The sequence below is a fragment of the Fundulus heteroclitus genome, unplaced genomic scaffold, assembly GCF_011125445.2.
Source record: "Fundulus heteroclitus isolate FHET01 unplaced genomic scaffold, MU-UCD_Fhet_4.1 scaffold_37, whole genome shotgun sequence".
NCBI classification, from domain to species: domain Eukaryota; kingdom Metazoa; phylum Chordata; class Actinopteri; order Cyprinodontiformes; family Fundulidae; genus Fundulus; species Fundulus heteroclitus.
Genome location: NW_023396781.1, coordinates 3567185 through 3682683, shown reverse-complemented (window position 1 = coordinate 3682683; position 115499 = coordinate 3567185). Strand labels below are relative to the sequence as shown.

Sequence of the window (115499 nt, the reverse complement as noted above, 5' to 3'; positions counted from 1 at the left end):
ATTATTTTTTTTTATGTCTGTCCACCTTTACAATGATTAATCTATAAATTATGTGCAGTTAGTTCAGCCCATTTTTTTTCAGTGAAATGGTAAAAATACCAGATAAGGGAAGCCATTTGTTACATTTACTATACATTTGATCTTTTCTTCTTGAGAACTATAATAATCTGCTGTTAAGCAGGTATAGTTTTATGCATAGAAAAAGTGACAAAAAACAATTATGGTAACATTTGGCATTTTTTATTTACAGGAAGAAACAGAAACAAAATATGTGAGGATAAACACCTTTGTGCCAATCTTACAAATATTTTTAATGAAGGGGACCTGAAACCAGCCTTCTAGCTAAACAGGTCCACCATCGTCCTCCTTCAGCTGCTGCCCATCCAGAAGGTCCATGGATGACCACAGGAGATAGAGGTGCTGGTGACCTTCTACTGGCTGGCCTGCTGTGCATCCTATAGGGAAACAGCTTGCCAGTAAGATCTCTTACCTTCTTGTCCTTAAATAGAGCCAACAATGACACACAATTGATAGATTATATTAATTGGATAGAAGATTAAGACATATCAGCATATTACCTAAATTACAAGTTAATTTTATATTTGGTACAGGTCAAGCGGAGAGCAATGCTACAACAGGTACCACGCCAAGGCTGATAAAACATCGTTGAGCGTTGCCTTTGGTGATCTGAAGACATGGTGGCGTTTCATCTTCTTAAGTGCTGGAGGTCCGCCCGACGTTTGCCCCAAAAGTAATCACCGCCTGCTGCATCCTCCACAATATTTGTATAGAGGCAGGGGACCAGCTTGACGTGGAGGACGAGACGGTTGACCAGAGGAGGACAGCCATCCGGGCAGCTGAAGACAGGGAGCTGCTCCAGCTGGCTGCATGTTTAAGTGAACATGACTACATCTGACCTAACGTAGATCAGTTGGAGTCATGTACACATGCTGCTTCATTTCATTTTTTCACTACCTGTAAAAATACATAAAATAATCAGTAAATTAATTTCCATTCCAACTATTTTTAATTGTAAGTTTATAGGCAATGTCTATTTGAGAGATCTTCTATGAGATCTTAATAGGAGTTATTTCTTTGTTTAAAACCATGTTAGTGACTGTTAATAATTTGTTGAATATTTACACCTTCATTCTGTTCCAAAGATTAAACATTTGTATAAAATAAATGTCTGTTTTTTCATATACTATTATTACTATTATTTTCTTTCCCTCTTTCTCCTCTCAATTATTCATGTCCTGAATCAGAAGAAACTCACTTAGATAAGAAAAACATTTGTAGATTTTATTTATTTATTAATTTTAGATGCTGCTGTCGTCCTAGGGAGACATTACAATTTATTCCAGCAAGTATTGAGTTAATAAAGCAACAACGCGTCAGTCAGATAAACACAAAACAAATAAATCAGAACCAGCGGTACTACGCACACTACTTGGCCGACAGAAGTGTACTAAAGACGGACTAACATCAGCCCTGGGCTGCTGCTATATTTCTTTCTTTCTTTCTTTCTTTCTTTCTTCTCTTTTCTTTCTTTCTTTCTTTCTTTCTTTCTTTCTTTCTTTCTTCTTTCTTTCTTGTCTTTCTATGATCATAAAAAAACCCTCTACTTTACATCAACGGCCATATTTTCAGGTTAGTTGGTTTTAAAGTTTTACAAGAACAAAAAAAAAAGGAGGTTAAATTGGAATTCAGAGTGAGCCTCAGACTGACCTAACTAACAACAGTAAATAAAACGGCAAATCACTCACTACCCTACCTACTTACGAGAACGAGGACGAAACTGACTACCCTCAACAAACTCCTTAATATACAGTCACAACTTTTAGGTATTGACAAGGTTGCCCGATGTGCTGCACAACAAGGTGTGGCTGGTTGGATAGTAGAACGCTAGACGTCGGCCTCTTCCCCTAGTAACAAATCCGCAGTCAGCAGTCTTGGGGATCCAGGAATCATGGCAGGGCACCTTCACACTGAAATTTACATATTAGAAAAATAAAAACAGCATCTTACCAAAGAAGAAGAAAAAACGGATAGCAGAGTATTGTTTTGGCTGCTGACTCTTCTGAATATAACCACAGATGGGCATGAATATAATTCAAAGTGGACCTTAAGCAACAGTTAATCCTCAATGTTTGTCCATAGGAAAACTTTGTTCTCTGCCATCTCAAAGGTTTATTGATAGCGGCTGCTTTTAGGTAGTATGCACTGTTTTAAGTTATTTAATACTTAATAAATAACTCTGTCTGTTCGGTATTGTCTGGTGAATATCAGCCCAAACAGCTGATATTAGGATGATAGTTGAAAAGGTGATTTGAGCACTGGCATTCTTTTAACAGCAAACTCTGCACACATATAGAATAAAGGAGTGACAACTTCTTTTCAAGTTCAAAAATTTATGAACAGAAATAAATGAACATACAGAGAACACCACTATAGAATGCTATTTATCTGTATTAACTCTATATACGTGCTTTTAGTGGTCAGCATGACTGGAAAGGCACTGTATAAGTTCAGTCCATTTACCATCACTATATATATTTCAATCAACAAAACCTCTCTACTAGGCTAGGGAAGCTTAACTAAAACTACTAAGCAAAATTAAGATAAAAAGAAGCTAAGGAACAATGTACACACAAAAGAAACAAAAGAACAAACAAAATAGTTGAAAAACGTCATCAGAGTTGAATCCTGTTTCACCGCAGATCCAAGTTAGAGAACTAAAGTTCATCTTAAAGAACGTGGAATGAGATCGAATTAGCTTAACTAATTTAGGACAACATTTGATATGTGTTTCACCCATTCACAATGCAAACCCTGAGTTAAACAAAACATTTTTTGATGAAATAACATTTCAAAGAATGATTTGCTCAGTAAAATCAATATCTGTAGGACCCATGATTTCATTAATTATTCCTTCAGGAGGCTAGGGGGTGCTGTAGCAATCAGTCACTTGATGGGTTAACCCTAAAGTTATACAAAACACCATTAAGTCGACATTCATCTTCCCTGATGTAATAACGCTCGTAGCACTATCAAATGATGTCGGAGTGAAACGAAAACAAGTTTTATATTTATAACGAACTGTAGTAACCTTTACTTAGTGGTAGCCGTGAGTTATTAAGAGAGGCTAACTAGTGCTATTCTAGTGGACATACGGTGCTAATTTAAAAAGACTTTAAAGTGCTATCTGGTCGTAATGAGCGGACCAGACAAAACAAACATATATCCCATCAGTGTATAAAACTCTTATGGAAATAAAGTGTGTTATAACCCCAAATAACACTCAAACACATCAGCAAAGCTTGGTTTCCAGAATTCTAGGGGAGGGTAGCCTATAAGCTCCGGAAAATGTACTCGGTCAAAGCTTCAAACAAAACAGCTTAAATCATCTTAAATAAACCATTTGACTTTCCCCGCCTAACGCCACCAAACCTGTCTGTCCCTCTGTGTCAGTTCGGTTCACTTTGGGCATCCAGTTGGGAGTAGATGAAGCAGGTTGAAGCTGATCCTTCAGCACAGCGAGCATGCGGCTAGCTCGAAAGGGGTCTGTGAGGAGGCAGCTGGGGTCCTTTGCGTCAGTCTCAGGTCGTAGCAAGCTCAGCTCGGGCTTCTTTCTAAAACACACTTTTGAATATAAAAATCTAAATTTAAGTATTTCAAAGGACTTGCAAATATACTGTTTACCATGCAAAGGACAATTTATAGTTGGATATTTATGTTACCGCCCGTTATACATTTATGCTTTCAATTTTAAAAATATGAAATTGATCCTGTTGTTATGCAAGTAACATAATCATATTTTTGGACAATCTAATTGCAAATAAATCTCAATAAATAACTTTTATTTTATTTATTTATTTTTATTTAATTCATTTAAAAAACGCACAACAAAACAACCCTCATTGAAAAAAAGGTTAAAAAAAATCTGAATGAAAAGGAGCAAAAAGAAGTATTTACTTATAATGTTTGCCCCTATTCACAAAAAAACAAAACAAAAATAGAAATAACAAACTTAGAGGTCTATTGGTAACACACGGACAAGATCCACTCAAAACACCAAGACGCATAACAAAACATCATCTTAATCACTAATATAACGCTTCATCAAAAATAAATTTCAAATTTCTTTTAAAAATAAAAAAAGAATTTGAGTGCTTCACCTCACTGTCAAGATCATTCCACAAACTAACACCCTAAACTGAATTACATCTTTCCATCAGCACACTTCTACATCTACTTTTTTCAGTTCCTTTAAAATTCCATTTACTTTCCCTTTCAATAAACTTAAGACTTGTTTTAGCTGTACAGGTATCACACTTTGCATATCTCTTTTGGCAGCGCCTCGTGCGTCATGACGTCACTGCGCGGCCGCAGAATGTCTTCCTGTTTTCTTGTGCTGTGTGGAACATGGCCGCCTGTGTGCTCGGTGTAACACCGGTACATACTCAGCTGACCACGGAGCCCTGCTGCAGGCAGAGCGCGTCCTGCCGCCATGCTGCTCACCCAGCTCCCGGAGGATGTGCTCTACCACATCTTGTCTCATTTGGATCACAGATCTCTCAGTCGACTTTGTCAAGTTTGTAAAAGTATGCATGGTTTTGTAAACAGGGACGCTGTCTGGAGGAAGATTGCACATGGCTGTTTAAACAGCGGGATCACCCGGAACGGGACGGACATGTAAGGAAACACATGAGAAAACAGCTGCTTTTATTTCCCCTCTGTTGTCAGGATTACTTTCGCAGCTGAGCATTCATCCTGATTCTGCGTGGACACGCAGCTTTGATTTGATCGGTTGCAGAACCGCAGTGTACAGAAATAAATTCAAAGCAAGTTGTGTTGAAGCGGAATTACCTCCCCTGAGTTTTGGCAGCAGGCACAGGACGCCCTTTATCGTTCAGATATCAAAACCTGGAACAAATTGACCATTTAACATGTGGGCTACCGTGTCTGTAGACATAAATGCAGGCAACAGAGGTAGAACCACAGCACAGATCACCTGTTTATCTGGTTTTGCACCACAAAATGTGGGTCACAACTATAGTGAAATGATGTCTTCTGATCCCCCTGAGGAGACCTACACATGTACAATGTGTCTTTAACTAATTCACCTTCCTGTGTGGAAATCTATCAACCTGTGAAGCTAGAACCTCTGATCATAACTGTGGGTTCCCTGTGGGAGGGTTCTTGTTCTGTTTATTTTTTTTCTTTTCAAAAGTGACATGCCTCTCTTATTTCACAGCTAAAAAGTTTTGTTTTGATTTTAATAGCTAAAACTGAAATACATTTTTTTTCTGAACAGGTTAAAAAGAAAACAGGTCACAGCCTCAAGCTTTCAACTCAACACCTTTGCCACATCTCACCAAAACAAAGACCTCTTTGGGTCAATTCAACGATCCATATCCCAGTTTCATACCTTGCCACTGCCTTTCATGCCCTCTCATTCTGATTCTCCTCAGTAAACAAACCATATCAAACCCATCAACTTAAACATTGTCATTGGTTATGGAGATACATTATTTTAAAATGACTTTCTATCAGTTTTCAAATCAGATACATGTTGCTAGTGGACATAAATAGATTTATGTCCACTATTTGTCATTTATCACCATTTCCTACCTTCACCTAACAATTGGGTGTAAAAAATAAATAAATTCAAAACTACAAAGGCTAAAAAATGACCAAGGGCCACTTTCAGCCACGTGTGTGTCTGCTGCAAAGATGCTAAAAGTGCATGTGTATGAAGTGGCAGTGGAACAGACATATTACATTGTTACTTTATACTTTTTGCTACTTTTAATAATATTTGTAGCCAAGTAACATTTAATAAGAGTCTGTTGTTGGCAAATGACCACATAACAGATGATATCTGAGGAGAGCTTTCTCTCCCTGGGTCCCAAAGCAGCTCACTGTTATCAGAATGAAAACATACTTTCATGTGGGCTGTCCTTTCCCACCTGCTCCATTTGGCCTGGTTCTACTCGGCTCCACCCACTTTGCGAGCATTTCGCGTGCAGTTTTTTTTTTTTTTTTTTCAGTACTGGTGTTGGTTTTTTCGTCCCTGCCCCACAGGAGAGGTTCACCATCCTGGCCATCATGGGTCTTTGGGAAAGCAACAGGAGTATAACAGAGCTGAGTAGCGTTGTTAGGCTAAATGTGTGCTGCACCTTTCTGCCAACTTAGTTCTGACCCCTCTGCGCTTACATGGAATATTTAGCACTGAGTGGATGGAGGACTTCAGATTATTATAACCCTGGGCGGCCGCAATTGCTTCTCCGTTGCTGTCTCCCTTCTTATTATTTAAAGACAGAGATTTTGTTTCAAACTTTGATCTCTAACGCTGCTCACTGTTAATTTTATTATATCGTAATGCCTCACTGCTACTTAACCTCTTAATCACCAAGGGGGTAATTCATGTTTTTTCACAAATTTTCTTCATGTTGGCTTCATTCTTTTTTTAATAAATACCAATGTGGAATCTGTTTTGTAGACATCACATTTAAATATTTTTAAAATCAGTAAAGAGCAGATCATATTTATTACATCCTGCTAGGAAAAATAGAAAGAAAATGTATCTTCAATAATGTGCTCTAATACCAGTTGGTTTTTAGATTTTCTTTTTTGTGAGCTGTGCAGTGTCTTGCAAAAGAATTCATACATTTGACACATTTCAACCACAAACCTTTTTTACGGGGATTTAATTTGACAGACCTTCACACAGTTCTGCATAACTGCAGAGCGAAAGGAAAAGGAGGCATGATTTTACAAATGTTTACCAGTAAAACTAAAACGTATGACCCTATATTCCCGAAAAACTCCCATACTACCTGTGATCACTGGACTCTAGTGATACTTCCAAAAAGAAACTTAAGTCATTCTTTTTTAAACAAGTATTTTAGCCTCAGTGGTCCCTGGGCTGCTATGACAGATGTTATGTTGTTTTAACACGTTTTTAAAGGCTACTTTACCTGTAGTTATACTGTGAAGCACCTTGTGACTACTGTCTTAGAAAGGTGCTATATGAATAGAATTTACTTCAGCATCATCTAGTCAATATTTCTGTAGAAACACCTTTGGTTGAAGGTCTTTGGAGTCTGTCTCAACCTGTTTTGCTCCGGCTGCTTCGAGAACCTTTGTGAATATCAGGTTTTACATCTCTTCACAGATCCTGAGTCGGTTTAAGGTCTGGACTTTGACTAGGCCATTCTAACACATGCACTGATCTAAGCCAAACTTTGGTAGTGACTTCATGTGGCTTTTTTCATAAGACTTTCCTAAAGGCCAGATTTATGTACAAAAATAACAGTTGACAGGTTTCCCCACCTGAGCTGTGCATCTCTGCAGCTCCTCCAGAGTTGTCATGAGCTTCCTGGCATCTTCTCTGGTTAATGCTCTCATTGTCTTGTCTGTCAGTTTAGGTGGATCTCAATGTCTTGATAGGTCAGCAGCAAGTGCATCCTCTCTCCGGGCTCTGGTGATGGAATAATCAGAGCTCTGGGAGACGTTCAAAGCTTGGGATGTTGTAGTAAAACCTGGCCCAGCTTTAGCCTAGACCAGAACTTTCTCCCTGACCCGTCTGCTGGGGTTTCTCGGTTTTCATTATAGAGGTTGCTCTCTAATGTCCTCTGAAGAACCTCTGAGGCCAGAAACAGAATAGCTGGTGTCAGACTCTGATGCTGGTCGCAATGAATTTTATTTAGGGGAGCTAAAAGGAGCTATATACAGAATGCACACCACACTTTTTTGATGTTTATTTTTAAAATATTGTACATTATGAAAAAAAACACTATGTAGTCTGTGGTTTTAGTGTGACAAAATGTGGAAAAGTTATATGGATGTGAATACTTCTGCAATGAATTGTATATTTTACAAAATCCAATTCTGCCCTAGGCCTGGAATAAGCCTTAGAGATCCTCGGCAACAACAGTAAGGCTTTTTGCAAGAATGTGATAAATGCAATACATTTTAATTATTTTTCAAGTTTGGACACAGATGTGATTTAGAGTTTCTATCTGTAGAATATAGGTCAACTGATATTTAAAAATTTTTTTTTACTTAAATGTTATCACACCTCGTTAAAGGTCTGTTTGTAAGAAGGTTTCCAGGTTTTTTTTTCTAAAATGGGTTCAAATATTTGAAAGCATCATACTTGGATCATTGTCCTAGTTAGCCATACAACATTCAGCCTTTTTAACCGATGTGTCAATCACTTAATCTGGATGGCATTAACTTGGCCTCTGGTAATAAAGTAAAAATTCATGATGTTATTTTTGACCAAGACATGTCATTTAAATCCCATATTAAACAGGTTTCCAGAGTTTCCTTTTTTCACCTCAATAATATCGCCAAAATTAGAAACATTCTGTCCAGGGGTGATGCTGAAAAACTAGTCCATGCATTTGTTACTTCAAGGCTGGACTATTGTAATTCTTTACTATCAGGAAGTCCACAAAATGCAGTTCAAAGTCTTCAGCTGATCTAAAATGCTGCAGCATAAGTTCTGATGAAAATCAAGAGGGATCATATTTTTCCAATTTTAGCATCCCTTCATTGGCTTCCTGTTAAATCAAGAATAGAATTTAAAATTCTTCTTCTAATGTATAAAGCCCTTAATAATCAAGCTCCATCATATATCAGAGCTCTGATTACCCCGTATGTTCCTAACAGAGCACTTCGCTCTCAGACTGCAGGTCTGCTGGTGGTTCCTAGAGTCTCTAAAAGTAGAATGGGAGGCAGATCCTTTAGCTATCAGGCTCCTCTCCTGTGGAACCAACTCCCAGTTTTGGTCTGTGAGGCAGACACCCTGTCTACTTTTAAGACTAGGCTTAAAACTTTTCTTTTTGACAAAGCTTATAGTTAGAGTGGCTCATGTTACCCTGAGCTACCTTTATAGTTTTACTGCTATAGGCTTAGGCTACTGGAGGACATCAGGATCTATTTCTCTCACTCTACTGAGTTCTACTGTTCTTCAATTATGCATTACTTGTCGTCATTTCAGCTTTTAACTTTTTGTTCTCTCTTTTTTCTTCATAGTAGGTACACCTGGTCTGGCATTCTGTTAACTGTGACATCATCCAGGGAAGACAGATCACCAGCTATTATCATCTAATGTAGAACAGATTACTGGATCAATGTGTGCTTCTGTGCTTTTTGTCTCTCTTGTTGTGTCTCTGCTCTGTCTTCTCTAACCCCCAGTCGGTTGAGGCAGATGACCGTTCATACTGAGCCCGGTTCTGCTGGAGGTTTTCCTTCCCGTTAATGGGGAGTTTTTCTTTCCGCTGTCGCTTCATGCATGCTCAGTATGAGCTCCAGGAGTGAATGCTGCTTGTTGGGACTTTGAAGCAATCAACTGGTTCCCTTATATAGGAAATTTTTGACCAATCTGTAATATGATTGAATTTGACTTTGTAAAGTGCCTTGAGATGACATGTTTCATGAATTGGCACTATATAAATAAAATGGAATTGAATTGTTTGATAGTCAGCTATTTTTATCTGTGCAGATATCCTAATATCCCGCTGAAGGAGAGAGTGAGGACAGCTCAGAACTGGTACAAGGGAGTTTGCAAAAGGTGGATTCTTCTCAGATGGAAAACAAAGTATGTGAACACTTTCTTTCAGTCTGCAACGCTGACCATCTTTTTCTACACACCACCTAAAGCCTGAATAACTGTATTCTGTAATGTACCGAATGTGAGAGTAATTGTTGTTGCTTATAGAAAGTCTTTAGAGTCATCCCTTTTGCAAGTGCTTGATGTGAATGTTTATGTCAAAGAAGTAAGCTACAAGTATTTTTCATAAATCTGTGTATTTTTATCTTTCTCCACCTTGTCTTTAGGCTGTTGCCATGGTTACAGTTAGATGAAGATGTGCTGTACTTGTCTCAGGCTGCTAAAATTGGAGCATACCCTCTGCACCATGACTCCAGGAGACTCCAGCGAAACCCAGTGGAAATCTTTTCGGGCCACAAGGGCGATGTCTGTCGCTTTGTCCTCACAGACTCTCACTTGATCAGTGGCGGAAGGTAGCTCTTACACCATATGGCCTCTTTAAGGCTTTATTTGACAAAGACCACTTGGATTAGCCATTGTGTAATTATTTGGTGAAAATGTAACCAGTTTTAACTTGAACTACTTCTTAAGCCCAGACATTTTCTTCTGTAATGTAATCTGTATTGGTGCTTATGGCAAACATTTTTTAGACTGTAAAACGCCAAGACGATGGCTTTGGCTATGCATAAAACATGGACAAAACACACAAAAAAAATCATCCATTCATCCACTCTCTCCAGTTTACCCAAGTTGCAGCAGCAATAGAATCAGGAGGTTAACCCACACATTCCTGTCCCAAGCTAAACTCTTCTGCTCACTCTCCCGATTGGTAATAGAGAGCTTTGCCTTTTGGCTCAGCTTTCTTTATATAGATGATCCAGAGAAACGACCGCTTCACTCCAGATGAAGCCCCAGTCTGTCTGTCTGTCCATCTCCCGTTTCCATCTGGCCATCATTCGGGAACAAGACACCAATATACTTAAACTCCTGAGTAACTTGTTTCACAGCATTTTTTGGCGTTCTGGCAGTTTTAATTGGGGGAGTGGCAGTTATTTTTTATTTTTGTTATTGCAAGGACAGCTTCATCCTGTGAGTTACCACCATGTCTTCTAAAGAGGATACTGAAAAGCTGGCGATAGTTGAACTGAGGGATCTGAGAACCATGGAAAGTCCCTCAACACCAGGAGGAACCTATGGACCAACCAAGAGAGACAACCCCGTAGTGTACAGTATGTTCAGCTTGGCAGGAAGCTGCCAACCTTTTCTGGGAGGTTGGACAATTGAGATTCATTTGAGCAATCCAATCTTCCAATGTCATAGACAGGCTCATCTTGGCTTTCCTTCCTCTAGTTGATGAACTGTTGCAAGAGAAAAGGCAGAGAGCTCAGAAAAAAATGAGTGCATCCTATCAATCCACAGCATCAACAACAAGGTGACTTCTACCTTCTTGTGGACGAACTGAGACTCGGCTATTATTTTGGGATACTTTCGGAAGTGAACTTTGAGACAGGATGTTGTTTTCCCGTTTAGGGCGTATACGTGTCTGAAATTAGAATATAAGGCGTTGCATAGTGTAAATACGTGCGTTGTACGTGCATATTACGTTTCTAGTGTATATTTATTGACTGATTAAAATGAAAAGCTGGCAATACTTTTAAGTAATTGCCCATCCATCCATCGCCTTCCGCTTATCCGGGGTCGGGTCGCGGGGGTAGCAGCTTCAGTAGGGAGGCCCAGACGTCCCTCTCCCCAGCCACTTGGGCCAGCTCCTCAGGAGGAATCCCAAGGCGTTCCCAGGCCAGCCGGGAGACATAGTCCCTCCAGCGTGTCCTGGGTCTTCCCCTGGGCCTCCTCCCGTTGGGACGTGCCCGGAACACCTCACCAGGGAGGCGTCCAGGAGGCATCCTGACCAGATGCCCGAGCCACCTCAACTGGCTCCTCTCAACGTGGAGGAGCAGCGGCTCTACTCTGAGTCCTCCACGGATGACTGAGCTCCTCACCTTATCTCTAAGGGAGAGCCCAGACACACTACGGAGAAAACTCATTTCAGCCGCTTGTATCCGGGATCTCGTTCTTTTGGTCACGACCCAAAGCTCGTGACCATAGATGAGGGTAGGAACGTAGATCGACCGGTAAATCGAGAGCTTCGCCTTTTGGCTCAGCTCCCTCTTCACTACAACGGATCGGTACAGCGCCCGCTTCACAGCAGACGCCGCACCGATCCACCTGTCGATCTCCCGCTCCATCTTCCCCTCATTCGTGAACAAGACCCAAGATAGATCTTGAGGTCTTTAGTAGTTGCATCAAATGTAAACACTACTGAATGGTTGCGGCTAAAGCCATATATTCAGCTTCACAGGTGGATAATGTGACTGTGGGCTGCTTTTTAGTTTTCCATGAAACCAATGGTCCCCTTTTAGACAAACTAATACAATAGCCAGTTGTACTACGGTGATCATTGACATCAGCTCCCCTGTCAGCATCACTGTATGCATGTGAGCCGAGATTCTCATCTTCGCATTTTTTGTAACAGTTCTTTTTCAGAAGAGCCTTTGCGATATCGCAACACGTTTCACAGTAGTCCATTGCTGCTCTGTAGATTCTGCAAAGTACTGTGACAGCTTACTCACTACGAAGCTTAAGTCAGACCTTGTACAAGTAGTCAAATAAATAAGGCTGCTGACAGCTTCTCTATATTTTGTGACATTGTCCATTCTTTCTGCATCATCATTATGGTCCAGTTTTTGTTCACAAGGCATAGCTCTAGGTTTACTGACCTGCATATCAAACCTCTGGAGTATTTTCTTTACAATCTTTTTTGAGACATTTTTACACAGTTTTCACTCTGTTCAAAATCAATCCCAAGAAAATATTTCAGCTTTCCAAAATCTACATTTTAAACCTTACAGTAAGAACCTCTTTGACACTTTTCAGTACTTTTTCATCAGTAGCAGCGATGATCAAATCATCCACCCATACATCAAGTATGACTTTATCTTTTCCTGTCTGCTTGGTGTAGACACAATAATCTGCTAGATTTGGCATAAATCTTAGCATAAAGTCGTTTTTTTCATTATTTTGAGTATTAAGCTTCTTCAAATGTTAAAGGCACATCACATTGAAGCCTGTAGCAATAATCAAGATTTATCAGCATTTGGTCATGGATTTCTTTTTCCCGTTACATATTCATTCAGGTAACTTAGCCTTTTCCTCAGCCTAGAGGGGTAACGTTTTGTATTTGCTTCTGCGTCACAAATAGTGTAATTTGTGTTGCCCGCCTCTAAGAGGGTGACTGGATCCTGACTCTGCTCAGGTATTTTTTTCCTTCCACTTCCTTTACTCTATGTTTCGTCTCTTTTATTCTCTATTAAGAATTGTCTGTTTCTTTCCTGGTACTATCGGGTATGTCAAACTCATCCTTTAGTATTCGTTGGTTTGTGTCTTTTGTTCTATAATCTTTTTCTTTTCTTTTTTTTCTTTTTTAAATGTTTTATTTAAGATGCTTAATAAAAGTGTAGCAACACATAGAAACGTAGCTGGTCATTCGTATATCAAAATAAGAAGGGAAATTAACCCTCATAAATATTAGCAGCATTGGACACGTATGCGAACAAGGTAAGTAAGAGTCCGTTTCTCTTAGCATAGATCCACTTATCTCTACAATCATGCACAGAAGATCCACGGGTAAATGTCAGTCCCAAAACCTCCAATGGTTTCTTCCATTTTTGCAGAAATATAATCATCCTTCCATTGATGTAGTATCCTACTTTGATCCAAACATGAATGTCCAGGATCATTGACTTCCATATGGTGATGAATGGAGGCTTGTGTCCAATCCACTTCAACGTGATAGTTTTCCTTGCCAGCATTAGAAGAGTTTATATAATTTCTTCCTGCTGTATCAACAAGTCTGGAACACCTCCAAGCAAGCATATTAGTGGATCTACTGGCACCTTCTTACTTATTGCCTTACTGATGGTAACACATATCGCTGTCCAGAAAGTTTGAATGATGTTACTTACATTCCCACATACAATGAAATCTTGTTCCGATCCAGGTCTTACATTTAGGACAGTTTGGGGAGATTCCCTTTTTATATTTACTGTAAGTGTATGGTAAAATATAGACATTGTGTAGTATGTTAAACTGCAATTCCTTGTATCTGTTGCATATTGAAATTCTGAATGGCAGCAGTAACAATTTATCCCAAACATCATTTTGTATTACGCACTTTTAAAGTTATAGTTGTTAATCCTGTTCAGAAACACTTTTTGTTGTACTGGGTAAAATGGTCCTTCCATTCTGAAAGTAGTCAACACATTATGTATTCACAAAAAGGAGGTTTAAATAATCATTCTCTGTGGGAGCTGCAGGCCTGTAAAAACTCTAACCAAGCTTTGCTGTTCGGTCCAAAAGGCATGGATATTGTTGGAGTTTTGTTCCTGCTCTCACCCATAGACGTTATATACTCACACCCTTTGGTCCCTCGTGTTTTGGGGGCATAGCCTTATCTATTAGTTGTCCCACATGCCAATCATTCTGACGCGCTCACGTAACGCCAGTGTGTGTGCTCGTTCCTTTTGAGTTTTCTCTTGCTGGCTATGCATGCACACTTTTAGTGTTTATGTATCCAGTTAGCTTAGCGGCTAGGTTAGCAGTTAGCCACTCATTGTAGCTCTGCTGCTCTCACCGTAGACTTTGAACATGGCTGAGAGCCACAAGAAGCCAACTGCGTTCATGTTTATGAGAAGAAGAGAAAGAATTCAGTAGAATTGAATAAGACCAGAGTGGATTTGGGAGATTTTTTTTTTCACGCGATCCCCCTGAAGAGCGGAAGAGCAGGTAAGATGGTCTTGCACATGCACAGTTATTCAAAAAGGGAATTAGGGAAACTTCCAGAAAAATCACCGACCCTAGCTTTAAGAAAAGTACTCCAGGATTTTCTCAGCCATGTAATTTTGTCTATGTTCAAGCTGTATATAGACTATAAAATGTTGATATAAAATGCTTGTGCGCTTTGTGATCTAACAAAAACTTTTCTAACAGGTGAGAGCCTGTTAGAAAAGTTTAAAAATTAGCTTCAATTAAGTGGCTTTTTTAAGCACACGTCTGATCTGCAGATATATGTAGAATTTATGCTTGGCAGTTGATATTGAGATTTTAGAGATTCAAATGTTTTAAAGCCTCTATTGTCAGTTAAAATCATATATTGTTTTCATGCCTGACCTCTGCCAGCTTTTGAAGTTTAATCCCACATTTTGTGATAAGAGTTCTGGGTCATCCAATGTTAATAAGATATGAAGTGAGCGACGTTTAAACATTGTCTTAAATTTCCCCCTTGCCCAAATCACATTTCTAAACAGTAAATTGTCTTCAACAATACCTGGTAATTTCCCTATCAGATTTAGTGGGGAAATGGGTTTACATATCGTTGATTACAACTCAAACCAAGGCCATTGTCGGTAGTCCACTGATCCATGAGGAGAGGATTCTGGCCTGGATTGCCAGTATGTAAGGCAAGCCAAATTTGTTTGTATAGCACATTTCAGTCCAAAGAATGCAATGTAGTTTTCTATATTTGGTAAGCTCCACCTACCTGTTCATTTGCCATTTGCAGAGACGCTTCTTTTATTTTAGGCTTCCTGCCAGACCAAATAAAATCTAACATAGCTTTATTTATTACTTTGATATCTTCTGGTTTTAAATTCACAGATAGCATAGATATAGGGTAAACACTGCAAAAACGGAACTAAAAATAAGTAAAATTTTCTTAAAATTAAGATGATCTGCCAATAGAATAAGATTTGTGCACTTAAAATAGGAAGAATTCATCTCCATCATCTTATTTCAAGTGCAGGATGTCTAATTATCTTAATTTAGGGGTCAAAATACTAATTCCATTGGCAAATAATCATATTTACCTGCTCAGATCAAGGACAAAAGCACTATGTTTAAGAAAATTTTTTTAGATCCGTTTTTGCAGTGTATTATTTTTGGCAGTACAGACATCTTAATAAGATTAAAACTTCTTAAAAATGACAATGGTGTAACAATTACTGCAGGGGAACCCGATATTCAGCCAAACACAGAGTTACGATTGAAAGGTTTATTGAAAGTGTTGAGCAGTAGAAGGTGAGGCAGCCAGGCAAGCAGTAGCAGACTTGGCAGAAGAATCCTGGTTGAAAGTGCTGATTTGCAGGAATGAGCAGACGACTAGGAGATGTACGCGGTGACAGATCCAAACAGGCCATGTGAACTGGAAAACCATCAGAACAGGCAGAACAAACGGCAGGGACTCACCGAGAAACTGGCAGGGCTGCAGCACGCAGATACAAGAGATCCTCTAGCAGAAGAGTCCAGCTGTATGCTCATAAACAATCTGGTAGCGAAGAGCACAACACACTGGGCGAGAAACGATGAAGAGAGTGAGACGTTCTTGCACATATGAGTAGGCAGAGGCAGGTATAAGTAGGCTGGTGAACAGATGAGCTGAGTAACTAAGTGGCAACAGGTGGAGATAATCTAGAGTGGGGTGGTGGCTGGAGGTGGACTGAGCTGATAGGATAGTGACTGGTGGCTGAAAGTGACAGGCAAAATGAGAAAAGTCCATAAGAGTCCAAAAGCAAAAATAAACAAAAACTCAAATCATGACAAATGGGAGCTTCATCCATCTGGTCAGATTTTCTTGGAGTGCTTTTATTAAAGAGTTAATATTATTTCCATATAATTGGTCAAATGTATCCAAAAGTCTTGGATACATTTGATCACAGCTGGTAGAGATTTAGTTGGTTCTGTTAAGATTAACAGGACGTCGTTTGTGTAAAGCAGAATTTTGTGTTGCATTTTACCAATGGTTAGTCCTAGAATATTCCGGTTTTGTCTAAGGCTACGTTCACACTGCAGGTCTTAATGCTCGATTCCGATTTTTTTGTGAAATCTGATTTTTTTGCATGTCCGTTCACATTTCCAAATATGTGACTTGTATGTGATCTCCTGTGTGAACTTAATGCGTTCAACTGAAGTGTCCAGCATGCACACTCGAGGACACAATGACGTCACATGTAGCAAGCGTCCTCAGTGTTTTCAGAAGTAAACATGGATTATAATGCTGGAACGCATTTTGCAGTCATTAATTTATTTTCTAACCGGAGCTTTCCCTCCATTGACTGCTCTTCTCTTTGTAGTCCGTTATGGGTGTCGTCTTTCTTCCCGCTTCTGCATAGCAGGACGCAGAATAGTGACGTTTGTCGAGTATCGGTGATGTACAGGTCCGATAAATGCGACCCGGCCGTACAGACACAGGTCACATTTGAAAAGATCAGATACATATCGGATTCATGACCACATATCAAAGCGGCCTGGGTCGCATTTGAAAAAATCCGATCTGTGTTGTTCAGACTGTCATAAAAAGATCAGATACAGGTCGCAAGTGTTGAAATAGCCTTGTACACTTCCTTCTAGGATATAGGGGATTCCAGAACGGTAACCAGTTTCTCTGGTATTTGTGGAAAGACTAATTTATTATTTAAATTATTTATTTAAAGAACAACCTGCCCTGAGTGCCTTTGTATCAATCTCAGATTAACATAAATTTGTATAGAATTATGGGTGAGGGAACATTGTTTCCAAATCTGTTTTTCTTCATAAGGGGTCTGTGGGCTGCACTTTGTCTGGTCCCTCAGAAGCTGACTTTCGGGATCTCTGGTGGGGAAGGAGCCTGAGCTGGTGTGTGAGGTTGAGAGGTTCCAGCTAGAAATAGTTGCACTTACCTTGACGCATGGCTCTGGCTCTGGAACCCGTCTCTTGAGAGGTGTTGGACGTTCTTCCACTCTGGAGTTGCCCATGGTAAGAGGCGCTGAGCAGGAATAGGCATACTTGTTGCCCCTCATCTTGGTGCCTGTGTGTTGGGGTTTACCCCAGTGAATGAGAGGGTGGCCTCCCTCCGCATATACACATATGTGGAGGGACTGGTTTTAACTGTTGTTTGTGCTTATGCGCCAAACGGCAGTCCAGATTACCTGCCCTTTTTGGAATCATTGGAGGGGGTACTGGAGAGTGCCCCTCCTGGGAACTTCCTTGTTCTGCTGGGGGACTTCAACGCTAACATGGGCAATGATAGTGAGACCTGGAGGGCGTGGTTGTGAGGAACAGCCCACCTGATCTGAACGCGAACGGTGTTCTATTGTTGGACCTTTGTGCTCATCATGGATTGTCCATAACAAACACCATGTTAGAGTACAAGAGTTTCCATATGTGCTCTTGGCACCAGGACACCCTAGGCCATAGTTTAATGATTGACTTTGTTGTTGTTTTATCTGACCTGCAGCTGCTTGTCTTGGACACTCGGTTGAAGAGAAAGGCGGAGCTATCCCCCGGCCACTACCTGGTGGTGAGTTGGCTCCGATGATGTTGGTCAGGCAAAACGTATTTTGAGGGATTGCTGGAAACATCTGACAGAGTCTCCCGTGAGTCGCAGCTTTAACTTTGAACATGCTCCGAGAAAGGTGGGGGAGATTGAGTCCGAGTGGGCTATGTTCCATGCCTCCATCGTCGAGGCAACTAGTCGGCGCTGTGGCCGCAAGGTTGTCGGTGCATGCCGTGGTGGCAACCCTTGAACCCGCTGGTGGACACCAGTGGTGAGGGATGCTGTCAGGCTGAAGGAGGAGTCCTATCCGGCTTTCTTGGCATGTAGGACCCTGCAAGCAGCTGATTAGTACCGGCAGTCCAAGCAACAAGCGGCTCGGATGGTTGCTGAGGCAAAAACTAAGACGTGAGAGGAATTTGGAGAGGCCATGGATAAGACGTCCATACGGCTTCGATGCGATTGTGGTCCACCATCCGGCATCTGAGGAAGGGAAAGCGGTGCAGCACCAACACTGTTGTGGGAATGGTGTGCTTCTAACCTCAACTCGGGGTCATGGGTCAGTGGGCAGAATACTTCCAAGACCTCCTCAATCCCACCAGCATGTCATCCATTGTGGAAGTAGAGAAGTTAACACCATGTCAACCAGCCTGCGGGTAGGCCTTAGACGTATGCTGTTTGGACAGGAACCTCATTTGCAAGTGGACTTTTTGATGGGAACTCAAGGACAAATTGACAAATCTGTCTATGTAGGATTGAGTCATGGAATATCAAACATCCCTGCATGTTGCATTTGACAGACACTGTTCAAAACTGGTTGGAGATCAGAAGAGCACAGCAGGATTTAAATGATAAAAATCATGGGGCATCGAGATTGTCCAAAGAGAGTCTCGCAGATCCCCTGGGAGGACTGCTGGGCAGCACTCTTATGCAACGTCTCTCCCTCTCCATTCATTTCCTATGGAACTTGTGCGATGAGGTGACAATCACTTGCTCTCCAGCCAAGCGACCAGCAAAATTTGTGCGTGTGAAATTTCCACCTCATACACATGAGCATGCACACAGGGGTTTTTGACACAACACAACAAAGTTGAACAATGTTCAACTTTTGTCGCTGTTGCTAAGCACTACAGCCATTTATCTGAATCAGCTGTGAGGTTCGCTCTTAAAATTATGATATTCTCCAGGCTGTTTCCTTGACTGTAACATAGGATGAACCCGGTTGTATTTTTCTTTTGTAGAGTTGACATAAAAGCAAGATTTCAGTCAGTTCCTGCTAAATCTTCTGACTCTTCATCATTGTGGGTCACGGACTGCTTTAAAAATATCAAAAGCCCTCAAATTTGATAACCAATAAAATTTGTAAGAAACAAGCGATCCAACAGTGCGATTTGAAACGTTACCGTCACTGTTGCACCCCGTGTGTTGCGTCTTTACCGCGGTGGCGACGAAAGCCATTAGTCGTTGTCATTTGTCGCCCCCTGTGTGTCGAGCCCATAACGCATTCAATTAAACCCAGCCTGTGCTTTCTGAATTTAATGTATGAATTGCAGTGTTTTGTTTTTATAGTTCAATGTCAGGTTGGCAATGCACTTTGAAGTGGATGGATGCAACCAGTAGCACAATTTAAAGCTCTACCCCTCTGATTGAAAGAGGAGCAGATAAAAGAGTGGGCATGGCATAATCAGAAATGTTTGTCAGAGCCCTGTGACAATTGAGTGAGTGGTAAGAAATCACATTTCATCATGATTGTGTGGTTTCTCAAACTGAATGCAGGTCCCACTTTAATGTTTTGTGTTTATGGATATCTCAGTTTGGCAACACAGGATTTTAAGAAGGTGCTTGTATTTCATTTAGCTGCACGCAGGTAAGTTATAGAGTTACGTTTTTGTGAATTGTATTTTAATGGTTATTAATTTTAATTGTACTTTGTAGTGTCTACTTATTAATTTAAAGTTCTATTTTTATAGTTTGTGTCCTGCTGTCCTTTTTGAGTTGAGTTGAAATAATTGTTTTTTTGTTAGTCCGCCCAACTTTGCAAGACTTAGGACTGAGTCTTGTAAGAGCGGACAAAGCTTTTGTCTTCGGTATCTTTTATGGTCACTTTTTATTTTAACCTCAAGCCTATATGTTTAGGAGACCTGACTGTTGATTTAATTATGTGTGAATTTATTAGCTGAGGTCTGTTGAATGGTAACCTGGCTGCCATTATTTTATTTCTGTAGCTAATCACTCAGATTTATGTCAAGGTATGACGTTCAAGGTATTACGTTTATTAATAGTGCTGGCTTGTAAAACTGAATTTTTAAGTGCCACAATAAATGTTTTCTATATTAGCGTGACTTGATTTTTATTGCAACATATTCATGTATGTGATCCCAACATTTTAAATCCTCGCACATTGTCTGTACTACCTCAGCAGCAGCTATAACCTTTCACGGCACACATCCCATGTATACATCGCAACCAGTCGATGGGTCTCTGTCTTGCCTGCTGCTCATACTTGGCAGCCTCTTCTGATAGCACCCCAAATGAGCAGCTCTTGTAACTCCTTGGCATGGTCCAGATTGCTTGGCCAAATGATGATGGACATTCCTTGCCTCAAAGGAAACCTGATCTGGCCCAAACAAAAGGACCAAGACCCACTTTTTGATGTGGTCTCGGTCTGCTTCCAAATGAACTCTGGTGCGGTTCGCTTCTGGTCTGAACACAAACCGGCCTCGACCCGACCCAACCCATGAGCCACCATTGCAGGACATCAGGCAAAAATTAGCCCTTAGCAATGCTGACGCCACAACTGTGGGAATGCAGAGTGCATAGTCTCCTTCATCTTGTTGTAAGCATTCGTCGACTCTGCTCCAAAATCATAAATATTACATCACAAGACCTTCATTGAGTGAGTTGCTCTTTACATTCAGGATGATATTCCCACTGTAGTAACAGCACGGATGTGCACAAAAGTACAGCCTGAGCTAACACACCAAAAATAGTCATTTTTGTATCCAGTGGAAGCAACGATCGTCAAATCCATGGCTCTGTTACATGTTATAGTTCACTTGAAAAATGTATGACGTGAAAGTAAACAGCACCAAACAAAACAAAAACAAGTGCAGTTCTAGTGAATACACCCTAAAACTAAGATTATCTTGTTTAGATGTTAGAACTATAATAATCACCAAAATTCTTAAACACAGTTGTCTTGTTTTTTCAGTGATGGAAGGATTATGGTCCACAGCAGAAGAAGTCGCATGTCACTGGGGTTAACGGGTCATAGTCAGGAGGTGAACTGCCTGGATTCTAAAAACGGACTCATCATCAGTGGATCAAGAGATCAAACAGCTCGAGTAAGAACATTTGTACCCCTGTTGTGCTCTTATTTTTTTAATGTGGTGAATCAGATGATGATGGTAACTTTAAGTTAATCACTGACATGCACACTAAATTTTGATCAACTGAAATGTTTTATCTCATTTTAAGTTCTGGTAAGATATATAGTTTAGATAATATTTTTTATGTTGCCTCATACTGTAAACCAAGAATTTGTGGTGTCCTTCCTTTTACCATAACTAATAAAAATATTGTCACTGCTGACATTTGTCTCTCTAGATGTGTACCATGACCTCCAACTCCCCCTTAGCAACAATTCCTATGTTCGACAGAGTTTGGTCTGTTGCTATAAGTCCCACACAAAGGTAAGAGCTTCCTTAGGATAATTGGCTAGGCTTAGATTTGGAACAAACTCAGGCCTTAGAGATCACCTACTAAAGATTAATTTATGCCCCAGGTCAGCTGAAATTCAAGCCAGTGTCAGTGATCATCACCTGACTATTATTATTCCTACCATCATATTGCTGATTTTTCTACATGGGGGAGGGGGATGAGTATGAAAAGACTGACTCCCTTTTACGAGAAAGAGACCTCCATTAGACAGATGGTGAGTCAACATGTCATGATCTTGAAGGACAGATTCTTACTGATACTGGAAACAAAAAACATTTTCATTTTTAAACATTTCCTTTATTTCCCTTAACATAATTTTGCTTAACAAAGCAATATGCTGGTGAAGATTCTCAGTCATCCAGGTCATGGTCATTCCAAAAAAAAAGTAAAAAACAAAGCAACTGGACTTGTTTCCCGTAGTTTCAACTACGGGAAACAAGTCCAGTTGCTTTGTTTTTTACTTTTTTCTTTGGAATAACAAAGCAATATATTCATCAATAGATAAATACAACTCCTCATCTTCTATCAGCATACCAGCTGGAAGTAAAGACCGATTAAATGTTTGTCTCTCCTTTCATACATGTATATGTTTTCTTTTAAATAATACACATGATTTAATTGTTTTTTATGGGTTGATAACAATATAGCATTTGAAACCATAACAATGTATTAAAGACTTGGTAGTGTCTAATGTTTGCAATAAAGTTAGTTATTATCGTTGTACTCCCATTAACACTAGAATTGTTCTCTGTAAAAGATCACATGTTAGGATGCACTGTTTTGTAAAAACTACATTTCTGGTTTGATCATCTGCAAATGGTAAGCTTTATGTTCAGAATTGTTCCTGGCACACTGTCATCATTTTAGTAACAACTGAAAGGTGTCTACAAAGGTAATGAGTCAAATGGAAATGAGCCAGATTCTTTGTAGTCGCAGTGTAGAGCTCCTTTTGATTTCTCAGCCATGTTGACTCCCAGACGGATGCACGGCACTGTAATCATATCCTCCTTTTAAACACCTGCTACTACAGCAAAGGAGCAGGTGGCATCTGGCTGTAGTCCAGAGGTTCCCCACACTCCATCAAGTTTACCTGATTTCCCTGATGCCAGAAATTCTGGAAATGGTTGATGGGTTGAGTAGTTGTCTTGCAATCTGAGAGTTGTGGGTTTGATTCCAGTGTATGAATGTGTGCACGTTAGTGAGGTGAATGTGGCTCTAGTGTACAGCCCTTTAAGGGGTCAGTATAACTGGAAAAGCACTATAAATTCAGTCCATTTACCAGTGAGGAACCGCTCAATCCAATCATTATGTCTATTGTGGTGGAGCTAGTGTTGCAAGAACTTTGCAGGGTAGAAGGAGTGGTTGAGACTCGTCCTGCGATGGTGAATGCTCTGGACGTTGCTGAGACGTTGTGGTTGATGAGCCTTTTAAATGGCAAGAACTAGACATGTGGATTTGAAAACCATGGTGGTAAATCCAGTTATTAAAAAAAGAGTTGTCACCTTACCAGGGAAAGTTTACTCTCTGTAGGCCAGTAGCTTTTGGCTGGTTCTTTGAACAGTGGACCAGATTTTTGCCCATATAGTTATATTATAGTTTGAGGGACCCTTTCCATGTTTTTCACAGTGCATCAATCCATCCTCCATTAACTTATGCTGTTGCTGAAGCTGTAGGGCTGGTTGTTTTATGGAGGTCAGTCGGCCCTCCGTGTCTCCTGCATGGCTGCTACTAGTTTTGACAGGATTGTTAAGCTGAAACATTAAGGTCAAAAGGAAATATAAGTAGAAGTTAACTTTTAGAAATTTCATCTGTTGAGGTGTTGAAAAAAAAATATAACTGTATATGCTTCACATACAACTCATTATCTACATATTGTACTGCACAATGTTGTCATAAATTTGACCTATCAAGTTATGTTATATTTTCATGTTTATATCTAAAACCTCCCCTACTTCCTAAGGGAGAGCCTAACACCTTTTAACCCTAAACGCAAGACAGTATTTAGTGTCTCAGACCAAAAGCATGATGGCCTGTCTGCCTAGGTTAAACCTCAAAGAGCTTCTCAGATCTGAGAAAAGGGTCAGATTATCCACACCATTAATTTACTTATTGGGTTGCTGAAAGAGTGGACTGTGCCTCAGCCCAGTGCATTTTTCTAATGGACACCTGCATTGTATCTGTCATTGCCCAGCGGTCTGGTTAATTAAAACTCTTAAGGAAACCAAGTGTTAGCTCAATGATGAACTTATTAAATCCTCTCATCTAACTTATCCATGTAAGTGGTTCATTAAATAATACTAGTTATTATTCACCTCAGCTTTTTATTCAAATGTCTAGTTATATTACCAGGTTGAATAAGCTTAGACACCATAAGACTGATTAACCCTCTGAAATGTAAAATGTTTATAAGTACTGGAGCTTCAGTATGACCTGTGTAGTGACGGCTAATGTCCCTTATATGGTGGATCATTAAACGTAGCAGTTGATAAGCTACTAAATTATACTTGTTTATTAAAATATAATTAAATATATATATTCTTATATCAGTCAAAAATCTATCAACATATATGTTTCTAAAGGCTGAGTTACCCTTGTTCCACCGAGCTCCACACGGCTCCACACATCCATCTGGAATCACTGCCATTGGGATTTCAATACCACATAAAATGGATAAGCCAATCAGGATCGCCGGGTGGGATTTTCATAGGTTTGACGTATCAGAGAAGCGACTGTTTTGATTCAGGCAACAATGGCGGCTCGCAGCAAGGAAGCAAGCGGTAACATTGGTGCTGCTCTTTCATCAGTGTTGTCAAGTCTACCGAATATTCTTCAAAAGAACACTAGAGAATGGCTTTGAAGGCTTTTGTTAGTGGAAACGATGGTTCACCCTTCTCTCGAATGGGTTTGACAAGAGCTTGATCTTCTCTAACGGCAGCATTACAGGCTGGTTTCGATGTGAGTGGTTGAAGTACCACATCAGTAAAGATGACAGACAATATCCAATCATGTTTAAGGATTTTGATAAGGCCCCTCCTAAAATACATTTCCAATGGAGCAATCACAGATGGATGTGTGGAGCTCTGCTGAACGAAATTGATCTGGCGAGAGTCAGGTTAAAGTAACACAGGCCTAGGATGACACAATGCCACTTTGTTGCTATTCATAAAGCCTGCTCTCTTTTCTTCTATTTGTGCTCTGTCTTGTATGTGAACCCTCACAGATCAGAAATCTACAGAGCCCCTAAAGGGACATTGAAGGGAAATAAGAAAATGTTATTTTTTTCTGCTGGCACTAGAAAGTACCTTTTTAAAAATTTCCCTTCAATGTCCCTTTAGGGGTGCCGTAGAAAGCAAATTAAGATTAAAAATAAGTCATTTTTCAGGTTGAAAATAGATGCATTATAGGACCGTGGCATTTAAGTCTGTTTACAGTTTTGTTCAAATCAGCACCTCCTGTTCTTTTTTAGGTTAGCCCTCACTTTGGGGAATAAAGAAAATGAATTCCTTTATATACAACACTTTTCCATATTCTATGCGTCATATCAAACATAAGACATTTTTCTTTTCTTTGAGGATCCATCCTAGTGTCAGTTGATATTATTAATCTTAAGTGGATAATCTGCTCAATGATGTAAAGGCGTAGCGGCCCATCTGCTGAACATGTGTTTCATCCCACGTCTAATTCCATCCCATCATCTGATTGTTCCTCTAGATATCATCTCTAGGTCTGATAAGGATCATTGTTGGTGCATTAAAATGGCAAGGCTGGTGCAGGTGAGGCACCGCAGGTGAAGTTCCCTGATGTATTGGAAAGTAAACCATTCGGTAGCCTTGGACCATGGCTTTTTTTGTCCACATTTAGATTACTTAGTGTGCTAAACTCAACGCCCACCTTATGAGCCTAAAGGCTCAGTGAAGTGTGCAAGTGTACTTCAGGTTGTTCCAGTGTATAATTTTTTTTTCTCATACTCAATTTAAATTCAGGTTATTTATATATCGCCAATTCACGACATAGGTCTCTTGCCTTGTCCGTTGTCTCTCTCTTGATAAATAAGTGATTCTAATGTCAGAACAGGAATTCTTTTCTTTTAAGATATTTACCAACCAGGTGCAAAGAACCTTTGTGTTAACTGAAAAGAAATACAAAGACAGAATAAGTTATTATCCTCGATGTCAGGGGCTGGAAGAAGCACATATACCAGTCTCTACAGAGGAAACACTAGTATTTTTTTTCATTACCCAATTACGCAAGTACATTTTTCTTAAAACTACACTCTGTAACAAAGTAATCCATCCATTTTCCAACACGCTTTTCCCTCATGGGGTCGCTAGGGGTGCTGGTGCCTATCTCCAGCTGTCAATGGGCGAGAGGCGAGGTACACCCAGGACAGGTTGCCAGTCTATCGCAGTGACAAAGTAATATTTATATAAAAGCACTGAATTTAGACACCTTCTCCATTTACCCCTGCAGGTGGTGCAATACATTATGGGATACCTTACCCAAGACTGCAAAAAGATGCATTGAGGCATCTTCGATAAAATAGGCGTAGGAAGAACACATTCGTGAACTTAAGCGTACTTGCCTTGATGCGTACTTAGAATTGGAACAAGTTAACTGCATGTCTCCAATGTCTTTTTCCTGCGAGACAAGGTTGGCACATTGGTATACAGCTGGCATGACCTGTAGGAATAACACTGCTCTGATGTGTGCATAGAGAGGGTGGCTGGAGTGCAGAAGGCAGTGAAGAGAGAATCTACCCTGAAGAGAGGAGAAATCAGCCAAAGGGGTTATCCTTGTTTTGTCAAGAATTCCTCAAGCACAACTACAAAGATGTCGCATGGGCCAAAAGTGCCTTTGAAACTTTCCAAAAGCAGGACATGATTGTTGGATAAACCGTCCCCAATTCAGTACTTTCTCACCACCACCAGGGGGGAAAGACCTTTGACCTCTAGTAAGTATAGGGTGACGCCACTGTAGCCACCCAGCCAGCTTGAGCCAGCCCTCTCCGACTACACTCCCACTGATGCCGTTGCCACCACCCAACCTCACACACTCCAGTTTCACCCCCACCCCTCTGTCCCACTCAAGCGCAAGAAAAAGCCCGAAATTCATGTCTTTCTCTTTGGTCTCTCCTGAGCAGTCCCTGTGGCTCAGGAGTCAAGAATTCAATTAGTTAAGAAAAGAGAAGAAAAGAGCGAGGCAGCAACAATACAGCGATAAGGGGGCAGAATGTGTGTTCCCACACGCTAAATACAGGGCGCTTTCCCTGGGGCCCACAGAGCCAGAGGACCTGCACCACAGGAGGCGAGAATAATCACAGCTCCCTCTGAACCCACTCATTACACACACATTCTCACACACACACAGCTTACATTCCTTACACACACAGATAGCTTCATGCAGACATGCATTACATGCAGAAATTCTCCCAGAGAGAGGGAGAGAGAAACGCACCTTGCGGATGCCCCACACTTAGTACACACATAAACACAGTGGGAGAAACATCTAGCACACAAAACCTTCATGCACAGTCACACCACAGTCGCAAACAGAGCACTAAACACCGTTCATTACATTTCGGTCTTATACAGGTGTTCTCTGGACTTTGGTTTACCAGGAAGACTGTTTTGGTCTATTTAGTTTGCAAGAAATTAACGGGTTGACAAGCAGCTGCTGTGGAGTTTCAACTTGTTCTAAACAACTGGTTTAGACAGATCTCTGGCCAGAAACAGCACTCTACAGGTTTACCAGTGATATTCTCCTCAACGTAGATCGCTCTTCAGTTGCTCATCTGTTATTTAGTAAACCCTGTGACTTTATATATATATATATATATATATATATATATATATATATATATATATATATAGAGATATAGATAGATATATATATATATATATATATATATATATATATATATATATATATATATAAATGTAAAAGTTGTATGAATATATTTATTTATATAAACTACACATATTGTCTCTTGAGTATGGAATTGAAAAAGAATTCTAAAAGACACACGTAACAATATAACAGCAAATATTAGGTGGAGGCAGTTTTCTTTCAGTGAAAAAGGATCATTTGATTACTTAGAAGAAAATTAAATTATGTTTGACAAGATGTTTTTATTTAACAACTTCCAGTCTCCCATTGAATTAACTAGACAAGTACAATCGTTGAAAAACAATGTAATGATTCTTTGAACAAATGTCAATGCATAGAAATGACTGATACACCACTTTCCACAGTTATGTGCAACCCTGGTAAAGGTGTGTTAAAAGATTTAAAATAAAGGATCAATTTTCAAAAGTCCAAAATCACATTTTTACATGCCTAGAATTTATTCATTTTTGAAATTATCGTCTGAACGGGAAATTTAACAACGTTTTGATTCCTTAATGTTGACTTGGTCCAAAATGGCTCTTTCTCCTATGGTACCTACATAAAGATCATATTTATCTGATTAGCACATAATGTACCTGTATGTCGGGAAGCAGGACAGTGTTAGTCATACAACACATTATCCTAATAAGTGTCCCTGCCTTCATATTCTAATAAGAAAAAGGCCTGTAATCAGTGAAGCAGTGCTGCTGGTGGATCCCACTTTAAAATAATTCTATCTTTCCCCTCGCTAATTGACACAGTGCATACCCATAACACCTATTAAACAGGGAATTGCTTTGAACTCATCAGTTGAAGATCTTGGCATGCTAGAAATAGATGTGAGTTAATCTCAATATTGTCTCTTGTATTATTATTTTATTCTGATGTAGTAAGCTAATATGATTTAAACAGTTTCCATACCAATAGCTAATGCACAGAGCTGGACTCATAATGATGAGGTTAGCTCAAAGAACAATAATTGTCAAAAAGCTTTGATGCTGCTACCTGGAAGAAACAGACATCTATAATTCCCTGAGACTTGCTTGTAATCTTGTACTATGGTTTAAGGAATGGCTGAAGTGCCTCCTTTAGATATACAGAAACATGGAATTCAGATTAAAGCATTGCAGTTTTGCTTTATATAGAGCACAACTGAATGATTTCAATGTGAAAACTTCCTCTTTAAAGGGAAATTCTGAGGAAGGACTGAGAAGGAATATTCAGAATATCACTAACTCATTAAAGATGCAACTGTGTCATAAGTATTTCAGTTTCTCTTTCTCTTAAAAAGTATACTGACAGTTTTTGTGAATACTTTGGATTCTAAATACCTCTTTTAACTTTATGGAAAGTTTGGAAGGAAGGAGAACTTCAACACAGGAAGGCCTTGAACTCCAGAAAGTGATGAACCCAAAAATCATTGATGAGACACCTTACCCTCAGCCTTGGGTACCACTGCGTCAACCCTTAGGGAATGTTACGTTTGTGGGTGAGAAATGGGAATTATTTAGATTGATTTAACAGTAAATATCTTACTCATAGCTCCTTTAAATAAGTGGACACTTTTCCCTATTCCTTTTAGGATATATAAACTAGATCGGCGAAAAAGGCTTTTAATGTTGCCAAGCAGGGAAAGAAATTAGTAGGTCTTCTCTGTGAGCTTCTGCCATTAATTAGTGGAAAAAATGTATTTAGTGCTGTCGGTATTAACTGTTAAGCTAATTTAAAAATAACGAAACACATATCATAGTAATAGAAGCAGTGGCCCAATAGTTATATGTGTAATCAAAAGTTTTCTTTTTTTTATATTTTTGTGGTTGGTTACCGTGGAACTGCCACTTAACAAACATGCCATGGGCTATTTGAAGGGCCACAGTTAAAAAGGATTGCCAGATACTCCCAGTGGAATTGTTGAAATAATTAGTTAAAGGAGAAATAAGTATTAATGACACCTAGTGTTTCAAATCGGAATAACACACAAACCATTATTGCAAAGGTAGCATCCGATTATGGAACCAAGGTGGAATTCACGAAGCTCCGTAGGGCGACCCATTCTTTTATTAATGTTTAAGGAAGCCGTCTGTGTGTCTAAATGTTAGATTTTATGAACCGTGACTATGGGGGTAACATAATAATTTTGAGAGGTGAGGAAACACTAGTGTGTGTGAATATGATGACAACCATGCTAAGGGCATTAAGCAGGCCTGTTTGAGAGAAAACAGTGGTGTAGGTTTACCATCACCTGATGGAAGCTCAAAGTAGATCTACTTCTCTGCTTTGAAAGGAGTCGATTGAGATGGGAGAGCATGCCTTCTGGGCACCTCCATTTGGAGCTTTTCTGGGTATGTCCATCTAGGAGGAGACCTCATGGAAGACCCAGTGCATTTTCAAGGGGCTATATATCCATTCTGTTCTGGTAATGTGGTGGAATGCTCCAGAATGAACTGGAAACTGTTACTTGACTGAGGGATGTCTGAGTTTTCAACTGGACCTGTTACCCCCACAAACCTGTCTTGGATAAGCAGAGATGGACGGACGGATAGAAGGACGAATGGTGCACCATTACTTATTTTAGTAAGTTTCTGTGTGTGATGCAGCAATATTTATATGGTCACAAATATCTATTTGCATAACGTTTTGTCTGCCGTTGCTTACATGACCCCAGAGCTTCCTGCATGTCACTGCTTAATCTTGCTGGATTATAGTCTCTACCACAGGGGAATGGGGGGAAAGCAGAAACAAAGACTACGCAGAATAAAAATGTTTAGCTCAGTTGAGCAAGGCTTGTTTATTTTGTTGGACATCTGCTTTGATGGTACAGGTTCTTTGCGTTTTTCTTTTTCAGGCCATCATTGTCTCCCTGACTATCCTTGCACTTCCTTTTTTCTGCACTGACTTGGCACATATGAGCACACCAAAGACACCTATTGTGATGTCATCAGGCATAGACCACTGAAGAATGTTTGTCAGGTTATCATCACCAAGGATGAACAGAATCTATTGCTTCTTTCAAACTTTTTTTCGTTGAGGTTTTAGGCAGAGACTACAAAAAACACTGACTGGAAGCAGTCTATTAAAGGTCATATAACTGCAGAAACCTAAGTGAATACTTAGAGCTTAATCATTTATTAAGCTCTAAACTAATGGAACATACCATTAGCTTAAAGAGCATTAGAATAAAATAGAATGATCCTTTACAGTCCCACAGTGGGGAAATTCAGGTGAACCAGCAGCAAAGACCAAATGTACAATATATATCAAAACTTGTGCTGCCCACAGTTATTAAATGTAGCACACTCAAAAAGTTAAAGAAGTGTGCAACTCCATAGGGGGATTTTAAGAAATGTGCTAAATTAGGCCGTGGGCCAGAATCTGTAGGATGATTTTTCGTATGAACTGTCAGGGGGCAACTTTCTTCCACCGGGATAAGTTGCTACACATAGCAGTGATCTCAAAACACCAATGTTCCCACGTTTTCACTTGCACATTAATAAGTTAAAGCCGATAAAAAATCTAAACTGTTGCGCTCCAGTCCAAGAGGTCACGTGATTTGATTTTTGCTGCTCAGCCAATCAGATCGCTGTATTGTCAGCTGAGCGCGTTCAACCACTTCATCATGACTGCACCCATAAAGTGTTGTAAACATTTGTTTCCAGACGAAGAAAGCCCAATAATAGCATTTTCTGGCGCCAGTTGGCAGAGATCATGATGCAATGGATGCAATGTTCATTTTATAACACGCTGATCCCTGCTGGGATCGTGAGGGGTGCCATGTATCTCCAGCTGTCAATGGGCGAGAGGCGAGGTACAACCTGGACAGGTCGCCAGTCCATCGCAGGGCAGAAATAGCCCAGACTTTTGCCCAATTTACTGTGATATCACCGAGACCTGCTGCGCTAGGATAGCACAGGTGACAGGTGACGTTGTGCCAAATGATTTATCCCCGCCAGAATTTGGATCCCCTGCGTCGGGAGAGTGTTTGAAATCAATAAAACTTTTAACCTCCAGCTTTGTGAAGTCTAAATATTTTTAAACATCACATTCTAACAAAAAGGAAATGATTTTTTTAAACTCCTAATACATTGTTCTATTTTTTAAAGCAACATTTCTCGTTTTCTTAATATGGTTAATATCTCTATATGGTTCTTGGTTGAATTAAAATCTTATTAAATCTGATAATTTTGGCTGTACCTTTATTCAGTGTTCATTTGATCACACGTGAAATCCGCTTTATATGATATATTCATGTGGGTTTAGCTACCAAAAAAGAAAACGAAAAAAGACGAACAAGCAGACAGCTGTGATGAACTCATGAAGGTGGATTTTGGTTTCAGCAGACAGACAATGCGACAATCTAATAACATAAAGCTAATATTTTCGTGACACATGTGGAAATGACCACAGAGCCGTTTACTTTCCCAGAACGTGTTATATTGAGTGATCGATCGAGTTTTAACCCACATAGCAATCCCTTATGATAGCACTAACAAGTGTTACATTTTCAGTTTTTTCACACTAACTGAACGATAATGTAACGACACCATTGCTATATTTCGTTAAGAAAAGTAAAACATCTTCATTTCCACGCCGGTTGGAGATGAGGCGGAGTTGACTGGATTTATTCTTCCAGCTGAATGCACTCCCGACGCAGGGGATCCAAATTCTGGCGGGGATAAGTCGTTTGGCTGTGCTATCCTAGCGCAGCAGGTCTTGGTGATATCACAGTAAATTGGGCAAAAGTCTGGGCTATTTCTGCCCTGCGATGGACTGGGCAACAGTTTAGATTTTTTACCGGTTTTAACTTATTAATGTGCAAGTGAAAACGTGGGAACATTGGTGTTTTGAGATCACTGCTATGTGTAGCAACTTATCCTGGTGCAAGAAAGTTGCCCCCTGACAGTTTATTAAGTTCTTAAGGAGACGTCCTACAGATTCTGGCCCACGGACTAAATGTGAAAGCAACACTGAATCTTTCACCCTTTACACAATGAAAGATTCTATAGCATGAGGTTTTCTGAATTAAGAAGTTCCATCTAGAAAGTCTCCAGGAGGGGCTACTGATTACCCACCCTTACAGTTTTGATAATGTTGTACCAGACATTTTTGGGGTATAAAATCATGCCATTTAACGCGGGACATTTCATACTCACTATTATGCATTAGTTGAAATCTTTCAGAGGACATCTGCTCTAGTCTTCTGTTGTGGTTTTATGTATTCCAGCAAATATTATCTATGTTAGAGGATCACTCAGCGTTAACTGGGTTTACTCAGGGGTCATAATTTGTCATGCTTTACAAGTCGGCATGTCCAAACGTGGATCAGAACCAAAAGAAATGGAAAAGGAATAAATATAATTGAGTACAATTATTTATTTATTTTTATTACCATTTACATCCATAACTCACAACAATACTGCAACAAAATATAAACTGAGATGTTGTAGTTTGAGATCATCGGTACAAAAGGGTTAGTTCATAGAAATAAAATGGACGTACAAAACAGATGACATGGTAGATTTGTTTCTTGACAAATAGGTATGGATTGGCAAAGAGACAATCGGACCAAGGTCTGCTTTAGGGTGTTTAGTTGAATCTCTTTGACAAACCTTGAAATCAGTGTCTTGACCTGCAGAAACAGACTTCTTATGCTTATGTGCCTGACATTGCCCTCTAAAAAGTTTGAGTGTGTTTGTGAGGTTCTCCAGAAAAAAAGTGGTTGCATCAGACATATTTTTGACCAGAACCTATAACAGCGCATTGGTATGTGTACTAACACTACCCCTAACTGCCATTCAAAACGGCAGTGTGTAAATACATGCAGACTTCCCAGCACAGGCTCTTTAAAAAAAACAAAAAAAAAAACATCAAGCTTGATGCTTGTGTATAAAGTTTGTAACAACCAGTGTCACCAGTAAAATGATGTTTGTGAACAACTGGCATGTGTTCAACCCTTTCATGATGCAACTCAAAGTTAGATAAAACACAAACTTTTTAAAAATGGCTAAATTTGCATAATTTGCTCAATTAAAAGTCCATAGCTTTTGGACATTTTGAATTAATGTAATTATTTCTCCAGAAATAATTGGGAATAATTGGTGATCCCCCCTGGATTACAAAGTGGGAAATAAATATGATAATATATTATTGAATCTATCCTGTCCTCCACTACCTCAGCAACACGGCTTCAGGCATTGCTGAATCAGCGCCTTGAGTCAGCAGCTCAAACTGATAAGGCTCTGGCCCGCTGGGCTCCACAAAGACTGAACTGTGGCGTAGCTACCAGCGCAACTCTGCTCACTCTCCATGATGATTTAATATGGCAAATCACCCCACTTTCTCACTTATCCATGCCCACGTTGGTGGAATTTTTCCAGTTTCTCTCGTGGCGGGATTATGCTTTTACATGGGGGTGAGTTGCACATTAAAGGAGAAGAGGGAAGGAGAGGTCAGAAATCTGGCAGTAAACACTATATTACTGGATTGTTGAGGACTTGTTTTCAGGCTTTGTCCAAAAGAAGACACAACTATTTGAACTTGATTGGTTGAGTGTCAGTTTCTGGAACCAGGCGTAGGTTTTACTGTTGACGAGAAAGTAGAAGAATCTGCTCCCTGTTCTGCTTCTGGGAACTATTGTGACAAAACTGAACATGCCATTTTTGAACTGTCAAACTCTTGATAGGAAATTATCTAGTTGATCCAGAGTCAATATTGCCGATCACTGCTTTTTCTTCCTGCAGCAGTCCCACCAGACAGAACTGTTCTCCTCCCAAAATCCACCCGATGGGTCATATGACCTGTAATTGCATTTGCAGAGATGCAGCGATTGACCATGGGGGGGGGGCATAAATCCCATAACAAATGTTAGATTTAATCAGACCCTTTTTTTTAACCAAAATAGGTCAGTTGTGATTCTCCCCCTGAGATGTAATTGGACTTAATGTATTTCTGGGCCCTTTCTGTGTTCTAGTGTAAAAGTCATTACAGTAGGATAATGTGGGGGTGGAGTTGGGGGGGGGGGGGGGTTGAGCTTTGCACCTGCATCTTGGAGGTTCTGGGTTTGACTCCCACAAACTCTTGGTCCCTGAGCAAGACCCTCAGCCCAAGAATGCTCCCTGGGCGATGCACAGTGGCAGCCCACTGCTCCCCAAGGGAGGGGTTAGATGCAGAGGACAAATTTCATTTGATGTATGTTGCAATGACAAATAAGGATGATCATTATATTCTTAAAGGTTTGGTGTTCACACATAAAAGCAGTGTCTTGTGAAAACGATCCCATTAATAATGACTAATTCAGTGACTAAGAAACCATTATGGTTGCAGATGATTTGTGTTGTGTGGCTGGTGTGGATGCGTGTGTTGGATCCCAGTTGGTTCCAGCTGGATGAACAGAGCCAAGGGGCTGGCTGAGGAATGTCCTGGTGACCCTACACACAGAAGACATGAAGAGAAGCCAAAAGGACCACAGGGGGTGAAGATGGAACAACAGGGTCCTAGCATATGTGTGTGTGAAACTGTGTGAGAGAAAGTGCATGTTTGTGTGCATGCTAATGTTTGATCATGCATATCGGAGTGTAAAGGGCTGATGGAGCAAGGGAGAGGAGGCTCTAAGTGAAAGAGAGAGAGGGAGTGTGGGGGGACGAGGGGGTGTTGGGGTCAGCACTTGTACCCTTTGGCCATTGTCTCCCTCCCTGACCAATATAAAAGCATCATAACCCTGTGAGCCCAGACATATTTAGAAACCAGATAAAAGCACTTTTTACAAACTAGATACACATCAGGCACAAAGCCCGGGGTCAAGCGCAACAAATTAACAACCCTCTTTCTGACGGAGAGGTGGGGGTTTGGGGTGACGGGGCAAAGCCAAACCGCCCCTGGAGTCCAGAGCCAAATGCCTTCATATTCCCAGAGCAGAGACATGGACTGTTCTCTTTCATTCATCTGTAATTGGTCCAAGGGCAAGAGGCTAAGATAAATACTGACGTTTTGTTTGGATTGTGTACTTCTTACTCAAAACTTCTCTAAGCTAACTCCAACTAAAGTCAAGACCATCATTATTGGAGGCAAGAGTTTTATTTATTCATCAGTCTTATCACAGCGAGGTTTAGCACACTGAGGTTCATTGTTTTAGGGAGTAAAGCTGTGTTCACGGCTGTGAAAAGGTGGAAAGTGATGACATTTTCAACACAACTGAGTGAGAAAACATTTGCTGTTCTCTGAAATTGCCTGCAAAAAAGATAGCTTATAGTACCGTACTAAAATACAGGGAAAAATCCATCTTAAACAGCTCTTTTGGAGCACGGTTTATTTTGATCATCCATTCATTTTCTAACATGTCTATCCCTTGTGGGGTCGCGAGGGTGCTGGTGCCTGAACAGGTCACCAGTCTATCAACACAGAGACAAACAACCATTTACGCACACACTCTGCAGATGGACTTTACCGTCACAACATTTACTCATGACAGTCAATTCTGCTGTCATATCTGAAAGCCTCGGCAGGTTTAGCATCCGCTTCAGTGAACACCAATAGTCATACTGTATTCCAAGCCACATTCCAGTATTTTCTCCTGGAATCATATATTTTTTGTCCTTTTTTTCACTGGATCTCGAACCTTTCTTCATTGTTTCGCTGGGAGATGCTAATAGCTGTTAGCCGCTTCCTTGTTTTAACCCTGCTGCGCATGCCCAGTATGTCCGTTAAAGTTGTAAATAAACACGAAAGGCTTTATTTGCTAACAAAAACAAAGCAGAAAACACCAAAATAACTAATACGCCAGCAGGACGTGGTAATCTTTAATAAAAACTTTGTATGCAACCAAAGTGAGCTAATGATGTATAAATTAAAAAAAAGGTCAAATAACGTGGCTGTGCATCTTTAAACGTTGGATGACAGCCATACTCCATGTTGAAAGTCCCCTGGGGCTGTGCGTTCAGATCAACATTTAGAGGAGGGAGACCAGGAGGAATGAGAGGTTTCCCCAGTGATGATGAATACCTGATATAGAGTGAAATTGAACATCTGAGAGGAATCATTATGCAGTTCGGCTGCAATTCACCACTTTACCATCTGTATCAGCAATTTCCCCTGTCTCCAAAATGAGGGCACGCATGGGTCAGAGTTGCCGTGAAGACCGCACGCCTTTTTTTTTTAATAGATCCCAACTGTGTGGAAAGTGACGTAAGCATGTTTCAGGCCCAATTTTTTGAGTATGCAAACTTTATGAATGACTCCCCTGGACAACTTGTTGTAATTCACAGAACCCTGAATTCAGCTGGAACTCCTGAATGGAAATGTTCGACCATAAGTTTTGTGACCTTAAAGTGTAACTGAACTTAATATAAACTCAAAATCACTTTTTTTGCAGTAAAACTTTATAAACTGGGCCTAAATGTGCTATTTTAATGTTACTGTGCAAATTTGTACATTTCCATGTGCACTATAGTTCTGCAATATTTGTCTTAAAACTGTCTTAGTGCTGCCCTCTTAGGATTGAGCGATGGCTATGGCAAAAAAAAGAAGAATTAAATAGGTCCTCTGAACAGGTTCTTTTTTTTTTAATGTTTTCTTCTTCAAGAGACTTCAAGAGATCAACAAGTTTAAGTGTGGTAATCAAAACTGGTTGTTCACATGCAAAAGAGGACCATCAGGCTAGGGGTGGGCGATATGAAGAAAATCTAATATCACAATGTTTTTAGCCACATAGTGCCTAAAGTTGCATTGGCATATCTCATATTAACGTGTCAAATTTTTTGTGTTTGAAAAATTTATTGCAAATTAAAAATTAACTTAAAATGTTATATTTTAGCCATTTTTTTTAACCACAGCTGCACATAGAAGCTTTTCACAAATTACAATATTGTCACATTAGAGCTCTTTCGTGGTCAACACTGGACCTTAAAAAACAGAACATCCCAGCGGCCAAAATGAACACCAAGGAAAAATCAGACACAAAATAAACCTGAAATAAAAGTTGCTCTTTTGTGCTTAAGATATAAATCTGTATAATAAAAATGTGACAATCGCAAAAACAAAGGCTTGTATTGTGACTATAAAATCAACTGATCAGTTGCAGCTACATATTCAGAGCATCTCAAAAATATTTTCGTTGCTCTTTAGGTGCTGGAAAATTTTAAACAAACGTTTTTTTCCTGTCATATGGGAATTAGCAAAAGAAGACGCCAGTTTCAACAGTTTTACGGCTGGTTTAATTCCTTCGGTGTTTTGGGGGGGGGGGGGTCGACACGCGGAGTTTACAAGAGTTGCACTGAAAGACTTTTTAGGTGGAACAAATTTGTGCTACTGCTACCTTTTGTGGCAATGGTGTTACGCCATGTTGTGCAAATTACCGCATTTTGTTCGACCTCCTTCTTGTGAAATTCAAACCACTGCCTGAAACGCCCGCTGTCGCCATAGTTCTCGCCGTCTAGTCAACGTAAGTAAGTGCACGGATACGTTGTTGTGTGTGCGTGTTTGCGCCAGAGCACTTTCTGGATTGGAGGCGGAACGAATGGTGCGTTCACAGAATGTGGGAGAAACTAATACAACGACTCAATCTTGCCGTGAAAATTTGCACGCAATGGCCGCGATAAAGCCATTTTCAATATCGCGCTGAGGAAAACCTAAGATACATCGAGTATATTCGATATATCGCCCACCCCTACATCAGGCTACCAACCAATCGTTAGTGCTTGGATGGTTGCTTATTGTTCCCAGAGGACTAAGTCATGCTTGCAATGAAATTTTATGTATTTCATTGAAATTTGATGTCACAGACCAACACAAATGTGTGCGTGATTATGAAATGGAAAGAAAAAAAGCAAAGGTTCTCTTTTTTTTTTACAAATTATAATGAAAACTTGTGTGTTTACCCCCTTTATTCAGATACCCCTAAATAAAATCCAGTCCAACCAACTGCCTTCACAAGCCACCCAATTCAAAACAGAGCTCAGTTCTGTGTAACTGAATCAGAGTCCAACTGCAGATGTTCCGTGTCTGGTGTCAGAGGTTCTTCTGGGAACATTAGAGAATATCCAGGATCATGAAGATTGAGGAACCTAGCTGACGGGGCAGCGAGAAAGTTCTGGTTCAGTTTAAAGCAGGGTCAGGTTCTACAACATCCCATGCTTCAAAAATCTCCCAGAGCTCTGATCAATCCCTCAATAAGACCATGAAATACATTAAAGTTTGTGGTTGGAATTTGAATAAGTGGGAAAGTTAAAGGGGTATTAATATTTTTTCAAGGCTCTATAGCTGATGAGCTGCTGCAGAGAAATTATACTGGCCCTCTAAAGGCCTGTATGCTAATTATGAGTCCCATTATAATCCCCCATAGAAATATGAAAATAAATATGATAAAGAGAGTGAATCATATGCCTGTTTAAAGACATTTTCTATCAGATGGTTACAGTCAAAGTTTTGGCTAAAGATGGAGTTGTATTTGGCCCTCTGCTATTCTTACGGCTGTCTTAAAGTGAAACAAGTAGCTGTTTTATATTTTACTGTTTCCTTTACTATCATGGTCTTCTTCCTAGCTGCAGAAATATTATTTACTTGCTCAGCCTTGAAATTACATACCCTGATATAAATCAAGTACAGCTCAACAGTTAGAAAGTTTAAATGCAAACTTTTAATTCCTGGATGACTTGCGGTAGTGAGAGGACGCGTTTTGGCTGCCGCTTCTCATCCGTGCACAAGGTCAGAAAAACTCAATTTACTCACTATTTCTGGACAGTGCTCTGCTTTGGTTGCCTTCTTATTGCTTGTCATGGTGGTTCATCATCATGCTGTGACCACCATCGGCCACCATAGCTCGCGGTGTTGCTTTCAGTGCAAGTTGCGGACAACAGTCTGGTCACTGGCTGGCGTGCTCCCTGGGACAGCCTGGCAGTAACGTGGCTGTTATTCGTGGCTTCTTTGATCGTCTCTCTGCATCCACTGTCATGTCCAGCCCCAACCGTGCCTCTTCGATACACCTGTGCACAGCTCTTCGGTCTCAGTCACCCCGTAAATCCCTCGCTGGACATCACAATTACTCTGAAACAACTCTCTCTACTCCGTCGACCCCCCTAAATCCACTGTGTCTCTGGAACAACTTCTCCACTTAAAACTCCATTCCGTCATTCTGGACTGAACGCAGCTCTTTCTCCCTTGGACACCGGCACAACAACATCTGCATGCGTCATCTGCGTACTCGTCACATGACTCAACCTAACCTCCTCTCTATCATCAACATTTTTACAACCACACTCTCTCCTCCTGCCTTAATCAGTTAGCCCCTCTTAATAAAGCTACAGTCTCTTTTTCCACCTCAGCCCCATGGTACACCCCAAACTCAAAAAGAATCGCAGAATATTTGAGTGTCTCCATAAAAAAGCTGGTCTCACTGTCCATGCCCAAGCTTATAAACATTCCGTCAACACTTACAACTCAGCACTCACACATTTACAAAACACGCCAAACCACAGGATAATATTACCTTCACATTCACAGTAAAAAAGTGCAATAGCTTCCTGACTTCTTTTAATACAAAAATCAAAACTATTCACAACTCACTGACATCTACCTCCCCCGCTTCTCCACCGGTACCTACAGTTTCCCCTCTTACATCTCTCAGCTTCACTTCTTTCTCTCCCCTGTTCTTCTCAGACACCACCCCACTTCTCATAAACATGAATTGTCATCTTTTCTTCTTGACCCCATTCCGTCTCCCATCCGTAAATCCTGTATTCTCACCCTAGTCCCTCTCATAAATCATATCATAAACACTTCACTTATCACAGGTTCTGTCCCATCCCCACTGAGACTTGCCACCATTACACCCCTCCTGAAAAAATCCTGGCCTCTATCCTGATCACCTTGACAACTTCAAACCCATCTCAAATCTTCCGTTATTCTCAAAAATCCTGGAACATCTTCCAACTCAACCAACATCTTCACACCTTTCAGTTGTTTGAAACTTTTCTATCTGGATTCTGCACCCACCACAGCACAGAAACTGCCCTGCTCAAAGTCACCAATGACCTCCTCCTCGCAGCTGACTCTGGTTCCATGTCCATCCTTCTTCTCCTTGACATCTCTGCCGCTTTTGATATGATAAACCAAACCAAACCATCTTTCTCCACCGTCTTCAGTGCATCTACATCACTGGTACAGCACTCATTTGGTTCACCTCTTAGCTCTCCATCCCATACCACCCTCGTCACTCATGGTGTTCCCCAAGGTTCGGTGTTGGGCCCCCTCCTCTTCATTATTTACATGTTACCCCTTGGACAGATAATTCGCCATCATGGACTCCATTTTAACTGTTATGCTGATGACACTCAACTTTACATATCAACAAAATCAATCACCCCAGTCATTCTCTCCACTATCACTCACTGCATCTCAGACATTAAAACCTGGATAGACAATAATTTTCTAAAACTCAACAGCAACAAAAGAAAACTCCTCATCACAGGTCCATAATCCTTTCCACCTTCTGTTCAAAACTTCAACTTCACTATTGATGGTCGCAATGTTACCCCATCCTTCTCTATTTGTAACCTCTGTGTCATCTTGGACTTTTCCCTGTCATTTCAAACACATATCAGCTAATCACCAAAATGTCTTTTTCCACCTCGGCAACATCGCCCGCCTCCGTTTATCCCTCTCCCAGTGTGCAGCTAAAAACCTCATACATGCCTTCATCACCTCCAGACTCGACTACTGCAATAGCCTCCTCTATGGTCGTCCCTTCAGTCATCTCTAAAAATTACAATACATACAGAATTCTGCTGCCCGCCTACTCACCCATACCCGGTCCAGAGATCACATCACCCCTATCCTCAAACAGCTTTACTGGCTCCCTGTCCAATACCATATCCACAAGCTTCTTCTCCTCAAGTACAAGTCTCTTCATAATATGGCCCCTCCATATCTGACTGACCTCCTGAAACCCCACTGCTCCTTCTGCTCCCACTCTACAGACACCAACCTCCTCACACCTATCACCCGCATCAAAGAGAGAGCTATCCGTCTCTGTTGGAAGGGCAGAGTAGTTGGACTATACTGCCCTGTATCTAACATATAAGGCCAATATAAACATAACTTTTATGTTGAATTAACTTACTCGGTTTATTGTTGCTAGGGTGTACTCTGAGCGTAGGCTGCCTAAAGGCTCCCACATATTCGGGCGTACTGTGAACTTGGCGGACTCTGCACTGACTCTCTGCAGATGTTTTACCCTTCATAGTTGAGTGTGCTATTGCCTACATTTCTTGTGGCAAATTCCTACAATTCCCACACTTTCTGCCTGTGGGACGAAGCAGCGGAGCGGATGGTAAAATGTGTAATTAGCTAGCTGAGCACCTACAGCTGTTTCTTTTCCACCGCACACCTGTCAGTGAGAACAGAGAGGGACTGTGATGCTGTGCGTCCTTGTGACCGCCTGCTTGGAGCAGCTCAGTGTATCAAGCTCAGTGTCACATATAAAACAAATTGATGTAAAGAATTCTTGCCTCCGAGAAGTTAAGTGTGACACCGTGTAAGCAGTCGTAAAAATTTAACTCTGCGCATACCTGTGCATACCTATGAGCATAGTCCACCTTGAGTCCACCTTGAGTACGTGCGGACCTCCGCGGAGTAAAGTACACCGAGTATGTGTGGGCCTTTACATGAATGCACTTTTAGTTTTGACATTACAGTCAGGCAGTCTTGTAGACAGCACAGGGGTCCGATCAGGTAGTGACACAGTGGACCGTAATGCTCAAAATATCCATTGAGCAGAGCAGCTTCGTTGCTTATCAAAGTTGTACTTACATGGGAGATAGGGAATTTTGTGCTGCTGCCCCACATCTGTGGAATGCCCTCCCTGACACCTTGAGGGCACTTCAATCCACTGAGTGTTTTAAAAAAAGGCCTTAAAACATTTCTTTTTAGCAAAGCTTTTGGTCCCCTTTAGATGTTTTTTTTCTCTCTTCTAAAATAGCTTTTTTAATTTTTTATGCTTTTTTCTTTTTTACCTGTAGCACTTGGAGATCTTTTGATGGAAAGTGCAGTATAAATTAAATGTATTATTATTATTATTATTTTTTTTTTTTTATTTTTTTTTTTTTTTTCTCAGAAATGCAGGAATGGTCACAAAGCCACTGTTCAGCCCGAAGCAAATTAAATGTTTTTTTTTTTGTTTGTTGAAAAAATTGAATGTCCCCCCTTCAATTTGTTTCTGTAGCCGGGTCTGCAGACATCAATGTTATGTCGATTGGCTTCCATTGCTCAGGGACGGAGACAGCGGTATCCGTAGGTTTCTTTCTCTTTTGTAAACAGTGAGCAGCTGTATGACCCAATTATTAGTGTAACTGAGCTTTCTGGGTTCGTTACCAGCACCACATGAGGTGGAAGGAGACTGGACTCTGAGCTGGGCTTTTGGGTTGATGCATGGCTTAACAGGACTTTTTCATTTTTTTAGCACTTCACAACGAAACACCAGCTTACTGCCTAACCTATAGCAATCCTTGAGTGACATTTAACCTGGATGTCAGGATTGGAAAACATGTTTCTACACAGCAATAATGAAACCAATTTTTATTCATGCTTTTCAGTAAAGACATAGTGCACATTAATTATAAGAAAATTTATATTATTGATGTTACAACTATAAATAACCCAAAACGTCCTGAATTATTGCACGTTTGTTAAAGAGTCTGATGACAGAGGAGAAAAGAGACCTCTGGAAGGCTTCCAGCAGTGTTGCCACTTCTGTTCCTTAAAAGAAACTTCGGTCTTGTTCATTTATATTGTTTACAAGATAGAGGTAATACAGCTGGTTGCTTGTTTCTGTCGCAAGAACTGGTAACACTGGCTTCCAACACATGCACACTGTTTTTTTTAGTTTTTTTTTTTATCCTGAATTCAGCTGCTTAGGCACGGTGGGATAGCCTATTTTTCTCAAATGCTCCCACTGCCGTATAAAAGTAAAAATTTGAAAGTTCATTATCTTGAACTAAAACAGCTATCCAATCAAACATGTTTATCAGGTACTGTTTATGTGTGCAGCATCTTTTATCTGAAGATGTGTAACACAGACTGTGTCATAAACAAATCATAAAATCTGACATTTTGTGTCATTCTCAAGCCCTGTATGAGTTTAGAACTTGTGCTGGTGCTCTAGCCTCATTGTAAGACGTTCCAGGGTTCAGGTCCCATCAAGTCTGTTGAATATTCTCAATTGCCCCTCAGTCTGAGTGTTTGAATGTCTCCATTGGCCCTGTGTTGGACTGATGACTTGCCCAGGGTGTATCCTGGGTCCATTCACTGCTCAAAAATAGAGCTGGGTGATAAAATGATAGCAGTATATATTTCAAAATAAATGTGACGCACCACGCGTCATGTTTTTTGGACCGTGGGAGGAAGCCAGAGTACCCGGAGAGAACCCACACATGCACAGGGAGAACATACAAACTCCGTGCAGAAAGACCCAGGGTTGGATTTGAACCCAGAACCTTCTTGCTGCAAGGCAACAGTGCTACCCACTGCGTCACTGTGCAGCCAATAAACATGTTATGGCATGTTATCACAAATTCAGTGGTCATTTGTACAGTAAATCTTTAAATCATAAAAAGCTTACTGATATCTTCAAATCTCAATTAATAGTACCAGGGAAATTAAAGATTGACAGAAAATAGTGATTTATCATACATGTGCAGGTCATAATTAGAATATCGTGAAAAAGTTGTTTTATTTTGAGCAATTCCATTCAAAAAGTGAAACTTGTATATTATATTCATTCATTACACAGAGACTGATATATTTGTGTATATCAAGTGTTTATTTATTTTATTTTTGATGATTATAACTGACAACTAAAAACCCCAGATTCAGTATCTCAGAAAATTACCAAAGACCAATACAAAAAAAGGATTTTCAGAAATATTGGCCAACTAAAAAATATGAACATGTATAGTGGCCTTCAGCTCGTCTGCATTGTTAGGTCTGGCGTATCCCATCTTCCTCTTTACAATGCGCCATAGATTTACAATGGGGGTTACGGTGACGCGGGTTTGTTGACCAATTAAGAACAGGAACACCATGGTCCTTAAACCAGGTACTGGTAGCTTTGGTACTGTGTGCAGGTGTCAAGTCCTTTTGGAAAATGAAATCATGAAAGTTGGTCAACAGCAGGAAGCATGAAGTGCTGTAAAACATCCTGGTAGACAGCTGCGTTGACCTTGGACCTCAGAAAACCCAGTGGACCAACACCAGCAGGTGACATGGCACCCCAAACCATCACTGACTGTGGAAACTTTACACTGGACCTCAATTAATGTTGATTCTGTGCCTCTCCTGTCTTCCCCCAGACTCTGGGACCATCATTTCCAAAGGAAATGCTAAATTTACTTTCATCAGGGAACATAACTCTGGACCACTCAGCAGCAGTCCAGTCCTTTTTGTTTTTAGCCCAGGCCAGACGCTTCTGACCCTGTCTCTTGTTCAAGAGCGGCTCGACACAAAGAATGCGACAGCTGAAAGCCACGTCTGGCATACGTCTGTGGGTGATGGTTCCTGAAGCTCTGACTCCAGCCGTAGTCCTCTTTGGGAATCTCCCCCACATTTATGAAGGGTTTTGTTTCACAATCTTCTCCAAGGTGCTGTCATCCCTGTTGCTTGTACACTTTTTTTACCACATCTTTTCCTTCCCTTCCCCTCTGTGCTTGGACACAGAGCTCTGTGAACAGCCAGCCTCTCTAGCAATTACCTTTTGTGTCTTGCCCTCCTTGTGCAAGGTGTCAGTGGTCACTTTTGAGCGGAATTACTGAAAAATATACTTTTTATTATATTCTTATTATATGACCAACACCTGTATATCTTGGTATATATCAGTATCGACTGATATCGCCCAGCCCTACTGGAGACAGTCAGCAGCGATCGTGGACTGATGGTTTGAGCACCAGAGATAATGAATGTAGTTTCAGCTTTGCAACTCACACTAAAATCGCACTGAAACTGTAACAACAGAGACTGAAGACTTAAGAAGGCTCATGCTCTAAAGACTCGTGATCTGAGAGCTGAGTCGTGTATTCAGTCTTTGTCTTATATAATGGGCAGTGAAAGCAGGGCAGTGGATATACCACGCAAAGTAGTCAATGGGATTAATGGGTGATAGCTAAATCATTACAAAGCTGTTTCCTTGGCTTCTATCAGAATTATCAATAATCCCTGTTTTTTAAACAGAATATATTAATATTTCAAATTGGTTATATTTTTAACTTTATCAGTTTAAAATGATTCAAAGAAGTTCAAGAGTTTCTGTATGTTGAATAAAATTAATGAAGTTAAAAGATAACTTGTGAGCACCTCTTTAAAATGTCCTTTGAGCAGTGCTTTAAAGTGTATTTTGAACTTGCTTTTCTTTGCTGGTTTTGTTAGGCTGCAATAAAGGCTAATCTCTGCACTGAAACAGGACAGGTTTGCTGCTGCTGATGTTTTATCACCAATTGTTAGAAGTAGCTTACTCTCCTGTGGTGTCTGTTTGGATAAATGATAATCTGGGGTTCTGTCCTGTCGGGGAACGTTCTGTGGGGCATAAAGCTGGGATCAAACCATGTCTTGGAAAGCTCTGGCATCCAGCGTGCAGTCTGCTTATTGATTTTGAGTGAACAATGTTGTTACTGTTAGATTTAAGTAACAGTAGTGTGTATACCTGTGTATTGACCAATTTAGTAACTTGAACTTGTTTGAATGAGATGTTCTGTGTGCGTGTGCGTCAACATATTTTTGATTTTTGTGTGTGTGTGTGTGTGTCTGTGTGTATGCGTCGTGTGTGTGTGTGAGAGAATTCATCTAGTTTCCCACTATTGACTCACTTAGTTTGTCTTTCCCCACCACACAGGCCCTTAGATAATGCAACCAGCTGATGAGGTTACCCAAACGCTAACAGAGGCCCAGCATGCTGCTAATGATGAGAGGTGGATTTAGGGGGAGGAGGCCACTGGTGGGGTTAGAGATGGGTGATTCTGTTTTGTGTGTGTGTGTGTGTGTGTGTGTGTGTGTGTGTGTGTGTGTGTGTGTGTGTGTGTGTGTGTGTGTGTGTGTGTGTGTGTATACCCCTGCCCCACATTAGGCGAGAGAGGCTCTGACCTTAGCAGCTATAATATCAGTACAAGCTCTGACCCAACATCAGGCCCGGTTGGCACTTCAGAAGGGCGAGGGAGTTGGGGGTGGGGGACTTTTATTTGTATAGATGGTGTCCTCCAGCTTTCCTCTACCAGTGCTGCAGCCCAGTGAGGAGTGAGTAATGTGAGTAATGGAGAGTAATAGGGTGCAGATAGTGAGTGTGAGGGTAACCCTATTGTATCCTGTGTCAGCAGGGTCAGAGGTCACCCATGGCACATACTGGTCTTGGCCCTGTCCGACCCATTTGGGCCTTAAATGAGTTTACCCAACACTAATTAACGGGGCCTGCCAATGGGCTGCTCTTGCTAACGGACTTGACAGATGCCTTCAGAGCCTTGCTTAGATGTCCTTGCCCCCCGCCACCACAGCCTTGTGCTGTCCAGCCACCCGTCTGACCCCTTCCCCAACACATTATGCTCAACACAATCCTCACCACTTGCATTTCCATTACATGTGTGCTGATGCCAAGATGATCCTTCCTGCATTTGTCTTGATGGCTCAGGTTGGTGGTGGCGGTAGAGCTGGAACCAGGCCTCATGAAGAATCTTTACTTACACTTTTTTCCCACCTTTTGTGTTGTTGCACTTACAAACTTCAATGTATGTTATTTTGTTGGAATTCTATGTGATGAACATAAGAAATGCAGAATGGTGAAGTGGAATGAAAAGGCGTGCATTTTAGTGTTCCTTCTCCAGCACAGTTAAATAAAATAGCTGACGCCTCTCCTCAGCTTGTCACTGGGTTCTTCAGCTACCAAGTAATGACCAGTTAATTTAATTCCTGTGTGTTCAGCATGTAAATGTCTAAAATATTACTGACACTAGGGGCCTGTAGCTGGCCACTCCACAGTTCACGCTGGCTGTTTGTATGGGAGTGGTGGCCTAGTGGTTAGAGCATTGTGCTTGTGTCCCAGAGGTTCTGGATTCAACTCCCACAGACTGCCACTCTGGGTCCCTGAGCAAGACCCTTAACCCTAGACTGCTCCCGTGGCCCAGCACAGTGGCAGCCCGCTGCTGGGTTAATGCAGAGGACATATTTCGTTGGAATGTATGTTGCAGCGACAATAAAGATGATTATTATATTATTATTATTATTATGTGTTTACAGTGGTTGACCTGCTGAAAAGGTAATCTCCCCCCCAAGTCTTCTTCAGGTTTCCGCTAAGGATTGTCAATTTTTTAGGCTCACCTGTCTTCCCATTAACTGAATAAAGTTGTTGATTTAAAACTTTCCATCGCCATGCTTATCTCAGTTGAAATACTGATTAATATCTGTGAGGAATGCTGTTTTAATGATAAATGTGACTGAAACAGAGACCTGTGTTGATATATATTTGATTTTATATTGACAGACTTGGGATAAGGCAACTTATATCTGTAAATGCAGCGTGTGAAGCAGTTAAAATCATTTTATACTTTTTAATAATCATTCAGTTTGGTAATGTTTTGTATATGTTTCTTATGGTAAACTTCTTACGTTTCCACTAACTAAAGGCTTTTGTCTGGCCACTCTTCTATAAAGTTCAGCTCTATGGAGCGTACGGCTTATTGTGGTCCTACGGACAGATCCTCCAGTCTCTGTTGTGGAGCTCTGCAGCTCCTTCAGGGTGACCTTTGTCTCTGTGCTGCCTCTCTGATTAATGTCGTCCTGTCCCAGTCTGTGAGTTCTGGTGGACGATCGTCTCTTGGAAGGTTTGTTGTGGTACCAGGTGCTTTCCATTTGATGGATGATGGCACCCTGGGGTAACAGTTTACCAACATAGACAGTTTCTTGCAGATCTAATACATTGAATAATAATAAAATACATTTAGATTACAGGTTTGAGATCAACAAAATAGGTTAAATACTTTTGTAATGTACTGTAAGCGCAGGAGGACATAAAGCTAAATAGAAGGTGTTCAACACCTACTTTCACCAGCATATGACTTGTGCACCATAAGTCAGAGTTTCGCAGTGTGTTGGCACATTAGTTTACACTTTGAACAAATTTAACAATCAAAAGAATTTGACTTGGTAGAAAAATCAGGTGGTGCTTCTGATACTTCTGGTAGCTTAGGTGAAGCTTTTAAACCTCCATCTTAACAAAGGAACCAGACCTTACATCCACTTTCTCTTACTCTGTATGTATGTATACAGTTTTATGAACAGTATAGTTGTTAAGAATATATGGTCTGTAATGTGTTTGCATACGTACATACAAATGGCATGTTGACGAGTTTGGTGTAAAGGTTAAATAAATGCAGATGCATCTCTAAGGACACAGCTATCTGAATAAGCTGTCTACTGACTGTTCTCCATCACAGCTGTCTTAGTTTGCCTTAGAAGCTACAAGCTGGGTTCTAGTTGGTGACATTTTCATCTTTTTAGCTTGCAGAGCTGCACAAGCTTTGTTTTAACAGTGGAAAAAGTATTTCATTTATCATACTTCTATATTAAGTTAAACTTTTTATGTGCCGGCTAAAATATAACAGTAAAACTCCTGCACAAATACACCAAACGTTTGGGTTATCTATGGTAAATTTAGTGGCAATACCAGTGCTTTGTTGCGTGAATGCTAAAACTCAAATGGCCAAATACTGTTCCAACAGATCTGAAGTCAGATCTCAGTAAGTACAAATGCCTGAAGAGATAGCCCCTCCTGTGAGTTTTGGGTCTGCACCAGGGTCTCCTCTCAGAGGTATGTTCCCAAGAAAACCTCTAGCGGTATGTGCAGAGAATGGATCCTGATTTGATGCCCAAGCTACCTCAGCTGACTCCATTAGATGGGGAGGAGCAGCAATTCTAACTCTGCTTTTCTCACCTTGTCGAGCTCCTGACCCAAAAGATCCTGTCAATGAACACCACAAACAGGAATTTGACAAGTGGCATAGATGATGCAACATTAACTTCAGGAGGGCAGTAAAGATCAACTGGATTAGGATCTTCAAAGCTGAATCTCACTATATCCACGGATGTACCATGTATTGCTTTGGTGTTTTGACAAGTAATCCCACTGTCTGTCTATTGTAGAACAAAATTCATCCACTCTAGGAGATGGGCTTTATCATAGCTCATATCATGCTTCAGTATGCAAAATGTTTCCAGTATTCATGAACCTCCCTCTAGAGTTAACATCCTGTCCCCAAAGGTCAGGTGATTACCTGTTTTCATATTGTCACTTTCAGCAACTGAAAGTTGGACCACCACCACCACCTCAGACCAGTTTCAACACCACCGTGCCCAAGTAACGATGGACTTGACCCTCATGGCACCTTGTACAAAAAGTGGACCTTACTGTCCATGCAGTACATTTTAGATAATCTGTTCATTAATTATTTTTAAATCCTACTGTCTGAGCCGACAGGTCTTAAGGTTTTTTATATGAGTATTTATTTGAGTCAGCAGTCTACCTGTTGTTGAACTCTTTACATCTGTTGCTGCACATTCATCCATAGTATTTTAATGCAGGCAGCAGCATTTGTCTGTAACCAACTTACTGAGCATAAAAGTGGCACCTCCCTCCTGTCTGTCATCCCTATGGGAGGGCACTAAGTCCTGAGATTCAGTCCGAGCACAACAGAAGCCCCCCTACCACCAGCACCCCTGGTCTCCACCCCACCCTCTACATAGCTTCTAACACCCAAACACACCCCGTCAACCCTTCCTAACAGCTCTCCTCCCCTCTCTTTTCACCGCTCTCCGACTGCTCCGCATGCAGGGTATTCACTGTGCATACCTAGGCTGCTAATTCCAAACTGCCTCTCCAATCAAAGGATCACAAGTGTTGTAGTTTTTGTCTCTTTTCTTCTGCTGGGAAACAATGAGTAATGAAAAGAGTCAGCGACAAGTCTGGTGTGTGTGTGTGTGTGTGTGTGTGTGTGTGTGTGTGTGTGTGTGTGTGATTGAGATGCCCCCCCCCCCATCTTTTCGTCCTGTTTTTGTTCAATTATCTTTCACTGTCAAATCACTGTTATTAAGAATGTTTTCTTTGCTAACATTCTAAATGATTAAATGATACCAAAGTCATTCTATCTGTTGTATTCTCAGCTACCATAAAAATAAACAATATGCAATAGATTATTTATTTATAACTGGTGTTTTTTGATGTTTTAAAGAGAACTGTTTGGTTCTGGTTTATGAGTCCACTAGGCCATGGTTCGAAAAGCAGCTCAAATTAAACTTTGTTTTTAATGACCACTGATTTGCCTCTATGGCTACTTTGCATCAGATTCTAGTTTCTTTTTGTGTTTTAAGGCAGGCGTTTTATTTCAGATTGGAGCCAGATTTATGTGACTGTGGTTCGGTCTTCTGGACCCTTTAGTTGTTTTTCTCAATTTTTTTTCTTTATCTGTTTTCAGCTCCTTCGTAACAGGCACTGCATGCTGTGAGAACTTCTCTCCTCTTCGCATCTGGGATGTTGAACGGTGAGTAAGGAACCTGTTCTGACATGTTCTCACAAGGGAATGAAAAAAAACAGTAATTTCATTTTTATTATTATTTCACATTTATTTAACCAAGAAACACTCATTACTATGAAAATTCTGCTCTTAAAATAATACTCTGGCCAAGACAACAGCTCAGAAACAAATTTGGACCATTTCTAATATCAGACAGTAATACTATGGTCAAGGACATAATAGAACATTATAGTCTTCTACATAGCCATCCAGGATTCAGATTCCCCATCCTTGTATTCACACATCTTCAGTATGGTTGTAAGTCTTAAGACATCTTATATAAAATAATAATAATAATAACAACAATAATAATAATAATAACTATTATTATTTATTTCTAATGCTCTTTACATTTGACTACAAATCTCAGTGATATAGGACCAGACAAATCAAATACCATTTAATAACCTTTAAAAACTTTTTAAAAGCTTTTTATGTTTTAAAAACATAAAAAGTCAAAGCACCATTAGTCCATTTCTAAAAATGATGGTTTTGAGTCCTTTCTTAAAAGTATCCACTGTCTGTGGGGCCCTGAGATTCTCTGAAAGAGCGTTCCTTAGGCGGGGAGAAGCGGTTTCAAAGGCCCTGTTGCGCATCATTTTGACCATTGTCCTGGGCAGGAGCAGACGGTGCTGTTGAACTGACCGGGTCCTGGCTGATGTGTGTAGTTTGAGCAGTTCAGTTAGGTAGGTGGGGGCCACACCGTGCAAACAGTGATGGGTGTGCAGGAGGATTTTGTACTCAGTACGGAGGTGAATGTGGAGCCAGTGCAGAGAATGGGGGTGATGTGCTCATGCTTCTGCACCCCATCAGGTCCCTGGCTGTGCTGTTCCGAACATACTGGAGATTTTGAAGGCTCCTACCTGGATAAACAGTGCATTACAGTAGTCCAGTCTGGAGAAGACAAAGGCGTGGTTGAGCTTCTCTGCTGCTGGGAGGGAGAGGTAAGGGCGCAGTTTTGAGATGCTGCGGAGGTGGACAAAGGAAGTTTTGCAGACAGAAGTGACATGATTGTCAAAGGAAAGATTGCGGTCAAACCTAACTCTAAGGTTAGTAACAGAAGGAGAAAGGAGAATGATTTGACCAAATAATTAGACAGCAGTAAGGATAGGTTAGAAGAGCAGAGTTGTTGAGGGCCGAGTACGGAGCCTTGAGGGACCCCACAGGTGACTTTGTGACATCTGAATTTTTGCCATCCCCAGGGCCCCACACTGGGTGTGGAAACAGTTGTTTTGGCTATAATTCTGGGAGTGGTGATCTAGTGGTTAGGGAGCAGGGCAATGCGTCCGGGAGAGGCTGTAACGGTTCCTGGTTTGACTTCCACAGACTGCCGTTCTGGGTCCCTGAGCAAGACCTCTAGCTCCAGAATGCTCCCTGGGCACTGCACAGTAGCAGCCCACTGCTAGGGAGAAGTTAAATGCAGAAGTCTAATTTCTTTGAAATGTGTGTAGCAATGACAATAAAGATAATGGCTATTCTGTTCTTAAATATGTACGGACGTGGGGATTTTTTTTTTTTTTTTGCTACACAGCACCGCGTTCACAGACCAGTGTGATGCATTCGCGAGCGTCAGAAAGCAATGGTGCATAGCAAGGGTGCATTCAGGAGCATGGGACATTAGATTTTTCAGAATAAAAAGCTAACAGATGTGCATAATCAAAAAAATAACAGAAATACAATTATAGAGCATTCAGTATTGTAAGAAAGCCCACACTGTTTCTGGATAGACACATTATTGTTTGAGTTAAGTTCTGTTCCGTTTTATGCCTCTTTCCTTGTAAATTTGAAATGTCCCATGCTCCTGGATACATTGATATGGAGGAGTTTAAATTCCTTTTTTGCAATTTTTTTAAAGCAAACAGTTTGTCTTTTGCTTAAGGACATATTAAAATGCATTTATATGCAGAAAATCGTTATATGTTGGTGCAGTAAATATACAGATATAAATTCATCTAAAATTTGTTCTTATATCCAATTATTTGAAGTGTGTGGTCATGTGGCCCTCCAATGGTCTTGCCGAAAAAAATATGGCCCTCTTTATCATGGAAGTTGCCCATCCCTGTACTAGATGCTAAGAACTATTTGCACATTTTTTAGATTCTCAGAGAGTCTTGTTTGGTACATTTACCTTGAGCATTTTATTTTTATCTGAACATGCCTTGTCTATTACCAATTGTACAGCTTAACTTCAAATTGAGCCTTTTTTCATTTTGAGTCTTTGCATTTTTGAGGGTCTTCTCAATGAATGCTCATTCTTTGTTTTTTCATGGATGTCACTGATTTGTGTCTGTGTGTGAATTCTGAGCCGGTGTCTCACCAAAATGTATTACATAAATACAATACAGACAATTGATTCTTCTTGATTGAATCTCGATTCTATGACCAAACATTTTTTCCCTCAAGACTATAGAGCAAAGATCACAAAGGTCATCATAGGGTAATATGCCTTTGCATGTTTTTATTCTTTGTACATGGATATAATCAATTTGAACTGCTGCACCAATCACAGTGATTATATTGAGAAGAGCAGAAGATCAAATGTTAGTATGTTCTGACCTTGTGGGTTGGATCTGTAGGCTTGTAACGGACAACCTATATCATATTTATTGGCCTTAATGGTTTTGGTTTATGTTAGGAAGTATTTATTTAACTGTATAAGCTCTTGGGAACATTAACATCGTGGACTTTTATGGATCCAAAAAGCTCCAGCTTGAAAACACCACAGGACACTCTAATCTTCAACAAAAAGTTGTCCAAAGTGAGGGGGCCTCTGAAAATTCCTGTCTTGTAAAGGTAAGCCTTAAACCTGATACATCCCTGACAAGGCTTCAGTAATTCCCAGCTTTACATGGGCCAGTGACAACAGGCCAACACAACATCACAGACAGCTACATACAAAAAGCTGCTTCCTGTTCCCAAATGGCTCGGAAACCCGAGGAGGGGATAAAACAGCAGCCACACAGGAAGAGCTATGAAAGGGATGGGTGGGCATGTTCATCAGAAGGTAACAGGTGGGAATGGAAATTGATGTGGTTACAAGGTGATCTACATAATGAAATGGGCAATTTATGTTGTAGGAGAGCAGAACATACATGGGAATTTACCCAATTAACTGTAACCCTGTCTCCAAATAATTAAATCTCCTAACAGCTCTCTATTCAGTCTTCCTTGCTTTTAAAGATTTTAGGAAAAATAATGAGATCCTGAATAAGTTTCATACTGAGATCATTTACCTTTGAATATAATTTTATAACTTGTTATATATACTCAAGAACTTTAAGAACTCACTGTGACACATGTACGAACCATTTCAATGCTCGGGACAATTAGCAGATTACTAAATACCAATTACCAAAATTAGCTTTATCAAGAAATTTAACCCTTGATAACTCACAGTGTCTTGGGCCCCATTCACACCTGGCAGCAACATGTGTACAGAGTTATCGTATTCTGTCCTGTAAAGCACAGGTGTGAATGGACTCCAGGCACATTCAAGGTTGCCTTGGGATACTTACATATGCCTGCTTTAATTTAGCTGGCTGAATGTAATCTTACTAAAACTTTCTTTCTTTTTAAGAATTTTCTTAAGATAAGATTTTTTAAAGATAATGTTCATTGTCATTGTATGTACCATTCAACAAAATAAAGATGGTGGCCCACAGCATTAGCAGCCCACAAAAAACATACACAAATTATCACCATAGAGCAATGGGAAGTAAGCATAAAACCCTTTAGAGAACTGAAAGGAAAGGAAAACATTTGCAGTGGATTATATACAATATACTCACTACCCTTGTAAAGGTTTTTTCTGAATATTCCTCGAAAAAAAAACAAGTCATTCTTTCAGAACTTACCTTTTTTTCATCACTGAATTTCAGGATGCTTCTTGTCACTTTTTGGGCATACTCTAAGATTGTTGTGCATATGAGCGGTGTGTATGTGTATTGTGTAGTGAGAGCTAGGACAGTGACGTAAATGGCGGGTGAACCTTTTGTGAACGTTGTTATTGGATTTACAGGAATCTAAACCCATTAAAGTGGACCTAAAACTGTTTCTAAACTTAGTGTGGATGATAAATATGATGAATGAATAGTTTATTTATGCTGGACAGCTCCCTCAGTGTCCCATGCATGCCTTACTGTGTGGACCTGTGAGGTAATATATTTAAAACCAACATATGATCAGGAATCAGTTTATTTATATATATATATATATATATATATATATATATATATATATATATATATATATATATATATATATATATATAAAACTCTACTCATAGTAATATCCACCTGTATATTATATTAGGTACATATCCAGCTGTAAATTTAGTAAATATATACAGTGTGCTATTGATCTGAGACTTGGGTGTGTGAAAACATCAAACAGATCACTGCTGCAGGTGCTACACCCAAACACCCAGCAAATCAGCCACTGCCACAGAAGGTGCTGGAGAAGATGCTCCAACCTGTTCCCTGTGAAAATCAGTGGTATGAGAGATTTACAATTATGAATAGCCTAACAGCAAGCTGGGAGTCTTTGGTGACCCTTAAAAAGTCACAAAGATGTTGCACAGAGCACAATCTCCCAATGAGTTCTTGGGGCTTTGATTTTTATTAAAACTGAGGTGGGTAGTAACTACTCACATTTATTCAGTTACATTTACTTGAGTAACTTTTTGAGAAAATACGTTTAGGAGTAGTTTTAATTGTGCTGTACGTTTTACTTTTATTTGAGTTATAATATTACTCAAGTATTGCTACTCTTACTTGAGTAAATATTTTTGGCAACACTCCACCCACTGAGTAACTTCATGAATAAAGAACATACTTGTTTCAACCAAAAATGTACCAAAGACAAAAACCTAAAGTTTATGTTAAAGTGAGACTTCTTATTTGTACACAAGCTTTGTGAGCTCATTGAGACACTTGGAGCTCAAATGAACGTACAGTATACAGTAGTACTTTGCTCTGTTCTAACATACTATATATATACTGTGTATGTATATATATATATATATATATACATATAGATAGATAGATAGATAGATAGATAGATAGATAGATAGATAGATAGATAGATAGATAGATAGATAGATAGATAGATAGATAGATTAACTGCTATAATTTTCCTTTAAAGTTTTAAGTTGAAGAAACAAAAATTTAGAAAAGTGTTTTTTTTTTCTTTAGTGTCTTTAGTACAACTTTTGTCTTGGCACATAACCTTATATTTTTGTCTGTCCGGTTACATCATTTTTATATATTAAATCATCAGCTGTTATGATTAATTACTAAGTACTTGAGTAGCCTTCTCACTGAACTATTTTTTACTCTTCTTGAGTAATTTCTTGGCTGACTACTTTTTACTTTGACTTGAGTAAAAATATGTTGAAGTAGTGCTACTCTTAGTTGAGTACAGTTTTTGGCTACTCTGCGCACCTCTGGATTTAACACTCTCTCATCTTACCATCTCAGTGGGACAAAGAAATCTTATGATCACTCATATAGATAGGGATGCCACACATGTGGTATCGTCTGAGCAACACCCCGACTTTTCACACAATTGCCCTCATGGTCAAACACAGTGGAGGGAACCGCCATCAAAGGTAGAGGACGCTGGCCAGCACTCCCCACTGCCAAAATCTTCTTTGTTCCTTCAGAAAAGGAGCCATTCTTTTTACAGTCAAATGGTCAGGCTAGGATTCCCCGCATTCCTGACTTTGAAAGGACAGGGTTAAATGTCTACAGCGGTATGGACACCCTGTTGTACAAATTGCTGCTGTATTGTCTGTATGGTAGATGCATTTGTGTGACATTTTGAAGGTGGTCATTTTTGATGGGGTGTATTCCTCCTCCCTTCCCCTGCCAGGAAAGCTCCCACTCCTGCTTCAGTTGTTGTGCAGCTGGTTGAGGGATGCGGGTTAAAGGGGAATGATGTGCAGCAGGTTGCGTGACTCCCCTCTGTTTGTTTTAGTGAGTAAAAACCTCAGCTGGAATCCTATTCTCCACCTGTCTGACAGCTTTTGACAAGAAGGCTTGTTTCAGTGCATCCCAGGCTGCTGTTTTAGAGCTTAGCCTTTACAAGAGCCTCCTTGTCACAAAAACACACACTCTGTTTTTCTTTAGCTGTCCCCACACTAAAGCATAATTACCTTTGCTTTCATATTGTTTCTAACATTGTCAATTCATTAATGATTCCTTTCACAACTTTTGAAACCTGTGTGTGTGTGGCCCCCTAAAGCAAATCTGGCTCCTGCAGGGCTGCCAGACAGGCTTAAATCAGGACTTAGACTTTGCATGTCACACAGCCAATAGCCCCTTCGTAACAATCACTAAGTCTGTGCCTCCTGAGGCTAACTGGGTACCACAAAACAGCTAACCTCTGGCTCAAACTTCTGTGGTCTCAGGAAACAGCAAGGCTTTCTCTAGAAATAAATATTATTCAATATTAAAAGCAAAAAATATAACTACACAAAGGAATGGCAGCAACAGAAGAGTTGTTCAGAAAGTAGGTTATTCAAACACAAACCTCAATGTGACCGAATTTTAAGGTATTAGTACAAAACAAGCACCACAATTGGTCCCTTTTTAAAAATTGTTCAAATTAAATATTCTTTTGTGTGTTTTAAAAATCCTAAATATTTTAGTAGATTAACACGCAGTGAATTTTGATATTCCACTCAACTGTAAAACTGGTGTATTCTGTCTTAATAGGAAGAGATTCCTTCAAACTGAAAAGTGATTTCAGATATAATAACTGGAAGAAACCTAACACAAGTTGGCATGTGATATTTTAAGCTTTCCGCCAATGATGCTGTTTTCTTGTGAGACTGTTACCAGCCTTCTGAAAACAGATTGTGTCTGATGTTAAGACGCAGACAGACAGATTTGTTTTAAAACCTCCCATGTAACTCTTACCAGTAAAAGCAAGTCATAAGTAGTTTTCATTATGTACTTAGACAAACAGCAGAAAACATGCTCAGCGTGTGCTCTGTACAGATAGCATCCTTTTTGACAGCTGGTACATCTCCATCCTTTTATCATACAAAGTTCTGACCTACAATTTGAGAATGCCTGCTTTTTTTGTAATGTGCACCGAGACGTTACAATTATGTATTCTCAAAATATGTTGTCTATAACCTTTAGAACATGTTTTGTTATCAGCTCGGTTTCTTAATGTTTTGAGATATGTGCTACGTTTTTTGAGTTTGGCGGTAAGGGAAAGATAAGGAGTTACTATTCCACACAAATCCAAAATGTACTTCATCCCAATCTCCCCATTGGCTCTGGCTTAGTTCTAACGCCCTGGCAATGAGAGAGCTCTCACCCAATAATGCACCCTGTGGGGAAAGCCATGGCCCAATAAGAAGGCCCCTGGGGTAAGGCTAGGGGATTACTAGCCCAAGCCTGTAGATTGAGCTCCAGGGCAAGGGAGGGGGCACAAGTTGAAGCATAGCACTGCTCTGTTTCTAAGGCCACTGGCCTCCTTTATATGGTTGCTACGAGGCAGGTATCACAAATGTGAGAGTAGCACACAGTCACGGTCATGGAGGGTATTAAATGGCAACAAAGAGACAGTTATTCTGCAATCATCTACCCTACTGGGTGCAAGTTATTCTCCAATAATCAAGTGCTGAGTAGCAAGAGGTTCAGACTCAAAGCTGTGATCACAAGAGCATGGTGCTGCTGGGAAGGGGATTAATTGACCACACCCTTGGGTCACAGCGCATCAGCCCAGATGCCCAAATGCCTTTTACCACTAGTTGCTCAGAATATCTCCGTTTACAGGCTAACAGTCATTTACCCAAACACAAGAAAAACGTTTATGGTCATAATTAAGGTAACTTCCAGTTGAAGAATATATTTGCTTTTTTATTTGTTTGCTTTTGATTCATTTGAACATTTATTCTCAACAAACAAAAATGGCATCAATAAAAAAAATTCCGATCTTTCTGTATACAGTACATTCAACAAGATTATGATCTGGGCTCATGGGACAGCAATTTAGGAATAGGCAATTCAAGACCAGTCTATCGGTACAACAGATTTCAGCAACAAGACAACTCAAAGTACTTTACAAGATGAAAACACATAAAAGTACATTGTAGTGGTATAATAAAGTAAAGTTGAACTACAAACTGAAATCAATGTTTTAAATGTTTAAATAGAATATTCAAAGGTAACTATAAACAAATGTGTCTAACCTTGTCGTAATGACCCTCAGGGTTTCAGCACTTACAGTCTTCTGGGAGTTTGTAATAGATTAGAGGACCATAAAAACTCAATGCTGCTTCTCCGTTTTGGTTCTAGTTCTGGGGATGCAGAGTAGATTTGAACCAGAAGACCTGAGTGTTCTAGAAGGTTGATACGCCAAAAAAAATCATTAAAATGTGTTTAGGTGCTAAGCTAGCCAGTGATTTATTTATAAACTAACAGAAGTACTACCGAACTGGAGTGATGTGCTCTATCTTCTTAGTTGTAGTGAGGATGCAGGCAGCAGCGTGCTGGATCAGCTGCAGCTGTGTGATCAACTTTTTAGACAGACCTGTGCAGAAACCATTGCAATAATCAGTTTGACTAAAGATAAACGATGAGTGTTATTTCTCAAGATCCTGCTGAGAAATTGGTCTTTTAAACCATGGTAGGTTGCGGGTGAGGGTAACAGAAACGCAGGGAGCATTGCGGTATACAGCTAGAAGGAGGTGCGCAGCCCATCAACTAGTTTACCGTTGTGCGTCAAGCTAATACCAGCTAGCATTAGCATAGGTTGACCGGGAGATATTCTCCCAGGCGGGAACTTTACTGACTGTTTTGTGTTGCTGTCAAACATGGAGGCATTCAAAATAATCCAACAACGCTTAGCCTGGTGGGACGGGGCAGCGGAGATTGTGGGGCGACCTGCCAGGCTTATGACACGGTGAGGGAAACTTGCCCATGTTTCTTATTATCCATTCTTCAGTGCATTTAGCTGTTGGTTTTGGATCACTGTCTTGTTGTAGGACCCATGTCCTGTGGGTGGAGCTGAGCTCTTTGTCTCACAGGGGCAGTAGATTTAGCTCCAGGATGCCTGGGCTGACCACAGTCCAATAAATCTTAGACCGTTTAATAATATTAACACTATCGTCACAGGAAGATGAAACTGCTTGGAGATGGTTTAATAGCATCGGTCATAATGTGGCTCTCTATAATCTTCTTTCTGAGCTTCACAGCCTGCACACAGCAATTTCAAACTACCCAACAGCATCTTGGTTCCTTTTAAATAGACTGAGTAGCTGATGGAAATCTTGAAGGAATCTGTGCTAATTGAGGTTAAACTCCTGGTTGGAAACACAACTAAAAGACACAAACTAACAGTCTCTTTAGGGTTCCCTACAGATCTGTCAAAACTGTTTTACCACATTTGTAAAATAAGCAGCAAGACCTTTCTTTTCACAGTTTTATTTGTTTACTACAGTAACGTTTTTTAGGATTCCTGATGGGAATGGCAGTTCTTTGAGCGTACTGAATCGCTGGAATCAATTGAACAAAATGATTTGTTCAAAAGATTTTTTCATTGAATCATTCAGTTCATATAACTACATTTTTGGGTCCCTACAGTTAAAATAGGCAATCAACATGGCTTAGGTCACATTTAGTGTGCTATTTAAAAAGCTTTAACTGCATTTTCGGTTGCTTTACATTTAAAATAGACAATAAGCAGTGCTTTAGTGACACTAAGGCTACGTTCACACTGCAGCCTGAAGTGAATAATTCTGATTTTTTTTGCCCATATGCGACCTGTATCTGATCTTTTTATGACAGTCTGAACAACACAGATTTTTTCAAATGCGACCGAGGCCACTTGGATATATATATGGTCCTGAATCCGATACGTATCTGATCTTTTCAAATGCGACCTGTGTCTGTACGGCCAGGTTGCATTTATCCGACCTGTACGTCACTGATACTCGACAAACGTCACTATTCTGCGTCCTGCTATGCAGAAGCAAGAAAAAAGACGACACTCATAGCGGACAACAATGAGGAGAGCAGTCAGTGGAGAGAAAGCTCCGGTTAGAAAAGAAATTAATGACCGCAAAATGCGCGCCAGCATTATAATCCATGTTTACTTCCGCAAACACTGAGAACGCTTGCTACGTGTGACGTCATCATGTCCTCGAGTGCGCATGCTGGACACTTAGGTTGAACGCATTCAGTTCACACAGGAGATCACATACAAGCCGCATATGTTTGGAAATGTGAACGACCACGCAAAAAAATCCGATTTCACAAAAATATCGGAATTGAGCATTAAGACCTGCAGTGTGAACGTAGCCTAAGGGCTGGATATTCAAAGATTCCAAATATGGAGCGCTAAATTGTGTCAACAAAAAACACATTGGGAGTGGGCGTGTTGCAGGTGATCTCTGTCTTATCCACTGCAAATGCAATGGATAAGACGTGCAAACCCAATTCAGTCCACCCCATTTAAATAAGTACACAGGGTGTTCTACTGGCAATTTTACGAGTGACCATAAAAAAAGATGAAATTCTAAGCAATGGAGTTGGAGGTAATGATAATAATCATTTAATAAAATAACAACATTGATAATAATGATAAAAATAATGTATAGCACATTTTATGTTTGTGCTACAAACAAAGGTAAAAAGATAAAAAATTAAATTAAATTTAGCTGACTTTGTCAGCTCCTCTCCAACCCCTGTCTGACAGAGTTTAATCTGGGAAGGAGCAGTACAATCAAACTTTCAGTGAGATTAATCTTTAAACAGCTGTATTTACCTCCACCAACTCCTGACAACAGCCACTTGACCTAAAATATTGCAAGGTAGTCCCATAATAATTTAATACAACATAACTGTAAGGTCTGTAAAGGAACATCGAGAGAGGGGGAAAAAATGGCTCTTGCCACAAGTTATGAATGCGCAAAACCAAACACTCCAACCCTGCCACCCAGTCGTTGTCAGCTGTTAATATTTAGTTTTGTTTGTTTATAAACATGCCACAATATTTAAGTTCAGTCGTGGTGTTTTATTTGTTTATGTTTAATTGCATAAAGGCTCTGCAAATTCTCGGTTATCCAGGTCATTGCACAGCAAACAGGCTTAAATTGGAGGCACCAGAATTAACAAATACCCTGTTTACACTACCCTTTTTTAACTGTGCCGAGACCAGTCCGAGCTCGGTAACTGAGATAACTTTTGAGTGTAAATGGATCGCAAACTGAACTGAACCGCGCTAAATCTAGACCATTTCGATGAGTGGGCTTGGCCCGTTTTTTTCCTGGCTTGGTTCTCTGATAACAAAGAGCGCATGAACAGACCGTGTCATTTTCTTACAGTCAGCTGACTAATTTTGCAGTTTCAGACATTCATAAAAATACTAGCTTCCTTACCGTGCCAAACGGTTTCCAGTGATGATTCTGCTTAGCAGTGTGATGAACCTCGACATCTGTCATTGTTTCCTGCGTCTGTAAGCCCTGATTAGACTATCGTTTGTCTTATCCACTTCCCAAAAGCCGACTCCATCAAGTAAATTCACCAAATGTTGCCTTCTTCGCCTGACTCTCCGCAAACAACGACGTATCACAATTATAACCAAGCATAACTACCTGAATGTTACAGGCGCCGCCATTTCTATTTGCTTGATTCCCTCCTTCAATCCTAGAGAACAGTAGTACTGTAGATCGTCCCTGGGAGGCGAGGAATCATGCTAGCGGTGATGTGTAAACGGTCGTCAGAACCAAGCTCGGCACGGTTAACTGATCCAAGCTCGGTCCGAGCTCGGCACGGATCGGTTTAACAAAGGTAGTGTAAATGGGGCTAAAGACTCCCAGATTGGTGTCGAAACTCTTAGAAGCTACCGCACCCTGTCTGCGGTGAAACACCTTTGGTGGACCCAGCTGTTTTACCCTTCAAGTGACCCCCACTTATGTATATATTGTTTTAAATATATGACGCTCGAAACAGAAAACTAAACTTCATCTTGTTTGATCTAAGAAAGCCAGAGAAATGTTTACAGACACATCAGCGCTGACGGGCTCTTGTTAGGACACGATGCAGGGAAAAAAATCGTGGCAAGAGCCCCGACTGATCCTCCCATAAGCGTTATAAAGAAGTCTAGGTACACGCTCATGCAAGGGCTGTACACTTCCTCATGTGTCATCAGTGAATCAATGTGTCACCACTGGGGTGCTATCTGATAGACTGTGCCATAGCCTTGTGTCCCAGACTATCTAAGTGAGCATGCAGCTCTCATGTTAAGCTGACCGTTCCACTCACACATCCCATTTCTAACAAAACGTTTTCAGAAAACCTGAGCAAAAGTCCAGATACCTCCGATTTAAGCCTATGTCATTCACCCTGTCTCAGTAATAAAGATAGTTGCATCCCATTGCATTGATTTGTCCAAGGCACACGTTTTACTAATATTCTTCTACTGTTGTTATTATTGAATTAAACCTTACAGTCTGCACTTCAATTACGTTGTAGTTGTTTCATTTCAAATCTATTGTGGTGACATGCAGAAACCAAATCATGAAGATTGTGTCACTGTCCAAATATTTCTGGGCCTAACTGTATGGGACACTTCAAATAAATAAATAAATGGTCATAAGCCATCATAAATCTTAGATAAAAGTCTGCACAACATTTTCTCTGGGTTTTCTACCATCACATGCCTCTCTCCAATGATCACCAGGGTGACATGTACCACCGATTAACAGATTATTGTGACAAGGTGTGGGCAATCACTTTGGTTGCTGTAAACAGTCAAATACATAATGTTGAATGGTGGATGCATTGGCACTGCAGGAAGACCGAGCAAATGGGAGAATTTGCAAATGGGACAATTGAGGAAACACAGTTTCAGGGATCAAATATTTCCAGGCCAATAATGATGACTGGCCAATATGCCGCCCTAGACTCTGAGCGTTGTATTCTGCATTCTACAGGGCAAAGTGGCTACACCTCCCTCCCAGGTGCTGAAAGGCAGCTCCCCATCCCCCAGAGTGCAAAGGAGGTGCGCTCACCTCTCACACCCAGGCAGCCCTTAGCACCCATCGGCTTCCTAAAATGCTTTTTGCAGTTTTTCTTTTCTTCTTTTTTTTTGGGGGGGGGGGGGGCGCGTTAATAATCCCAAAGGAAACCTCTCATTCCTCCTGGTCTCCCTCCCTCTTGTGAATGTTGATCTCAATGCACAGCCACAAGGCAATTTCAACAGGGAGTACAGCCTCGTTTACTTTTTAACAACTTATTTTAATAACTTATTAAAAGTTTATTTTAATAATCATATGTGCTTTTACCTCTGATTATCACATTTTATCAACCTCTCTCAGAATTTTTCTCACAGTTTCTTTGCCTTTTCTCCATGGCTGCCACGTCACCATGATGAAAAAAACAATCAGCTGACCCATTTTTAATACTCACTAACATTGATGAGGTGCTTTGCATTAACCATTTATGGTCAATGTAAATGATGAAATGATGAAAATCAACAAGAGGGATCATATTTCTCCTATTTTAGCTCCCCTCCACTGGCTTCCTGTTAAATCAAGAATAGAATTTAAAATTCTTCTTCTAACGTATAAAGCCCTTAATAATCAAGCTCCATCATATATCAGAGCTCTGATTACCCCGTATGTTCCTAACAGAGCACTTCGCTCTCAGACCGCAGGTCTGCTGGTGGTTCCTAGAGTCTCTAAAAGTAGAATGGGAGGCAGATCCTTTAGCTATCAGGCTCCTCTCCTGTGGAACCAACTTCCAGTTTTGGTCCGTGAGGCAGACACCCTGTCTACTTTTAAGACTAATCTTAAAACTTTCCTTTTTGACAAAGCTTATAGTTAGAGTGGCTCTTGTTACCCTGAGCTACCTCTATAGTTATGCTGCTATAGGCTTAGGCTGCTGGAGGACAGCTGATTTCTACTGTTCTCCAGTCTACTGTTCTTCAGTTTTGTATTGCACTGCATTGAAATGACTGTTGTCATTTCAGCTTTTAACTTTTTGCTCTCTCTCTTTTTCTTCATAGTAGGTACACCTGGTCTGACATTCTGTTAGATGTGACATCATCCAGGGAAGACAGATCACCCGCTATTACCATCTAATGTAGAACAGATTCCTGGATCAATGTGTGCTTCTGTGCTTGTTTGTCTCTCTTGTTGTGTCTCTGTTCTGTCTTCTCTAACCCCAGTCGGTTGAGGCAGATGACCGTTCATTCTGAGCCTGGTTCTGCTGGAGGTTTTCCTTCCCGTTAATGGGGAGTTTTTCTTCCCACTGTCGCTTCATGCTTGCTCAGTATGAGGAATTGCTGCAAAGCCATGGACAATGCAGACGACTCTCCCTGTAGCTCTACGCTTCTCCAGGAATGAAAGCTGCTTGTTGAGACTTTGAAGCAATCAACTGGTTCCCTTATATAGGAAATTTTTGACCAATCTGTAATATGATTGAATTTGACTTCGTAAAGTGCCTCGAGATGACATGTTTCATGAATTGGCGCTATATAAATAAAATTGAATTGAATTGATTTGAATTGAATGGTAGAATCTGGTTGTGTAGAGGGCAGAACCTGAGGCAGTACCAGGTACCCAAACCTTCAAGTACAGCTGTGATCTATAAAGGGAAATTGCATGCTGGTGTGCGTGCACACGGTTTTATAAATCAGAATAATTTTTTCCATGCGCTGTTTTCTTTTTCTTGTAATACATACACTTTTAGTATGGATTGTACACAAGTTTTATAAATGAGACCCCTGAATATTAAGTGGATCAAATTTGTAACTTTGTATGCTGATGTGGTACTGGTGTGTTTAACTGATCCTAAAATGTCTATTACAGCTTATTTGGACTATGTTTGTTTGCCAATATTTCTGGTTATACAATGAATCGGGGAAAGAGTGAGTAAATGCCTCTGGATGACAATCTGCCTAAGTAATTTTTGTACACTGGCTTTTAGAGTAAGTAGTTAGTGATCATTTTAATTACCTAAGACTGAAACTGACAAGGAATTCTAAACATTTCTTTAAAGCTGATCATGAAGAGCTTATAGAAATAATTAAGGCTAACATTGAGGCTAACATTCCCATTATTGGGAAGGTCAATAAAATCAAACTGGTTAGTTTACCTAGATTTTATATCTATTTCAGAACCTGCATACTTATTTGATGGCCTCTTTTTTCAACAAGTTAGATTCATTGATATTGCTCTTTATTATTATTTAAAACACACAGTATTTCTACAGCCCACATGCAACAGACAAACGCAGCCTCTGCCACCCAATTTTCAAACACTACTACGGGGCAGCATACTCCAGAGCTCTCAATTATTGTAAATATTGTGCTCCTGTTGATAAGGAATGGGATAGCATCCCCTCCTGGTTGCAACTTGAAACTCCTAGTGATAGTAACATCTCTTAAAGGCATACTATGCAACATTTTTCAGTTAATTAATGTGTTCCATACCGTTTTGGATGATTAAATGAGTCATTTCAGGTCGAACAAAGGTTTTCTCGGCCGCCCTGGGGGTCTGTGGGGGAAATACCGCACCTGCAATTGCAAGAGCTCACGCCCCGCACACACAGAAGTCTTGCTTTACGGCGAGAACTCCATGTGTTTTTGCCCTGCCATTCACTATATGCACACGCAAAAGCAACAACAAAGAACCGCGTGTTAACGTCAAATAAACATGCAAGCATATCGAGTTTTATTATTATTATTATTATTTTTTTTTTTTTTTTTATGTTGGCGAGACGCGGCCACGGCGAGGCGGCGGCTGCGGCTTGGCGAGGCGGCGGCCGCGGCTTGGCGCCGCCTCGCCAAGATAGCGCTGCGGGAAGCTTGATGTTCATACCTTCACTGTGTTAGTCATTGTTTGTACTGCCGTTTTTTCCACTTTTCGTTGCGTTCGCCTGTCTGCTAAGCTCAAAACAGCCGCGCCTGGCTTGACGGGGAAACCAGAACAGCTGAGCATCTTTATGACAGTGCACTTTTACTTTCGCCCTCTGGGGGGAGCCTCGCTGGAAAATCAACCGCGGTTGCATAGTATACCTTTAAATTCAATTACATTTTATTTATATGGCGCCAATTCACAACACATGCCATCTCCAGGCACTTTACAAAGTCAAATTCAATCATATCACACAAAGTTTCCCATCTAAGGAAACACAGTAGATTGCATCAAGTGTTGACTAGCAGCATTCTCTCCTCCTGAAAGAGTGTAGGACCACAGTGGACAGACGTCTGTATTTTCCATGGTTTTGCAGCAATCCCTCATACTGAGCATGCATGAAGCGACAGTGGAGAGGAAAACTCCCCTTTAAGAGGGAGGAAAACCTCCAGCAGAACCAGACTCAGTGTGAACGGTCATCTGCCTCGACCAACTGGGGGTTAGAGAAGACAGAGCAGAGACACAACAAGAGAGACAAAAAAAGCACAGAAGCACACATTGATCCAGGAATCCTTTCTGTGTTAGAGAGGGTAAGGGCGGAAGACCTGCCTCCCTAGATGATGTCACAGCTAACAGAATGCCAGACCAGACGTACCTACTATGAAGAGAAAAAATACAGAGAGAACATAAAGTTAAAACTTAAAATAACAACAAATAATGCAAAAATTGGAGAACAGTAGAACTCAGCAGAGTGAGAAAAATAAGCCCTGATGTCCTCCAGTAGCCTGACCCTATAGCAGCATAACTATAGAGGTAGCTCAGGGTAACATGAGCCACTCTAACTATAAGCTTTGTCACAAAGGAAAGTTTTAAGATTAGTCTTAAAAGTAGACAGGGTGTCTGCCTCACGGACCAAAACTGGGAGTTGGTTCCACAGGAGAGGAGCCTGATAGCTAAAGGATCTGCCTCCCATTCTACTTTTAGAGACTCTAGGAACCACCAGCAGACCTGCAGTCTGAGAGTGAAGTGCTCTGTTAGGAACATACGGGGTAATCAGAGCTCTGATATATGATGGAGCTTGATTATTAAGGGCTTTATACATTAGAAGAAGAATTTTAAATTCTATTCTTGATTTAACAGGAAGCCAATGAAGGGAAGCTAAAATTGGAGAAATGTGATCCCTCTTGTTGATTTTCATCAGAACTCTTGCTGCAGCATTTTGGATCAGCTGAAGACTTTGAACTACATTTTGTGGACTTCCTAATAGTAAGGAATTACAATAGTCCAGCTTTGAAGTAACAAATGCATGGACTAGTTTTTCAGCATCACCCCTGGACAGAATATCTCTAATTTTGGCGATATCCCGGAGGTGAAAAAAGGAAACCTTGGAAACCTGTTTAATATTGGATTTAAATGACACGTCAAAAATAACACCGAGTGTTATTACTTCATTATCCATAGGTCAATTTAATGCCACCCAGATTAAGTGATTGATTAAAAAGTTTATTTTTTAAGGACTCTGGTCCAAAGATGACAACATCTGTTTTGTCAGAATTTAAAAGCAGAAAATATAAGGTCATCCACGTTTTGATTTCATCAGGCAATGCCTGTAGTCAAAGTAATTATCTCACTCCATTCATGGTTGTTTTCTGGTCTTAGACAAACTAAGTAAGAATACTTTTATTTTAAAGAACAAAGTGTGTATCTTACAACCAATTAAAGAAGCCAATCGTATTGCCAAAGACTCCATATGTACTTCAATCAACAAAACCCCTTCTTCAGGCCCAGACATTTAGGATGACCCATTTGCTTTTAGGAAAAGCAAAGGTTGCATAACTACAGCTGATTTGTATATTGATGCTTGCTTTGGCTGATTTTTTTCAGTTGCATAATAACAATGACATTCACAACTTACATTTTTTTTCATTATCTCCAAATTAGGGATTAAATGAAAAGAAAGGTATGAGCAATTTGAGTTTATTTCCACATCCCATTCATTTTATGACAGCTTATATTTGGCTCCAGATGCCAAACTTTTGATATCTAAATTCGTAAACTGTTGCATGTCTTCTGTACCCTCAGGTTATCTGCAGGTAGCGTGTGCTAAAGATTTTCATTCAGACATATCAATAGAGTTGTGGGAAGTAGCCACGTCACAAGTTCATTCTTGCTTGATAAACTCTCGCTACAAGGTGACCCATAGACTGCACTCAGAAAATAAATTTAGCAAAATCTTTCCATCAGTGTCCGCTCAGTGTGATAAATGTTCTGCTGAAGGGTACTATAGCTCATCTTCTTTGGTTTTGCCCTCTAGTCTGCAATTTTCAAATTTTCTAATTGCTACTCAAAAGACATTCAACCAGGTCCCAATATTGCAATACATGGATGCCCTACAGATAGCCTGAAATTTACTGTGGATTTACAATCAGCTTTGCTGCTTGGGATGGTGGTTGGTAAAAAGCTTATACTACTATCCTGGAAATCCACCACCCCTTCAAGTTTCAAACATTGGCTCAGGAAAATGGTATCTGCAATACAACTGGATTGCATTTGTTTGGATAAACTGAACAAGCAGCACAAACATGAGACGACATGGGGAAACTTCCTGGCTCAATGCCAAATTACCATATAATGGAGTTGATCTACACAGCATTAGTTTTATATTAATGTTTGCTTGATATAACAATATAACACAAATGTTAGTTGCAATTTGTTGCTTTTGTTTCTTGTCTGGCAGTTTTGGTTTTGTCTCATTCCTATTCATGGTTTTTGTGACATAAAAAAAAGTTAATTTAATAAATATAAGTATAAGAAAGATGTATTTTGAATTTCATTCTTCATGAGACGACTCTCCCTGTGGCTCTATGCTTCTTCGGGAGGAGCGAATGCTGCTTCTCTGGACTTTGAGGCAATCAAATGGGTTCCCTTAGATAGGAACTTTTTTGACCAATCTGTATAATCTGACCCAATCTGTATAATCTGAGTGAATTTAATTTTGGAAAATGCCTTGAGATGACATGTTTCATGAATTGGCACTATATAAATAAAATTGAATTCAATTGAGTGAGACTCATGGATATACAAAAACATTCAGGCTTTTGGGGCTAAAGGTCTAATGACGCCTATGGTTTACTATATATCTTAATAAAAGCGAGTATAAATTAGACATGTCCAGGAGACATGAAACATTGCTTCAAACAAGCTGCATAGTTATATGTCGACCCCTGTTGTATATCACTTATTTTATGTCAGCAGTTTTCAAGTGTTTCAACTGTTTTAAATGATTCTCGTTTGTTTTTTAAATCTTGTTTTTTAGGAAATATTGTGCAGTCGATAGATGTGTAGATGAGAAATATCTTTGTTGGCTGTCTCCTCCACAGATTAGCATGTGTATGCAGTCTGGGCTCAGAGTTTCGTCGTGGTGCGGGGGTGCTGGATATAGTGTTTGAGTCTCCATTCCAGCTCTTCACCTGCGGCTATGATACCTTTGTTCGGCAGTGGGACCTTCGGCTCAGCCCTCAGTAGGCATTTTCTTCTTTCTTCTTCTTTAAGATAATAAACTGTTGGTTTCGGCTTTTTATCTTTGAAATATAAATATTCTCTAAATGTAAAGGAAACCCCTGTTTTTAAACAGTAGTCTGGGAGTAAGGAGTATCATGACAGACTCTCAAGTTACACTTCAGGTAAAAAAATTGAGGGGTTATGTTTAAAGCCAGAATCTGAGATCTGATTGATAAAACTAAGTCAGTGCCTTGAGTGTGGAGTTATATAGTCTTAAATGCGCCCACATTTTTTATATAAGGTATGAAACTACATCAGTTATTTCTTATATTGGTATTTTTGTCTGTTCTTGGCTTCTTCCCTCAAATACAATTCCAGCAGACAGTCCTGCTAAAATTATATTCAGCCTTTTCTACTCTTTAGACAAGCTTATTGCTGTTTGTTTAGGGAATTAAAACAAATAATAGGCAGTCTACATTATGCTCCACTGAGTCCTTTGTCATGGTAAATGTAACAAGGTTTGGTTGAAAAACAGTAATTGTAACCCATCACCATTCTCTTATCCATCTGAACCCTTTGAGAGCAACACACAGCAGTAATTAATGACATGCTTCAAAAATACTCCTCGATTAAGGTCCGACACCATTAGAACTGACACCAGTGGTGTTAGCGCTCCCTGGGCCAGGGCCAGCAGTCCTTCTGGGCAGTTCAGTTTCCAGGTTTGTGGGGGCACTTCACAAAATGCTGATTGGGGACTACTAGTTTGCTAAACTACAGTGGAGAGATTCCTGATCGATTAGATCTTCCAGTAACAATCTATTGCACATCACCAGCAGAACAGGCTGCAACCATGATAACCTCTCATATCACGAAAAATAAATAAAATAGATGCTGATTGTTTTAATAAAAATTTACTGAGAATTTATTAAAGAACGCAACCCAAGTTTCAACCCAGTCTCACTGAAAAACGTGTATTATAGTCACGTGTAATTGGTCCAGAGGGGAAAACATAGTATTGTCACAACTTGGCTCCTCAATCTGTTTTATTTGCCCTATTCATTTACATTGGCTTGCAACCATGTCACATGACAAGTAGGTTTCTCCCAGCAAAAAAAAAAAAAAAACACAGATGCCAGTCCCCATACTTTATTTGGGAAGCTCAAAATTTAAAGAAAACATCTGCAGTTACATACATTTTGATGACTTTTCTAACGAGAAGTATGCATATTATTTTCATTATCTTTATTTAGGTAAGGTAGACAATCTTTCATTTATTAGTTTTGCCTTAGCAATCTGCGGGACTTTCAGTCTGGCAGAACTGTAATTTAGGTGACACTTCCCTATTTGGTAAAACAGTAGACCAGATAACACTAACAGAATTAGTCTTAATATCTTTTATGGAAGTTATCTACCTTTAATCTAGTCATACATATATCATATTATGTTGTATATTAATACATTATTATAATTGTGTATCTTTAATATGCCACTGTGGCTTTAATTTACAAATACAAATAAATACAGATACAAATAAATGTTACTACTAAGAGACAACTATCATTTTATACAAAAAAAGAAAAAATAGATCTGGCGCATACCAAATGTGTCTTTAATGTATTAAAACTAAGGATCTGGTTATTCAGCAGCAGCCCTGTACAATTTTTGTCTTTCTGGTCATTTTGCATAATATTTTCTTTAGTGATTAACCACAGCAGCAGGGTTGATTGTTACAGGCTCCTACTTTTTTCTGCTCTAATTGTCAGTTTTAGTTTGGCTCCACTGTAACCTGTGTAATCAGCCACATTCGCCTCCAATGACTTTACAGCTAAACCGAGGAGTAATGGAGGGAGGTGCATTGGTTTGTTCCATTACTTGACTGTTTATTAGCGGACTCAGCCATAAATGGACTGAACTTATATAGCACTTTTCCCAAAGCGCTGTACACTATTGCCACATTCACCCAATCACTCTAATGCACACACATTCATACACCAAGACACAGCTCGGTAGGCAACTTGGGGTTAAGTGCACAGGGGCCCATCGACATGTGGCAAGGGGAAGCTAGAATCAAACCCACAACCTCTCTAATCTTTTGGATTTTCTCAGTAAAGAAGTTAACACATTCATTGTAGGCCCTGGTGGAGTGGAGTTCAGATGCCATGCACAGAGGGGGATTTGTTAACCTGTCGACTGTGGCAAATCATCTTTTCGACACTCCCTTTTTTCACTTCTAACTGCTGGAGCAGCTCTCCGCTGTGATTTTTTTATACCCAGAAACAAAGTTCTCAGAACCAATTAGAGATCAGCATGAAGACACGTGGAACCCAGAAGTTTCAAAACATACATACACATTCATCTGGTCGTAGTCCTTCAGCCTTAAAACAGTAAAATTAGGCCAACACAAAAAGCATCACTAAACCAAAAATGGAATTGGATTACTGAAAAATCTAAATTTAGACACATTTTATGAGAGAACAAATGTTACAAACTGTTACTTTTTGTCATAATTTATGTTTAAAAATGTACTTTCCTACTGCAATCTTTAGGGGGGGCCACCCTAGCACCCCCTATTAACAAGCCACTGCCGGGGGTATGAATAATTGTGATCATAATTGTAAGGTGATATATAGAATTATTCAACTGGAGTATTAAGTACAACATTGCTTTTACAAAAGACAAACATGCATTTTTATGATTATTATTCATGTCCCCTCAGCTGTTCTTGTGTTTAAAGTTTATTTTCTCAAAGAGGTCTTTTATTCAGAATTTAACCTTCAGAAAACCAAATCTTCCTATATGACCCTGATAGGCTTTTTCTGAGACTGGTAAGGTTGTCTGTATGAATTATTGATACTTAAAAAGGGGGCCCCCTCTGTCAACCTTGTTCCCAGTCCCCAGAGTGATCTGGCATTCACATCTGATTTGTCTTACTTGACTGATCCCCAAAAAATGTAGCCTGAAAATGTCAAGCACCTGCTGTCCTGAATCAATGCTATTCTCATCAATGCAGTGATGATGCTGCTGAGATATCCTGCATTACATTCAATTACATTAACACAGATACCACAGAGAGCCGACTGTATGACGCCCTTATGTGGAAATGAGGGGGGGGGGGGGACACCATGAATGTATAACTGCGAAATTATTATATATTATGTAGATTTGTACCAGGGAACATTTTAAATTTTAAAACAGGGGAACAATAGACAGGTGAAAGTTTGAAGACTTGAGATGTAAGGAGGGAGCTCAGTGTGACACCCTGCCTTCTTTTAATAAACATTTAAAACATAATTCTAGGCTTAAAACTCAGTTGATTGAAATAAATAAAACACAAGATAAAAAGCAATGTGCACTCTATAACTGTCCTAACAATCTCTATATGGACATATGTAATTGTAGATTGCGAAAGTGAAGCTACCTATGAATACCAATGCACATAAATGATCCAGAAAATCTGGCTTTTTAATTATGAAACATGGAAACAATATGAAGAAAGATGACCATTTTGATTTTACAACTAATGCATTTATAACAAATACACAAATACATTTTGATATATGTGAACATGGAAGCAAAACATTATTTAATATCATGAAGTCATGATTATGTATGTGCTACATCCCAGCAGTCCCAGGATTTTGTTGGAAAAAGGGATTCTTTCATCTACACTCCACAAACTGTGCTGCCATATTCTTTTTACAGAGTAGAGGCTTTCTCCAGATTACTCTTCCAAAGAAAATGTACTTTTTCAGACGTTTTATTATTTTTGTACCCTGATGTCACAAAACTGTCTAACATCAGACTGGCTTAGCTGGAGATCACCTTGCCCATACTACATTACCAGAAGCATAGGAAGTAAATGCTGAGATATTACTCATTTGAAGCCAAGTACTGACAGATACAAAAAGATTGTAAAGATAAAAATGTGCAAAGAAAATATTTAGTATTGGGATAGGGTGGAACAATAATAAAATAAAGGTCTTCAAAAAAACGCAGTATAGGTGTATGTGAATAGCAAACACTTCTCAGATTGCATTGCAGAACCTACCGTGGCAGAACTGGATAAAAATCATACTAAGGGGCGCGACCCATATACGGTGGCCTTTAGTCCTCGACACGGTTGACCCGGGTTCGACTCCGATCCGCGGTCCTTTGCCGCATGTCTCTCCCCCCCTTCCACCCCCTTCCTGTCAGCCTACTGTCATAGAAAACGAGCCACTAGAGCTGTGAAAAATCCCTAAAAAAAATAAATAAATAAAAAAAAAATCATACTAAGAATCACACCCATGATTCTCACATGATCTCACTTTAGAAGAATGGTGAGTTAGCAGGGCTAAAAACGCAATTACAAAGCATTGAAATTTAGATTTTAAAAAGCAGCTCACATCACTGCATAATAGTTACTAATAGTGATGGTAGCATAACAGCAAGCCTACAATGGAGTTAAGCATGTAGCTGTTCACATGAAATTTTATTTATAAAAATGATCACATCCAGTTTCAATTATAATAAATCAAATTCAGTTCAAATTGTTTCAAGTCAGATCAGTTCATATCCAAATATACATACAATCCAGTTCAATGCAGTCATAATAAAATACAGTCATTTCATTTTTCATAAAATACTAGTTCGTACAGAATGTCTGAAGTTCCATTGATTCCATGAAATGTTGACTTTGTCACAGTTCCCCATCCTCAGCAAGCATGGGGCACCAGTACAGAGGAATGTTGTCCTTTTAACAGCAAGAAATCTCCTGTAGAGCCTAATTATGAAAACCCATTACATTAGAGCTGCTGATATAGCAGGAAAACCAAACAGATACACACAGTAGGTCTGCCACAGGGGATTTAACAGTCTCAGTGGTTTCTTGGTAGGCTTTCAATGAGATTTCAAACTGTCTTTATAAGATTTTTCACGATACCTCCTGAAGGTCAAACACTGCTGCTCGACAGCCTGCTCTGCTGAGTTATGAAGTCTGCTCCTTCAAATAATTGGCCTGCATTGCTCTTTCTTTTGCCTATTTTAATATCTTTTTCATTCTTTTTTTTCCACATTTTCTCATTTAAAAAAAATATCAGTTCTTTAAGGAGTTCTGTAAGTAAAGGGGAGCCAGTGAATTTTATTGAGGATTGGAGTGATGTGATTTTTGCTCCACAGTTCTGGATGTATTACAGCTTCTGAAAGTTACTTGCAGGAATCCATATAAACAAGGAATGAATCTAGCCTGGATGAGACAAAGGCATGAACTAGTTTTTTAACTTTTGTGAGGTTGAGAAAAGATCAGAGTTTGGAGATATTCTTAATGTGGAAGTAAATGATTTTAAACAGAGGATTGATGTGATTATCCAATGAGAGGTGAGAGCGCAGTCTCACATCAAGGTTTGTTACTGTGATTAAGAGGGATAACTTGTCCAGAAAGAAAAAGGAAGTGATGGTTATGGAAGATGATCTGACCTAATTAAGAGTGTCAATAGAGCTCACAAGACCATGTGACAAATACGCAATGGTTTCTGGTAACTGGGGTGGAAGAGTTGAATGTGTATGGATGCTGCCCAAAACAACCACTACGTCTTGCTGTTGTCACTTCTAAAATAATATAATACGTATTGAACAAAAAGAGAAAATATCCAGGCCACACAGAGAAAAATGTAATGAAAACACCAAGGTGCAATACTTTGAAAAACTAAAAGGGGTTAAAGGATTAGATCCCTATAAATATATTGGGTGGAAGATAGATGTCAGCCTGCTTCCAAACTTTCACCATGAACAACTACATACAACTAGATCATTAAACTCACATAAATACACTGGTGAAGTCTTTAGCAAGTTCAGATCTGTGCAGCAAGCACAAGTCCAGTTCACCAATAGATGGATCCAAGATATGGACATTTTCAAAGTGAAAAAGAAAACCTTTTGGACAGAATTTCTAGGCGCAGCCAAGGTGTTGAGGGGATCCGTTTTGGTGGCCTTAGGATTGCGTCTCTGCTATTTGCGGATGACGTGGTCCTATTGGCTTCATCAGGGCATGATCTACAGCTCTCACTGGAGCGGTTCGCAGCCGAGTGCGAAGCGGCCGGGATGAAAATCAGTGCCTCCAAATCCGAGACCATGGTCTTGAACCGGAAAAGGGTAGAGTGCCTTCTCCGGGTTGGGGAGGATGTGCTGCCCCTAGTGGAGGAGTTCAAGTATCTTGGGGTCTTGTTCACGAATGAGGGGAGGATGGAGCGGGAGATTGACAGGCGGATTGGTGCAGCGTCTGCTGTGAAGCGGGCGCTGTACCGATCCGTTGTGGTGAAGAGAGAGCTGAGCCAAAAGGCGAAGCTCTCGATTTACCGGTCGATCTACGTTCCTACCCTCATCTATGGTCACGAGCTTTGGGTCGTGATCGAAAGAACGAGATCCCGGATACAAGCGGCTGAAATGAGTTTTCTCCGTAGTGTGTCTGGGCTCTCCCTTAGAGATAGGGTGAGGAGCTCAGTCATCCGGGGAGGACTCAGAGTAGAGCCGCTGCTCCTCCACGTCGAGAGGAGCCAGTTGAGGTGGCCTCACCAGGGAGGCGTCAGGATGCCTCCTGGTGAGGAGGCATCCTCACCAGGAGGCATCCTCACCTCCCTGGTGAGGATGCCTCCAGGAGGCATCCTCACCTCCCTGGTGAGGTGTTCCGGGCACGTCCCACCGGGAGGAGGCCCAGGGGAAGACCCAGGACACGCTGGAGGGACTATGTCTCCCGGCTGGCCTGGGAACGCCTTGGGATTCCTCCTGAGGAGCTGGCCCAAGTGGCTGGGGAGAGGGACGTCTGGGCCTCCCTACTGAAGCTGCTACCCCTGCGACCCAACCCCGGATAAGCGGAAGAAGACGGACGGACGGACGGACGGATGACGAAAAAGAAAACTGTTGTTCGTGCATAAGTGTAATGTTTAGTTCCTCGTACACACGCACACACACACGTATACACTCACACACATGCACACTCACACATACACATACACATACATACCAATTAAACAGTTTTGCTCCCGTAAAGCCAAAATCATGAAATAAATGTCAGTATGAAAACTTTTCTATTGGAGAAACAGCCCAAATATGCGACTGCATGTTCATACATCAAGCTAAAAAACCGCAACTCACGAAATTTACCAGCGACTTTAGAAAAAAAAGCAAGCCTAGACACGGAGTTGACAGCTCTACTTTTGTCACGCAGCTGCAGTGCAGTGTATTAACTACATGTAATCCCTAGGTAAAACAAGATCCGTGCCAATATGGGATTGGACATTGTTCTGCAGGCAGCCCAGCAAAGTTGGAAAAAAAATCAGCTCCCAAGCCTAGGACAAATAAGCATCTGGGTAATTCAAAATCCAGACTGTCACCGGCCTTAAACTGGGCGCGTGGTCACCCTACTGTAATCCGTTATTGTTGTGTTCTTTCCTTCGTTATTGCAGTTTCCAGTTTTTGTGTACCTCTGCAAGATTTTTGCAATGTATGCTTTGTTTAATAAAAAAGAGTAATGGAAATAAAAATCAAACAAAATAATGGGTGGATGACATCACGTCCGTGTTTCTACGTCACATCCGGTAATGACCCGCGGTAGGAACGCCCCACAGTAGGAACGCCCACAGTAGGAACGCCCCACAGTAGAAACGCCCCACAGTAGAAACGCCCCACAGTAGGAACGCCCCACAGTAAGAACGCCCACACAGTAGGAACGCCCACAGTAGGAACGCCCCACAGTAGGAACGCCCACACATTAGGAATGCCCACAGTAGGAACGCCCACACAGTAGGAATGCCCACAGTAGGAACGCCCACAGTAGGAACGCCCACACAGTAGGAACGCCCACACAGTAGGAACGCCCCACAGTAGGAACGCCCACACAGTAGGAACGCCAACAGTAGGAACGCCCACACAGTAGGAACACCCCACAGTAGGAACGCCCCACAGTAGGAACGCCCACACAGTAGGAACGCCCCACAGTAAGAACGCCCACACAGTAGGAACGCCCACACATTCAGTGTTTCCCGCAGCACTATCTTGGCGGGGCAGCCGCCTCGCCAAACTCACGCTACCACCTCGCCAACATTCCAAAAAAATAAATACGGTGACCCTCCGCCAGTCATCCGCGCAAAACTTGTTCCGGCCGACAACTCACCACCTCGCCTAAGCAAACTCCTGTGGGAAACACTGACATTAGTAACGCCCACAGTAGGAACGCACACAGTAGGAACGCCCACACAGCGCTCCAGTTATTCCTTACTGTGATGAACTGACTGCACAGATGAAGTTTGGATTTATTACAAAACAACTTTTTGTAATAAATAATGTAAGATCGATAGATTTGTAAACTCCTCATCCCCTCACTGCTCCTTACTCCACCCTTGTGGCGGACAGTTTTTATTGCTGCACACAACCCTGCCCCCTCAACGAGACTCGAGAAAGCAGAGCTGGATGCAGCTGCTCGACCATGGAAACCCATTCCGTGAAGCTCTCTGCACACTGTTCTTGAGCCAATCTGAAGGCCACATGGAATTTGGAGGTGTGTAACGATTGACTCTGCAGAAAGTTGGCGACCTCTTCCCACAATGCACTTCAGCATCCACTGACCCCGCTCCATCAGTTTACCACTTTATGGTTGAGTTGCTGTCGTTCCCAAACCATTCCGTTTTCTCATGATACAACTGACAGTTGATTATGGAATATTTAGAAGGGAGGAAATTTCACAACTGGATTTGTTGCACAGGTGGCATCCTATTACAGCTCCACGTTGGCATTCACTGTGCTCCTGAGAGCGACACATTCTTTCACAAATGTTTGTAAAAACAGTCTGCATGTCTAGGTGCTTGGTTTTATACACCTGTGGCCTTGGAAGTGATTGGAACACCTGATTCCAATAATTTGGATGGGTGAGCAAATACTTTTGGCAATATAGTGTACGTGACAGTAGGCGATGGTTGTTATCTTCCAGCAGCAGTAGTGCAAAGTATGTTGATATGAACCCAATTGGCATTAGCAGCCATGTAGACAGAAAAAAATGGTCAGGTGATGACCAAAACAGTTTTATAAGGCTTAAAGGAACAGGAGCAAAGGAGCAGCAAACACTCTCTCTTCCAAAGCTAGTCCATGACCTTCTTGCAGGTCATGGACTAGCTTTAGAGGTTTTTGGAAGTTGGAATGAGATGAAGAAGAGTGATCCTAAGGCTGTTCGGGGAACTGGACGAATTCACCTGGAGTCATTTATGAAAAATGGCTCCAGTAGTCCGTGAGCCAGAATCTGTAGGATGTCTCCTTAAGAACTTTCATATGAACTGTCAGGGGGCAACTTTCTTCCACCGGGATAAGTTGCTACACATAGCAGTGATCTCAAAACACCAATTTTCCCACGTTTTCACTTGCACATTAATAAGTTATAGCCGATAAAAAATCTAAACTGTGGCGCTCCGGTCCAAGAGGTCACGTGATTTAATTTTTGCTGCTCAGCCAATCAAAACGCTGTATTGTCAGCTGTGCGGGTTCACTAGTTCATCATGGCTGCGCCCATAAGATGTTTGAATGCATCTGTTTCCAGACAAAGAAAGCCCAATAAAAGCATTTTCTGGCGCCAGTTGAGAGAGATCTTGATGGCAAGAAAAAATAAATAGCCCAGACCATCCATCCATTCATTTTCCGACACGCTTATCCCTGCTGGGTTTGCGAGGCTGTCTATCTCCAGCTGTCAATGGGCGAGAGGCGGGGTACAACCTGGACAGGTCGGCAGTCCATCAGAGGCAGAAATAGCCCAGACTTTTGCCCAATTTGCTGTGATATCACCAAGACCTACTGAGCTAGGATAGCACAGGCGACAGGTGACGTTGTGCCAAACGACTTTTCCCCGCCAGAAATTGTATTCCCTGCGTCGAGAGCTGGAAGAATGAATCCAGTCAACTACGCCTCATTTCCAACCTATTAGGCATGGAAATGAAGCTGTTTTACTTTGCTTAATGAAATATAGCAGTGTTGTCATTACATTATCGTTCAGTTAGTGGGTTAAAACTGAAAATGTAACACTTGTTAGTGTTATCACGAGGGATTGCTATGTCGGTTAAAACTCGATTGATCACTCAATATAGCACGTTCTGGGAAAGTAAACGGCTCTGTGGTCATTTCCACATGTGTCACGAAAATATTAGCTTTATGTTATTAGATTGTCGCATGTCTGTCTGCTGAAACCAAAATCCACCTTCCTGAGTCCATCACAGCTGTCTACTGGTTTGTCTTTTTTCTTTTTCTTTTTCTTTTTTTGACCCACATGAATAGATCATATAAAGCGGATTTCACGTGTAATCAAATGAACACTGAATAAAGGTACAGCCAAAATTATCAGATGTAATAACATTTTAATTCAACCAAGAACCATATAGAGATATTAACCATATTAAGAAAACGAGATATGTCACTTTTAAAAATAGAACAATGTATTAGGAGTTTAAAAAAATCAATTTAATTTTATTAGAATGTGATCTTTAAAAATATTTAGACTTCACAAAGCTGAAGGTTAAAAGTTTTATTGATTTCAAACACTCTCCCGATGCAGCGGATACACATTCTGGCGGGGATAAGTCGTTTGGCATGACACCTGTGCTATCCTAGCGCAGCAGATCTTGGTGATATCACAGTAAATTGGGCAAAAGTCTGGACTATTTTCGCCCTGCGATGGACTGGCGACCTGTCCAGGTTATACCCCGCCTCTCGCATTGACAGCTGGAAATAGACAATGGCACCCCTCACGAACCCAGCAGGGATAAGCGTGTTAGAAAATGAATGATGGATGGACTGGGCTATTTCTTTTTCCTTGCCATCAAGATCTCTATCAACTGGCACCAGAAAATGCTTTTATTGGGCTTTATTCGTCTGGAAACAGATGCATAGAAACATCATACGGGCGCAGCCATGATGAACTGGTGAACCCGCACAGCTTACAATACAGCAATCTGATTGGTTGAGCACCAAAAATTGAATCACGTGACCTCTTGGACCGGAGCGCCACAGTTTAGATTTTTTATCGGCTATAACTTATTAATGTGCAAGTGAAAACGTGGGAACATTGGTGTTTTGAGATCACTGCTAGGTGTAGCAACTTTTCCCGGTGGAAGAAAGTTTCCCCCTGACAGTTCATACGAAAAGTCGTCGTACAGATTCTGGCCCGCGGCCTACAGGTGAGGACTACACATCTTCTTTAACATTTTGACACCAACCTTTTTTATACAAAGGCTTATTCCACCTCCTTTTTTTACCTGAGCGCACCGCTATGGCAATCCACTTAACACAGTTGAAAGTCCAGCATCAGAAGTGCACTGGCCGGTATGTGTTCAACAACTCAGCTTTTCAGTGAAGCAGAAGGCGGCAGATCCACAGAAGTCATAGTTTCTTGAGCTGAAAAGGAGCAGTGCATCTGTTAACAAGGACACATACACTCACTGGCCACTTTATTAGGTACCCCATGCTAGCAACGGGTTGGACCCCCTTTTGCCTTCAGAACTGCCTCAATTCTTTGTGGCATAGATTCAACAAGGTGCTGGAAGCATTCCTCAGGGAGTTTGGTCCATATTGACATGATGGCATCACACAGTTGCCGCAGATTTGTCGGCTGCACATCCATGATGCGAATCTCCCGTTCCACCACATCCCAAAGATGCTCTATTGGATTGAGATCTGGTGACTGTGGAGGCCATTTGAGTACAGCAAACTCATTGTCATGTTCAAGAAACCAGTCTGAGATGATTCCAGCTTTATGACATGGCGCATTATCCTGCTGAAAGTAGCCATCATGGGTTGGGTACATTGTGGTCATAAAGGGATGGACATGGTCAGCAACAATACTCAGGTAGGCTGTGGCGTTGCAACGATGCTCAATTGGTACCAAGGGGCCCAAAGAGTGCCAAGAAAATATTCCCCACACCATGACACCACCACCACCAGCCTGAACCGTTGATACAAGGCAGGATGGATCCATGCTTTCATGTTGTAGACGCCAAATTCTGACCCTACCATCCGACTGTCGCAGCAGAAATCGAGACTCATCAGACCAGGCAACGTTTTTCCAATCTTCTATTGTCCAATTTCGATGAGTTTGCAAATTGTAGCCTCAGTTTCCTGTTCTTAGCTGAAAGGAGTGGCACCCGATGTGGTCTTCTGCTGCTGTAGCCCATCTGCCTCAAAGTTCGACGTACTGTGCGTTCAGAGATGCTCTTCTGCCCACCTTGGTTGTAACGGGTGGTTATTTGAGTCACTGTTGCCCTTCTATCAGCTCGAACCAGTCTGGCCATTCTCCTCTGACCTCTGGCATCAACAAGGCATTTCCGCCCACAGAACTGCCGCTCACTGGATGTTTTTTTCTTTTTCGGACCATTCTCTGTAAACCCTAGAGATGGTTGTGCATGAAAATCCCAGTAGATTAGCAGTTTCTGAAATACTCAGACCAGCCCTTCTGGCACCAACAATCATGCCACGTTCAAAGTCACTCAAATCACCTTTCTTCCCCATACTGATGCTCGGTTTGAACTGCAGGAGATTCTCTTGACCATGTCTACATGCCTAAATGCACTGAGTTGCCGCCATGTGATTGGCTGCTTAGAAATTAAGTGTTAACGAGCAGTTGGACAGGTGTACCTAATAAAGTGGCCGGTGAGTGTAGATAGACTGTACTGGAGTGCGCTGCCCCCACTGTCGAAGCTTGACGAGTGTGTCTGTGTGTGTCTCTCCAGTAAATCCCATAGGGAACTGTTACGCTTCCAACCAGGATCTCAGAAAAACTCTCTGGATTGATGGAAACCAGAGGAAATGGTCTCAAAAATGCCTGGTGTTCAGAAGTTGCTCTCTGGGGAAAATAACTATAGTATAGAAGGAAGGTACAGTGCAAATACAGAAAAATCACTAAATACGAGGGACTATAGTACCAAAGCAACCATTCGTGGTGCCATCTGGAGTGTGAAAGTGTTTAAATGTTGGAATCATGATCAAGCGACACCTTAGCTCAACAGGCCTATACGTTTACTTCATGAGGTACTGTGCATATGAGCTTAGGGTTATTAATTATATACTTCACATCTCAATTATCCTTACAAGTTTGAAAACTTCTTCAAGTTTGTTGTTGAGGTGACACAGGGCATAGATGTAGAGCAAGAGGTTGCATACAGAGGCTACTGGTCCTCGATTCAGCCGTTAAGGGTCAGATTTCCTACCTCGGGACCTGCATGTCTTCTCCCCCATCTCTGTCCTCCCATTCCTGTCTGATTACTGTGAATGACAGCTTCTAGTGCCAGGAAAAAAAATCTTAAAATTACAGATATTTTATTGTTTTCAATTTGACTAGGTGGTAGTTTTTCATACATCTATTCATTTTCTATCCCTGTTGGAGTCGCAAGGGTTGTTCGTGCCTATCTCCAGCTGTCAATGGGCGAGAGGCGGGGTACAACCTGGACAGGTCTGGTAGTTTTTCAACAAACAAAAATAAAATAAAAATTATGAAGTATAAAACTAAGCCTAGCTAAATGTAAATAAGTTAGTAAATATTGGCATTATTTGTCATTAGTATGTTTTGACTTTATCCCAGCAGCATGTATTTCACACCAGGCAAGTTGTTTTAAAGTTAAAAATCTTGGTGTTGTTTTCGACCAAGACATGTCATTTAAATCCCATATTAAACAGGTTTCCAGAGTTTCCTTTTTTCACCTCCGGAATATCGCCAAAATTAGAAACATTCTGTCCAGGAGTGATGCTGAAAAACTAGTCCATGCATTTGTTACTTCAAGGCTGGACTATTGTAATTCTTTACTATCAGGAAGTCCACAAAATGCAGTTCGAAGTCTTCAGCTGATTCAAAATGCTGCGGCAAGAGTTCTGATGAAAATCAACAAGAGGGATCATATTTCTCCAATTTTAGCTTCCCTTCATTGGCTTCCTGTTAAATCAAGAATAGAATTTAAAATTCTCCTTCTAACGTATAAAGCCCTTAATAATCAAGCTCCATCATATATCAGAGCTCTGATTACCCCGTATGTTCCTAACAGAGCACTTCGCTCTCAGACTGCAGGTCTGCTGGTGGTTCCTAGAGTCTCTAAAAGTAGAATGGGAGGCAGATCCTTTAGCTATCAGGCTCCTCTCCTGTGGAACCAACTCCCAGTTTTGGTCCGTGAGTCAGACACCCTATCTATTTTTAAGACTAATGTTAAAACTTTCCTTTTTGACAAATCTTATAGTTAGAGTGGCTCATACCCTGAGCTATCTCTATAGTTGTGCTGTGATAGGCCTAGGCTGCTGGAGGACATCAGGGTCTAATTTTCTCACTCTACTGATTTCTACTGTTCTTCAGTCTACTGTTCTCCAGTTTTGCATTGTATTACATTGAAATGACTGTCGTCATTTCAGCTTTTAACTTTTGCTCTCTCTCTTTTTCTTCATAGTAGGTACACCTGGTCTGGCGTTCTGTTAACTGTGACATCATCCAGAGAAGACGGCTCACCCGCTGCTTCCATCTAATGTAGAACAGATTACTAGATCAATGTGTGCTTCTGTGCCTTTTTGTTTCTCTTGTTGTGTCTCTGCTCTGTCTTCTGTAACCCCCAGTCGGTCGAGGCAGATGACCGTTCATACTGAGCCCGGTTCTGCCGGAGGTTTTTCCTTCCCGTTAATGGGTGGTTTTTCTTCCCACTGTCGCTTTATGCTTGCTCAGTATGAGGGATTGCAGCAAAGCCATGTACAATGCAGATGACTCTTCCTGTGGCTCTACGCTTCCCCAGGAGTGAATGCTGCTTGTCGGGACTTTGATGCAATCAACTGGTTTCCTTATATAGGACATTTTTGACCAATCTGTATAATCTGACCCAATCTGTATAATATGATTGAACTTGACTTTGTAAAGTGCCTTGAGATGACATGTTTCATGATTTGGCGCTATATAAATAAAATTGAATTGAATTGAATTGAATTGAATTTTAGGCATCCATTTTTGGGAAGAACCACTAGTTCTTGTTCTTGAATAGTTTTGTATTACTCTAGCCTTATGTTTGGTTTTTATCTGTATTGTGTAGAATGAATGGCGCTCCAGTGGAGGACTGTATAATACTTAGCAAACAGAATATTTAAGTAGTCTGACACATTTTCATAAAAGTTATGCACATATACAAAAACATACATTCACTTTTTGGCTTTGTATTCTTTGTGTCCATTACCCTGAAGATCCAATCGGTGACCTCCCCCATAGAGGTTAAGTACAATTAGAGAGTGCATTGTGCATAAGATCCATGTGCTGCCCCATTGTCTGCTCCTGATGTCTCCCCATCACTTATTGATGAGGCTGCTCTAATGGCGGATTGATGTCTACTGGGGGAAAATACCCATCCCTAGAATACATCCCCTCTCTGAACCTCAGCCCGTGACCTGCTCTTCTCTGCAAACACACCTTCTTATTTTCATCACTTGGGAGGACTTTGAATGGATTTCTTTTATTAGCCATCTATTAGTCCTAAAATGTATTTGACATGTATTAAACACGTAAGTATATTTTATATGCACTCACATATTCACCCTCTTTTTATCTAACATATTTTCTCCTGTAAACAAACCCTGTCTGTGCTTTATTACATTTATTAAATACAACTCAGTGCTTTTTAGTGCCTTTCTTTTCCTTTATTTCCCAGTGGAGACAAGAGATCTTATAAAAACTGCGATGTCTCAAAGTTTCTGTAAATGGGTCAGTGATGGTTTGGTGCTTTGTGTGCTGTTACCTTACAGCAACTACTTAATGTTCTTCTGTACTAAAAAAAAGGCAGGAGGCAGCCTTCTACATCCTTCTCTTGTAGGCCTTCAGGACTCTGGGCATTCTGTCCAGACCCTCCATAACAAAAGAGTTTGGGGGGAAAAAAAACACTGCAGAGTGCATTTCTAAATTTTAACCTAAAGCGCATCACTGTCTGAATGGAAAATCATACAGACAGAATAGAAAGGAGACACGTTCATTATTAGATTTTATTAATAATCTTTAAGGCAATTTCTTTAATCATACTTTGGCCTTTAGATCTATTTTTGGTAAAAGAAAAATTGTTTGAAATGCTTAATGTATTCATTCTAACAGCTCGGTATGTGTGTGAAGGTACAGTACATAGTAAAACATCTCCCATTTTTTTCCAACAGGAAGTGTGTGATGGAGTGGGAGGAGCCACATGACAGTGCTCTCTACTGCATCCAGACAGATGGAAATCACATGATAGCCAGTGGCTCGTCCTATTATGGTGTTGTCCGTATTTGGGACAAACGGCAAACCAAATGCTTGCAGGTACACGGTACAATCCTGATATACCGGTCAGAAAATCTGTGATGTACGAATTAGATGAAATGCTTAATCCTTCAAAGGCATGTTTAGAATTTAACACAACTTTTTCTTTTTTCTTTTTTTTTTGCAGTTTTTCCAGCTCAGCTCTGACTCTGTAAGCAGCCCAGTGTATTGTCTCAGGTTCAACAGCTCTCACCTTTATGCCGCTCTGGCCACTGCCCTGCACTCCTTGGACTTTAGACAGCACCCCTCTAACAACAGATGACACAAACACATAAAACACAACTTTCAACACTCATGAAACAATAAAGAGATCTATTTCCAATATTTTGTCAGTGCTCTTTTTTTCTCTCAGGTACCGTTTTCACCATGAAAGCTTTGAGTTCAAAGTGATATTCTATCATAAAAGTAGAACGGAAAAAAACTTTAAACCATAGCAAACTGAAACTTCCATCTTGTATCTGATGCCTAAGACCTTCAATCACATATTATCACTCTGAGTTTTAGAGTTTGATCCATGTACAGTTTACTTTTTCTTGCTTTTTTGTTTTAAACATGATTGACAATGTTGGGACCCGAGCCACACCACGAAACTGATATCAGTGAGTATAACTGTGAGCGCTCCTAACCAGAACTCTGCCAAAACCGGCTACATTCATTTAAGCTAGCTTATTTTACATTTTATTTTGCCCTACTTATGGTCCTAAGGAAATCTCCAAGAGTTGTCAGAATTTTTGTGTAACTTACTCTAAATATTTTGTTGCAGAAATCATCCATGGAAATAACTGGTCATCCAGTCAAGCATTCCACACTTACACGCATTACAGAAATCATTGTGTTTGGTTTGTAAGTTTTAGCACAGTCCCCTTTAACACTGTAATGGCAGCTTATGTCCTGAGCTCTGAAATTATCTGTACAGTCACACATACAGTACCACTTAATAGTCTCAACAAAATCTACTCATCTATGAGTCTTATTTACATGCTGTGTTTGATCCAAGTTAGTAGTTAGTGTCAGCTATAAAAAAAAAAAGACCTTTTACTAAATGAGCTCACACAGTTGACGCTTTTGACCATAAAAGTATGGATATAATCCTTTGAGCAGGGTTGAGGCAGAGCAGCTCCCATAATGTGGGTGATTGTAACAAGATGGCCTTTTGTGGCTGGATTTACAACAAAGATAAAGAGTTTGGCAGAGTATGGTGGAAACAATCAGTGCCCATATTCACAAAGATTCTCAGAGACTCTCAGAGGTCCTATCTTTGCCTAAAAGTCCTACCTAGAAATTTTAGCTTTAGAGTAAATTCAGATTGCTGACAGCAATTCTGAGTAAGGAAATAAAATAAATTCTACCTCAGAATCAGAAATACTTTAATAATCCCAGAGGTTACAGTTCCAGTACAACCATCCATTACATACATCACAAACATTTCGGGGGAACGATTGACTGAGGCCTTGGTGAGAAGGTGTGGTTGACCCCATCGCTATGGTTGACTGTCATTATCGTTGTTTTTAAACAGATTTATCTTTCCTCATCTCTGCCAACTCGGTCTTCTTCTTCTTTGTTTGTTTTTTATTGGCGGATGGCAATAAGGTGCATTTACCGCCACCTACCAGACTGGAGTGTGGTCTTCAATGATCTCAGAGGGAAATTAATAATACATACCTTAATGGTATGCTAGAATGTGCAAATGAACACATACATACATACTTTAAATCCAATTTAATAACCCAGTGTTTTTTAAAAATCAAATTAATTGATTTCTAACAGAATTTGATTTATTTCCTAAAAGAAATAAATCAAAGAGTGCTGACGTTCCTCTGAATACTTACTACATTCTAAAAAGACATGTTCCACTGTTTCCATCTGATTACAATAATTACAAGTCCCTGTTTCATGTTTCCCTATTCTGAAAAGAGATCTATTAAGTCCGGTATGGCCAATTCTAAGTCGAGATATGACTACCTCTTCTTTCCGCCTTCCATTCATACAACTATTACCCCCCACAGACTTTTGAATTTTATATAAATCTCTACCAGTGTGATGATTAGCCCATTGTTCCTGCTAAACCTTACAGATTTTATTTTGAATAATAGATTTACCCTCACTTTTGCTTATAGGAATACTTAAGTTAATAATATCTGATTTCAGGGCCTGTTTAGCTAATATATCTACTTAATCATTTCCTTCTATACCTACATGAGCAGTAATCCAGACAAATCAACTCAGTCACTACTCAATCACCATAATCAGGTCCACCTGCCTAATTGGCTAATTATCATCAATCCACACCACCTGGGACTCTCAGTCAGTGAGTACCAAAATGTCTCTCTTCTGATGCCTGCTTGTGACTCTCTGAACCTGCTCCACGTCGCCTGTGAATCCAGTGTTCCTGTGCTCGCCTTGCCCCACTAGACCTTCATTCTAGTAGTGGTGTGCAACACCTGCTTTGTTGTGTTCCTGATTGGATCCAATGCTTGGTCTGCTCCTTTGGAGAACTCATCGGCGTCTGCTCTGATTAGTCTGTCTCTGATGAAATCACCAGGTCAACTTGTGTCTGCCAACACCGTCGGGTTACTTTTTGGTTCCTGACAACATTTTCTGGTTATCTGCCTGTTCCTGTCATGAATGACAGCTGCTAGTGCTAGGGGGAAAAAAATCTTAAAATTACAGATATTCTATTGTTTTTAATTTCACTAGATGGTAGTATTTCATCCATCTATCCATTTTCTAACACCCTTATCCCTGTTGGAGTCCCGAGGGGTGCTGGTGCCCATCTCGAGCTCTCAAAGGGCGAGAGGCAGGGTACACCCTGGACAGGTCACCAGTCTATCACAGGGCAACACAGAAACAAACAGGACAAACAACCGGTATCTGTGATTTCTCCTGTATATCTTCCCTTCAGAGTGATTGAGGGACAGTCTGGGCTCTTTAAATGGCTCCTGCAGCACACCTGTGTAACTGTAATGCTGTGGGGTCTGAAGTTTTCATCAGACTTGCACCACACTCCACTGCTGGAGGAAAGGCATGTTGAGGCTTGTTTAAGGTTTGCTGCAGAACATTTCAATAAACTACTGGTCCAGCGAGACCAAAACTGAACTCCATGTTTGGAGGAAGAATGGGTAAATACCAAAAGTAAAGTTTGCAGGTAGAAACCTCATGGTGGGGGCTTTCTTACAGTATTTCTGGCAGACTTCATAAATTCTACAAAGGCATTGAACACCTTGACAAGGGTAGTCTTGGTACTCTGCTAAATAAGGTGCTTTAAGCACGGAAACCTGACTGGAAAACGTCAAAGTGGCTTGTCATTGTTAAGGCGCTTAATGTGTGATGAAGGGGAGGTTTGAGATGGGCCTGTAACACTGCAACAGCAACTTGTCCAGACTGTTTTTTCTTATATATATATATATATATATATATATATATATATATATATATATATATATATATATATATATATACAGTGGTTTGATAATTGCGTCAGATGTTATGATGACAGGCAAAAGTTTCTTAGCGAAATACTTGAGTGAAATATCAAGACAGCAGGAAGAGGAGCTTAGCTATGTGTAATTCTTCTAAGCTTTTGTAGTTCATTTGGGAGAATTGTGTCATTTTGCCCAAATTAATTGTAACTGGATATGTGTGTGTGTGTGTGGTATATAATATATATATAATATATATTATATATATATATATATATATATATATATATATATATATATATATATATATTTAATTATTTTATTATTATTTATTTTTTATTTTTTATGAACTGAAACATGTTTTTAAAAAGGGATCAACATTGCAGACATATTTGATCCTGCATGAATCGACTTTAAAATTTACTTTTGTATGATGTGAATTTGTGAACTTTTGTAAAGCTGTATTTGGTTTTGTTTTGGGTTTTTGTTGTTATTTTTCTTTTGTGTTTTCTTAAAAAGTCCTTCTAAAGACGACCACTGCAAATTAGCTGTAGCTATAAATGGTGTAGAGTTTACATGTTTAATGCATACATTTGTCTCTATCAAACAAATAAAACGAACCTAAACTAATGCACAATATCATGTTTGGAGATAATCCAATTCAACATTTACAATACTTTCCAACCCTAACAATATAAATATAATTTCACTCTGGTGTTATCAAATGATTCATGTGAATATCTAGAAAGACATAGTGAAGATAAACCCAAATAGCAAAGCAACCCAATACATTTTAAGCCAAAACATGCTGCAGCCTGCTAGCAAAGGGCAAATCCAAGAGCTTGAGGCGATGCAAGTCCAGAGCCCAAAATCTAAACACATAAAATCATGTGCACACACAGCCTGTATGTTCTTTGAAGAAAACACAGCACAGCCTTTTTTCCTTCCAACACTTTAGAGAGGCAGTTTCAATCCAGACGAACCCTTTGAAGGGGTTAAGCCATGTGAACCTCTTGACAAACCCATGGTATCACCATGCCAACATGCTGTTTGTGTTTACATGCATTTGACCCTTCCAGGGTGATTACACACAGGGTGGGATTGGTGTCTTTGACCTCCTAAATTCACTTAGCACAAAGTGAGGATTCTGTTGTTGGATTATCAAACCACACATACAGTACACCTGGTGTTCCACGTGTAGAACGACAACACCTCTTGCTCTTTGATGGAGTGACTGGATTAGGGGACGATTAGAGCGTGTCAGAATCAGTCACTTCCCAAAATGCAACATGAAACATCTAAGCACACATGAGAAAGCTGGAGCACTAGAAGGGAGTGGAAATGTTTTGGAGAGCCCACAGAGAGTGACGGACATCATCAACCTGTCCCAATGCTCCAATCATACTGATACACGGACAGGCTTTAGTGGTCAGATTCTGCTGTACACACCAGAATGGCTGTTGCAAAAATTAATTTTCATGTAATTGAGACATACAGCTAAGGATTCCTCCCAAACAGCAGGGATCACTATTGAGAAAACGGCCAGGCTATTAAAAACAAATACCCAAACATTGTGCAGGAATAAAGTTTGTCATGCAAAAAGATGCCAAAATTAGTTTGCTGTGACATTGTGACATGTTACACATTGCTAAGCATTGGTTTCTAGAGTGTGGTCAAGAGAGAACCTTGGACCAGCTATTTGTGTTCAGCCACATCCCCACCAATGACCAAACAAAGCTAACAGATATGAGTATCTGGACGAAATGTAACTCATTATGAGCTTTCCACAGTGAGCCTACCAAAACATCATTAAGTGTTCTAACATGGAAAATCATCTTTTACTGTAGCTATTCAGACAATGAGAGCCTGGTCAGTGGTCAAAGCTTTAAAGGCAAACTGTACAAAAACGTGTTTAGCAAAGCTTTTAACTGAGTCAGTTCAGTTTATTGTCACTTCCATCATACACCTTCAGCACATAAAGACGTGAGATACTGTTCTCCATGGATCATGGTGTTCAATAAAACAGAAATAAAAGTTAAAAAGGTCTGCACACACACACAGATTGTCATCAGACTTAGAGTCATTCAACTGCACATTCACAATGTATAAATCAGTTATATATGTCAGTCCACTGGTAAATGGACTGAATTTATAAAGAATTTTTCTAGTCATATTCGACCACCCTTGCAACTCCTGCCATGGATTCTGTAAGCAGGAGCCTGTTCCAGATGCTATTGGAAGATTGATAGAAAGATATTCCACTCCTGGGGTCCGTTCTTCGTACGTTGCTTAAAACATCCAAGATCAAATGACACATCCAAGATGATTTCATCCGGCTAATCATGATCCGGCTAATTGGGTTCTTCCAACACACCTGTTGTTTATGAAAGTATGGCTGGATTGAGTTATCTGAGACAACTGCGCGTTCATGCGTTTGTTTAAAAGGGGAAATGTATCGTTAGTAGAAACATTGATCAGCAAAGCTGCTATTGGCTGATCAGCATGGCCAAAGAACGGCCACAGTTTTTCTCCCAAGGAGAACACAAGCTTTTAATGGAAGGTTATGCTGAATTTGAGTTATTAATTAAAACGGCAGGGAACACCTCAAAGTCTGTTAAAGCCAGGAGAGAGGGCTGGCAAAAAGTAGCAGACAAATTAATGCGTAAATACTGTCCATGGTAGATGTTTCTATCACTTTCTACAGTATGAATTTTTGCATTTTAATAATTTCATATTTACTTTGTTCTTTTATATCAGAGCCTCCACAGGAGCCACTAGAACATGGGGACAAGTAAAAGTGAAATACAAGAATATTCTACAAAATGGTAGCCTTTAATTATTATACTGTATTTTAAAAAGGCACTTGTTATGTCAAGAGATCCAAATTTCAGTGGCATTCTTTAGAGACGGGAAGTAAAGGACATGTGCAAACTGGGAATTTAAAAAAAATAAATCTTTATCCATAAAAAATGAAAATCTTCCTTTTCCAAATCATCCACAGTTAACACGGTAAAACTGTATTGCTCCGTGGCTAGATAATCCATCCATAGTTTTTTCTAATATAATATATGGTTTGGCAGGAAGCAAGCCTTTCAAAGTAAAACTAAACTTCACAATAAAAAGGCCTGAACGAATCTTCTTACTCAATATGATAAAAATAAAAAGCAAACCATTATACAAATAACTTAAATATTTTGTATTTATGGCTCTAACACCACTTTTTCCTCTTTAAAAGCCACTGTTAAATGATGTGTTTGTCTATTTATAACAGCCACCAAGAAAAATCTCTACAATTACACTGTCGCGCTGCGCTAAAGGATCCTGTCTATTGCACAATACGCGATTAATTCGAAAAGCTCTGCAAATTATTCTTGCACCTTCTGCAACAGGTTGCTGTCGTAACAATGGAAAAGACATGGCTACGACAGACTTCCCTATCTCCTCCGCTTAAAAAGCTGCGATCTAATCCTACTCACGAGCAGGCTTAAGCTTGCAAACATGTTGCTATGACAGCAAGTCCAGGATGAGTTTCGAAGAACCAAACAATCCAAGATCATGGCAAATCGTCAACAATCAAATCCAGCTAACTGAGTTAACGATGTACAAAGAACGGACCCCTGGATTTGAAGCTATGTTTGTACCAACCATGTCGCAGGTCCAGGTTGTTGATAACTTCAAAACATTGATAGCATGTATTAGATTTGTGGTTCTCAAAGTTTTGAACCAGCTCAGTAAATACTAAATTTCCGAGTACCACCACAGTGTGGTGGTACCCGCGTGGCTGTAGGTCACTAACCCACAACCCACAGCGTTGCGGGTTAGCTTCGGTGTGAGTGGTTGAAATAGCACGTCGATAAAGATGACAGACAATCATCATCTTATCCAATCATATGCAAGGATTTTTGATAAGGCCCAGCCTTCAAAAAAGGCAATTCATATGGAGAGGTCCCAGATGGATGTGAGTGAAGCTAGGTGGAGCGAAATCCATATGGCTAGAGTCAGGTTAGACTCAACGTCTTCTGGAAAGAAGTGTTTAGAGTACAAATGTTGGTCCTTTGGAAGTTGTGCTCTTCCAACAGCTTTTTCCCGTTGTGGTTTTCTTCTTTTTTTCATGTGGGAAACGATGAGGACTCATCTCACTTTTTCCATTGTTTTTTGTTTTGAAATTACAGCCAACAGCAACACCGTATGGTATTGTCTAAATTTACACCAGTGAAACGCAATACAATAAACCACAGACTTACATATGTATATATGTCTATGCAATAAACTACTCAGATTGCAGTCCAGTAGGACCTAACCGTGTCAAATAACCCAGCATGCATTGTACAGGTGAGAAAATGGCGACCTCCATGGATGAGAAATATAACAAAGGATAAACAATTTTGAAGTAAATATGAGGTTTTACGGATAACAAACAGAAAGATTTAAGTTAATAGGAAAATTACAACATATTTAATCCAACATGTTCAACTAATTGTGGTTCCCTTTAAAGTTTTGCTGCTGTTGTTGCTAGGTGAGGTGCAGTCTCCACCGATTGGGATCTAATAATTGGAAGGTTTTGAAAACAGACACAAACGAAACATTAACTTATTTCCAAAAAAAAAAGTGTCATGATTTGTCTTGGATGAACCCGGACACAGCACACACACACACAGAGCTGGTTTCGAGATTTTATTGCAACAGCAGGAAGTGGATGATGAAAGCCAGAGTTAATTTACCAGACGAGGTTGTAGGATGCAGGAACTGGCAGACGGGAACAGACTGGAGCAGACAGAGCAGGACCAGGAGGCGGACAGGAACTGGACAGGCATGATGTTCTGAAGACTGAGGACGAACCGGTAACCAGGAACAGACTAAGGTGAGTATATATAGCAGGATGAGCAGGTGGAGCGAGTCCATGGTAATTGTAGCCTGACAGGTGTTCCTAATCAGGGCTGCACTGGAGAAGGAGCCAGGAAATGTTCAGAGTGCAGCCTTCAGGCTGCATCATGACAAGAAGGTGGATGTTTTTACAAACAGTAGAAACCCAAATGGAATTGCATAAATGTGCAGAAAGGGAAATTTTCACAATAGTTCACCTGTAAAATATACTGATAACTGCAGAACTTTGATCATTTAGAGAACGTTTGGTGTTATCTTATTAGCTCTTCATAACAGTTAATTACTTTCGCAAGCTGTTTGTCATTGTGTTGACACCTAAATGTCTGCCAAAGGTTATCTAATAGCCACCACTAGTGTTACTTGTATCACAGCTTGAAAATCTCAGAATTAGATCACATACATGAGTGAATATGTCGAAACCTGGAGCGGGATGACACTACACGTTTATGCAGAAGATTTGACCTGAGAGGCACTCCCTTTGGATAACTTTCTCATGAAAGGTGCTTGCTTCAACAACAAATAAGCTTTTCATTGTAGCAGGACTAGAGATTTAATCAACTGGTTTTGATTGCACTGTATTATAATTAAGATTGAATTGGACTGTATGTAAATTGATCTGTATGTGACTATATAGTCATAAATAGATAAATTAGAATATGCATTTCTAAGAGCCGTATGTCAGATTAAAAGTTTGGAAAAAACAATAATCTTTGAATTGGTGTTAAATGTACTTTTCATTAAGCTCCCATTTCTTTATGAAAAAATATGCTTTTTATTGGTCTGATGCGACATTCAAATCCTAAATTCTGTGTTTTTATTAGCTGGAGGTGGGGAAAAACCCTAATTAACATAAAGGATTGAAAACACCATCAGTCTGTGTTAATCTATATAATGTGAATTAAGTTACTGAAATAAATTAACTTTTCAATAATTTAAGGAATATGACAAATGAACATATAAACTAAACTGCCAAAAAAAACAGGGTCACCCTTCCATAATTGGGATTTCAGGTGTCCCAATCACTTCTATGTCCACAGGTATAGTCTTTAGGTATAAATCCAGGACATGTCCAAGCTGATTGCTGTTATTAACATGTGAAAGTAGGTAGAGTAGCCAGACATTGTCCTCTAGTAAAGGTGGGAATACATTATAATACTATACTGAAGAAAAAGGTTTGGTGCAGTAAAACTACTAAAGTATATTCATCACACAAAGCTACTCTAGTAAATTTACCAGAGTAAATGTAACTGTGGACTTTTACCCCTTTACATGTCAGTCATTCCTTGGTCCCTTGGTCACTGTTTGACCAATCTGTATAATCTGACCCAATCTGTATAATATGATTGAACTTGACTTTGTAAAGTGCCTTGAGATGACATGTTTCATGATTTGGCGCTATATAAATAAAATTGAATTGAATTGAATTGAATTAACCTAGTTACTACCCATCTCTGTTTGTGGGACTTAACACTGTGGTAGGGCGACTGTGACTCAGTGGGAAGAGTATTTGTCTAGCAGTTCAAAAGTTGTAGGTTTGATTTCCTAGGTAAGACACTTAAACAAGTCTCCTTATGATTTGCATATTAGTGTATGAATGTAAGTGCGACCTGATGAATGTGGCTCTAGTGTAACGTGCTTTGAGCGGTCGGTATAGCTAGAAAAGCACTGTACAAACTTAGTCCATCTACTACCAGTCAGTCCTTTTAAGTGACTGGGAACAACAGCAACTCAGGCATGGAGTGATGAGCCACGTAAAAACACAGAGCAGGGTCAGAGGCTGCTGGGCACAGCACACAGGGGTCACAAACGTTCTGCAGAGTTATTAGCTACCCTACTCCAAACTTCACATATACTTCAGATTAGATCAAGAGGAGCACAGAGTTTCATGGAATGGGTCTCCATGGCCAAGTAGCTGAATCCACACTTTAAGTTCAATGCAAACTGTTGATATAGTGATGTAAAGTACACTGATGGTGGACCTTAGAGCCATGGGGACATGTTCTTTTGGAGCAGTGAATCTTTGACCAGAGACCTCAAAAAATAAACTTCTTAATCAATCGCTTAATCTGGATGGCATTAACTTGGCCTCTGGTAATAAAGTAAAAAATCTTGGTGTGATTTTTGACCAAGACATGTCATTTAAATCCCATATTAAACAGGTTTCCAGAGTTTCCTTTTTTCACCTCAGGAATATCGCCAAAATTAGAAACGTTCTGTCCAGGGGTGATGCTGACAAACTAGTCCATGCATTTGTTACTTCAAGGCTGGACTATTGTACTTCTTTACTATCAGGAAGTCCACAAAATGCAGTTCAAAGCCTTCAGCTGATCCAAAATGCTGCAGCAAGAGTTCTGATGAAAATCAACAAGAGGGATCATATTTCTCCAATTTTAGCTTCCCTTCATTGGCTTCCTGTTAAATCAAGAATAGAATTTAAAATTATTCTTCTAACATATAAAGCCCTTATAATCAAGCTCCATCATATATCAGAGCTCTGATTACCCCGTATGTTCCTAACAGAGCACTTCGCTCTCAGACTGCAGGTCTGCTGGTGGTTCCTAGAGTCTCTAAAAGTAGAACCAACTCCCAGTTTTGGTCCGTGAGGCAGACACCCTGTCTACTTTTAAGATTAATCTTAAAACTTTCCTTTTTGACAAATCTTATAGTTAGAGTGGCTCATGTTACTGGCCTTGCTGCAATGTGTCAAGTAAAAAGCTTGAATGTATGGTGTTATCAGGGTTCTCAGATGCCCCCGAAGCACTTTTAGTCCCCATGTGACTAAATGATCTGATTTGGTGTGGAAACACCTAACTAACCTGATCTCAACCTGACAGAACACATTTGGAATAAATTAGCCTGGACATCTCGTCCAATATCAGTGTCTGGCCTCACAAATGTACTTCTGGAAGAATGGTCAGAAATTCCTGTAAACACTCCTAAACCTTATTTCAACGCCAATTAGCATTGGCAATAGACTTGACAATATATACTGTATTTGTTGTATTGGACTAAATTGTATAGATGCCAAATTAGCTTCTTTAAAACATCAAAATTAAACTTGTTTGTAAAGGTGCCTTGAGATGTAATTTGTTGTTGTGTGAATAACATTGAATTGAACTGACACACAAAAAATGCAAATAAATGTGTTGCTTAGTTTTTCTATTTCATTTCATCAGCATCTATCATTGTAGCTCTCGCCGTATGTTTATAGTGGCTGTCTTGCTGGTACAGACCTTGGAATTTTACGTCCCATGGGCCATAACTGACCCATATGAGTTTGTAGTAAAAGTGTAAATCCATGAAGACCAGATTTGTAGGCAGCTGTCCTGACAACACACCCTCACCTGATATATGGATCTCTCTCTGCAACTCTAGAGGAGTTGCAGAGTTGCCAAGTAAAACTCTTGGTTTTACTTGGTTTTACTTAATGCTCTTCTTGTCCAGTCTGTCAGTCCAAGTGGACCTCCAGGTCCTGGTAGGTCAGCAGCAGGTCCATCCTCTCTCCAAGTCCAGATGATGGATTGATCAGAGCTCTGGGAGACGTTCAAAACTTGGGATGTTGTTGTAGAGCCTGGCCCTGCTTTATACTGGACCAGAACCTTCTCCCTGACCCATCTGCCGGGTTCCTGGGTCTCCATTGTGCTGGCTGTAATGTTCTATGAAGAACCTCTGAGGACCAAAACGGAACAGCTGCATTCAGAAACAGGTGGACATCTCACCAGACTGAGTTATCATAGTATGTGCTTCATCCTGGTGTGATTTTACAACTCACATACAGTAGGAGGGATTTGTTTTTCAACATATGGCACAAAATGTAATCCATTAACGTTTTTAACAGACTTTTTCCTCATTCAAACTCATGAATATTTCAATAGTTTTCAGTTTATATATATATATATATATATATATATATATATATATATATATATATATATATATATATATATATATATATATATGTGTGTGTGTGTGTATGTATATATGTGTGTGTATGTATATATGTGTATGTATATATATATATATATATATATATATATATATATATAAACTTTGTTTCAATAAAAACCCTCTGCAAAACAATTGCTTTTAGCATCACTTGTGTCTGCCTTTATTTAATGCCTGACAACATTTTTCTCATTAGATGCATGTATATAATTCAAATCTTAACAATTCATTCATCACTATTTTTTCCAAAAGGTGAAACACTCTTTAACAAGACAGATTATTGGTAATAAATTATTATTATTATTATTATTATTATTATTATTATTATTATTATTATTATTATTATTATTATTATTATTATGAAAGTTGTCTTAATTCTTCCTTTTAGCGTACTATTGGAAAGACTGAAACCACATGGTCATGTCTTCATTCACCTTTTTGGTGACCTTCACCTCTTAGAAAAAGCCTTTGATCAGAACTTTACAGCATGAGCTGAGACTGATGCACTATGCTTCAAATCACTCAGCATAGTGCAGTGCAAACAAGAAGTGTCTATTTTCTTAATGCCTCACTAATTTCTGGATTGATTTGTTGGGGCTTGGAGATTAGACTTCTATAAAAGACCAACTAAGACAATATTGTTACCAATGGGGCCATCTGGTGGGCCAATGTTAGTACTCAGATACAGATAGGAGCTGTGGAGAATAGCTGTGAAAGCATCTGGAATTGTTTCACTTGTAGCTCAACTCATACATCACCTCCAAAAAGTATTCATACGCCTTGAATTGTTCCTAGTTTGGTTACATTATAAAATGCAAACATGAATGATTTTTACAGCAGTTTTATGTGATATAGAAATTACATGGGGAGTAGATGCCTTGTGGTCAGAGCAGCACGCCTGCTTTCTGAGCAAGACCCTTAACTCCAGATTTAGCTTCCTGGGCACTGGAAGCTGCCCTCTGCTCCCTGAGGGATGGGTTAAATACAGGAGAGAAATATCAATGAAATGTACGATTGCAATGACAAAATAAAGATTTCTTCATAATTTTAAAGCAGAAGACAAATGGTGCATGGTGTTTCACATTTTTTACACACAAAAATGTATTCAGCCCCTGAGTCAGTACCTTGTAGAAGCATCTCGGGCTGCAGGTCTTTGGGGTTCGTCTCTACCAGCTTTGAACATCGACACATTCAGTGCTGCCTGTTCTTTGTAAAACAGCTCAATCTCACTAAGATTGGATGGGAAGTATTTTTTTTCACAACTGCTCTTCATCTAGCTCCCACCAATAACTCTGACCCTTCACTCCTGCAGAGAACTATTCCCACAACATGATTGTACCACCACCGTGTTTCCCAGTGGGGATGGTGTGTTTAAGGTGATGTGCAGTAGTTTTCCACTACCCACTGTGTTTTATAGCTGGGTTCAAAACGCTAAGTACTCATGTAAAGAGCGCTTTGTTCCACATATTTGCACTGTCCACTACATGGTTTGTGGCTTTATTGCAGACATGTTGGCTTTCTCTTAACAACAGCCTTATTCTTCCATAGGGCTCAGATTTGAGGAGTTCAAAATTAAAAGTTGTCTTGGTTAGGTCTGCAGTTGTGCAAATGGACTGAGATTTAATTACATACAGCTAGAACCGGTTAGATGACATCTGAAAGCATTGGATTTAATTCAGAGTGAGCACAAAGAAAGGGGCTGAATACCAATTCATGTCCACATTTTTGGATTTTAATTTGTTAATCAAAACTGAAAGTCACATATCATTCATCTTCAACTTGCCAATTTAGTGGTGGTCCAGCAGATAATAGCCTAATGAACATACATTAGGCTTTGTGGTTGTAATCTGACAAAATGTGAAAAAGATAGGAATACATTTACAGAGTTTTGTGCATGAATTTTGAGATCTACTAACAACTGTATTACTTTGGTTCATTGTAATAAAAATCTGTTTTTAGTGTTGCTTGTAATTCCACACAGGCTTTAGCCTCTATTCTGTACATTCAATGTTAAAAATCCCACTGGGAGACTTTATGAATCTGTCCACAAACACATAAGCAAATGGCTGTGTCATGTAAAGTGTCATACTTACCCCACTGGAGGCATAACATTTCCCACCTTCCTTTACCAAACCCCCTTTTTGCTTTTACCCCTTTACATGTCAGTCATTCCTTGGTCCCTGGTGCATAGAAGACCTCAGACTTGTCAGACCTCCAGCAGTCCCTCAATGAAATGTCCCTCCTGCTGCAGCCCCCATCCCTCTTAACCCTGCCAAACAAAAATAAAGTCACAGTGAAGACAGGGTTACCAGGGCTTTGCAGATAGGGCTCCTGCTTGGCAGATCAGTCAGTGGATACCTGATTGTCACTTGTGGGGTTGGGCCCTTAATCCTATTGTTCTCTGACAGGATTACTCTTTGTGGTCCCTCTCTCCCTGTGGCTGCACGCAGGAGAAAGGCCAGATTAAGGGGATTAGCATGTATCCTCCTGATTTGCCCTGATAGGATGTGAGGAACCATTGACTTTTTTGGAGGACCATGAATGAGGAGAGGCAAAAGGTGCCTAAATAGGAGGTCATGAAAGACAGTGAACAATGTGACAATGTGATTTGTTTGCTTTTGTTCCTTCAAACTGGTCTGCAAGGTTCAAAGGAGCCGGCCAGCTCTGTGGAGAACAGCCATCCAGCAGCGATGGACGGACAGGTGAAAGGCCTCTATTCATCAGAATTACTGTGGGTATTCAGCTTCCTTAGAAGCAACTAAAGCTGCTAAACAGACGGTCATTTTGCATGAGATTGGCTTTCTGCATTTTCTCAACATGTCAGACATACCACTACCAACACAAAAGGATCAACATATTTACTCAAGTGTCACTCCTTACAATTCAAATTTTAAACAAATCTTTGTTTTAGCAATTAAAATCTAGTTGAAATTGAGATTTTAACTAGATTGTATTGATATATTTTAATATATATCAATACAACAGATCTATCTATCTATCTATCTATATATATATATATATATATATATATATATATATATATATATATATATATATATATATATATATATATATATATATATATATATATATGTGTGTGTGTGTGTATATATATTCACAGAGTTGGAAAACCCATCTCACCAGATAAAAGGTTTAATGGAGAAAATTTGCAGATCATGTAGTATTTGTGTGGCAATTTTAAAGGCAGCTTTACTTGTCCTTATTTGGACATCCTGATGATATAAAGACAGGTGGCTCCACTACAAAGAGAAACCCTATTATAAAAGCTTGCAACAGAATGGTGAACCATGTATATTACAATCTCACTCCAGCAGTATCCAAAAAGGGATGGATTCTTGAAAGACATATGCAGCACATCAGTATAATCATTTAGAAAACCTATTAAACAAGACTGTGACTTCTACATAGCACTGCTTCAGATCAGAGCAACTACAGCTGATAGCAAGTTGCCTTCACATGCACGGCCGCTCTTTGGAAGATATGACTCTTCTTCCAAGCCACACAGAGCCTGACAAAGAGGGAACCAAACTCAACTGCACCTGACATCCAGCAGCAAGGCTCAATAAATGCATAGAGCCCAACAGCTACATAGTGCAAACACCAAATGGAAACAAGGCTGGACAAACCACGAGCCATCTAGGTAAACGGTTTTACCAAAATGCAAAGAAAACCACAAAAAGGGCGTATTCTGGTGAGCTGGAACATCAAGTGGAGTCAACAGAAAAAAACATTCAACTAGGAAACTCTGTTACTGAACTGCTTGAGGTAGAAAACAGCAGTAAGGTGGTGAACACAGCCTTAACAGTAACCCACCCTGCCCTTACAGAAGGCCTGCAATTAGGCCAATTCATTATAAGTACAATTTGTGAAGCCACAGTGACACCTAGAGGTGATACAAATATGTCCGGAGAAATAAGGACTTTTGTTGCTGTTCCAAAAGATGGGGATAAAATTAAAACAATGTATTGTGGTGGTTTAAAATTACACCAGTTTAGCCAAAGTGTCCCTGTTCCTCAGGCCCCACTGTCCTACATGTTTTAGGTGTTTCCCTGCCTCCACACATCTGACTTAAAGTGGTGATGAAGTGGCCTTTGGTGTCCTTGATGGCTGCTGAGGAGTTAATGCAACCATCTGATGCTGATGTGCAGGAGCAGAGACACATCTAAACATGCAGGACAGTGGGGCCTGAGGACCAGGGTAGAAATCTACCATAGAAGAGGTTGTATATGTAGTGTCTGGAAAACAGCTAATAATCCCCCGGTCCTTCCTGATTATTTATGGACGATCACACTTTAGCTTTCTCAGTTGCCTGCCTTAAGTGTTTTGAACATAATGTTTGTTATTTCTGTACTTTCAAAAGAAATTATCACATTTGCCTTAACATTTATACTTTTATATCTGGAAAAGAATGTAATTTATTCATAGGCAAGTACTGATCACTAACCCTGTTTTGCTCTTTAACAAAAATACATCATCAATCAGTCTGAGGGAAAGGTTTACACACCCTGCTCCCAAAAGCTTTTTTTTTTTTTTTTACCTCCTTGTGTCCAGATCTCAGTTTCAGCTTTGACTAGGCCCAGAGCTTTATGTTTCTTATTTCTCAGCTATTCCTTGGTGAATGAACTGGTGTGTTTAGGGTCATTATCATGCTGCAGGGCCCAGAGCTGCTTAAACTTTAACTTTATTCTTACAGATGGTCTCGAATTTCCTTAAGCACCCTCTAATACATGGTAAAATTATTTGTGGGTTCTATGATGATAAGGTGACCAATTTCTTGCTGCAGTAAAACATCCCCAGATCTTAACACTTCCACCTCCATGCCTCACAGCTGGTATGAGACCATCTTCTTGGAATGCTCTATTTGGTTTATGTCCTGGTGCTCAGATAATTGAGTTTTAGACCAGCTGTCCTAAGAACATTATTCCAGAAGTCCTGACCTTTCTCCATGTTCTCACCAGCAAACTTCAGTCTGACCTTCACGTTTGTCTTACACAGATGGGTGTGATTCTAACTGTATTAAATGAGAAGAAATATGGGTTGTCCATATTTAGTCCTCACAAGTAATTGCTAATTTAAAAATTATTTGTTACAGTGTTTCTAAGGGGTCAAAAAAGAGCAAAACCAAACCTGCACCGCCATCCGTGGGTAATCTGAACTGCTGTTTGGTGTATAAGCACAAACAACAGTTAGAACCCATCCCCCCACACCTATGCGGAGAGAGGCCACCCTCTCGTTCACCAGGGTAAACCCCAACGTATGGGCACCAAAATGAGGGGCAACAAGTATGCCCACTCCTGCTCAGCACCTCTCACCAGGAACAACTCCAGAGTGGAAGAATGCCCAGCCCCTCTCAAGGAGACTGGTTCCAGAGCCAGAGCCATGCGTTGAGGTAATTACGACTATCTCTAGTCGGAACCTCTCAACCTTGCGCACTAGCTCAGTCTCCTTCCCCACCACAGAGGTGACATTCCACGTACCAAGAGCCAGCTTCTGCAGCTGAGGATCAGAACGTCAAGGTCCCCGCCCTCGACTGCCACCCATTGCACAATGCACCTGACCTCTTTGGCCCCTCTGATAGGTGGTGAGCCCATTGAAGGGGGACCCACGTTTCCCCTTCAGGCTGTGCCCGGCCAGGCTCCATGGGTAAAAGCCCGACCACCAGCCGCTCGCCAGTGTGCCCCACCTCCAGGCCTGGCTCCAGAGTGGGGCCCCGGTGACCCGCATCCGGGCATGGGAACCTGATGTCCATTTATTGTATTCATCATAAGGGGTTTTTGGGCTGCTCTTTGTCTGGTCCCTCACCTAGGACCTGTCTGCCTTGGGTGACCCTACCAGGGGCATAAAGCCCCTGACAGCATACTCTTAGGGTCATTGGGACACTCAAACCCCTCCACCACGATATGGTGGCAGCCCAGGGAGCAACAATATTCAACTATTGTTGGACATGATTGACGACAGAGAATTTATGCTTGATGACTATCACATTTAGTTTATTGATGTCTATAAAGCAGTTAATGCCATAAGCCATGCATTTATGTTCAAGATTTATGAAATAATCTTCCAATCTAACATATTTAAAAGTTATTAATACCCATATCAGAGCTGCAACAGCTCAGTCAAGTTGGCACATTGAACAACTAGATTAGTCTCGGAATTAGACAAGGTTGCCCTTTAAGAGCATTCTTATTTCTTCTGGTCACACAGATTATGCCTGTACATTTCAAATAATGTTAATTTCAGGGTATGGTGGCTTTAGATAGTCACTTCAAATTATCATAACTGGTAATAGTGCAGTTTTTTACTAATTTATATGAGGTGAGTAAAGCAATTCATTGTATACAGCAGGGCTATTCAACTAAACTACTTAGGGGTTACAGTTACTAAAGGCCAACATCTCAGGGGCCAGACATTCAGCAATTAAAGTCATTATGTTAAACAAAAAGGATTACAATGATTGGTTACCTTTTAAATTTGTTTATTTTAGTGCATCAAATCATAAATGTAATTAGTAGAACCCCAATATGTAATTCAAAGAAAGACGTCAAATGTTGAAAACGCAATAATCTTTTAAAAAACTGACAAAAAGGTGAGAAAATAGACATCAGTTTTTGTACAACTAAAACTGATTTGCTCAGTGTTAGCCCTTTCATGTTGTACAGAATAAATCCACAAATTAAAGGAAAATGCATGAACCATAAAATGCCACCGAAACTTTACCTACAAAATTTACCCGGTTTCATCAATTAGCTCTCCTAGCTTGGAAACCTGTTTACAAGCACAACTTCTCCTTAACTACATGTTACATTTGGAAAAATGGCAATATTCTATATGATAAGGAGTCTCTTTACAACAAAATACTGGATTAAAAAAGTGGTATTGTGCTTGTCCAAAAAATCCTAAATGATAATGGAATCATTATGTCAAACACCAAATTTCTGTCCAGATTTAACGTAGCTGTACCACCTAAAGCGTATGCTGTGCTTTTGATGTTTTACCCAACACTGTTCCAGCTCTTTAAATGAACAAAATATGATATTTCAGTTAGGAGCCAGGTTAGAAGCACTATAACGATAGGTGAAGTGGAGGTAATTAAAAAGATACATTCCAATAGATCTATCAGAACGTGTCTACAGAGGATTACTTTGCCTTCTGGGAGATTTTTTTGGTCCTCAGGTCATCAGTTTTGTTTTTGTTTCATTATATCAGCAATGTGGATTAAGCCCTTTGAGGGTTGATAATTGTAATTATCATCAAATGTTTGGCATCCTGTTGTTCCTAACACATCCCATCTCAGTATGGATACACAGCATAATTTCCCTCTAAGGACATCTGGTGTTGTTTTTTTGTTCTTGAACCCGTTTCTCACCAGTTGGTGGCGGTAAAGCACCAGACACGTGCTATAAAAAACGTCGAAGAACGCGCACGTGACATGCATCCACGTGACATTTGTTGGGAGTTCCGGCGCAGGAATGTTTTTAGCATGTTCATGGGCTGCGCTTGGAGGAGTAGCGTCAGAGTGAAAGAGAAAGAGCCAACTCACCGGGGACTCGGTGGAGGAGGATTATTAGGGACTTGTACTTGATTTGCGTCAATTCGTCGTAGTTTAACCCACTTAATGTGCGATCTTGTTAATATGTGACCGCTAGCTTCAGTGACGTTTTTTTTATATTTTCATTTTTGATATGTCTTCGCCGAAGTTAAACGCTGGACTGGGAAATTCAGCTACGTCAGCCACGGTAGTGGAGGTAAGAGCTAGCTCGGTGCTAGCCCTACCCGTGTTAGCTCTGAGCTTAGCCCGGGTTAGCTTGTTGAATGCAGCCGATGACTTCTAACGACAGAAGATAGGTGGTAAGCTGCGACTGAAGTTTAAATTAAAGTCAGCGCAGAAGGACAGGATGCATGTTGCTGGTGAAGACTCTCCGTCATCCCGGGCATGATCAATCCAAAAAAGGTTAAAAAAACAAACAAAAACAAAAAAACTGAAGCTTTCGCTTCCTATCCCGGAAGTTTGCTCAATTTAAAAAGTCTGGAGTCCCAAAGTCTTACAGACCTGCCGGCGAGGCCTCGTTAGAGCTCAGGAGGACAGGAGCAGTTGAGTTCTTGTCGCTGTAAACAGAGTCCACCATGTTTTTGTGTCGCTTCTAGCTGACATTTAGTATAAAACAGTTCTTTCTTCATTTATCTCTCAAATGACTCGTATCTGGAGTATAAAGACACTTTTAGTTTGGCTGTGTGTTGTTTTTAGATTATTTTATTCACTATGTATTGTTTTCTTGTGATTTATGATGTTTTACTAAAGTAGATTTTAGTTTTTCTATTTTTATCAACTGATTCTTTTAGGCATTTTAAGGATTTTTAATATAGTTTTATTACAATATTGATCCTTACCTTTGGTGTCTCATCATCCAATTCAGTTTAGCACCTGTTCCATAACAAATGTCATCTCTTCCCACTTCACACACAAAAAAAACTGCCATTTGATACAGAAATGTGGTCAGTTCAATCCTACAGATTTCATCCATTAAAATTGATCCTAGTTATCAAAGAATGCAGTCAAGTTCAGTTTATTTTTCAGATTGTTTAGTTTTCTGTCTAGGGAAACCCAGCAGGTTGCATCGAGTCTACTGCCTTCACTCCTCCTGGATGAGCGTGGAGCCACAGTGGACGGTTGACTGCGTTGCAGCAATCCCTTATACTGCATGAATATAGCGACAGTGGAGAGGAAAACTCCACTTGAATTGCGGTGGGGGCACAAAATTAGTACACGGGCTGTAAAACAGTACCCAGGTTGCTCTTTGGACACCCCTGGTCTATAGGATGAAAGACAATACACAGTTAGTTGCAGAAATGGCTACATTTTGCCAGTAAAAAAGACATGGTTAAACATCATGAACTATTTAATTTCCTCCATCCTTAAACCCATCCTCTGTTACCTCAGCCCTGTATAGCCCAAGTCCTTTGCTGTTGTCAATGTTTTGTTTTTGTTTTTTTGACACTATTTCCATTTTTTTTTTACTTATAAAGCACTTTTTGTTGGCCTTCATATGAATAGTAGCACCAACGTCTATGTGATTGATTATAAGTTCTGTCAGAAGAAAATACAAATACATGTGGTTTATGGTAGCGTTTCTAACAAAAAATCTAGGAAAACTATTACAATATTGGGATTAAAGTTTCTGATTAGTCACTAGATAACGATGCGTCTTTCTCTGGTTACACACCTGGACAGACTAAAAGTATATTATTTAAGTGTGATCTAAACACACAACTGCTTTCACTCATCATTGTTTATGAAAGACGAAGGCCGGATGAAAGAGATGCATTAAAAACAATGTACATTTGCTGCTGACTGCTTTGGTGTTGTTCTCAGACTCAGAGGTGACTGGGATGTTTCCGTTCTGTGTTAACAGGCCGGGCTGCTCTGCCAGGGAGGGAACAACCTGACCTACGTTTGTCAATCCGGCTACTGCTGCGGGGAGGCAGAGTGCTGCAGTAACTACTATGAGTTGTGGTGTGAGTTAACTTTCTATATTCTCCTCAGATAGGAAGGACACCGGGTTTTATCTGCAATACATGCATGTTTCTATCTTAAGACAATCCCGTACTAAAAAGCTGGATAAGGTAAGATCCAGATTTTAAACAGAACAATTATGCCGTTATCTTCTGTATTTAAGAAAATCTTAGACACTTGTTGAGCTTTGGCTATACGTCTCACTTGCTGCTACTCCTGTTGATGTAAAATAACAGCTTTGTGATCTGACCACAAATGTTCAACTCGTTTTGACCTCTATGGAGGTTCTACAACAGGGGGACGGGCGGGCAGGAAGATGGAGTGTTTTGGGCGACCCTTCCACCAATTCCTCAGTGTTGTCAGCAGTTGGCATAATGTGGCTTCAAGACTGAAGCCGATCCAAATGCTTATTCTTCAGCCTCAATTATACTTGGTTGTGTGCTTGCAAATGTGAGGACTAAATGATCCACCACGCCAATCAAAAGAAACCCATTTTCTTCTCCGTGTGCTATATTCTTTGCATTTTTTTGCTAAATGTAGACAGGAAGTTGACCTCCATCCTAACAGGAAAAGTGTAATCATGTCTGATGCACCAGCCTACCCGGTGGTGCTGATGTATGGCAGCCTGGCTTCTGTCAGTCTGCCCCAGGGCAGCTGTGGCTGCTAGCATAGCTCACCACCGCCAGGGTGTGAATGTGTGAATGACTGATTGTGGTGTAAATCACTTTGTGGTCGTCTGACTTGTTAAAGCGCTACACAAGTACAAGCCATTTACTCCAGATAAGTAGTATGACATCTTATACTCTTGTAAGGCACAGGCCTGTCACGACAAACAATAAATCAATTAATCACTCAATACATTTTAACCCCATGAATAATTAAATTAAACTTGATAATTTTTGTATGCGTGCTTGAATGGATGTTTTTGCTCTATTGGCTCTAATTTGTGTATGTGGCCAAAGTTTGGATTGATGCAGTAGTAAATGTTTTCAGCTACGCATTAATATGCTTCATTTGTGTCTTGTGATTGCTCTTCAGGGTTCTGGCTGGTGTGGGCTTTGATTATTATCCTTACTGGCTTTTGTATATGTCAGCACTGGCGGGCCAAGCAGCGTTTCCAGCAGCAGCGCCGGCAGAATGAGATCAACCTCATCGCCTACAGAGAGGTTCACAACAACTCTCAGTTACCCCTCTATCTTAGTAAGTTGGCTACCTGAAACTGTCTTATGCATCTTGTTGCTTTTACACGTTACTTACAGGGTCCCTGAATGCAGCATCCACTCTCCTGGTTCGCAAAGATCTATATCTGTTGTGGACATAACTGCGAACATCCATGCATGTGGCCAAACAATATTACTGGAAGGCAGAATTGTATTATTAGATATTGCATTCAATCAGTTATGAACCCACAATGCTCTTAATACCAACAGTGCATCATTCAGCACTCCTTCCATAGCGGAGTTGATGTAGTCAATGGAAGTGTGGGCATTGTGCTATTTAGCAATAGATCTGCACAAGTACTAACTTGTCGCCAACACTGTTCCCTGCAGGACTTTTGCCTGTCTACCTCCTGCCGGCCTATGAAGACGCAGTCAACCGACCAGAAACCCCCCCTCCTCCTTACACGCCTCTCCAGTTGGTGCCACCGTCCTCTGACCCTCCAGAGGAGGCCTTTAGCCACCACTCGGCTGTCTCCATTCAACATGATGACGACGTAACGCTCGGGGGGACTCCAGAGACAGCGCAGATCTATTCCAGCAGTACCGTTGGCCCGAACAAGGATTCAACCCCAGGCAGGTACCGGCGCTTCACTGGGGATTCTGGGATTGAAGTGTGCGACAGCCAGGACCACCTGTGGGATCAGCCCGAGTTTTTTGACAGAGAAGAAATGTTAGAAGAAGAGGGGGTGCGTGGAATGGAAGAGCCAGGTGACCACCCTGACCCCCGCAGTGCACCTGCAGCTGAGGACGGCCAAACAAAGTCTCCTGGGTGATGGTACTAATGTTGTTTTTGGAAAGTTGTACCTTTAGTACTAAAACGTTTGCTCTCTCTGTGTAACATGATGCACTAGTCCTCACCACATGACCAAAGAGGACGTCAGTGGGGGTGAGGTGACAGATTGACTTCTCTTGGGGAGGTTGATCATGTAGCACTAGATTTTCTAAGATGCAAGAAACTACAGCGACAACTAAAGAAACAGTTGACTTTTATTTCCAACCCAAAATCTGAGCATCTCCTGAGCGCCTGCTGTTTTAAGCTGATTGGGATTTACAGGGATAAGTACTGAGACTCAGTATGAACTGCTCCAAGTAATGTTGTTGGTCCCTGGGCACTGTATTTTAGATTTTATCTCAACAACCTTCTGTCTGATTTGTAATAAGACACTGGTCTGTGGTATGCAAGTTGTGTTTATTCATAAATGATATTTAAAATGTATTTTTATCATTTAAACGTATTAGTTAAATATTGGTTAAATGTCTTCTCTTTGTGCTATATCTGTATTATTGGGTTATGAATGTTATTAAGTTCGGCAGAAATGAAGCTGGAACAACCTCTACAGTGTACCATTGGCTGAGGTTACGCTGACCACAGAGAGGTTCTGTCCACTAACCTAGTAGTTCATCCCCTGCAGAACCGTCTGGTTCCTTTATGCAAGCTCAAGGCAAGGGACTAAATCAGAGGGCAGCTTCAGTTCTGGTCCTGTACCGGTTTAGGTAGGCACAAGACCTGAGCTGCTTTTTGGCATCGGCGCGTGTTCAGGTTTTTAAAAGCTGCGCATCACATCATACCTTCTGTTTACGTAGAGAAGATAGGACTGTGATAATCCAGCTGTGTGGAGCATAGATATGTAGCGCCACCCTTCCCCCACCCGTTGCTGGCCAAAAGAAGTTGTCCACTTTATTTCATACTTGCTTTAAAGACTAGGTTGGCTGGAGACATTTCAGGTTGTGATAAGAAGGGATGGTGAAGGTGAGGACACTAAAAGAGCCCCACCCATCGGTCTTATTGTCGTGACAGCTCCCAGCTGTTTGGCAAGAGAAGCTCATCTTGTACAGGTATGTTGGTGTTAACACAGCGGTTCCATAAAGCATAAAGCTGGTGCCTTTATTCCAGATGATCACACTGTGGGACCATAGAGACCCATTCCTGGTCCTCACAGATACAAAATCAACTGGACTGTGTTGAACTTCACAGTGCTGTATTTAACTCATTACCAAACTGGACTTGGTTATATCTGAACTGAGTGGGGGTATTACCCTGTCTTGTCTGAATGTTGTTAACTGGTGCTGAACCGGCTGCTCAGCCCATCAAAAGCAATGCATCACAAACTCAGAGGGAAAAACTACCTCTAGCTGACCTTTGTACAGACCTGAGATCCTGTCATGACTTCTTTTCCTGTTCACAATGACTGGGTGTATCTGTTGGTGCTACTTCCCAGCATTTAGCACTTTTGTATATAGTTTTCAACTTCTGCAGCTGGGAAAATGCTTTAAACAAAGACTTTACTGTGTTTCTGTCACACTGCTCCAACATTTCTTCCTGTCAGTCACATTCACTCAGGAGCTGATCATCAGGCTTGCTGTACGGTGCTGTATTTATAATCAACTGATCCGATTTATTAGCACTGTTTTAGTGAAGTCTGCTAAGAGCATCTGCAGACTAGCTCTAAGTGTGGGTACAGGTAGAATAACCAGCATGTTGCAGTTTAAGGTTATCTTCAGAGTACAAACGTTTGATGATGCTTACGCTGCTAGATAAACCTGAGCACTGCAAAAAAGGGAACTTAAAGTAAGTAAAAATTTCACTCTACAATTGAGTGTGTTTTTCCTTAATTTGAGCAGCTAAATAAGACTATTTGCCAGTGGAATGAGTATTTTCATCCCTAAAATAAGATAATTAGATATCCTGAGCTTGAAATAAGATGATGGAGATGAATTTTTCTTTTATTAAGTGCAAACATCTTATTCCATTGGCAAATAGTCTTATTTAGCTGTTCAAATAAAGGAAAATACACTAATTTCAAGAAAATTTTGCTTACTTTTAACTCCCTTTTTGCAGTGGCAGTTAAGGGCTATGGAGCAGTGGAAGGGATCTTTAGCACGCTGTATGCTCCCTTTATACAGCACATGTTCAGTTGCCTCATCAATGAATGTATTTTTACATTTTGTACAAATTATGATTAAAAGTTATTAAAATAACCTGGTTTATTTCTCTTTGTATTTGATAAAAAAAAATTATTGTTAGAAGTTTACTCCAAGAACTGTCCTGCTTGCGTTTCTTTGGTTCATTTCATTTTTTGGACGATTTTAAGGATTCGTACCCGGGAGCATGCTTCAGCACTTAAGATTCACCTTCAGAAAATCATGAATCCCACTAGGGCTGTTTGTCTGCAGCATGCGCACACACAGACATGTCGCGTTCTCATTAAAGGACACGTAACAGCAGTTCGATTTTATTTATATAACGCCAATTCACAACATGTCATCTCAAGGCACTTTGCCAAGTCAAATTCAATCAAATCATCCAGACATATTGGTCAAATTTTCCTATCTAAGGAAACCAAGCAGATTACATCAAGTCTTGACAAGCAGCATTCACTCCTGAAAGAGCGTAGAGCCACAGGGACAGTCGTCTGCAATGTTGATGGCTTTGCAGCAATCCCTCATACTGAGCATGCATGCATTTATTTCTCTTCTTTTTTAATATCAGTTCAAAAGTCCTTTATTGATCCCAAAGATAAATGAAATGATGTAACTCATGCAGTTTCTTTAGAGAGTTGTAGATGCTGCAGGCAGTAAGGACCTCCTGTAGCGGTCGTCTAACTGCGGTTCTGATCAGCCTCTGACTGAACACACCGTGTTGTGTGTAACCGTCTGATGAAGATGCTCAGGGTTGTCCTTAATGTTCTGTGTTCATTAAAAGGTCAAAATTCTAAGAATTCCTGATAAATGCAGCTATTTTCATATTGATTAATGTGCTTTGTCTTCCATTTGCCACATTACACTTTGATTTTAATATTTTAGTCTATACACCATTCCCTTTTTTACAAGTCAAGAGAGTTTAGATGTGGAAATTAAGTTGATTTCAGTCCTGCTGCCAGAAAGTCCCCTGGGAGGCTGCCCCCCCCCCCCCCCCCCCCCAATCAAAAACCTGTTCAGTGTTGTGCTCTTCCAACCTACAAAAAGCTATCAGGGATAAACTGGCTGTGGTTCAGCCAGGTTCAAGATTAATAATTTGTGCTCAAATGCACAGAATGCTCTAAAAAGTTGTCTGGAAAAAACACGCAGGAGCCCTGTTAAGTTCAAATACTCAACAAACCAGCTAAAAAACAGAATAAACCATGCAAAACAGAAATGGGCCAAACTGATCCTAACCTCTGCTGAGCTGTCTAATAGCTGAGGATGGAAACATTGGAAGAATCTCTGATCTAGTCGGGGGACATAAGACGACAGCATCCTGAAGTCTGGTGCTGAGGTGGGATCATCATGATGATCAGGGTATTTTTGACCGCCTGACCAGAGTTATTTAACTGGAGGTGGCAAACACAGAACCAGCAAAATCAGTTCATGAAAATACTTCCAATACATGAGCAGTAAGATGACATCACATTTCTTAGCCTCTTTAGCAAGTGCTTACTCTGTTGTCCCCGTTATGCAAATTAAAAGTTAGGAAAATAACCTGTTGTTTTGTCCAAATAGTTGATACATTGTTTTGTTTTGTTTTTTTGTATCAAATCTCAGCTGATGGTTGCAGAGATCTTTCTAAGACTGCAGTAACTGGACACCCTCACACTGAATGACTCTGGCTTTGTGTTCAGTTTGGACTTATGGAAGCAATAATCATCTCTTTTGTTTTTGACATATTTAGGTCCAGATAGTTATAAACCTACTGTTTCAGAACAACATGATCGGAGTCAGAACCTCAAGCCATGACTATGAAATCTGTTAGTCGGGAAGTTGCAAATCAACATAACAGGCTGATCAGAATGAGAGCAGTTTCTTGACAGATTGTGAAGCTTCATTTTGTTAAAGGAAGCGGAGAAACCCTAAAATAAAAGCCACTTGATAACTAGGTTTTCTCAGGACAATAATCAGTAAAAGCTACCTTTAGCATCAGCCATGCTTTTGTTATCCTCCTGTGCATCCTTCTATTAAAGATATCATTTGTGGGTCTTTGAAAGCTTTTTTTGATTACCATTTCTGACTAAGCTCTGCTTCATTTACTCCAATCCCAGGCTTGACAGAAACCCCTAAACTTTCTACAACACACCTGTAGTTTGAACTGTTCCCAGTGGTCCCACCTGGCATTGTTCCAATAGTACTTTTTTTTTTTAAGCAGGACCAGCTGCATCGGTCCAGTTCCATGTTTCTGGAACATTAGCCACCTGATCCCGCCAGTTGTTTCTCAGCTTCCCTGATAGCTGTCCATCTGCACTGAGATCTGGACTGTTTACTGGATTTAAGTGTTTTATATCGAGAAAACTTTCACTTGGCTGGATCTCTTTTAACATGTCTCCCGATCAACAAACTTTATGTGTGGAGCATTTGATAACAGACCATTTTAAGTAGCAAACAAAAGGAACTCCTTACAGATTTTTACATTGTTGCTTCGCTGTCTCAGACAAACACTTCCGGGTTTCAAATGATGGTTTCATCTATTAAGAGACAAAACCTTTCCAAACCAAACCATTCACACCACACCTGCTGTAAAGAACACCAATCCAGCCTACCTTGTGTCAGCGGTTCAGACTAGTGATGGTGGCATCATGACATGGGACTGTTTTCTTGGCTCACTTTGAGGCCCCAGCTGTGCACTGCCTACCTGAAACTCTGTTCGTCCCACTCAAGATAGTCACCCTCAGCAGGATATAGTGCCACTTCATCAGAAATTTCAGATCACGTCAAGCGGGTTTGTTGGAG

The 115499-nt window shown here is 40.4% G+C and overlaps 2 protein-coding genes across 3 annotated transcripts; both read left to right on the top strand.

The window, feature by feature from the left end:
- Positions 1-4406: 4406 nt before the first annotated feature.
- Positions 4407-87121, top strand: LOC105917306 (F-box/WD repeat-containing protein 4). 2 transcript variants are annotated; one of them, XM_012852075.3, is made up of 9 exons: positions 4407-4695; positions 9518-9613; positions 9853-10038; positions 21139-21271; positions 21534-21619; positions 51020-51085; positions 70376-70516; positions 86658-86799; positions 86927-87121. In XM_012852075.3, the coding sequence occupies exons 1-9, from the start codon at positions 4511-4513 to the stop codon at positions 87059-87061; spliced, it is 1170 nt and encodes a 389-aa protein (XP_012707529.2). In that variant the 5' UTR covers positions 4407-4510; the 3' UTR covers positions 87062-87121. The 2 variants fall into 2 exon arrangements, with proteins under 2 accessions (XP_012707529.2, XP_035986567.1); XM_036130674.1 differs by lacking the exon at positions 70376-70516.
- A 19392-nt stretch (positions 87122-106513) lies between these two features.
- On the top strand, positions 106514-111043 carry wbp1la (WW domain binding protein 1-like a). The gene is made up of 4 exons (XM_012852074.3): positions 106514-106813; positions 108479-108581; positions 109618-109779; positions 110130-111043. Exons 1-4 carry the CDS (start codon positions 106751-106753, stop codon positions 110570-110572), a joined length of 771 nt encoding a protein of 256 aa, XP_012707528.2. The 5' UTR covers positions 106514-106750; the 3' UTR covers positions 110573-111043.
- The last annotated feature ends 4456 nt before the right edge of the window (positions 111044-115499 follow it).

Coding starts and splice junctions, on each gene's coding strand:
- LOC105917306 (XM_012852075.3), top strand. CDS start 4,511: ATGCTGCTCACCCAGCTCCCGGAGGATGTGCTCTACCACATCTTGTCT. Junction 10,039..21,138: donor CACTTGATCAGTGGCGGAAG/GTAGCTCTTACA, acceptor TTGTTTTTTCAG/TGATGGAAGGATTATGGTCC. Junction 21,620..51,019: donor GCTATAAGTCCCACACAAAG/GTAAGAGCTTCC, acceptor ATCTGTTTTCAG/CTCCTTCGTAACAGGCACTG.
- wbp1la (XM_012852074.3), top strand. CDS start 106,751: ATGTCTTCGCCGAAGTTAAACGCTGGACTGGGAAATTCAGCTACGTCA. Junction 106,814..108,478: donor CGTCAGCCACGGTAGTGGAG/GTAAGAGCTAGC, acceptor CTGTGTTAACAG/GCCGGGCTGCTCTGCCAGGG. Junction 108,582..109,617: donor TAACTACTATGAGTTGTGGT/GTGAGTTAACTT, acceptor ATTGCTCTTCAG/GGTTCTGGCTGGTGTGGGCT.